Genomic DNA, 119,958 nt, shown 5'->3' on the forward strand with positions numbered 1-119,958 from the left:
AGGTGCATGGCTCATGCCTATAATCCCAGCACTTTGGGAGGCTGAGGCAGGGAGATCATGAGGTCAGGAGTTCGAGACCAGCCTGACCAAGATGGTGAAACCCAGTCTCTACTAAAAATACAAAAATTAGCCAGATGAGGTGGTGCCTGCCTGTAATCCCAGCTACTCAGGAGGATGAGGCAGGAGAATCACTTGAACCCGGGAGGCGGAGGTTGCAATGAGCCGAGATCGCGCCACTGCACTCCAGCCTGGGTGACAGAGCGAGACCCTCATCTCAAAAAAAAAAAAAAAAAAGAAAAAGAAAAAGAAAAGAAGTGGCTCACGCCTGTAATCTCAGCACTTTGGGAGCCCAAGGTGGGCAGATCACTGAGCCCAGGAGTTTGAGACTAGCCTACATGGCGAAATCCTGTCTCTACAAAAAAAAAAAAAAAAAAAAAAAAATTTGCCAGATGTGATGGTGCATCCCTATAGTCCCAGCTACTGAGGAGGCTGAGGTGGGAGATCACCTGAGCCCAGGGAGGTTGAGGCTGAGTGAGCCATGATCGCAGTACTGCACTCCAGCCTGGGTGATAGAGTGAGCCCCTGTCTCAAAAATAAATAAATAAATAAAAGAAGAAGAAGAAAAAAAGAAAAAAGAAAAAAGAACAGAAAAGAAAGTCTCACTATGTTGCCCAGGCTGGTCTCAGACTTCTGTGATCAAGTAATCCTTCCACCTCAGCCTCCCAAAGTGCTGGGAGGTGTGAGCCACTGCATCCAACCATTTTTCTCTTTTTTTAACAATGGAAAGAAAGTGTTTGCCACGTTGTTTCCCTAGGGTGGGAGGCTGTGGGAGAAGAAAACCCATGATTTTAAAAAGCAGAAAAAAAGCCACGGGACTTCCACCTCCTCCCTTTGACACCTGGAAGCAGTTTTGGTGCCACTCAGAGCCTATTTCATCATCAGGGAAAGCAGGGCTTGTGCTGGTGCCCATCTGGGTGGCTGTTGGGGACTGACTGAGAGAACATGCCTGGGAAGCCTGGGCCGTTGGTTAACTGTCACCTCAGCAGGCAAGGAAGGCTTAGTGGGGACCTGACTGTGGACTCTGGGGACTTCCCCTTTGTGGGAGATGCAGACCCAGGAGTCTGCACCCCTTTGTCACCCCCTACCATCCTCACCCCATTTCCCAGTGGCTCCAGAGTAGATGCTCCCCGCAAGATTTTCCATCCCAAGGGGACAGCCTGGAAACATGGCTTAGATCACCTTTGTTGGTTTCCAGCAAATTAAAATTTATCTCTCAGAGAGGAAATGAGGGGCTGGGTTGTTTTTTTTTTTTTCTTTTTTCCTTTCTCCTTCTTAATGGGCCCTGATGAAGGAAATGAACGCGGGGAAGGGATCAGAAATACGATCCACCACTCGCTGGCACAGAAAGGTCAGGGGGCTCCCTGCGCCCTTAGAGGGGCAGCTGGGCACAGTATGTTTTATTATATAATTAACCTTGACCCTTCTGGGTTCAAAGAGAGAGATTAGTTGGAAATAAATCAATAGTCTGGTCTGGTCACTTCAAAGGCCACAGAACACGCTGGAAAATTCCACATTGGCTCAGTGTGTAAATTGAAATAGGCTATGCAATGCTTTTTTAAAGGTGGGAGGGGGCTTTTGGTCTAAAATTGAAATTAATTGTGTATCCGCTTCCTTTAATCAGGCAATCAGGAGTCTTTATTGTGTATCTTGTGGAGGTTGGGGGGAGGCCTGGAGACAGCATTGTGACCTCCGAGTGACCGCTGGGCCAGGCTCCAGGACAACAGGCATCTCTTCAAGCCTAGGGAGCACCTCCCTCTGGTAGCAGTGTGCGGTCATTTACTGGACGTCTGGAATTCTCAGAATCACCCAACCATCACCATTGCAATACACAGCATTTATTGAGGGCTTACTTTACACCAGGTGCCAAGGATTTTCCAGTTATTTTCTCATTTGATCCTCATAAAAACCCAATTAGATAAGTACCATTATTATCTCTATTATCGATGAGGAAATTGAGCTTCAGTGTGGCTGAAGATACAGAGCCACTCTGAGGTTTTCTCTTTTTTTTATATATATTTGAGACAGAGTCTCACTCTGTTGTCCAGGCTGGAGTGAAGTGGTGCCATCTTAGCTCACTGCAACCTCCGCTTCCTGGGTTCAAGCGACTCTCCTGCCTCAGTCTCCTGAGTAGCTGAGATCATAGGTGCCTGCCACCACGTCCAGCTAATTTTTGTATTTTTAGTAGAGACGGGGTTTCACCATGTTATGCAGGCTGGTCTCAAACTCGTGACCTCAAATGATCCACCCGCCTCGGTCTCCCAAAGTACTGGGATTACAGGTATGAGCCACTGCGCCTGGCCAACTCTGAGGTTTTCAAAGTCCATTTCAATACCGTGGCTCAAGGAAGAGCTGTGCATTTCCAGAGGTCCCATCTTCATGTTCTTTTCCCTGAAGTTGTGAGAAGGTTAATGGAGCCAGGCTGGTGTCTCTTCAAGTCTCCCTTGGCTTTATTCACCTTTCATCTATTTCTGTCCTTTCCCTTCATCTTCTGTTTCTCCTTCCTTCTTTCACTCTTCCTCCTTTTTTTTTTTTTTTTTTTTTTTAAGACGGATTCTTGCTCTGTGGCCAGGCTGGAGTGCAATGGCACGATCTCAGCTTGCCACAATCTCCGCCTCCTGGTTTCAAGCAATTCTCCTGCCTCAGCCTCCCGAGTAGCTGGGACTATAGGCGTGCGTCACCATGCCCAGCTAATTTTTGTATTTTTAGTAGAGAAGGGTTTCGCCATATTGGCCAGGATGGTTTCGATCTCTTGACCTTGTGATCCTCCCGCCTTGGCCTCCCAAAGTGCTGGGATTACAGGTGTGAGCCACCGTGCCCGGCCTCAGTCTTCCTCTTTCCTGCCCTGATTTCGTGCTTTCTTTCCACAAATATTTGAGAATTTAGTGCTACTCCATGGAAGCACTTGTGGTTCATAAAGACATAAGAACACCACACCTGTCCTTAGAAAATGTAATCCAAGGCAGGGCTCGGAGGCTCACACCTGTAATCCCAGCACCTTGGGAGGCTGAGGCAGGAGGATCACTTGAGCTCAGGAGTTCCAGACCAGCCTGGGCAACATGGTGAAACCCTGTCTCTACAAAAACATATAAAAATTACGGCGTGGTGGTGCACGTTAGTAATCTAGGCAACTTGGGAGACTGAGGCGGGAGGATTGTTTGAGCCCAGGAGGTTGAGGCTGTAGTGAACTGTGAACACACCACGGCACTCCAGCCTGGACAACAGAGTGAGACCCTGTCTCAAAAATAATAAGAAGAAAACATAATCTTAGATTCTCAGAGCAGAGTGACAGACATACATACTGTGCATAATGAGCTGCAGAAGGAAGTAGCTCTGTATGAGAGAAGTCCCACTGGAGTTGCCCAGGCTGGTTTCAAGCCATGAACCCGCCTCAGCCTCCCAAACCAAAGTGCTGGGATTACAGGTGTGAGCCAGTGCACCGGGCCAAGGATTACTTTTTTCTTTTTTTTTTTTTTTTTTTTTTTGAGACGGAGTCTCACTCTGTTGCTGGGCTGGAGTGCAGTGATGCGATCTCAGCTCACTGCAACCTCTGCCTCCTGGGTTCAAGCGATTCTCCTGCCTCAGCCTCCCGAGTAGCTGGGACTACAGGTGCGCGCCACCACTCCCAGCTAATTTTTGTATTTTTAGTAGAGACGGGGTTTCACCATGTTGGCCAGGATGGTCTCGATCTCTTGACCTTGTGATTTGCCCACCTTGGCCTCCCAAAGTGCTGGGATTACAGGCGTGAGCCACTGTGCCCAGCCGAGAATTACGTTTTCTTTTTCTTTTTTTTTTTTTTGAGACCGAGTCTCGGTCTGTCGCCCAGGCTGGAGTGCAGTGGTGCGATTTCTGCTCACTGCAAGCTCTGCCTCCCGCGTTCACGCCATTCTGCTGCCTCAGCCTCCCGAGTAGCTGGGATTACAGGGCCCTGCCACCACGCCCGGCTAATTTTTTGTAATTTTTTTAGTAGAGATGGGGTTTCACTGTGTTAGCCAGGATGGTCTCGATCTCCTGACCTCGTGATCCACCCGCCTCGGCCTCCCAAAGTGCTGGGATTATAGGCGTGAGCCACTGCGCCCGGCCTCTTTTTTTTTTTTTTTTCGAGATGGAATTTCGCTCTTGTGCCCCAGGCTGGAGTGCAATGGCGCGATCTCGGATCACCGCAACCTCTGCCTCCCAGATTCAAGTGATTCTCCTGCCTCAGTCTCCCGAGTAGCTGGGACTACAGGCATGCACCACCACGCCCAACTAATTTTGTATTTTTAGTAGAGATGGGGGTTTCTCCATCTTGGTTAGGTTGGTCTTGAACTCCCGACCTCAGGTGATCCACGTGCCTGGGCCTCCCAAAGTGCTGAGATTATAGGCGTGAGCCACCGTGCCTGGCAAGGATTACGTTTTCTAAGGACAGGTGTGGTGTCTTTACCTCTTTATGACCCATCAGTGCCGCCGTGGAGTAGCACTCAGAGCTTGAAGTAGCTCTAGCTGGAGAGGAACAAGGAAGACATCAGGAGGAGCTGTGGTTGTTGGGATCTGGAGAGAAGGGGTGGCGGGAAGGAGTGGTTCCAGGCTGAAGTAACAGCCTGCAGAAAGGCCAGGAGGCAGCGCCGTGCATGTTGTATCTGGGAGAAGCCAGGAGCCGAGCTTGGAGGGTTGGACCTGATGATAGGAGCAAAAAATTAGGGTCTGCTGTAATTAATAATAACAACAACAGCAAGCACAGAACTAAGTGCTTCATGCATCCTGACTCTCCTACTACTCACAACCTATGAGGTAGGTGCTCTCCTTATCCATAGTTTACAGAGGAGGAGACAGTGGCACCAGAGGCTAAGGACGCCCACTTGGTCACACAACTGAACCATGGGGAGCAGGGATTGCAGTCCTGAGCCCACACTCTTTTTTGAGACCGAGTCTGGCTCTGTCGCCCAGGCTGGAGTGCAGTGGCGCGATCTCGGCTCACTGTAACCTCTCCCTCCTGGGTTCACGCCATTCTCCTGCCTCAGCCTCCAGAGTAGCTGGGACTACAGGCACCCGCCACCACTCCCGGCTAATTTTTTGTATTTTTAGTAGAGACGGGGTTTCACCGTGTTAGCCAGGATGGTTTCAATCTCCTGACCTTGTGATCCGCCTGCCTCGGCCTCCCAAAGTGCTGAGATTACAGGCGTGAGCCACCACGCCCGGCCGAGCCCATGCTTTTAACCACTGGGCTATGCTGCTTTTTGTGAGGGGACCTTGATTGCCAGGCCAAAGGCACTGGACTCCTCTGGGAGCAGTGTGGAGCTGTGGTAGGTTACAGACCCAGCCTACATTTTAGGATGTGCCCAACCTCCTCAACCGTCCCACTCAGGGAGGGAGGGGGCCCGACATTCCTGGGTCTCTTCTCACTCTTCAAAAAGAAAATCTCCCTTTTAGTTAATTTAGACCGCCGCCCCTCCCGCCCCACCGCCCCCCCACCCCACCGCCCCCCCACCCCACCGCTCCGGACTGGGCTCCCCTGTCATCTTTTCCTCCATGCATAGATGTAAGTTAACAGCATGGGCTTCGAACAAGGAGTCCGAGGTTCAAGCCCCAGCTCCACCGCCTCCCTTCTCGGAGCCTTGGTTTCCTCATCTCAGATGGGAGGATGACAGCAAGCCCAGCTCTACCCACTGCATAGCTGTGAGAGACGCATATGAGGTGATACGGAGGTGTCTACAAAATGCCCCAAGAAGCCAGTCGCGGTGGCTCACGCCTGTAATCCCAGAACTTTGGGAGGCCAAGGGGGGGTGGATCACCTGAGGTCAGGAGTTCGAGACCAGCCTGATCAATAAGGTGAAACTCTGTCTCTACTAAAAATACAAAAATTAGCCAGGCATGGTGGCACATGCCTGTAGTCCCAGCTACTCGGGAGGCTGAGACAGGAGAATTGCTTGAACCCGGGAGGCAGAGGGTGCAGTGAGCCAAGATTGCACCGTTGCACTCCAGCCTGGGCGACGGAGCAAGACTCCATCTAAAAACAAACAAACAAACAAATGCCATAAGATGTAATAACTAGTTGGGTGCCATAGCTTGTGCCTGTAATCCCAGCACTTTGGGAGGCTGAGGCAGCCTCCCTCACTTGAGCTCAGGGGTTGGAGACCAGGTGCCTGGGCAACATGGTGAAACCCTGTCTCTACTAAAAGCACAAAAAAATATGGCCGGGCATGGTGGTTCACGCCTGTAATCCCAGAACTTTGGGAGGCAGAGGCAGGCAGATCACTTGAGGCCAGTAGTTTGAGACCAGCCTGGCCAACACGGAGAAATCCCGTCTCTTCCAAAAAATACCAAAATTAGCCAGGTGTGGTGGTGGTGCACCTGTAGTCTCAGCTACTCAGCAGGCTGAGGCAGAAGAATTATGTGAACCTAGGAGGCGGAGGTTGCAGTGAGCCGAGATTGTACCACTGCACTCTAGCCTGGGTGACAGAGTAAGACCCCGTCTCAAAAAAAAAAAAAAAAAAAAAAAAAAAAATAGGCCAGGCATGTAATCGCAGCACTTTGGGAGGCTGAGGTGGGTGGATCACCTAAGGTCAGGAGTTCGAGACCAGCCTGGCCAACATGGTGAACCCTCATCTCTACTAAAAATACAAAATTAGCCAGGTGTTGTGGCACATGCCTGTTGTTCCAGCTACTTGGGAGGCTGATACAGGAGAATCACTTGAACCCGGAAGGCAGATGATGCAGTGAACCGAGATCACACCTCTGCACTCCAGCCTGGGTGAGACAGAGCGAGACTCCATCTCATAAATAAATAAATAAATAAATAAATAAATAAATAAATAAAAATACAATACAGGCCGCGCACAGTGGCTCAGGCCTGTAATCCTGGCACTTTGGGAGGTTGAGGTGGGCAGATCAGCTAAGGTCAGGTGTTCGAGACCAGTCTGGCCAACATAGTGAAACCCGTCTCTACTAAAAAAATACAAAAATTAGCTGAGTGTGGTGGTGGGCACCTGTAATCCCAGCTACTCGGGAGGATGAGACGGGAGAATCGCTTCAACCCAGAAGGCAGAGGTTGCAGTGAGCTGAGATTGCACCACTGTACTCCAGCCTGGGTGACACGGTGAGACTCCATCTCAAAACAAACAAAACAAAAAAACAGTACAATACAATAAAAAAAAAATAGGCCAGTTGCAGTGGCTCACGTCTGTAATCCCAGTACTCTGAGAGGTGGGCGAATCGCTTGAGGTCAGGAGTTTGAAACCAGCCTGGCCAACATGGTGAAACCCTCTTTCTACTAAAAATACAAAAATTAGCCAGGCGTGGTGGTGGGCGCCTGTAATTCCAGCTACTTGGGAGGCTGAGGTAAGAGAATTGCTTGAGCCAGGGAGGCAGAGATTTCAGTGAGCCAAGATCGCGCCACTGCACTCCAGCCTGCATGACAGGATGCTACTTCTGTAATAACAGAAGTAGCATCATTGTCATTGGGAGGACTCCATAGGGGCTTCTTCCCTTCCCTGAGGAAACTCTAGGCTATCTGACCCTCCACCTGGAAACCGTGTAAGGCTTTCCTCAGACACATCAACCCCACAAAAAGCATATGCTCTAGAAATCTAGTGGTCATTCATATATTTATTGACCATCTGTTAGGTGGCAGGCCCCATGCAGCAAATGGAAGCCTTGGGCCTGCTCAGTGAGTTCCCCGTGCACTTGCACACCTCCCAAGCTTTGCTCATGCTGTGCCTGCAGCCTTGGATGCCCTTTCCCCTGTTTCCACTGCTTCTTTTCAAAGCCTTCCTTAATCCAGCACTTCAGGATCATTTCCTTCCGTTTCTACAATGTGCTGCTGGTACTCACCCACATAAGTATTTGAATAGATTGCAGTTATTTGTATTCAAGCCTATAGATTGTCAGCTCACTGAGGGTCTGTCTCTCTCCTATGGGGCTCAGCGCATCTTAATTGCTGGGCTTAATTAGTCACCGGTAGGGATCAGGCCTCTGTTCCCGTGGCTGTAATCCTTGTTAATTGCACTGGGTGGCAGCAAAGTCCGCCAGTCACAGCCTTCCCAGGAGCGCAGCTTCCAGGCTGCAATGCTTGGAACCACAGGCTCCCCGGGCTCCAGGGAGGCCAGGCCAGCTGCAGGAGGCCCTTCAAGCTCACTCTTCTTTCTTCTTCTTTCTTGTTTCTTCCTTCCTTCTTTCTCTTTCTTTCTTTTCTCTCTTCTTTTTCTTCCTCCTCCTCCTCCTTCTCTTCCTCCTCCTCCTCCTTTTTTTTTGAGACAGAGTTTTGCACTTGTCGCCCAGACTGGAGTGCAGTGGCGCAATCTTGACTCACTGCAATATCTGCCTCCTGGGTTCAAGCAATTCTCCTGCCTCAGCCTCCCAAGTAGCTGAGATTATAGGTGCCCGCCAGGCCACTGTGCCTGGCTAATTTTTGTATTTTTAGTAGAGACAGGATTTCACCATGTTTGCCAGGCTGGTCTCAAACTCTTGACCTTGTGATCCACCCGCCTCAGCCTCCCAAAGTGCTGGGATTACAGATATGAGCCACCGTGCCTGGCTGCTTGCTTTCTTCTTTATCCCACTCCCCTTTGCCCGGCATTCCTCTCCCCACCTCCCCCCAACTTAGGGTTGCTTTGCCCTGCCTGCTCCAGTTTCTCTGCCTATTACAGTGGAATCATTTGAACCCTTAAACTGTGCACTTCACTTACATGAACTCAGTGAATCCTCTCAACCTCTTTTTTTTAAAATAACAGCTCTATCAAGGTATAATTCATGTTCCATGCAATTCGCCATGTAGGTGAACAATTCAATGGTTTTTAGTATATTCAGGATTGTGCAACTATCATTACAATTTTAGGATATTTTCATCACCCCCAAAAGAGACCCTGTACCCATTAGCTGTCATTCCCTATTTTCTCCCAACCCCTAGCCCCCATCAATCTGCTTTTGGTCTCTATAGACTTGCCAGTTCTGAACATATCCTATAAATGGAATTGTACAATATGTGGGACTTTGAGACTGGCTTCTTTCACTTAGTACCTGTGTAATGTTTTCCAGGTTCATCGATGTTGCGGCACATACTCGTTTCATTTCAGTATTTTTTTTTTGTCTGCTAAATAATATCTCATTGTGTGGATTGACCACACTTTGTTTCTGCATTCATCAGCTGATGGACAGTTGTTTCTGCCTTTTATCTACTGTGGCTAATGCTGCTGGGAACATCAATGTACAAATTTTTGTGAAAGCATATGTTTTCTTTTTTTTTCTTTTTTTTTTTTTTTTTTTTTTTGAGATGGAGTCACTCTATCACCCAGGCTGGACTACAGTGGTGTGATCTTGGCTCACTGCAACCTCTGCCTCCCGGGTTCAAGTGATTCTCCTGCCTCAGCCTCCTGAGTAGCTGGGACTACAGGCACCCACCACCACACCCGACTAATTTTTGTATTTTTAATACAGACGGGGTTTCACCATGTTGGCCAGGCTGGTCTTGAACTCCTGACCTCAAGTGATCTGCCCGCCTTGGCCTCCCAAAGTGCTGGGATTACAGGTGTGAGCCACCACGCCCGGGCAAGCATATGTTTTCATTTCTCCTGAGTATACAGCTAGGAATGAAACTGCTGGGTCATACAGTAGCTACATATTTAGACTTTGTTGTTGTTTTGTTGTTGTTTTGGATTTTTTGTTTTGTTTTGTTTTGTTCTGAGACAGGATCTCCCTCTGTCACCCAGGCTGGAGAGCAGTGGTGCCATCATAGCTCACTATAACCTCAAACTCCTGGGCTCAAGTAATCCTGTAGCTTCAGCCTCCTGAGTAGCTGGGACTACAAGCGTGAGCCACCACACCCAGTCTGAGTTAGTTTTTGGTTTTTTTTTTTTTTGTATGGTGTAAAGGGTCCAGATTCATTTCTTTGCATGTGAATATCCAGTTGTCCTAGCCCCATTTTTTGAAAAAACTGTTCTTTCTCTACTGAATTGTCTTGGCACCCTTGTCAAAAACTAATTGACTATAAATGTGAGAGCTTATTTCTGGATTGTTGGTGCTATTTTATTGAGATATATGTTTGCCCAGATGCCAGGAATACACTTTTTAATTATTGTAGCTTTGTAACCAAGAAAGTATGAGTCCTCCAACTTTGTTCTTTGTTTTCAAGATTGTTTTAGCTATTTGGGATCCCTTGCATTTCCATATAAATTTTCGAATCAGCCTATCAATTTCTGCAAAGAACCCAGCTGGGTCAACAACCTTTGAGGTAGGGGCATATTATCTCTATTTTACAGACAAGGAAACAGAGGTGTAAAGAAGTTAAATCATTTGCTCACGGTTACACAACTAGGAAATAGCAGAGCCAGGGGTTCAAACCACATCAGTTGGACTCTAGTGTCCACAGCCTGGGCCACGGCCACCACCTTCTTAGCTCCAGAGGGTGCCATGCTTCTCACTAGAAGACAGGGAACATTGATAGCTCGTTGCTCTCAATAGCAGGGCACTGGCTCTGAGCTCTGCACTAGCTCCCAGGTGGCAAAGGGCTGAAGGCATGTGGCCAACTGAGCTACCAGCTGAGTTGGAGAAGTTCCCCCATATAAGGTGACACCTCAGCTAGGCGTGGAAGGGGACACCTCACTTTGATCCTGCTGGGGCTCTGGTTCTCCTCACCCCAGCCTCAGCCCAATAACTGGGGACTTGGTGGCCACGGGAGAGATGACCTCAAGCTTCCAGGCACAAAACTCTCCAATTCTTGACCCAAGACACTACTATAGCAGCCGGGATTGAACCAAAGTATTCTTTCTTGGTAGCTTTGTGATGGTGTCCCCAGTACTCCCAGTTAGACACTCTGATTCCTTCAATGGTTACCAAGAAAGTGCTAGCAACACAAGTCCACGTAGTGGGGAGCCAGATTTTGAGGCAATGAGACAAAATGTAGCATAGGGCATCCTGGGCCTTGAGGGAAGGAAGCCCCTCCAGAGAGCGGGAGAGACATCTGCAAGAAGAAGCACCATGACGAGGAGAAGCTGTGGGGAGCAGAGCCTGGTCAGAGGGTGGCTATTTTGGAGTAATAGCCAGGGCCAACCCTGCCTTGTAGTGGTGGCACGTGGTGCACAGTGACCAAGGGGCCATCCACGTTTGTGGGAACTCAGTGTCCATCCTTCTTGAGTCCAAGGAGCCCTTCCCTTCTCTGCCAGCCAGGCTCCTCCTCGGCTTCCTCTCAGCCACTTCTTCTTCCCGCTCCCTCTCTGTTCCAAGGTAGCTGCAGGGGGGGCCCAGGGGAGAAACAAAGCCCTCAGATCAGTCCCCTAAGTCCCCTCCTACCTTTTTTTTTTTTTTTTTTTTTTAAAGACAGGTTCTCCTTCTGTCACCCAAACTGGAGTACAATGGCATGATCTTGGCTCATTATAGCCTCAACCTCCCAGGCTCAAGCGATCCTCACACCTCAGCCTCCTGAGTAGCTGGGATTACAGGCATGTGTCACCATGCCTGGCTAATTTTTAAATTTTGTGTAGAGACGATTTTGCCATGTTGTCCAGTTGGTCTCGAATTCCTGGCCTCAAGCTGTCTTCCTGCCTTGGCCTCCCAAAGTGCTGGGATTACACAGTGAGCCACTGTGCCCGGCCCTCTAATACCTCTTTGAGAGAGGGCCATGGGTTTAGCTGTTCCTCTCCCTGACTCAAGGCTGAACCCAGAATTCAAGGCAGGCCCCCAGCCTTAGCTGCTCCCACTCACTCATTCCCTGTGTCCAGCCCCAGTGTCCCCATAGTAGTTGGGGGCACCCTCTGTCTCCTGCCGTCCCCAGCTGTGTCCCCGCCAGCCTCATGCACAGCGCCAGGGCCATGGGCTAAAGCTTTCCTCCCTTCCCTGCCTCCTGGCTCATATTTGTTCCCCACCTGTCCCTCTGGAGTGGCCCTGTGGTCATTTTATTTATTTATTTATTTATCTATTTATTTGAGATGGAGTCTCACTCTATAGTCCAAGCTGGAGTGCAGTGGCATGATCTTGGCCCACTGCTACCTCCACCTCCTGGACTCAAGCAATTCTGCCTGGCGGGTGAGCCACTGCGCCCGGCCCCTGTGGTCATTTTAAAACAGTCCATACATTCTTTGGCCCTCCATTGAAAAGAAGACTCTAATTCCCCTCGAATTCCCTGAATATGGCTTGCCTTAGCGACTTGTTCTAAAGAGCTGACTATAGCAGAAGTGATGCTGTGTCACTCGGGCCAGCGTAGAAATGATGTTGCAGTTTCCACCTGGCTCTCTCTCTCAGGACACTTATCCTTGGAACCCACCCACCATGCTGTGAGGAAGCCCAGGCCACACGGAGAGGCCACGTGGAGGTGCTGGGCTCACAGCCAGCATCAGCCACCAGATGCGGGAGTGAGGGAGCCTTCAGGGGATCCCAGCCCCCAGGCTTCAAGCTGCCCGCGCTGATGCAGAGTGGAGCAGAGACAGCTGCCCCTGAGCCCTGCCCAGACTGCAGATTTGTAAGCCAAATAAATGTGATGTGAAACCACCAAGGTTTGACTGCACTCCAGTCTGGGCAACACAGTGAGACCCTGTCTCTTAAAAAAAAAAAAAAAAAAAGAGGCCGGGCATGGTGGCTCATACCTGTAATCCCAGCACCTTGGGAGGCTGAGGCGGGTGGATCACGAGGTCGGGAGATTGAGACCATCCTGGCTAACACAGTGAGACCCCGTCTCTACTAAAAATACAAAAAATTAGCCAGGCATGGTGGCGGGTGCCTATAATCCCAGCTACTCAGAAGGCTGAGGCAGGAGAATCGCTTGAACCTTGGAGGGGGAGCGGGAGGTTGCAGTGAGTGGAAATCATGCCACTGCACTCCAACCTGGATGACAGGGTGAGACTTGGTCTCAAAAAAAAAAAAAAAAAGGCCGGGCGTGGTGTCTTACGCCTGTAATCCCAGCATTTTGGAAGGCCGAGGCGGGCAGATTGTCTGAGCTCAGAAGAGTTCGAGACCAGCCTGGGCAACATGGCAAAAGCCCATCTCTACTAAAAATACAGAAAATTAGCCCGGTGTGGTGGTGTGGGGCGTGTAATCCCGGTTACTCGGGAGGCTGAGGCACAAGAATTGCTTGAACCTGGGAGGCAGAGGTTGCAATGAGCAGAAATCATGCCATTGCACTACAGCCTGGGTGACAAAGTAAGACTCTGTCTCAAAGAAAAAACAAAAAAAAGGTTTAGTGTTGTTTGTTACAGAGCATTAGATGATTGGAACAGGTTGCAGCCTTAGTTGCGGCAGATTTCTGCCCAAAGATAGTTTGTTGGGGGCAGTGAGGTTTGAGGGGGGTTCTTCAGCCTGAGGCCTCTGGGCTATTTGAGATCTCAGGACCTGGATTCCAGTCAGGCCACTCAGCTTTGACACTTATTTCTGCTAACCTTCCTCACTGGAACTCTGCTCTGTCATCTACCCTAGCCTGGCTGAGATTCGTGGTGGTTAGGGCAGGCCCTGCCTACATTTGCGTGTGTTTTGTATACAATTTGCATTATTTGCATGATCATATTTTGGTGGATTCTTTTTTTTTCTTTTTTTTGACAGAGTCTTGCTCTGTTGCCCAGGCTGAAGTGCAGTGTCGTGATCTCGGCTCACTGCAACCTCCACCTCCCAGGTTTAAGCAATTCTCCCACCTCAGCCTCCTGAGTAGCTGGGATTCCAGGCACACACCACCATGCCTGGGTAATTTTTGTATTTTTCAATAGAGACGGGGTTTCCCCATGTTGGCCAGGCTGGTCTTGAACTCCTGACCTCAGGTGATCACCCGCCTCGGCCTCCCAAAATGCTGGGATTATTAGGTGTGAGCCACTGCACCCAGCCTTATTTTCGTGGGTTTTTTTTTTTTTTTTTTTTTGAGACAGAGTCTCGCTCTGTCACCCAGGCTGGAGTGCAGTGGCATGATCTCAGCTCACTGCAGCCTCTGCCTCCCCGATTCAAGCAGTTCTACTGCCTCAGCCTCCTGAGTAGCTGGAATTACAGGCATGCACCACCATGCCTGGCTAATTTTTGTAGTTTTAGTAGAGACGGGGGTTTCTCCATGTTGGCCAGGCTGGTCTCGAATTCCTGACCTCAGGTGATCTGCCTGCCTTGACCTCCCAAGGTGCTGGAATTATAGGCATGAGCCACTGTGCCTGGCCCATTTTGTGGTTTCTAAACGTTTCCAGACCCCTCCCATCTGGGACTCTTAGAGGGGACAGGGGCACTAGATGTTACTTGTCTACTCCCCCACCCCCACAGGGTTGACTTGAACAATCACGTCCCCAGGCTGCCCTTGGATGGCTGAAGTTGTTAAAACATCTATGTGTGCGAAGTGCCATGTAAAGAAAGAATTTTATATCTATGTTTGAGATAGTTCTTTCCTGGGATAATCAGGGAAAGTCAGCAACCTCCCTGGAGACTCAGGATAGGTGCCCTATAGGCCTCAGGGCTCTCTTGCCTGGTTCAGCATCCATAGCACCGTCACTGGTCCTGACCTGACCTCGGGCCTAGCTATCCACAGGCCTCTTCTGGAAGTGCCTCTTCTGGAAGTGCCAGGTGCCTTCAGATGTTCTTTTAGGATCAGAACCCTGCTTTCAAGTGAAATTTCATCAAGAGTCCAACATGGGCTTGGCATGGTGGCTCACGCCTGTAATCCCAGCACTTTGGGAGGCCGAGGCCAGGTGGATCACCTGAGGTCAGGAGTTCGAGACCAGCCTGGCCAACATGGCGAAACCCTGTCTCTACCAAAAATACAAGACATTAGCCAGGTATGGTGGCTGGTGCCTATAATCCTAGCTACTCGGGAGGCTGAGGTGGGAGAACTGCTTGAACTTGGGAGGCGGAGGTTGCAGTGAGCCGAGATCGCACCACTGCACTCCAGGCTGGGCGACAAAGTGAGACTCTGTCTCAAAAAAAAAAAAGAGCTAACATGTAATAAGACAGAAAAAATATGGGAAAAAATATTGAGCTGGTCTGGGTGAAGGTGAGCAGGGAGAGTGAGGAGGCCCTCCAGAGAGCTCCTCCTCACCCCAGCCATAGCCAGGGAGCCCAATTTACCCACTGCTCTCCTGGTACGTTCCTCTCAAAAGGTGCCCCTGGGTTTAGAACCTGGCTTTCCAGGTCTGCCGAGCCTCCTGGGTGTGAACCCAGGCTTTCAAATTCAGCAGTAGCTGCATTATACTACTGCCTCTTACTAAGCTTGAGGCCAGCTGAGACCTCCGGATCTTTGTCAGCATAACTGCCACTAAGCCCAGCCTCTCTTGAACCTGTCTAAGCCACAGCAGCCCCAGGCACCTGGCTTCAGGAGCCTGGACTGAGAGACAATGGCAGAACAGAGAGGCCTGGCCGGAGTCCTGGCTGAGTGCCCTGGAGAGAATCACTCAGTCACAGCCTGTTTCCTCAGCTTCAGAACCGGGAGGAAACCAGTCCTTCCTCATAGACAATACATGAAAAGCACACAGCCCTGCCTGGCCAGCACCTGGAGAGTGCTCAACCTTGGTGGGTTGAGCAGGCAGTCTCCTCGCTGCTGGCCAAGGACGGGTGGAGCGGTGGTCAGAATGCAGAGCCTGGAACCTGGCGGCCTGGCCTGGATACAAACTCGGATCCTGTGTGAGGATCAGACTGACCAACTGCCTGTGTGGGATTTTGGACATTTCCTTCACCTCTCTTTTCTTGGTTTCATCAACTATAAAATGGAGATGACCAGCCAGGCACGGTGGCTCATGCCTGTAATCTCAGCGCTTTGGGAGGCTGAGATGGGCAGATCACTTGAGTTCGGGAGTTAGAGACCAGCCTGGCCAACATAGCGAAACCTTGTCTTTACCAAAAATACAAAAATTAGCTGGGTGTGGTGGCGCACTCCTGTAATCCCAGCTACTCAGGAGGCTGAGGCAGGAGCATTACTTGAACCCAGGAGGCAGAGGTTGTGGTGAGCTGAGATTGTGCCACTGCACTCCAGCCTCGGCAACAGAGTAAAAAACTCTGTCTCAAAAAAATAAATGAAATGGAGATGACGGTCACTAGCATATCTTAGTCACAGGGAGGGGTGAGGACTCAGGAACTGCGCCTCATGTGGCAGAGAGCTGTGGTGTATGGGGTCTGCTGTTATTATCCAGCTTCTGGGCCTGTGAGGGCCCTGGCCCACCAAGCACCCCAGCCCCTCCCCCAGGACCTGACACAGCCACCAAAAAATTCCAGGTTCACTTTGGCAACAGGACTTTTATTCAGTCAAAATGAGCAGAGTGTGACAAAACCAAGTCAGGCCAGGTGGCCCCCCAGCCCCCTCCTGCCCCAGCCCCTCTTCCCAAGGGAAAGAGGGAGGCTCCCGAGAGAAGCTGCTTTGGGAACAGAGGGGGCACTGCCTCAGAGCTTTGTGGAGCCCTGGGCATCCACACATCACTACCCTTCCCCAAGTCCATGCGGACACAGCTCTAGTTTTCTAGGAAAACATTACAAATTCTATCTTCTTCAGCTAATTAACTAAAGTTCAGGGTGGAGGTGTCCCTAGAGGGTTGGGGGTAAGGGATTTTTATGGTCTCATCTCATTCTTAAGGAATACACTTATCTTTTTTTCTTTAAAAAAAAGTTTTTCTTCTGCTATTTAAAAAAATGTTTCTGAGTATAACCAAAAATAGGTATTTGTTTCCTTGGTTTTCTTTTCTTCTTCTTTAACTAAGTAGTTCAAAGAACAACACAACAGAAAAGAGTAACAAAAAGTCACAAGAAAATAACCCTTAACACACCTTGTATAAAAATAGCTTCTGGCCATGGCTGCTGACAGTGGATGCTCCCCTGTCAAGGGGTGGATCAGGCTGGCTGGGTGCCTGAGGCTGGGGCGCCTCTGCGGGGGACACCCACACCCCCTCACCCTCCCACACACCCATCCCACACATGGTACATTCCAGGGGCCAGGCCTGCAGGACAGGAGGCAGGCGGCCAGCTGATGCCACCCTCCCAAGCCCAGGTTCCTCATGGGCATCCCCATCAAGGATGGGCTGGCTCAAAATGGGAGTGGACAGACAAAATGGGGACAGGCGGTGTGCTGGGAGGTGGCTCGTTTGGACAATTTATACTTCAAGGAACAAATTTCCTCTCATTTTTGGCTTCTTTCACATTTTCTTTCTGCCCAATCCATTTCTATTTCTGTAGGCCACAAGAGTTCCCCTTGGTGGCCCAACCTCTGGCCTCCCCTCTGCGGGAGAGGCAGGTGGGCTGTGGGCAGGAGGGGCGGGGAGGCAGGTCCAGTGACAACACAGCCCACAGAGCCAGCGAGCCTTGAGGTAGCTTGAGGTAGACGTTTTCTTTCACACCTGGAAACAGGGAAGTGCTTTTTTTTTTTTTTTTTTTTTACTCTGGACAACAGTGTGGGAAGGGACAGGGGGTCCCCATCAAGGGGACTTGAGGTAGGAGTGCATTCGGGCTCTGTGGGGTAAGGGGGCTGAGGCCACTGCCCCACTGCCCCCAGGACATTCATTCCGGCTGAGGTAGGTGCTGAGAGCCAAAACAGCAAAAATCCATCCTGAGAAAACAAGGTAGGTGGAGGGTGACAGTGTCAGGGCCCAGCTACAGCAGGGTCATCTTTTGGAGTCTAATTCACCTTCCTCTATCTCTCTCCTTTTTTTTTTTTTTTTTTTTTGATTATAAGTTTTGCTTTTTAAAGAAAAATGTTAGTTCAGTTCCAAGTCATGTGGGTACCAGGCAGGCGAGGGGGCGTCAGCCCAGGGAAGGAACGGGCTCCTGCAGGAACTGCTCCAACTCCTGATGGGTATTGGGGCGGGGAGGGGGGTCCCTGTCAAGGCTGCCTTGGGTTTTGACAACCCAAGAGGCAGTCAGGACAGAAATGCTGGGGAGCCCCCAGGACCATCCAAATCCCACATGACAGTAGAAATCTTGCTTTTGACCTGAGAATGGGCCCCGCTCCGGCCACCCTCTGGAGCCTGCCAGACACTGGCTACTGTTCCGAGTGAGCTGGCTGGGTAACCTGGGCCACTGCAGGCCTGGAAGCCTGGCCTTCACTGAGGAGGCCAGGGCCTCCATCTGGGGGTGGTGGGGCAGCCGCCAGGCCTGAGCAGGGGGCCGTGGCCTCCGTCGTCTTCCCCTCCATCAGGCCGCACCCCTGAAGTGGCAGCACGGAGAGCTGGGTCTCCTCACACGGGGCGGGGGCTGCAGGATCCTGCTGGGGAAAGAGCCCGTCACACAGGCGTTAGCTTGAGGGCCAGGGCGCCAGGCTCCAACTCAACCCCACTTGGGGCTTAGGGTCTCCAGGTCTCCCTGCCTGACTCAGGGACACAGAGAGAAGACCTGCAACTTCACTAAGGCCAATGATCGAGGCCTGTGGCCAAGGTGAAGGGGGGCAGGATTGGAAGTGTCAGAGCCTGAGGTGGGGGTTTGTTTAAGACATGGGCACTCACTGTGGGTCTGGAGTCCGGCTGCCCTGCTGCGCCGGCCAGGGGGAACAGCTGCTCCAGCTCCTTCATATCCACACGTTTCTTGTCTCGGCCCAGCTGGCCCCGTTCTCCCCGTCTCGCCCCATTTAGGGCCAGAATGCCAGGGTCCCTCTGGCTCCGGGGACCCTGTGGAGGGGACAGCTGGTTTTCCACATCCTTACATAAGAGGACCCTAAGGGTGAGCCAAGAGTTGGGGGGAGGGAGAGAGAAAAGAGACAGAGGCAGTGAGCCCACACTCACCTTCTCTAGGCCTGGTCCCCCACACAGCAGCCCAGCCCCTCTCCCTGGCCCAGGACCCACCTGCCCCTTTGGCCGAACAGGAGGAAGAGGACGCAGAAGATGATGCAAGTGACTCCAATGTGGATGCCGATGACGATTCCTGTGGTGGACGTCTGGTTGGCGGCCTCCTCCTTCCGGCAGTCACATGGTGGGCTCAAGGCTGGGGACAGGGACGGGATGGAGGCTTTGGCTTTCCAGGTCTGAAGCACTCCCAAACACCCAGCCTCTGGGGACTCCTCTTCCTTCAGCTGCTCCCACTCCCAAGTGGGAGTGGGAACATCCTTTGACTTTGCCTGCAGGACTCCAGACCAATCTTTTTGGTTCTTTTTACCAGATACTAGGAATAGCATGGACCATTTCATCCTCGCCACAGCTTTGTAAAGTAGGTACTATTATCCCTGTATTATAGAGAAAACTGGGATCCGAGAGGTTAAGTAACTTGACCAAGGTCACACAGCCAGCATGTGCACGGCCAAGCTTCAAACTGTGGTCTAAGCCTGTGTTTTCAAGCATGGCACATGCTATCTCACCCCATTACTTTCCCTGCTTCCTACCCACTCAGCCCCGCACTGCATCCCCAGCCCTCACCTGTCCTCTCAGATGCTCCCCTCAAAGACACAAAGCGGACTGTGGCATTGCCATCTCCATGCTGGTTGTAGGCGAGCAGCTTCACCTCGTACACTGCAGCGGGGTCTGGAGGAAGGCAGGGTGGATGAGCAACTGCCCCTGCCCCACCACGTGTTCTGTCCTAGCCGGAAAAGGGAGGTGACCCCTGTACGCCACCTCCTGGCCCTCAGCGCTGCACCCTGCCCAGCACCCTAGGCCCTGGGCTGTGTCTGCCTCACCGAGCTGGCTGAGGTTGTAGGAGGAGACGGTTCCAGGCAGCAGGATGGGGCCAGTGAAGGAGGTCTTGCTTGCCGGGCGGTAAAACAGCTTGAAGCCGCCCTCATGCTGGGCCAGCCGAGGCCAAGGCTCCCACAGCAGCTGCAAGGAAGAGCTGCCCAGGACTCGCACTGACAGTGGGGGTGGGGCAGGGGCTGCAGGTAGAGAAGGAGGCCATGATGTGAGGATTCAGTGGAAGCTCTGTCTTTCTACCTTCCACCTGTGACCCCCACCCCCAGAAGCCTGACAGCCCTCTGGCCTCTGGCCAAGGGCATGTGCTCACAAAAGCAGCACCTTCCTATGAATTCGAAAAAGAAGCCCTTTCCTCCAAGTAGACTCAGCCCTGACAGCCTCAGGGCGGGGTACCCTGCACAGCGCACAACCTGAACAAGTGTGCATGGTGGTTCTGCTCTGATACCCTGAGTGCCTGTGATTTTGTGCTGCACACCCAGGCCTCACCTTCCCCCAGGGTGCTGGCTAGGGTGGGCACAGAGGCTGAGCTGGCGCCTCTTGGTGTGTAGGCCTTGATGTAGAAACTGTAGGCTGTGGAGGGCTCCAGGTCGCTGACCAGGTGCTGAAAGGTGCTCTTGCTGACTGCTTCCTGATACTCCAGCTCCGGTGGGTCTGGAGAGGCACAGGGTGGACAGGGGAATGTGAAGGACTGGGGGAGTCCTGCCAGCACTGGTGAAATGAGGGCAGCCAGGGTGCCCAGGGGGGAGAGCGGGGAGAAGGAAAGGGAGGCATCGGCTCAGGACATGCAGGATTGGAAGGAATGAGAAATAGTGAATTAGAGGAAGGGGCAACAGAGCTGGCCACACGCACCAGCAGCCTTCCTGATGTGCAGGACGTAGCCGATGATCTCCTTGGTGTTGGCCAGCGGCTCACTCCAGGACACACGCACCTCAGTGGAAGACACAGAGACTGCCCGCACATTGCGGGGAGGCCCGGGGAGCCCCTCAGCCCACAGTACAGTCAGCCTGGCACTGGCCTGTGATGAGCCCGCACTGTTCTCGGCCACACACTGGTAAATGGCTTCATCTTCAGGACCAATTCCAGAAATGGTCAGTGTGCTGCAGGGGAGAGAGACAGCCTCAGGTTCCCTCCTCCCTGGAGGTTGACCAAATCTCCCCATTTGAGAGATGGAGAAACTGAGTCTTTCCAGGAGACAAATGACTTGTGTGAGGTCTCCCAGCAAGTTGGTGGCGGAACTGGGACTCCAATCCAATCTCCAGACTCCCAATTCTGTGCTCTTCCCTGGAGGGAGGTGCACAGTCTACTCAGGCCACTCACTCCAAGGCCCCCTTTCCCTGCTCTCCCCCGGTCCTCACCCCAGCACACACCACACACATACCTGTTGTTATTCTTGAGCCTGACATGGCCTCCTGGCCCCAGCACCTGTCCATTTTTCAGCCACGTGACATGAGGCGGTGGCTCACCCTGGGCTTGGCAGGTGAACATGGCTGTGGTCCCAGCTGGCCTGGAGATGGACTGGGGATGCTGCACAAACTCAGCTGGGGCTGCCAGAAGAGTCAGGAGGGTGGGGGTGCAGACAGACACAGCTGTGAGTGACGGCATGAGGAAGGGAATGGGATGGGACTGGAGATGCACAGGGCAAGAGGTGGGCTCCAAACACACATCTGCCCCCTGGAGACTCCTCCAGGTGGGGCCTAGCCTCTACTCCTGCCCAGCTCAGGAGATGGCCCACCTCCCTCTTCCCTCCGCCCCAGGTAGACCCGAGAGGACTCCTTTTTAATGACTATTTAAAAGACTGACATTTGTATCCGAAAGCAATCAAGCTGAGCTCCCTGTTCAGGAAATTGTTAAATAAATAAATGTGCTAATAGGTTTGGCTGCACCTCCAGAAAGCGGTAATGACGGGGAGATGGATGAGCCTCAGTACCGGGGGCCCCCTCGCCCCCACATTCAATTCCGCTCTCCTCCAATCCCAGGCCTCAAGCCTCTATTAAAAGGCTGGGACTTTTAATAGAAATGCTCCATCACTTTCATTTGGACAGATTAACGGCACATGGAATGCTAAACAAACGGGCATTTAAGTTTCTAATTCTCCCACTTCCCACCCTTTCCCCCGGTCTCCGGTAGGGAACAACCACAGGAAAACCCTAAAAATGTTCATCCAAGCCCAGTGCATGGGGACAGTAAAGCCCCACGGCCAGAGGCCGATGGAAGGACCAGGTTAGCGGCAGGGCCCCACCCCGCGGGAGAGGAGGCAGCTCTACGTGCGCAGTGAGGCTGCCAGCGACAGCGTGAAAATGACAAGCAGGCCCGGAGCGCACAGGCAGGCAGGTGTGAGCGTGGACGTGCCACACGTGTGAATGAAAACAGCACGTGGGAAGACACGTGTGAGCGACACAGGTGGGGAAACCAGCTGAGATGAGAAAGTGGAAATGACTCCCAGGGTGGAGGGGTGCTGACGGCCCCCGGAGGGCACGCAGGGGCCGGTGCATGACCAAGACCATCCACCCAGTCCCAACGCAAGCATTCCTCGGGGAGAACGAACCGCCTTTGGCCTGGCCTGGGGGCCGGTGAGGGGTGAGAGGCGAGGGGCAGGGCGAGTCCAGGAGACTGGGGTGGGACAGGGCCCTGGGGTTGGGCCTGGCTGGGAGGAAGGGACTGTGCGGAGATCCCTGCCCTCCTCCCCAGGGTTGGCTGATCCATACCTTGCACCACCAGCCGGCCCTGTGCCGTTCTTCTCACCCGGGTGCCAGGTCTGTTGGCTGCACAGACGTAGACTCCAGAGTGCTGGACCGTCACATCTGAGATGATGAGGTTTCCCGTGCCCAGCACCTGGATGCCCTCCACCCCGATAGGGCGACCATCTGCGGAGGAAGGGGAGGGGAGATGGGTGAGGGTCAGATATAGATATGGAAAAAGGAAAGTAAAGGAAACTTCCAGATGGCTTGCCCTTCCTCCCATCTTCCAGGGAGCCCCAGTCTTTGACTCTGCCCCTTCCCTCCTAGGCCCCTTAACATGGAAGAGGCAGCAGAGAGCAGCACAGAACCCTCGCGCCTAGCAGCAGAGACCCTGTCCTGACCCTAGCATCACCACTGACTCACGGGCCACCTGCAAGGCCCTTCCCTTCTGTTTCACAATCTGTAAAGGAGTCTGTCTTAGATTGACGTTTCCCAGCCTGGTTTGTCTCTCTGGATCCATGGTCAAATATCCATTCTATGCCTGGATGGTAAGTCACATCACAGTGCCCCTGTGACCTGGTACGGGGGGCACCCGGTTAACTTTGTTTCCCAAACTTGTTAGACCAGCAGGCCATTCCTTCCCGCTTGACAGATCATGCTTTGGGAAATGTTGGACCAGATGGTCCCTGGAGTGCCTAGAGGTTCCTCCTGATGGTGAGGCCACTCTTTCCAGCCTCTCCCAGGGACGGAGCCCTTCCCCCACCCCCACCAGGATCAGATTAGCACAGTCAGAATACAAGGAGACAGCTCCCCATTCAGGCCCTGAAGTGGTGAAATCTACTCCATTATCCTGCCTGCTGCCCCCTCCCTCCCCATCACTCAGCTGCTACAATGTGGCACAGTCTCCCTGTGAATGCGGCCCCACCCCACCCCCTCCAGAGTTTCCTTCCTGAGTGACCTTTCTGCTCAGACAATGTGGGCCCATCTGCACCCTTTCATTTCTCTCTTTCAGCTGCCTGGGGATTTAGGCTGGGGGACTTAGGGGGCCAGGCTAGAGATTGGGGGGCCCAGAGTGAGGGTCTGACAACTGGCTGGGACTTTTACGGGCTTGGGACTGCACAGCTGAGGAACACGGCCAGGTTATAGAGGGCAGGAGTTAGCAGGAGGGGACAGATTCTGGGGTGCTGAGGGCTGCTGAAGGGTGCTGGGGTCCCCGAGGCCAGGGTGAGGGGAGGACTGCCGGGACTGGACAAGGTAACCCAGGGAGCTAAGCCATCCCTGCAGAGGGGAGAATGGGGTGGGCAGGCGGGCCTCCCTGGCCCTGGTCCTTTCAGGAGAGGGAAACTTACCCTCTTCCCCGGTCACAGGGATAGAATAGACCCCCACAGAGAACAAACAGGATTCCAAATTCCCCTGGAGCTGGGTGAGGAGTCTGAGACCGGCCCTCCCAGGGGGTGGGACAGGCTGGGAGGCGCAGGGGCTGTGGGGATGAGGCTCACCCAGGCGGCTCCAGGACACAATGGGGCGCGGGTTGCCCGTGGCGACACACTCAAGCACCGCCGTCTGGTGCACTGTCAGGGTGAGGTTCTCAGGCCCCACGAGGATGGCCGGCTCCTTGTAGGCCCCAGAGCCCGAGCCTGGGAGGAAGACGCCACATGTCCTAACTTCAGCTGGGGACTTTCCCGCTTCCTCACCCCACCCACAGCCCAGGACACAGCGGGTGGGAAACAAACACCAGCCCAGAAACCAGGTCCTGTGGGCAGAGAGATACCAGGGGACCAAGACGTTCCAGACATCCGTCCCTCTGCTGCTGGCCCTGCAGGGCTGCCAGCAATGGGGAAGTCCTGGAGATCAGCATAGGATGGGATTCCCAGAGGGAAATAAGCCAGAGATCCAGCCTTAGATTCCTGTGCACCCTCACGCCAGGCAGCAGAGAGCCTGGCACTCTGCACGCACGTGGCTGAGAAGGCTGCAGAGGCCAGTTGAAGGGGGTTGATCTAAGGGTAGGGAGGAGGAGGAGGCTGGGTGGGGAGGTTGGGGGAAAGGGCTGAAGGGCCCTCACCTGACACAGTGAGCCTGGCCCCGTGGCTGATCCGGATACTGGCGATGTTTGAGGCCACACAGTGGAAGATGCCACTGTCCTCAGCTCGAAGTCCTGTGATCTGCAGGACCCCCTTGGGCAGCAATGTGTACCTGTTGAGGGGAGGGACATAGTTGGCCACCAGCACAGCCAGTGACATAATCAGCCACAAAGACTCTGGGCATCCAAGACACAGCCCAGGACCCAAGCACTGCACCGTCCCAACATCATCAGACACACACTGGGACTTTCGAAGGTGGACATACCCTCAATTCCAGCCTTGACAACGATCGCACACATCCTCAGACACATCCATGAGCCTGCAATCTGGGCCCAGCAAGTCATGTGGATACACAGTCTAAACTGCGGTTGCAGAAACACCACTATCTCAGGCACCTGTGGGCACCAACTGCAGCTCCCAGAGCCGCGGGCTGTCCTTCTCTAAGGCCAGAGTCACTGGCCACCTCTTTGTCCTCCCTCTCTTTCCCACACGTGGCTCACCTCTCATTGTCCGTGTCAATTGGGACTCTGTTCTTCTCCCAAGTGATCAGGGGTTTGGGAAGCCCATGGATTTGGCACTGGAAGCGGGCCACACCACCCTCCTCACCCACGGTGGCCTGGGGATGCACGTGGAAGTCCGACATGGCTGGGGGAAGAGAAGTGTATGAGTGCAGTGTGCTGCTGAGAGCAGAGGTGAGGGGAGAATGGGTTGCAGTGGCGTCACAGGCACGGAGACCTGGAGCCCACTCCATCAAGGGGCAGGAGTTTTCCTGCGAGGCCAATAGCTTGGGGGACCCATCAGCACTTACCCCAGCCTCCAATAGCTAGGAAGCATCTCCCCTAAGAGGTGGTATAGGCTGGGCTGGGATACTTTGTGAAAAGTCTGGACAAACTTCTGGATAACAAACCTCTAATAAGGAAATCCTGGGCTGTTGGGACTTCCCTTGGAGGCCTTGGTCCCCAAAACTGACCCATGAAGGCCAATCAGACAAAGCCCTGCTCCTGAGCCCCACACCCCACTTTTTCAGCAGCTTTCAGATTCGTTTTTGTAAATTCTCCCTAAGGCAGGCAAGGGCTCAGATCCTCAGTGCTCCACATTTTATAGAATTGGAAGCTGAGGCTCAGAGAAGGGAAGTAATTAGTCCTGTGTTGCCCAGCAGGGACACTGGTCATCAGGCCCTGGTTACCAGGGCCTGGGAGCTTTTTTTTTGGTCCCTCCTCCTCCTCCTCCTCCCCCCACCCCCAGTTCATCTGCAGTCTCTCGATGCACCCCAAGAGGGTGTTGCATCCATCCAAGGTGACAAGCCTCTCAGAACACTGTCAGACCTACCAATCTACATTTCAATGTGTCATAAATATTCAGGGACCCCTCCCCACCTTTTGGGGATCTGAACTAACTGCTTGAACTCTGGTCTGCAGAGATCATCAGTGCAGAGGGGCTGTGGTGCACCATCCCCTCCCAGTTACAGGCTGGTTAAGTGTTCCTGCCCACCCCGCTTTCCACCCATGCCCAAACCCCACCCTGTAATGCCTGGGGAAGGAGCCCCTCCCACTCGGGTTCCCAGCTTCAGCACCAGGGCTGCGATTTCATTAAAATCCACTTTGCTTCAAGTGCGGGAAGGCGGTACACCATCTGTCCAGGCAGGCAGCCCCTCGTCTCAGGCACTCCATCAACTGGGACAGTCGCTCCCCTCCCAGAGGAAGCCCTCCCCCACAGCAGCAGGGACACTTGGAGCTGGTCCTGGCTCCTGCTCCTGGCTCCCTGGTGTGGGCAGGCCACCCTTCCCGTGGCCCCCATGCCCCATCTCAGGCCCCCTCAATCCACCAGCCTGATCTGGCCTCCACGGCAGCCCAAAAGGCGAGCCTTTGTGCCCTTCCACCCAGAGTCTCTGGGGGCTGGCTCCTTTGTGGCGTGTTCTCCATCTCATTTGCATGTGGTTCATTAAATATAAACATGCATAAAAATCCCCGCCCTGCCGCCTCGTCTTTGAGGGCCTCCTGGGAGTGTGGCTGATGGGTGTGTGCGCCTCTTTGTACATGTGTGCGGGGCTGTGTCTCCGTGTACGTGGTCTGAGTGTCTGTGTCTGGACGGGAATCCGTCCACTGCTACGGCGGGTGTGTACCTCTGGTTCTGTGCAGGTAATCAATCATACGCATCCCCACGTAGGTACAGCCCTTATAAACAGTACCTTGGGGCCCTGGGGGTGGGAGGTAGGGGCAAGTATCCCAGCTGGTGCTCCCATCAGGCTTGGTGAGGGGATCCCCAGGGAGCACTGGGAGGTGGGCCTTCCCGGCCTCAGGCCAAAGGCTGTGTTTGGCCAAGGGAGGTAAGCCCAGGGGCTTGGGGGAGGGGGCCGAGGTGCTGCTGGAGCCCCTCTACTGCCTCTAGCCCTCCACCTCCAGGAAGGCAACTGGATGCCATGAGCCCAGGGAGTGGAGAGGGCACCCAGGCTCCCAGGTCAGCTGTCTACATCCCCCAGGCCCTGCTCCTTTGAAGATGGGGAGCTGCCAGCCTCCTCTTCACTCCAGCTGGAGAGGAGCTCGCAGTCCCCCAGGGACCTGGGGTGGGGACTAATGGCTCGGCTGACTACAGATGCCTCCTCATTAAGGAATGAATCCTTTTGTGCTTCTAGCCCCATTCTGGGCTCCCTGGAGGCGCCCAGTGCTAGGAGCTGGCCTGAGGAAATATACAAGGGAAAGGACTGCTTCTTATCAGGGCGCTGGGGATGGAGAAAGTCTGGCTTCCACTGCCTGGCTCCCTCCTCCTCCCCACAGCACTAAGCAGCCACAGCACAGTTGGACATGGCGCTAGAGCTGGAAGGGTCACAGGTATGGAGCCAGTCTCATATCCGTCACTGTGTATAGTGCGATTGACTCCTAAGGGTCCCCTGGGGACCCCAGGATGCAGTTAAGTCCATCTCCTGCTCACATTTCCCTTCCATCAGAGCAGCACCTTGCTGTACCTCTTGATCAGCTTTACTTGGTTACAGTTCTGCTAAACATTTAGTTTGAAGGGTAGCTTTGCCTTTAAGAGTAATTGAAAACCATGAATCTGAAGCTAATCTCTTTACTTTAGGAAAGGGAAACTGAGGCCTAGGCTCTCTGCTGGGATGTCCCTTAGTTCTCCAACAAGTTTCTCACTCTCCAAGGCCAGGTAACCGCAGAGTGGACTGCATGTTGGACTAGCTTCTTCTTACGGTGTGGAGGAAAGGTAATGACCTCTAGGGATGGCTCTTCACTCCCACCCCTGGGAGCCCAGCTGGCTGCGCAGATGTGGTCCAGGAAGGACAGGTGCAAGAGGAGGGTGTGGTCCTCTTCATCTGAGGCTCCTCCTTCCCTCCCTTCCTTATACCCTCTCTCAAATCTTTGGTCAGTCCTGCATATTCCTTAGGCGTCCCAAGATTTCTGTGAGACCCTGGGCAGGCAGCATCCTCTCAGCCACAAATGAAGGGAGTGGATGAGCCGCTCTTCAGGGCCCCTCCAGCCCTGCCTCCCCATCTGTCTTCATGAACAGGATCCACAATCTCTGGGCCAGCAAACTCAGCTTAGCTGGAGTCTCCTAAAATCTTCCACGCACATCTGGTTCATAAGCAATAGTATTTTTTCTTTTTTTTCTTTTGAGACAGGATCTCACACTGTCACCCAAGCTGATGTGCAGTGGTATGATCCTAGCTCACTGCAGCCTTCCCAGGCTCAGGTGATCCTCCCACCTCAGCCTCCTGAGGAGCTGGGACCACAAGCACGCACCACCACGCCCAGCTAATTTTTTAATTTCTTTTTTCTTTTTCTTTTTGAGACGGAATCTTGCTCTGTCACCCAGGCTGGAGTGCAATGGCATGATCTCGGCTCACCGCAACCTCCGCCTCCCAGGCTCAAGTAACTCTCCTGCCTCAGCCTCTGGAGTAGCTGGTACTACAGATGTACGCCACCATGCCCAGCTAATTTTTGTATTTTTAGTAGAGACGGGCTTTCACCATGTTAGTCAGGCTGGTCTCAAACTCCTGACCTCGTGATCCGCCCGCCTTGGCCTCCCAAAGTGCTGGGATTCCAGGCGTGAGCTACTGCGCCTGGCCAATTTTTGTATTTCTTATAGAGACAGGGTCTCCCTATGTTGCCTGGACTGGCACAGAATTTTTTTCTTTAGGAAGTTTGAGGAAAAGGGATGTTGGGGCCACTTCAGCCCCCTCTAGTTTCTCAGGGTAGAACATGTTTGATTCACAAGTGTGTTTATGCCCTGGCTTGTGCCAGCAGGCCACAGAGCCAGGTGGACTGTCCCTCATTATGTCTCTCTAGGGAGAGGGTCCCTGGGCAAACATGAGGAAGTGGGGCTGAGGGCCGGACTTCAGGGCACCCTGAGATCTGAACAAGTCACCCTGCAGGCCACTGTGTTGCTGATGACAGTACAGACCAGCTAGTGTGTTAGCATTGAGTATTTATGTCTGGTGTTGGTGGTATTGTGTCTGTGGCTGGTGCACGTGACAGTGGTGCTGTGACTTGGGCTCTTGATGCTTTACCCTCCTGCAGATATCTGTTGGCCTGGTAGGGACAGTTTTGGGTCCTTCACTTCAAGCTGGGTGATGGGCAATGGTCTTCCAGGTGTGAGGGCCAGAGAAAGCGACAGGGAGGACAAAGTCCTGCTTGGCAGTAGGTGGGGAGAAAGGAAGAAGGCACCTTTGTCCACAGCGATCTGGGAAGGAATCTCCCAGCACCGCCCTGCCCCCACCAGAGGTGCGACCAGGCTGAGGGGAGAGACAGAGGGCAGAGAGTGAGCTTAGCAATTCACAGGGCTGGAAGGGAACAGAAACAGGCAGGAAACAGTTCCTGGACACCTCTATAAATCACCCAAGGGGAAGGGCCTCCTGAGAGCCAGATCTAGGGCCGCTCAGGGAGGGGAGGGGGACTCTCTTCCTGGTCCAGGACCTCTGGCGAGGTCAGGCCTGGATCTGATTAGACAGGCTCCAGGGGGAAGTGGGGGGCAGCAAAGGGTCGAAGTAGAGTGCTGGGAAGGAAGCTCAGACCCCCCACCCTTTGGCCATAGCCACACTCCTATCCGGTGTATGATGGTAAAAAGATCTGGGGGCATGTTTGGATGGAGAGTTCAAAACATAACCTTTGCAAAAGCGAGGGGCCCTGGGGCTCTGAGGTGCCGGCTGTCCCCACGTCATACAGCCATTCAAGAGGGGTAGTTGTGAACCACAGACTCTTCTGAAGGCCACCAAGACCCATTCCCTCCTTGTATCTATCCCTGCCAAAGACCAGGGACACGCAGCCTTCTGGATATCCAGCCCCTCCTCAGGCAGCTGGGATGATTATCATGTTTTTGCTTACTCCAGACACATGCCTGAATCCCACACACTTCTACCCACTGCCCCCAACTTTTCCCTTTAGAACCATATTTTCTTTTTCTTTTTCTTTTTTTTTTTTTGTTTTTTGAGATAGAGACTCACTCTATCACCCAGGCTGCAGTGCAGTGGTGCGATCTCAGCTCACTGCAACCTCTGCCTCCTGGGTTCAAGCAATTCTCCTGCCTCAGCCTCCCAAGTAGCTGGGACTACAAGCACGCACCACCATGCCCAGCTAATTTTTGTAATTTTAGTAGAGACAGCGTTTTGCCATGTTGGCCAGGCTGGTCTGAAACTCCTGACCTCAAGTGATCCACCTGCCTCAGCCTCCCAAAGTGCCGGGATGACAGGCGTGAGCCACCACACCCGGCCCACATTTTCCAATATAGTGGCCAGCTATTAAGCACTTGAAATGTGGCCAGTCCAAATTGAGATGGGCTGTAAGTATCAAATACACATTGGATTGTGAAGACCTAGCATTAAAAAGAGAGAGAGAGAAAAGACCCTAATCTTAGGGAAATGCAAATCAAAACTACAATGGGATGTGTACTATCAAAAATACAGAAAATGGTAACTGTCGATGGGGATGTAAAACGGTGCCGCTGCTGTGGAACACAGTATGATAACTCATCAAAAAATTAAAAATAGAATTAGCATGTGATCCAGCAATCCCACTTCTGGGTATATACCCAAAAGAACTGAAACCAGGGTCTCAAAGAGATATTTGATAATGTCTATAGCAGCATTATTCACAATAGCTAAAAGGTGAAAGAAACTTGTGTCTATTGACAGATGGATAAACAAGATATGCTACATCCATAGAGTGGAATATTATTCAGCCTTAAAAAGGAGGAAATCCTGACACATGCTGCAACAGGGATGAACCTTGAGGACACTATGCTAGGTGAGATAAGCCAGTCACAAAAAGACACTGTAGAATTCTACATATATGAGGTACCTAGAGCAGTCAAATTCATAGCCCACAGGGCCTTACATCATCAGAAGACTTTGAGTAAGTTTCAATCATCAACCATCCCACGTCTGTGATGTCTAATGTGGTAGCTACAAGCCACATGTGGCCATTTATTTCTTTTTTGAGACAGGGTCTTGCTCTGTCACCCAGGCTGGAGTGTAGTGGCATGATCTCAGCTCACCGCAACCTCTGCCTCCCAGGTTCAAGAGATTCTCATGCCTCAGCCTCCCAAGTAGCTGGGGTTACAGGCACCTGCCACCACACTTGGATAATTTTTTGTATTTTTAGTAGAGACGGAGTTTTGCCCTGTTGGCCAGGCTGGTCTTGAACTCCTGGCCTCAAGTGATCCTCCCAGCTGGGCCTCCCAAAATGTTGGGATTAACAGGCATGAGCCACCATGCCCAGCCTCACATGTGGCCCTTAAAATTAGAATTACAGCCAGGCGCGGTGGCTCATGCCTGTAATCCCAGCTACTCGGGAGGCTAAGGCAGGAGAATCGCTTGAACCCAGGAGGTGGAGGTTGGGGTGAGCCGAGATGGCGCCATTGCACTCCAGCCTGGGCAACAAGAGCGAAACTCCGTCTCAAAAAAAAAAAAAAAAATTAGAATTACATACAATTAAAGAATTTAGTTCCTTCCTCTAACTAGCTTCATTTGAAGTGCTCAGCAGCCACAAGTGGTTACTGACTACACTATGGGTCAGTACCAATAGAAGAACTTCAGTCATCACAGAGAAGTCTATCGGATAGTGCTGCTCTAGACCCGAAGCAAGGCCGTGGACTCCCCTACCTCCTCTGCTGCCTTCTCTCCTGCTCATGGTCTCTCTGGCCGTCCCGCCAGAGAGCATCCCTCCTCTCCATCCTCATCACTGGCCAGCCTTGCCCTTGCCTGCACTCTCCCCTCTTGGCCACGTGGACTCAGAGACTGATGACGAGGCCCACATCGGATCCCACGCTAGGGCTGTCACGCTGCAGGGCAGAGAAGGCCTCACATGGGAAGATTTCTGTTCCCAGTGGGGAAATACTTGCTAAAACTTTGTTTGCTTTTGTGTTTTTTGTTTTTTTCTGTTTGTTTTTGAGACAGGGTCTCGCTGTGTTGCCCGAGTTCACCTCGACCTCTTGGGCTCAGAACTGTTTGAGGTAGTGGTATAGGGAGGAGATTAATGGTAAAGGTTCTGGAATCATACAGAACTGAGTTCAAATCTCAGCACCACCATTATGGGCTGTGGGATCTTGGGCAAGTGATAGAATCTCTGGAAATCTCTATTGTCTCACTTATGAACAGGGATGATCACAGCTCACGTCACTAGAGCCACTGCAATAGGGGGATTCAATGAGCTATGTTTGTAAACTGCTTAGCGCAGGCCTTGGCAGAGAGCAAACACTTGCTATCTGTTCTTGAGGGAAGATGGTATAATCTTGAGTTAAAAGGGAACTGAGAGGTTGTGGAAGAGCAGGGCGAGGGGTCAGGAAGAAATGGTGGTGTCTCTCTTCTCCAAGGGGCAACCTCTTTCCTCAGAGGGGATAAGGCTCAGGGAGTGCATGGTGGAGCTCAAGCTGTCTGGAGAAGGGAGTAAAAACTGAATTTGCAAGGCCTGAATGGTGTGGGGGGAGGACGTGGGGTGGGGGGAAGCAGCAGGGTATAAACCAGAGCCTCTTCTACCTTACTTCTGCCTGGGGGCTTCACAGGGGTCCCAATAGACAAGCTGTCAGTTGGAAGAGGCCACTGGGTAATTGAGGCCTTGATTTCTCTAGTAAAATGTTTATGAAGCCTATAAACCCAACCCTTTATTAGCCAGGCTCATTCCGGGGGTTGGATGTGGCTCTCCGAGGTATAGTTAAAACACCTGCTGAACTCAGGCGTCCGATGGCTACTCTGGCTTCCACGCGGAGCCACCGGAGCCACCGGAGCCACCAGGAAGAGTGCTAGTAGGGCACAGCTGGGGTAAGATGGCCCCTGGAGGGCAAGGAGGCCAGCCATGTCAAATGCTCTTTAAACTCCTCAAGGCACCTGCAAATGTCCCATCTCTAAAAGTCTATGAGGAGAAAGGTGGTGGAGAGAACCCTGAATCCGGGAGAGGCTGGCCACTTGCTCAGGGTCCCTGGTGGGGTAGTGGTCTTGTCATCAGGGTTCTCTGGCCCAGGCTCACCCTTCCCAACCCTCTGTCCCATGTACCCATCATCTGGGTCCCCACTTAGCCCCTGACTTTGGCTCTGCTAGGGAAGAACCCCCACACTGATTGGCTGTGATCATCTGGGGTGGGGGAAGCATGACTTACTTCCCTGGGCTTCCAAAGGAGCGTCTGAGAGTTGAATGAAGGCTCTGAACCCAAAGAGTATGTTTTGAGAAGCGGGGAGGCTGTGTGGCATCTGGGTGTTGGAGTGGGTGGGAGTGGGTATGGGAAATGGGTGTCTGGCATTTACAAAGCCTCAGGGGACTGTGATGGCTTCGCTGGGGGTGACTGACCCATCTGGGACTTTGCCTAGTGACCCTGCTCTGAGAAGCCTCTGGATGCCTCCGTCTGCCTTCTTGGCCTCCTCAAGTCCTTCACCGCCTGCCTTGGGCCCCTGAACCCCAGCCCCTCCCTACTCTCTCCCTCACTACCACCAGCTCACCACTCCCCGCACCCAATTCTGACACAAAAGGCAACTTTGTCTTTCAAGTCAGCAGCCATAAATCCACATCTCTCCCCTCTCACAGCCATCTCTGACAAACAGGGGCCTGGATGGGGGAGAGGTGGGGGGCAGTGGGAGGTTGGATTCCGCTTGGGAACGTCTCAGCATCTAGCTGTTGGTCCCCTGGCTGGCGGACTGGGTGAAATGGACTGCAAGGCCAAAGGTGTGGCTGCAGGGGAGGCAAACAGGGCTCTCAGCAGCCTCTAGGCTAGACTTTTACAACGCAAGGGGAATAAAACTGCTTAAAGCCCTGCATTTAATTACTCAGCCCCATGATTTGGAGGCTCCAGTTCTTCCTCCAGATTAAGCCATGAGCAACTCCTCCCTCAGTGGAGGGTGTGAAGTGTGCCTGGAGCTGTGTGCTGTGGGATGCAGGAAGGGCACCTGCCTTAGACAGCACAGGGACTGGGGGGTGCCCTGCCCTGCATTTCGTGGTAGCCTCTTACATTCAGGGAGGAGGGAAAGGGAGAAAAGAATCTCCTGCTCCACGTGACCACCCCACCAACCCCACGGCCAGGTTTTCAAAAGCAGAGTCCCAGTTTCAAATATTTGGCCCTGTTTTCATCCTATATATCAGGCAATGAGTCAGGACATGTCCTGGTTTTTGGTTTGGGAAATATAATCATCTGTCCTATTTACACAGCAGACCCACTGAGTCAACTGTAAGCATTCATTCAACAGATACTTACTGAATGCTAGTGTCTCAGACAGGACATTCTGACACCCCAGGAGCAAACTCTCTCCATCCCACAAATCCATCCTTCGACGTGCACACTCAAGCTCCTAAGAAATAGAAGGATGATGGCCAGGTGCAGTGGCTCATGCCTGTAATCCCCAGAACTTTGGGAGGCTGAGGTGGGCAGATTGCTTGAGCCCAGGAGTTTGAGACCAGCTTGGGCAACATGGTGAAACCCTGTCTCTAGAAAAAATACACAAATTAGCCAGGCATGGTGGCGTGTGCCTGTAGTCCCAGCTACTCAGGAGGCCAAGGCAGAAGAATCGCTTGAGTCCAATAGGTTGAGGCTGCAGTGAGCCGTGACTGCACCACTGCACTCTAGCCCAGGTAACAGAGTGAGACCCTGTCTCTCTCACACACACACACGCACGCACACACAGACACACACAAAAATAAAAAATAAATAAGAAAAGAAAGAAAGAAAAGAAAAAAGAAACATCAGAAGGATGAAAGCATTAGAGCCAGGATCCTAGGTCACTGTTACAGTAATATGGTTCTGAAAAACAAAGACCTGCAAAGGCCATCAATGGGCAAAGGTTAGATATTACTTCCATCTGTATAACTCTGAGAGGTAGGGATTACTAGCCCTTCTAAGGCTCAGACAGGTTAGGTAACTTGCCCATGGTCACACAGCCAGTCAGTGGTGTTAAGGCAAACATTTGGACTTACAATACTCTGACTCAAAATCCAAGTCTCTTTACCTTCATCACAAAGCTGTCCTCAGTGGGGAAATACATATTCAAATGACCCTTAAACATGACTGATGAGGCCTAGACTCACCCAGAAAAACACAGAGGCACACAACATGCTAGACCCTTACTGCCACCCTTCCTACTCACACTCAGAGTCACCCATGACACAGCAGGCTTCACTTCAACTCCCCCAGGGTTTGGTGGTAGGTTTTATAGAGAGTAATTAATGCAAATAAGCACCATGATAAGGTGGTATTATCACCCCCACTAATGGGCACTGTGCCCCCACATGGCTCCTAATTTCTATTAATACAGGCAAATAAACAACTAAGATGGCTCTTCCTTGAGCACTTCCAACTCTGCCCTCCAGCAGATCTGAGCTGTGAAGCCTTGAGAGGGTGGGCCTGCACGTCTAGGCCTGTAGTCTAGCCCATTGGGTTGTATAAAATAGAGGATTGATTTTCCTGTTTTGGGGGGTTTGGGGGGAAGCACTGTGAAATGCCAGTGGCGTTCAAGGAGTAAAAGGGTGGCCACGAGACTCAGCTCTTTTTTTTTTTGAGATGGAGTCTCGCTCTGTCGCTCAGGCTGGAGTGCAATGGCGTGATCTCTGCTCACTGCAGCTTCCACCTCCCAGGATCAAGCGATTCTCCTACCTCAGCCTCCCGAGTAGCTGGGATTACAGGTGCCTGCCATCATGCGCGGCTAATTTTTTTGTATTTTTAGTAGAGACAGAGTCTCATCATGTTGGCCAGGCTGGTCTTGAACTCCTGACCTCAGGTGATCCGCCTGCTTCGGCCTCCCAAAGTGCTGGGATTACAGGCGTGAGTCATCATGCCCGGCCGAGACTCAGCTCTTTTAACAACTGGATATGTGATCTTGGTAAAGGCAAAGCCCCTCTTTGAGCCTCTTTTCCCTCCTCTGTAAAATAGGGAAATGCGAGTTGGACAACTCAGTGACTGGGTCTCATCCAGCTGCAATCTTTGAGGCACATCTGCTTCCAAATACCAGCCAATGGTGCAGGGTCAGGGGCTGGGAGATGACTTGGAATTCCTTTCTGCATTGGACTTGAAAATGTCCAGGCCCAGCAGAGCCCCTCTCCACAGACTGTGCGTCTCTCCCGGTGTCAGGGTCACCAATCTTCCTTATGTAAACCTGCCCAGTCCCACAATATCCCTAACTTCCGTCGTTCTGGTCAGGACACCGGATCTCCCTCACCTCCCGGAAGGGTGTCTGGTTAGGGGGGCCCAGGCTGCAGCTATTAAGTAAATTGCTTTCACATGACCACAAGGACAACTCAACAAAAACAGATACTTCCCCCGAATTTCCAGAGCCATATATTAGGATTTGTAGGAACTAATATAGTTGGGGTTTAGGTAACAGAGAGGCAGGCTGAGGTCAGCTCCTGGCTCTGTCACAGACTCCCTCTGGGACCTTTCGGTTCCAACCTTGGTTTTCTCATCTGTAAAATGGGAGTGGGGCAGGACAGACAAATAATCTCTAAGGTCCATACTAACATTAAGATTCTAGGATAACTCTGGGTAAAGTGACCCCTCTCCATTTGTCAGTGGCCTGTGAACCAGAGAAACTCCATCTTAAACAGGAGTTGGGTGAAATGAGGCTGAAATCTACTGGGCTGCATTCCCAGATGGGTAAGGCATTCTAAGTCAAAGGATGAGATTTTGTCAGCACAAAATACAGGTCATAAACACCTTGCTGATAAAAACAGGTGGCAGGCCAGGAGTGTTGGCTCACACCTGTAATCCCAGCACTTTGGGAGGCCAAGGCGGGTGGATCACCTGAGGTCAGGAGTTCGAGACCAGCCTGACCAACATGGCAAAACCCTGTCCTTACTAAAAATATAAAAATTAGCCGGGCATGGTGGTGCGTGCCTGTAATCCCAGCCACTTGGGAGGCTGAGGCAAGGCAGGAGAATTGCTTGAACCTGGGAGGCGAAGGTTGCAGTGAGCCGAGGTCACGCCATTGCACTCCAGCCTGGGTAACAAGAGCGAAATTTTGTCTCAAACAACAAAAACAAACAAACAAAAAACAAAAACAGGTTGCAGTAAAGGAGCCGGCCCAAGCCCACTAAAACCAAAATGGACATGAGAGTGACCTCTGGTCATCCTCACTGCTACACACTCCTACCAGCACCATGACAGTTTACAAATGCCATAGCAACGTCAGGAAGTTATTCTATATGGTCTAAAAAGGGGAGGCGTGCATAATCCACCCCTTGTTTAGCATATCATCAAGAAATAACCATAAAAATGAGCAACCACCAGCCCTTGGGGCTGCTCTGTTTATGCAGTAGCCATTCTTTTATTCCTTTACTTTTTTAATAAACTTGCTTTCACTTTGCACTGTGGACTCGCCCTGAATTCTTTCTTGCGCGAGATCCAAGAACCCTCTCTTGGGGTCTGGATTGGGACCTCTGTCCTGTAACATATTTCCGGCAATCACAGAAGGACTATAGTGCAGAATCACTGACCCAACGGCTACCTTTGGGTAAGTGTTGGGGTCCTGTAACATATTTCTGGCAAACAATGGAGGGAACGATACCGAGGAGACACCCCAACCCAAAGAAAATAGACTGCAGTGCTGACTGGAAGACTTTGGGTAAGTGATGCAGTACCCAGGTAAAGAATGGGATTGGGTTAGTGGCCCAACTTCGGGGAGTTAGAGTCTCTCCAAGACAGAGTGGGTTAAAGGCCCCTCTTAATAAAAGGCAAGGATGCTTGACCAACCCCGGGTTAGAGGCCCGACTTAGGAGGGTTAGAGTCCCTTCTAAGATTTTAGGGGGTTAGAGACCCCTCTCGGTAAAGTCCATCTTGACTAAGAATAGGTTTGGCACTATGAGATGTTAACTGCTATCTCTTTGGATTAACCTGCTTTGCACTCTTGGCTGATGGCTGTGGGTGATAGGATTAGGCATGTACAGGATCTTGGGACATGGGGACCTTTTTCCTCCCTAAAATGGGAAACTCGAGAGCTGATATGGTTGCTGGAAAAGATCCCTGCTCTACTGACAGCAGCCACCTGAACTTTTCAGTGTCGCTGCAATGGGTGGGTCTTTCTCTGGCCTCCCTGATCATTTCGCTTTCCCCATCCTGCCACAGGCGATGCTTTTCTTTCTCTCCTTTCTCTTTCTTATCTTTTTTATTACTCAGGGCGACCATCTTGCCCAGAGACCATGTGTTGAAACTCCTAGTTGGAGGTTGGATTAAAGATGACAGGCCCATCTGGGGGCAAATTTAAGCCTTGACAGTTTGATATTGGGTGCTAAGCAGAGTAGCTAATGTCTATGTTTTGTTATCACACGTATTTTGCTCTGGCCAGAATGAAAAAAAAAAAAATTTTCCTTTATGATGCAGCTTGGCCCCTGGGGCGATGGTGACATAAGCCGGATCAGTAGGGCCACTCAGGGAAAGGGAACCCAGAAGCCTGACACGCTGGCAAAAGGGAAATAATTCCTTACCAGTCAGATTTTGGGTTTCTCTCTCTCTGTGCAAACTGTTGAATGAATGGAAAAAAAAATCTTTATCTCCTTTGTAAAGTTTTGATTAATGCGAAAGGGAATTCTAAGGCTAGTCTTAAGCTGGTGTATTTTGTGCTATGAATTCGTTTTTCTGTGTCAAGGGGGTACTTCAGGATAAAACATGGGCTTAGAACACCTGCATGTCCGCTTTTCAAGATGACTCAGCAAGCTGGTCGGTCACAAACTTGGTTGCAGGTCCCTGAAACAAACAAAAAACTGGATGAAGTCTCCACCTTGCTTTATGTTCTTGGGAGCTTCACCTTTTAACCACGTGGCGGTACTTTCTTTTGGTCTCTGTCTTCAGGGAACAGGAATTTTAGGGTTCATGTCATAGTAACTCAAAAAATCATATTAAATAGTTAAAAGCCTTTGCAAGCTCAAAATTAACTACTCTAGATTTCTTCTGAGAAAGAAAATAGAGATGGGCCCATCCTGTAGCTCAGTAGCTAAGGTTTTTGCACTTTCACAGTGGTGGTCCGGGTTCAGTTCCCCATCTAGGAAGTAAGTCGTTTATGGTTTAAATATCTGCGTGACCTTGTCTATTCTCTTCTCTGTGGACTGTTTTAAATTTTCCTTTCTCTAAGCACAAAGGAGGTTACTTTTGGTAAAAGATCAGAAGCTAGAAATATTGGCAGCTTGGCATGGCTAAAGTTGGGTAATGAGAGATCTGAAAGGATTATTTATTTATTTAAATATTTTTTTTGAGATGGAGTCTTGCTCTGTTGTCCAGTCTGGAGCGCAGTGGCTCGATCTTGGCTTACTGCAACCTCCACCTCCCAGGTTCAACTATTCTCCTGCTTCAGCCTCCTGAGTAGCTGGGACTACAGGCACCTGCCACCATGCCTGGCTAATTTTTGTATTTTTAGTAGAGATGGGGTTTCACCATATTGGCCAGGCTGGTCTCGGAACTCCTGACCTCAGCCCGTCTCAGCCTCCCAAGTGATCCACCTGCCTCAACCTCCCAAAGTGCTGGGATTACAGGCATAAGCCACCACGTCCAGCCTGAGACTTAGCTTTTTTTTTGAGACAGAGTCTTGCTCTGTTGCCCAGGCTGGAGTGCAATGGCATGATCTCGGCTTACTGCAACCTCCGCCTCCCAGGTTCAAGCAATTCTCCTGCCTCAGCCTCCCGAGTAGCTGGGATTACAGGCATGTGCCACCAGGCCCGGCTAAGTTTTGTATTTTTAGTAGAGATAGGGTTTAACCGTGTTGCCAAGGCTGGTCTCGAACTCCTGACCTCAGGTGATCCGCCCACCTCAGCCTCCCACAATGCTGGGATTATAGGCACGAGCCACGGTACCCAGCCAAGAGTCAGCTCTTATCTGCATTTCTGCCTGGTGCGTCCTAGGCGAGGCTCTATACCTAGTGCATAATTAAAATCTTGAATTTACCAAGATTTTCACCAAAAATAAAAGTTGCTAAGAGTTAACATTATAACATGTAATTGAAACTACTAAAGAAACAATTTCACATGCAAGGTGTGCAAAGAAAGTAAAATGTGTTTTGGTAAAGATTATAAGAAGTCATGAGAATGTAGATTTTTTTTCTGCCTAAAGTGTTAAAGGATTGTTTTAAGTAAGAAAAAAATCTAAAGTTTAAACAAGGTGTAGAAGGTTCATAAAAATTAATTGTAAGATATTCTGCGTGTGAACATATTGGCTAAAGTTAAAGCTGTATTATTCAGTTTTTCCGTAAATTAAACATTGGAATAGAAGCACAACAGGTTTTTCTTAGAGCACTAATCTGCTCTTTCACAAAAAAATGTAAAGGGTTATAAAAGGTTTATAAGACTCTTACTGGCTGGGCGCAGTGGCTCACGCCTGTAATCCCAACACTTTGGGAGGCCGAGGTGGGCAGATCACAAGGTCAGGAGATCGAGACCATCCTGGCTAACATGGTGAAACCCCGTCTCTACTAAAAATACAAAAAATTAGCTGGGTGTGGTGGCGGGCGCCGGTAGTCCCAGCTACTCGGGAGGCTGAGGCAGGAAAATGGTGTGAACCCGGAAGGTGGAGCTTGCAATGAGCCAAGATTGCACCACTGCACTCCAGCCTGGGCGACAGAGTGAGACTCTGTCTCAAAAAAAAAAAAAAAAATCTTACCTTATGGTTAAACATTAACACTGGGTAAATATGTCTATAAAGTTTTATTAAAAATTGGGTTTAACATTAATCGTACATTAATGTAAAGGTGAAATTTGGCTTATTTGGTAGAAAAATCATACAGGAAGCATTGTCAAATGTGAAATGGTGTTTTGCTTTCTTTGGACTATATTTGCATAAATGTGTTATTGGTATATGGTCCAAAGTTATGGGAAACTCCTATAATTTTAATATAACTTAGTGTATGTTATTAATAATTATAATTGTTACATAACATTTTGTGTGCCACAGAAGTAACCAAATTTCCTTATCAATTGTGGCTTTAATAGTGGCTGTCCTAAAACTTTTTATCATCCAGACAATTGTTGTCTTGTTTTAATCCTCTTTAAAAGGTAGTTTATAATCAACTATAAAACTCTAGCAGGTGTTCTTAAATGCAGATTTCTAATAACTTTGGAAATTGTAACATTAGAATAGAGGAAACAACCTGCAGAACTCTCATGAAGAGCTGGAAACTTCATGAATATCAGATAGAATAGGAGTCAACTGAATTAACTGAACCAATAGAAAACTGAAGTAATCTTTTTAACTCTGCTTAAAACGTTGCTGATCCTTTGTTTTGTTTTTCAGAGTCAAGGAAATTTTTTTTTTGAGCTATTTGCAGCTTGTAGCAATTGAGTAAAGTATACTGCTGTGAACAAAATTTGGAACATATTTGTTTCTTCCTACCTGATTTCTCCAGAATTTGGAAACTAGTTGTGAGTATTCTTAACTTATGGCAATATAATTATTTGCATATAAGAATCTGTTTTCTTTTGTAACAGGACTCAGTTGGAGAAATTGATTATTTTACCAAGGCTTTGACTGGAATGATGTGCTTTCCTTTAAGGAATCAAACTTGACTTGTAGAGCTAATAAAAGCCCTTTGGGGAACTCATCTTGTACCTTGCCTACACAGTCCCTGTATAGGGTTTCTGACCTATGACAAGTAAAGAATGTCACTTGCTCACAGGTCCAGGAACCCCAAGTTATCTTGGGACCTCAAAAAGAGAGGAATTTACCCAATTCATAGGTATTTGAGGATACAAGCCCATGGCAGGGCTCGGCTTTAAAAAAGTCTCATCTAAGGTTCCTTCTATGGAATAGAGTTCCATCAAAGCCAATTTTAAAAGATCCTATGTGAAAAATAATTATTATTGCTGCACTTTATACAATAATCAGGCCAAGTATAATAAAGCAAATCAGCCTTACCATGATTTGTCTTTGGTAAAAATGGGAAACTGGACATAGAAATATTATGTTTCAAGAACTATGGTACACTTACTATTAAAGTCTAGTCTCATTAGTTGTTTTTAAGTTTGTTTCTGCAATTTAGGCTAACTCTGCTTATTCCTGTGAACCAACCAGTAATCTCTTTCTGCTGTTCATAAGAAACAAGAGGGATGGGTAATGTAAAAATCTGGATCAGTATTCCAATTTTGGGCACATTACAATCAGCTAACAACCTCCTATCAGCTTGGTTCCAACAGTTTGCCCAGTTAATGGAAACCCTTCTAATTTAGTTTATTTGGAATAACTTTACTTATTTTGCTTTACTCTTGTGGAATATATTGTGGAATATCTTTGTAGGAATACAGGACAAGCTTACTTTTTTTTTTCCTTCCTTCCTTCCTTCTTTCCTTCCTTCCTTCCTTTTTTGTATACAGTCTTGCTCTATCCCCAAGCTGGAGTGCAGTGGCACAATCTTAGCTCACTGCAACCTCTGCCTCCCGGGTTCAAGCAATTCTCCTGCCTCAGACTCCAGTGTAGCTGGGACTACAGGCGCCCGCCATCATGCCCAGCTAATTTTTTGTATTTTTAGTAGAGACGGGGTTTCACCGTGTTAGCTAGGATGGTCTCGATCTCTTGACCTTGTGATCCGCCCACCTCAGCCTCCCAAAGTGCTGGGATTACAGGCGTGAGCCACCGTGCCCAGCCTCAGATGGGTAAGGCATTCTAAATCACAGGATAAGATAAAAAGGTCAGCACAAAATACAGGTCATAAAGACCTTGCTAATAAAACAGGTTGCAGTAAAGGAGCCGGCCCAAACCCACCAAAACCAAAATGGCCACGAGAGTGACCTCTGGTCATCCTCACTGCTACACTCCCACCAGCGCCATGACAGTTTACAAAGGCCATGGCAACATCAGGAAGTTACCCTACATAGCCTAAAGAGGGGAGACATGCATAATCCATCCCTTGTTTAGCATATCATCAAGAAATAACCATAAAGATGGGCAACCAGTAGCCCTCAGGGCTTCTCTACGAAGTAGCCATTCTTTTATTCCTTTACTTCTTTTTTATTTGAGACAGTTTCACTCTTGTCACCCAGGCTGGAGTGCAGTGTCATGATCTCAGTTCACTGCAACCTCCACCTCCCTAGTTCAAGTGATTCTCCTGTCTCAGCCTCCCAAGTAGCTGGGATTACAGGCACACGCCACCACACCTGGCAAATTTTTGTATTTTGAGTAGAGATGGGGTTTCACCAGGTTGGCCAGGCTGGTCTCAAACTCCTGACCTCAGGTGATCTGCCCACCTCGCCCTCCCAAAGTGCTGGGATTATAGCTGTGAGCCACTGTACCTGGTCTTATTCCTTTATTTTCTTAATAAACTTTGCACTGCGGACTTGCCCTGAATTTTTTCTTGAGTGAGATCGAAGAACCCTCTCTTGGGGTCTGGATCAGGATCCCAGTCCTGTAACACATCCGTAAAAGGACACTCTCCTCTCATGCTATGTCACCTTGCAGACATTCACCCTTGTATTCTTTGCTTCCACTGCCCCCTCTGCCTGCAACTCTGTTGCCCCTTTCTCTACCACTGCCTCCATCTTCCACATCTGCCAAAGGAAGTAGAATTCATTCCCAACTCTAACATGTTGCCTGCACGTCTCCTACCCCTTTTCAGACTGTATTAGAGTTGGCTGTTCATGCGTCTATCTGCCTACCCATCGAAGACCTATGAGTCCCTTAAGGGCAGGGAACAGACACATTTATCTTTCTACCTCCAGCACCTAGAACAAATACTAGGTAAACACTAAGTCCTCATAAACTGTTCCCTGAATGCTGACTTAAAGGGTCATAGTTCTTGGGGATCACTCCTCATCATGTCTTCCACGCAAGTCCCCGGCCTGCCACAATTCAATGGCTCTCCTCCAACAAGTTATTATAATTCCTCTACTTGAGTCTCAGCTTCTTCAATGAAAAGGAAGAAGGTGAATTAGGCTAGGCCCCTGGCTCTCAAACTTGGCTGCAGATCGTAATAACCTAGGGTGCTGCCTAACCATGCAGATTTCCGGACTCTGCTGCCAGAGCTTCAGATTCATTGGTCTGGTGTAGTGCTCAGGAATCGGTGTGTCTACTAAAGCTCTGGAAGTAACCCTAGGACTGGGACACCCTGGCCTGGCAGGTTCTTGGGAATCCGGACCAGGGCAGAATCTCAGCCCAGCCCCCCAACCCTTGCTCCCAGCCGGCTGCTCCGGGCAGCCTGACTCCAACGCCAGGAGGTGAGGGCGGAGTGGGCAGCGGAGTAGGGCGGGTGGGGGACCCTGGGGAAGCCCGTCCCCCGCGGGGCCCCAGTGCAGGCATTCAGCTGGCGGGCGGGGTCAGGCCCGAGACTGGGGCCCCGAGAGCCGCGGTGGCTGGGCGGCAGGAGTAAGTGGGACCATCTGCTCCACTCCTCGGAGGTCAGCGCTTTGTGTCAGGCTCCCATCCCCCCCGCTCTTCTCCCTCCTTCCCCGCTCTGCCCTTTGACTCCGGGCCTCAAAGGAGAAAAGCACTGAAGGTCCTGATGAAAGTGGGAGCGTGATGGGGAGCGACAACAGCCGCCGGAGCCCCGGCCCGAGCGGCCCCAGGCTCCCCGGCCCAGGGCGCGGCAGGGGCGGCGGGCGAGGGCTCGAGCCGGCAGGACGCGGCAGGCCCCTTCCCGGCGGCCAGGCCCGAGGCGGGGGCCGGTTCCCACAGCCGACCGGGCCGCGCGCCGCCTTTGAAGTGGCCGCAGCTGCGCCCCGGCCCGCGGCTAATCCCCGCCGACGCGGGCGTCCCGCCCCCCCAGCATAGCAATAGTGTCCGCGCTGAATGGCGCTGGCTAATTACCTCGCTCGCACCACCGCGGGTGAATGAGAGAATCCGGCATTGTGCGCGGCGAATGGAGAAAATAAGACAGCCATTGTCCTCGCACGCCAAACGAGGGTTTGATGTCTCTGGGGCGAGCGAGGCACCATTTCCCGCCACCCCCTCCCCCAGAGCCTCGGATTCCCCAGCTGGGCCCGGCCCCGGCGCACTCGCGACGGCGGAGAGAAACTGAGGAAGCGGTGCCTGTCTCCACGAGGAAATAGGCCCTTTACCTTCCATGGAAGCTGGGCGGACACGCGCGGCCCCTGGACTCGCCCTCGTCCCTCCCTCCGGGCCCCTCCCCGAGCCTTCTCCACCTGCAGATTCTCAGGGGCGCTCTAACTGAGCGCGCAGTTGTCCTTAATTCAGGAAAAACGGGCACGGCTCTGCATTCAAAGACCTAATCCCATTTCGCCGATACACACCAAACACTTTGAGAAAGAGTGGGGAATTTACATACCTTAGCGCCCAGCTGTGTGCCACCAACCTGAAAGGACTGCCGAGGTTTAGGCAATGGCTGGGAGAGATGCGGGTAGAGAAGACAGGAGAGAAAGACTGGGAAAAGAAGAGGGAAGATGAGGCACTGTGGGGAGCCTGGACTGATGAAGGGACTAGAGGAGTCAGGAAGAGGGAAATGGTCAGAAAGGGGAGGTCTGCAAAGCAATGCCTCAGAATTTGGATTTAATGTCCCAAGCACGGAGGCCACTGTTTTGACCGAGATGCTCCTGGAAGCCAAGGCACCATAAGAAGCCCGGTGAGGCTGAAGGACTTCTTTTTTCACAGGTGAGGATACGAGGTGGCTCAACTTAGAAATCAATCAGAACTAAAGGAAACCACGGTGCAGATGGACAAGCCGATGGTCACACTATGTATGCATTCAAGAGATTCTTTGTGCTACGTCAGGCTGCTTTTTCACCATCACCACAAAACAAAGTGGGTTTTTTTTAAAAGGCGGGGGTTGGGAGGTGGGTGGGGAGATTACACCCTTCAAGATCAGGAAGTGTCTTATCTTTCTGTGCTATCCGTCACAGAGTACTTGGCACAGAGGCAGATAGGTGCAGGATAGATACTCTTGGAGATTTGCTGATGTGAGATTTCAGAATGGACCTGCTTTTTTTTTTTTTTTTTGAGATGGAGTCTTGCTCTGTCATCCAGGCTGGAGTGCAGTGGCCTAATCTCGGCTCACTGCAACTTCTGCCTCCTGGATTCAAGCGATTCCCTTGCCTCTGCCTCCTAAGTAGCTGGGATTACAGGCACGCACCACTATGCCCAGCTAATTTTTTTGTGTTTTTAGTAGAGATGGGGTTTCACCATGTTGGCCAGGCTGGTCTCGAACTCCTGACCTTAGGCAATCCGCCCACCTCAGCCTCCCAAAGTGCTGGGATTACGGGCGTGAGCCACCACGCCCGGCCTGGAGCTGCTTTAATACCCCTCAATTCTGCATATTCTTTTTCTGGAAACATGGACTTCCTAATCTCTTCTGATGGGCTCTTTGACTAATTCCACTTAAAGGAAGAATGATATGCTTATGTTCCAGTGTTCTATCAGATTTATTAAATGATTAATCAATTCTTTATCTGTTAAATAATTAGTGTTGCCCAGATCAACAGAAGGCTGTTGGCTAAACCAATAGCCCTTGGTTAGCACCATTTATTTGACACATATCACAGAGCCCTTTCTGAGGCTGCAACATTTTCTAATGTCCATGTCACCATAATTCGATTATAAGCATTTTGTAGACTGCCCATAGCCAAACCCTTGCATAGAAGCATCCATCTATCCATCCATTTATTTGAGAATAAAATAAAAGAATGGGCAACACTTACTGAGGGACCGAACGAGCAGGAGCCAGATTGTTCCTTGCTCTGACCAACTAACTGTATTTAACACTACCAAGCACTAGTAGTGACAGTGATACATGAAAAGCTTTCCAAAATTTAAGTATAACTCATTGTTTTCCTGAATCAAGGTTTAATAACCACAGATGTGAAAAAAGTTTTTCTTTATAACTCTCCTAAATGTTCATCTTAGAGTTATACTTCTTCTACCTAAGACTCTAGGCCCTTAAGCCTTCTTGGTATCACAGCACCTGCAGCTGCCGAACTACTCCCTGTTAGACCTATCTGCCTAGTTAGTTTAGAGAACTCCACAACAAAACAAAACAAAAAGATAAAAGCTGAGCTGCCATGGATGGGGTAAATGTGGGAGGCCTGGAACCCCAATTTGACCTCCCTTTTCCCCTCCACCTTCAGGATTCTAGGGAGAGGCTTAAAGCCCCCATTTCTAGAGAGAAAAAAGATCCAAGAAAACAACTGCTAGTTAGTAGCAGATCCAAGACTTTTTTTTTTTTTTTTTCCTGAGACAGGGTCTCACTTTGTCACCCAGGCTGGAGTACAGTGGCGTGATTTCAGCTCACTGCAGCCTCAACCTCTCAGGCTCAAGCGATCCTCCCACCTCAGCCCCCTAAGTATTTGGGACTACAGGCACCCACCACCATGCCTGGCTAATTTTTTGTATTTTCGGTAGAGATGGAGTTTTGCCATGTTGCCCAGGCTGGTCTCTAACTCCTGGGCTCAAGTGATCTGCCTGCCTTACTTAGTTAGCCTTCCAAAGTGCTGGGATTAGAGACATGAGACACTGCACGGAGCCCCCAAACCATTTTAATGCTATACAGGCCACTAGCTTCATTTTGCAAGACTAAAATGGCTGTTCAAACTGTAACTACAAATACATTTGTCACTATTTATCTCTATACATATGCCTTTGTGGGTTGCCTAGATTTCAACAAGGGTGCCTGAATGGCCAATCCTCAGATAAATTATATTTTGAGAAATGGTACATTCAAAAAGCAAGAGGAGCCTCCAGGCCTAAATTAGAGACTCAATAGTTTTAACTGAAAAAGTGTCTTTATGTTTTATTTTATTTTAATTTTTGAGACATGGTCTCTCTCTGCCACCCAGGCTGGAGTGCACTGGTTCACTGCAGCCTCAAACTCCTGGGCTCAACCGATCCTCCCACCTCAGCCTTTTAAGTAACTGAAAAAGTGCTTTGATTTATTTTATCTAATTAATTAGTTTTTTTTTTTTTTTTTTTTTTTAGATGAAGTCTCGCTCTGTCGCCCAGGCTGGAGTGCAGTGGCGTGATCTTGGCTCAGTGCAACCTCCACCTCCCTGGTTCAAACAATTCTTGTGCCTTAGCCTCCCGAGTAGCTTGTATTACAGGTGTGTACCACCATTTCTGGCTAATTTTTGTATTTTTAGTAGAGACAGGGTTTCACCATGTTGGCCAGGCTGGTCTCGAAGTCCTAACTTCAAGTGATGCACCTGCCCCAAGTGCTGGGACTACAGGTGTGAGCCACTGCACCTGGCCTGAGAAAATGCTTTTAAATGATCTCTTCCTTTCCCAAACCCAAGACCATGAGTAACTTTAAAAATAATGCTCCATGGGTGAGTATTCTGATAGGAACATAATGAGTATAATAATTAGAGTATGTGTCTTTTTTTTCCCCCATTTCCACAGCAACTTGGATTCACAGAATGCTTTGTTGTCATTATGGTTATAACAAGAAGACAGGCATGTCTATGCAGGGATAGGCCTTCCATGGGGGATTCACAGGACACTGCAGGGAAGAGGCATGCTTCTTAGCATGGAGCCTGGCCTGTGAGCTCTTCTGAGGGTAAGGCCGGTGGTCTGGAATCCTACAAGTCTCTCCAGCTTTCCTGGGAGGGTGTCCCATCCTGAGACAACTGAGTACCACTAGCCCCCTCTCCTGGGATGGAAGACTGAGGTTTGAACTCACCAGGCCAAGCCCTTCCCACTCAGTACTTAGTAGTGGCACCTGTGACTTAGCCTTTTCTCCATCCTCTCCCAAGTGGCCAATGGTCAGACCTTGGAAGAAGGGTGTTTCAGGGAAGAGAATAGAATAGGGATATGTGGGTGCCCTTTCATACCAGGAGAGACTGAAATAGGGGATTTAGGGTATAGTTAGATGTAGAGAAATGGATGAGACCCTTTCATCTTTGAGCCAAGAGCAGTCAGACATGGTCACTCTCAGCTCCTGACAGCAGGGACTCAGAAGGCTGCTGAGAAGGGTTTAGGTAAAATGCTCCTGTAGGCCTTTCAGAAGTAATATCTGATTCAGCTTCATCTGCCCTCCCCCAATCCCAGCTGCTGAGTTCTTGGGGGTGAGTGACCCACAGCAGGTAGGATGTGTTCCTATCCTCCCACGTCATACCCACAGCTCCCCATTCTCTCACCCTCATCAGATACCAACTCTAGGCCAAGCCCTGAGGGTGCAGAGGAGCTAGCCCTTCCCCACAATGTTTGCAGACAAGTGGGAGGGTTAAGAGATAAATTTGCTATTCCAGCATGAACCCTGTCTTCTGATTCCCTCCACCCCCGCAAAAGCAAAGCTGGACATACAGCCCAATGGATCCTTCTCGAACTGATGTGATAAAAGCAATATCACTTCATTTCAGGAAAGCCTTGATCTTATCAACATCATACCAGCCTGCCTGTAATGATCCTGATTTTGTTATGGTTTGATGGGAAAATGACTGACTTGAGAAGCAAAAATCAGAAACAGAGGAGGGCACGAATATCAAACAGCCTCAAAGCTGAGGATCTTTCTATGTAATATCATTATGGATGATCTGAGATAATGGAGTCAAGAATATTCTAGTCCAATCTGCAACTGGGACTAAATTAGACAGGGCTTCTCTAAGGTTCAGGATAATTGGAATACAATTTTAAGAGACCTCAGAAAATTAGGATGAAGGGAATTGTTGCAGAAAGAGGAGGACACTCCATATAAGCTGGGATATAAGAGGCAAAACAAAAATAACCCAAGTTGGGGGAGGAAAAAAGAAACCAAATCTGAAGATAGCAGAAAAAGATCTGAGAAGAGTTGTTTGTTGCAAGCCAAATACTGGGTTTCAATTCTCTAAGGTCCTATTCAGCTCTGGCTCTGAAGCTAGAGCCCAAATCCCATTTGACCAATCAGCATGCTGGAAAGAGCATCTGGGCCCTTTCTTTCTTTTCTTTTTTTCTGAGACAGAGTCTTGCTCTGACACCCAGGCTGGAGTACAGTGGTGCAATCTCAGCTCACTGCAACCTCTGCCTCCAACGCTCAAGTGATTCTCCAGTCTCAGCCTCCCGAGTAGCTGGGATTACAGGCACATACCACCATGCCTGGCTAATTTTGTGTATTTTTAGTAGAAATGGGGTTTCACTATGTTGGCCAGGCTGGTCTTGAACTCCTGACTCAAATGATACACCTGCCTCAGTCTCCCAAAGTGCTGAGATTACAGGCCATGAGCCACAGTGCCTAGCTGACCTGGCCCATTTCAAGATTTGCCCATAAACTTTTGTCTAGCTCTAGCTCCTTGTCAGAAATCTCTGGCCTACGGGCACAGCGGCTCAAACCTGTAATCCCAGTACTTTGTTTGGCCGAGTCAGGGGGATTGCCTGAGCCCGGGAGTTCAAGACCAGCCTGGGCAACATAGTAGGGTCTAGTTTCTACTAAAAATAATAATTAAAAAAATACGTTAGCTGGGTGTGGTGGTGCAGGCCTGTAGTCCCAGGTACTTGGGAGGCTGAGGTGGCAGGATTGTTTGGGCCCCAGAGGTTGAGGCTGCAGCAAGCCATGATCATGCTGCTGCACTCCAACCAGGATCAACCAGGATGACAGAGCAAGACCCTGTCTAAAAAAAAAAAGAAAAGAAAAAAGAAAAAAAGAAAGAAAATAAAAGAAATGGAAAAGAAAAGAAATCCCTGGCCTACACCCCAAGCCCCCCAACTCCAGCTCTCCATTGTTCCACCTCTCAGACCCATTCCAGGCTCCCAGTTGATAGGGGCGAGTTTCCAGATGAAAATATCCCCTCCCACGCTGACCACAGCAGCCTAGAAGAGTAGTGACTGAAAGGCCCCGCGTCCTGGATGCTGGGATCCCGGGAAGCGAGGACACACGCACACTCGCACACTCATTCACATCCACAGACACACTCGGGCACGCAGTTCGATGACTTGACAGCCGATCAACCGTGCAGCGCGGCGCTAATTGCACAGGATCCCACCGCCGTGCTGGGGTAGGGGCGCCGCTCCTCCTGCCGCGAGGACGAGGCATCATTTTCGGAGCCTGCTGCGGGGCTGCTTCCGCGGCCGCCGCACTCTGCCCATCGCGCCCCGCCCAGGGCAGAGCCAGGCGCCCTGCGACCAGGGATCTGCGACCGCATCCTGAAACTCCGCAGCCTGGGCTGCTTTACACGTGCGCGGGCAGGAGCCAGGAGGGCGGTGACAGAGTGGGGTTAGCAAAAGGGGGAGAATGACAAGAGCGCTATTCTCAAAACTTTCATCCTGACATTAAAAAAAAAAAAAAAAAAAAAGGAGGCACAGAGGGAGCTGGGGGGCCTGGAGGGAGGCAGAGGAGGAAGTGGAGAGCAGTGTCCAGGATGAAAATGGGGTAGTGTCCGAGAACTTTAGAATTGGGAAGGGATTTTAGGAATCTTTTAATCTGGTCTCCCCGCACCACGTTCCACCTAGGAGGAAACTAGAGGAAACCACCCAGTAAGGTGAGCAGATGGGCCCCAAATCACAGAAAGTTGAGTTGAAATTTTACATATTAAAAGCAGCTCCTCCTGGAAGTGGGAGCCAGGGAGCGTGCAGAGGTAGGTATCATGGTGCTGGGGTCAAGTCCAAGCTCCCATGACTTTCAGTCTATAATGGTGGGGCCAGAGGAGGTGTCCCCTCCAAGCCAGGCACCTCCTCTCTTCAGGACTCCTCTGGCTTCTCTGACCTGCTCACACGAAGCCTGAACAAAGGGTGCCCCCACTGGCAGGGGGGTGAGGGGGGTTTGGGGGGGTGCACAGAACTCACACTCCAGAAATGCCTGGGCCTTACTCATCCTCTCCCCTTCGGAATGACTGATGACAGGGCGGTGCCCCCTCCCATCTTCCACAAAGACAAACTGAGGCTCAGCAGTGTTCAGGGAGGGAGCTTGAACCTAGAGCCGGTCGACAGTGCAAGACTGTCTGCATCTTGCACTGGCTACAGCAACATGAGGTGTCAGACCCACCAACGGTCCTGTCGGGGTGAGAACACGTGGGGTTTTATTACCAGTGAGGTTTGGGGATTTTTTTATTTTTTAGACAGAGTCTCGCTCTGTCACCCAGGCTGGAGTGCAGTGGCCCGATCTCAGCTCACTGCAGCCTCCGCCTCCCGGGTTCCAGCGATTCTCCTGTCTCAGCCTCCCGAGTAGCTGGGATTACAGGTGCTCGCCAAGCCACCACACCTGGCTAATTTTTGTATTTTTAGTAGAGACGGGGTTTCACCATGTTGGCTGGGCTGGTCTGGAACTCCTGACCTCAGGTTATCTGCCCGCCTCGGCCTCCCAAAGTGCTGGGATTACAGGCATGACCCACCACCCCCAGCTGGTTTGGGGGTAAATTCTAGGTTGTCTTTGATTTCTCCCCACAAAAGCCTACGGGTGGAAAGGGGTTAGGTTGGGAGGGAAACATAAAAGGATGCTCATGGCAGAGAGGGTTCACAAACCTGGGCTCATACTCTGGGAATGATGAGCCCCCAAAACCAAGGGCCTTCAGGCTGGGGATGGGAACAAAAACCCTCACCAGAAGTCAGGCTGGGGAGGGAGTGTGCAGCACTGAGCATCCAGGGCCGCCTGCTGGACCCCCAAGAGGGTGTGGCTCGGTGCTCCCTGGAAGCAGTGGTCCCCCATTCTTGGCTGTCACTCCAGAGACCCAATACTTGCCCGGCCCCAGAGTCTGCCCCGTGGGCATGTGATTCCACGAGGCTGAAGGCCACCTTCCCTGGGGGCTATGGCTATTGTCCAGGCAAGGGGACAGGACAAGGACAATCAGCTGTCTCAGCTCCTCCAGGATGATTATGGCTTTTCCCTGCCGCCCACCCCCCTTCCACCACCACCCCCCCCCCCCCCGCCGCCAGGACCCCTGGGGAGAAGGAGCCTTCTCAAGCCATTCAAGTTCCTCTCCTGTGATTTGTTCTGAATTTTCAAACAAAGAGTAATTATGACAGATGTGGAGCAATCAGCATCATTATGCGGAAACAAGAAAGGGAAAGGGAGCGAAGAGGAGGGGGGATTTGTCTTTCCTCCTCAGGAAGAAGCAACTCCCACCTCTACCTCCAGGAGCCCCAACCACCTCCCAGCTTCCTCTTCACTCAGGAACCCATTCCCAGCTGGCTCTTGCCCGCCTCACAGGTAGAGCAAGACCTGTCTACACAGAGCCTCCTGTAACTGGGATGTCCCAGCAGCAGCTGGGCCATGGAGTATGTAATCCTGCCTGGCCCACCCAGAAGTGGCTCCCACCTTGGCCAGGGTTCCAAGCTGTCCTCTGTTCTCTACACTCCCCTACTCTCACATTACATGCCCCCAGGTATCTGCTTTTATTTCTGAGGCATAAATACTGATAGGTTCTCCAGGGGTGTGAGCCCCTGCTAGAGACATTCAGGCCAGTGAATGTTTTGGGTCAGGCAGAACTGGGTTGAAATCCCAGCTTCCCCACTTACTGTGTACCCTTGGCCAATTGAACTAATCATTCTGGGATTTTGTTTACTCATCTGTAAAACAGGGCTAGTAATTCCTATTGATGGAATTGTGGGAATTAAATCAATTAGCACAGTGCAACCCCATATTACTCTGAGCACATTCACTGTTACTAACTAGTTCTCTACAAGAACCAGCATATAGGTAGCCCTCACACCTGCTCAGCTCAGCCTCCAGGGTGCTTTGGAAACTCAGAGACCCTCTGCAATCTGCCATGGAGGTCAGGAGCCCACTTCCAAGGCTTAACAAGCCCACACCCACGGACAAACCAGGGCAGGACGAAAGAAAAACAGAGGGGCCAGGGGCAGTGGCTCACACCTGTAATCCCAGCACTTTGGGAGGCTGAGGTGGGAGGATTGCTTGAGGAGTTTGAGGCCAGCCTGAAAAACGTGGTGGAACCTAATCTCTACCAAAAATACAAAAATTAGCCGGGTGTGGTATTGTGTGCTTGTAGTCCCAGCTTTTTGGGAGGCTGAGATGGGAAGACTGCTTGAGCCCAGGAAGTTGAGGCTTCCCTGAGCCAAGATCGCACCATTGAACTCCAGCCTGGGTGACAGAGTGAGACCCTGTCTCAAAAAAGAAAAGAAAAAGAAAAATAGAAACATGCACGCCAGTGTATCCTAGGGGAGGACCATATAAGACGACTCCTTTCTGAACCAGAGGGCAGTGAAGAGTGAGGCACTGGGGAAGGCCAGGGTTCACAAGCCTGATAAACCAGAGACTCCCTTACCTGCCCAGACTGGAGGACCAGCCATGTCCTTGGGCAGGTCACTCACCTGGGGCTTCGGTTTTCAAGTCTGTAAAATGAGAAAGTTGGGCTAGATGAGCACCAAGGTTTTTCCTAAAGCTCTAATCCTACCAGGACACCGGGAAGACCCCTAAGGACCTAAGGAGGTTGGGAATTTTAGGATTCTATTGCTGCAGCCTGCGACTCAATGAAAGGGCTAGAACTTGGGTCTCTCTCATGGTGGTCTGTCCCCTCCTCTCCATTTAGGTGGTCTGGTCTCCATCTTCCCACCCCAAGACCCTGTGGCCTCTTGATAGTACCCCCACCCTCACATTCCAATGGCCTTGGGGGCAGCAGCCAGACCAGAAAGTCCAGTTCCTGCCCATTATCACTGCCTGCATCTGCACTGCAACCTAACACCAGCATTCCAGAGAGCAGCCCAGGGCTGCCCCCACCACCCACTGTGGTCAGTGTCAGTGTCAGTGTCCAGGCTCAGAGACAGGCCCCAATCAGGGCCAGGGTTCTCAGATTCCTCTCAGGAAAGGTCTGCCCCCAGAGAGCCCCTGACTTGCTGGGGGGCTATGGACCCATCCTTTGTTGTCCTCTTTGAACCTTATCTTCCCAGCCTCTCTCCTTAGTCTCTGCAGAGGCCTAAGCTCACCTACTTCTGCTTCTGAAACAGAAATCCCACTCTAGACACAGCAGAAGATGGTAAACACAGGAACTCTCACAACTGAAGAAAGAGGCAGGCTGGGCACAGTGGCTCACACCTGTAATCCCAGCACTTTGGGAGGCCAAGGTGGGAGGATGGCTTGAGGCCAGGAATTTGGACCAGCCTTGGCAACATAGTGAGACCCCCATCTCTACAAAAAATTTAAAAAATTGGGCCGGGTGCAGTGGCTCATGCCTGTAATCCCAGCACTTTGGGAGGCCGAGGCGAGTGGACCACTTGAGGTCAGGAGTTTGAGACCAGCCTGACCAACATGGTGAAACCCAGTATCCACTAAAAATACAAAAATTGGCTGGGCGTGGTGGCAGGCACCTGTAGTCCCAGCTACTCACTCGGGAGGCTGAGGCAGGAGACTCATTTGAACCCGGGAGGTGGAGGTTGCAGTGAGCCGAGTGAGATCCTATCTCTAAAGAAAAAGAAAGAGGCAGGAAGAAGGATAGAACAATAAAGAAAGAGAAGTAGGGAGGAGGAGCTGGAGAAAGGAAGAAGCTTGGGAGGACAAGTCAGGAGAAACTACGACTGAGGGATATGAAAGACCAATATATGTGGCCTCACAGGAAGGCAGAGGTGGCGGCACGGGGTGGGGAGTGTCAAAGACCAAGGAGCATGGACATCAAGACCCAGAGAAGAGAGAGAGAAGGGTGGGTGGAGCCCCTAGGACACCAGCCCTCTGCATCACATTTCCTTCCTGCCTGAGTCAGGTGAGCCAGTCCTGGCCCCCCACCGGCTTGCCTGCATTAAGCCCACCCGGGCCCCTGCATCTCCCTGCAGTCTGGGGGTCTGCCAGCAGCTCCCCCCACGTGCCACTCTTTAGGCCTCTCTGCTCAGCCCCCAGCTTCCCACCTTCACTGGGTCTCAACATCTATCGTGAGTCCAGGTGCCCCTCCTCAGGGAGCCCATAGAAAGCCCTCTCTTCCACTCTCCTTACATCTGAGGGCAGCACAGAGGCATTTCTTAAAACAGGGTGAACAAAGTTGGGGGCAGGGAGAGCAAGCTCAGAAATCAGGGAGAGGTTCTTTTGGGGGGATGGTGCAGCACAGGCCAGCAGGCTTGCCAGAGTGCAGCTAGATTTTGGGCAGCCACCCAGAGAATAAGAAAACTATGGCCCAGGCCGGGTGCGGTGGCTCACGCCTGTAATCCCAGCACTTTGGGAGGCCGAGGTAGGTGGATCGCTTGAGGACAGAAGTTTGAGATCAGCCTGGCCAACATGGTGAAACCCCATCTCTACTAAAAATAGAAAAAAATAAGCCAGGTGTGGTGGTGCATGCCTGTAATCCCAGCTATTAGAGAGGCTGAGGCAGGAGAATCACTTGAACCCCAGGAGGCGGAGGTTGCAGTGTGCCAAGATCACCCCACTGCACTCCAGTATGGGAGACAGAGTGAGACTGTCTCAAAAAAAAAAAAAAAGAAAAGAAAAGAAAATGGAAAACTATGGCCCAGACTCCTGGAGGGGCTACGGCCACACCCAAACACCCCAAATGTAAGCCCCGCTACCCCGCCGCTCTCCACCCAATGCCCCAGGACTTGCCCCACTCCTCTCTCACTTCAGCTTGGTTGGGTAAGGGTCAGTCCCTTACAGGACCTAATAAAATTATCTATCACCTCCTCTTGCCCTAGGCTGGGTCTGTCCGCTCCAGCTTTCTAGCCTGGCTACTGCTCAAGGGAAGAGGGATTCCACAGGAGAGCCCTTTGAGGAGAGATGGACCCCAACCCTAGGCCCCTTGACATCCTTCAGGCACACACCTGTATGCTCAGACCCACCTGGCAACACACATACACTCACTACTGGTCTCTACATTCCTTGTTTGCAACCAGGCTATGGCCAGAGAAAATAAAGGTGTCATAGGTTAGTTACACAGGCAGACATTTTTGGTGGAATCACTCAGTCCAGTTTAAACAAAGACAGCAGTGAGCTGTTTGGTTTTTCATCCTGGGTACTCTTCTGTTGCATTCTACGTTTATTGAAAGCTATGGAGAACTGCCTTCAAGCTACTGTGGAAAACTCTCTCTCTTACACACACACACACACACACACACACACACACACACAAGCCTGCAGGCACTCTGGAGAGAAGAGGGGAGAGGGAAAGGCAATACAAGAAGGCCAGGAGTGAAAAAGTCCTTTCTCCCTGGGGGTGGGGAGGGGACAGAGGGTTAAGGGGGGCTGGGGGCCTGTTTCATTTGCAGGCTGCAAATGCCTCTCCTATTCACCGGCCCACATTCCCAGCCAAGGCGCCTGGCCGCTGACAATGCCAGGAACAGGAACAGAGAAGATTTGCACATTGTGTTTAAGGGGCCAGCTGGCTGCCTGTGACAGTGGAGCCAAGGTGTGGGAACCAGAAGCGTTCGACTTCCACACTCAAGTCCTGCGGGTGGGGGTGAGGGGAGGCCCTGCACACAGAGTAAGGGGGCCCTCCCCCTACAGTTGGGGGCCAATGAGCCTGGGGACATAGGCCTTGTCTAGCTAAAGAGTAAAGCCCAAGGCAGGAGACCCAAGACCCCGGCATGGAGGGGGTACCAGGCAATTTAGTCTCTGATTCACACCCCATCTGGTGAGGAAGAGAGAATCTCAGTTCCTCTAGAGATAAACACGCGGCAACAGCACCCCAGGATCCTGCCCATCCTGCCTGTTCACAAGCTTCTGTTCCTTTGAGCTGTGCTATCAATTACAAGGGGGGTGGGGTGGGGAGCAAAAGAGAAGCAGAGAGAGAAACAGAGGAGAGACAGAGAGACAGCTTTGTCCCAGAAGGCCACATGTTCATTTAGTTTTTACCAGGCTCCACAGGCAGGGGACATGAGAAATACAAAAGAAAGAAGCCCTTTAGGAGCTTAAAATCTAGTTGAGGAGACAGATGGAATATCCAGCCACAAAACAGTTACTTAACAATGCAAGCAGCCATCACTGAGAGGGTTTAGCCTGAATGCCACAGACCACAAATGCTCCCTGCCTTAGGAAGGGGAGGAAGATATGACTGTAAGCAGGATGGTCTTTGGGGAGGGACCAGGTCTGGGAAGAACCAGGCAGAAACAGACTTGGAGGAGGCCCAGGGGAGGCAGGCACGTCTTGATGGAAGGAAGCCTTCGTACCCGAGAGCAGAGGTGAGCCTCAGTCCAACCCCCCAACCTTATAATGAGAAAAGCAAGGCCCAGAGAGGGTGGGCAACTTGTCCACAGCCACACAGGACCCCTGGTGTCCAGACAAGGGCTTTTCTACCACACAACTTCTCAGCGGTGTCAGAAAGGGTCAGTTTGTGCAGTGCTGACTGGCAGGTTAAAGTGTCTGAACCCCATCCATTTGCACCTACCTCTGAGCTGTGGCTGGGTACAGGTGAGGCCCTGGCATGAGGGCAGGCCTAGGTATGGGCACTTACTCATCGCTGGGGACAGCAGCTTCCTGTCCTAATAGATAGGCAGATGTGTGTGTTTGAGGAGCTGCGGGGGAGACTTCCTCAGGCCTCCCTCAGTTGAGTGGCCCTTCAAGAAGGAGAGAAGAACTTGCATTCCACACACCAGGCCTGAGCAACTAACCCCCAGGTGATAGAGGCCTCCCGGGTTACCAGCCACTGTGCCAGGAACTACCTCCCTCCATGACCCAGCTCCCTACACAGGGCACCCTAAATACCAGGCTGTACTCCCCAGCAGCTCCTGCCCACAGTTCTCCTAACCCCCACTCCAACCTGGTTCCACAGACCTCCACTCAGACCCTGCCCCCAGAGCCACACACCATGAGCCTTTTTGTTGAAAAGGGACTCTAGAATAGCTGGTGAAACTACCTTCCCTCTGACAAGTTAGAATGATTCAGACTTCAGAAGTAGGAACTGAGGGCCTGAGAGGCTAGGTGACTTATTGAGGCAGAGAGAGCAGGGGACTAGAATTGGACTTTCTCTCCTCTCCCCATGTCCCACTGCCTCTTTCTAGGAGTCTGGAGTCACCAGGGACCTTTCCGGGAATCATACCACAACTAAAGGAGCTCACAACTTAACATATTTTCACCTCTGTTAGCTCCTCAAAATGATAATAGTTAATATTATTAGTACCTGGCTGGACACGGTGGCTCACACCTGTAATCTCAGCACTTTGGGAGGAGGTGTGTGGATCACTTGAGGTCAGGAGTTAGAGACCAGCCTGGCCAACATGATGAAACCCTGTCTCTACTAAAAATACAAAAATTAGCCAGGCGTGGTGGCATGAACCTGTAATCCCAGCTACTCAGGAGGTTGAAGAAGGAGAATTGCTTGAACCCAGGAGGCAGATGTTGCAGTGAGCTGAGATTGCACCACTGCACTGGGTGATAGAGCGAGACTTGGTGTGTATATATGTATATATATGCGTATATGTGTATATGTGTATGTGTATATATACACATATATGTGTATGTGTATATATACACATATATGTGTATGTGTATATATACACATATGTGTATGTGTATATATACACATATGTGTATGTGTATATATACACATATATGTGTATGTGTATATATACACATATATGTGTATGTGTATATATACACATATATGTGTATGTGTATATATACACATATATGTGTATGTGTATATATACACATATATGTGTATGTGTATATATACACATATATGTGTATGTGTATATATACACATATATGTGTATGTGTATATATACACATATATGTGTATGTGTATATATACACATATGTGTATGTGTATATATACACATATGTGTATGTGTATATATACACATATGTGTATGTGTATATATACACATATGTGTATGTGTATATATACACATATGTGTATGTGTATATATACACATATGTGTATGTGTATATATACACATATATGTGTATGTGTATATATACACATATATGTGTATGTGTATATATACACATATATGTGTGTATGTGTATATATACACATATATGTGTGTATGTGTATGTATATATATACACATATATATGTATATGTATATAAAATTAGTACCTTAATAATAGTTAAGGAATGCTGCCTTTGTGCCCTGTGCTAAGCTCTTCCTGCACATTATCATAGGTAATCTTCACAATATTTCTCCTTGGTATTTTTTATGATTTTATATTAGTTCCCCCCCATGTTATTTATTTATTTATTTAGTAGAGACAGGGTCTTGCTCTGTTGCCCAGGTTGGTCTCAAACTCCTGACTTCAAGCGATCCTCCTGCCTCAGCTTCTCAAAGTGCTGGGATTTACAGGCAAGAGCCATCACATTCCCCCCATTTTAAAGATGAGGAAGCCAAGGCTCAGAGAGGTGAAGTGACTTGGCCAAGATCTCGCAGCTAGCAGGTGGTGGGGCCAAGGCCCAAGCCCACCAAGCCCAGGTCTGTTTGCCACCACAACCCACACTTAAACCACTGTTGGGCCTGTCCAGGCAAGATGGCCCCAGGCTGGGAGTGAGGGCAATCCTGGCTCTTGGAGAACCCAGCCAGGATTGAGACACCTGGGACCTCATCCAAAATTAGTGGGCAATACTGAGCACCAACAATAATACTTAGCATTTCCTACAGGCCAAACCCTGTGCCAGGTACTTTAGACCCATCACCTCATTTACTCCTCCAATAGCCCTGACAGGCAGATGGAATGGTGCACATTTTTTCAGATGAGGGTACAGAGTCTCAAGAGGGCTAAGCAACTCCTGCCAAGGGCACTGATCATTGAGTGGCAGAGCTGGGGTTCAGACCCATGGAAGTCTGGCCCTGAAGCCCTTGTTCCAAAGGCTTCACTATCCTGCCTGAAGATCCCCACAGCGGAGGTTATGACATGGGAGTGGTCTCTGCTAGCCCCTTGCTACTCAGAGTACGGCCTGTGGACCAGCTGTATTGGCATTACCTGGGCTCTTGTCAGTCCTTGGCCTAGACTTATGAATTCAAAATCTCAATGTTATCAAGATTCCCAGGTGATTCACAGGCTCAGTAAGGTTTGGGAAGTCCTGCACTAGATCATAGAGCTGATCACCCCAGTTCCCCAAGAGGCCTGAGATCAAGAATTAAGGCTAGGAAAGAGGGGCAGGGATTGAGGGTGGCAGGGACTTGGGGTGGGTCCCCCATCCTCCTCCTTGTAGCTAGTCCATCCCTTTTTGGAGTCATTCAGGCACACAGGCCTCAGGTATGAGTCAATGCACACATTCCCCCGGGTCAGCCCCTTTAGAGGGATAGCGGAGGGTCTCACAGGCCAGGCCAGCTTCAGCCCACACTGTGAGGCTTGGGAGAACCCTCAGTCCTCCCGGGAAGGGGTTAAAACAAAACAAGATGCACTCTGGCTCCAATAATTCCACTCTCTGATAGATTTCCCTGGAGAACTCCCTAAATGAATCCCAGAGAGGGAGAAAGCAGGGGCCGGGAGCAGAGTCAGGCTGTTTGCTTTTGCTGGAGATTAACCTCCATGGGCAGCCAAGATTACATTTAAAGGCCATGTCAGTGAAACCGCCTTTCAATGAGGAGTGCGGTGCCGGCTCCCGTTACTGAGTGCCTCCTGCGTGCCAGGCAAAGTGTGGGGTGTGCTGGTCCTCACAGCCGCCCTACCAGGCAGGATCTCATGCACGTTTCACAGGCAAGGAAACTGGGATGAGGGAGCATTAACTTGTCCAGGGTCTCATCCTTAACAAGCCTCAATTTTCAGTCCCCAAACTACAAGCACGTGGAGCCGCAATGCAGAGTCTAGAGCTCCCGAGCATGAATACTCTTAGGAGCCTGAGCTGTTCCATTCTAAAGGGGAAACACTTGAAACTGAAGCCCCAAGGAATCAGCCTGTGGTGTAGCCACCTTGGTCAGGCTGTCTTTTGAGGACAGCATCTGAACCCCCTGGGATGGAAGGGCGTGCATTTCCAACCATCCACCTCTGGCCCAGAGCTCAGATGCCCAGCAGACCCACCGACATAGACCTGAACACCCATCTGCCTCCCTGGGTTAGTCTGCTGGGTGAACTGTGAGTCTGCGAGGGGTGCTTAGCATGCCCCCTCCCCACAGGCCCCTGAGGAGCAGGCAAGAGAAGCAGGGGCCTCCAGAGGCCTCCTCACACCTTTTCAGAAAGGCACCCTCCTGTGTCACACAACATCTGCAGTGCCGGCAGGCACACGGGCAGGGAGTTATTACGAAGGAGGAAACCCAGGCAGCTAATCAGCTTTGGAGGTTTCTAGGGACATCAGCCTGTGAAGTGAGAAAAGGGGATCCAGCCGCACCACTGCTTGTCATCTGAGCATTCTCCCATGGGACCACAGCCTTGCAGGGGAGAGACGGCCATGTCAGACTGCCAGAGCTTAGAGGCAAACCCCCCAGCTGTCTCCAGGACCCCAAAGGATTAACCAAGCTGACCCCACCCACAGCTTAATTTCTTGTACTATATTGTTAGGCGTTTAAGGAAACCAAACATCTTGAAGGTATTACCATTTATAAAAAAGCACATTTACAATTAGCTATATATATATAAGCCCCTGGGGATTTATCTCCCAGGATTCTAGGCTGGTGATGCAAAGGCCTCAGCAGGGGCCATCTATATCTCAGCATTGACACAGGCCAGGAAGGGTATGGGGAGCATCTCCCTGAGGAGTCTCATCTCTCTGATCTGCAAATCTTACCGGGGTCCCCACCCTCTGTCCACGCTTCTCTTCCTCACACCCAGCCATCTGCTCAGAGGCTGTACCAGCCTTCCCCTGCACTGCCGGGAGGGCCGCGAGATGAGGGTGGCTGAGCCAGAAGTGATTTGGTCTCAAAGTCCAGGGCTGCCTCCCAGCGAACTCCATATGGGGGCCTGGATCAGCCTTCCTCAGAACAAAGGGGCATCTTAAACCCAGCGAGAGGGCTCCTGCCTCAAACTGATTCATCACTCACCAGCCGTTCAGAGCAACTGTGCAAATGCCCTCAGCGCCAGGAAGAAACTTGTCAGCGATCAGACAGGAAAGAGGCGGCGTGCCACAGGAGCTAAGTGGGAGGGTGTGGGTTCAGGCTGCCCAGATAACAGTCCTAGCTCTTCTGCTACCAGAATGCCATTGAGTCCCCCTAAGGCTCAGTTTTCTCTTCTGTAAAAGGGGGATGATAATGACCTATCTTCCATTCTCCCAGGGCTGTTGTGATGACAAAATGAAGTAATTCATGTAAAGCACTTGGGCAGGGTGCCCAGCATGCAGCAAGTACTTAAAAAGTGTTAGCTAGACCTGGGTGCAGGAGCTCATGCCTGTAATCCCAGCACTATGGGAGGCTGAGGCGGGAGGATCACTTGAGGCCAAGAGTTCGAGACCAGCCCAGCAAACATGGTGAAACCCCATCTTTACCAAAAAATTCAAAAATTAGCCAGGCGTAATTGTGCGCGCCTGTAATCCCAGCTACTGGGGAAGCTGAGGCACAAGAATCACTTGAACCCAGGAGACAGAGGTTGCAGTCAGTCGAGATCGTGCCACTGCACTCCAGCCTGGGTGATAGAACAAGACTCTGTCTCAAAAAAAAAAAAAAAAGAAAAGAAAAAGAAAAAAGGAAAAAAAAGTTAGCTAGAATTGTTACCAACAATAGTCAAAGCAGCCTCTTTAAAGGGACACCCCCTTCCAGAGGTCCAGAGATATGAGATGGAGAACATTTTCCACTTGCCAAAACTTCTGCCTTTTTTCAACCATGACCCCACTGCCCACAGCTCACCACCTCCCTGGGATACATGGAGAATTTTGGTTTATGCAACATACTCCCAGTGTGCACAGATTCAACAATAACATAATTTTTGCAGGACATGGCAGTTAAACCACAGTCATCATTTCATCACCACAACTGACGATCAAGCAGCACAAGCAAAGCACAATTCTAGAGCTGAAACATCTTGCCTCACCTTTTCTCTCCCATTCAAAAACACACATTAGCATTAAGGTGAGTAGCAGTGATGTCATCATTGAGATAATTCTGAAATTATCCTACCATATTTTTTTAATGCAAACTGTTAACAAGCTCCAGAATTTCATTACTGGTATACAGAGGTCTTATCCTACCCAAAGGTTTACATTAGTTTAAGCACATAATTAAAAATTGCATGTAGCCAAAATTACCCTTCAAGAATTTCTTTAATCACCCTTAAAGTATGGGAATGATTTATCTTTATACACAAGAATCAAACTCAGTGAACCAGGATGCTCAAAGTATGACAGGCATATGGAAAGTAAGACATGCTGACCCAAGAACTGGGTAAAGCTTTCTCCCCGACTCCCCTATGGGTGTTTGGCTACATTCTTGTCAATTCACATTCCAGTCAGTTAAACAAGCATATGATATAATTCCACCACCACGAATCACTGCCAGGCACCTCAAAACTGACCCATGTTGAGAAATTAGTCCTCCAGAAGGCTGCATAAGATGGGACTGCTCCCGCTGCCCTCGTGCCCTAGGCTGACCCTGGATCACCAGCTGGCTTACACAAAGGGAAAACGAGGGATATCCACTTACTTGCAGCTTGGATGCGAGCCTTCCGGCTGACCACCAGCCCAAAGCGGTTCTGGGCCACACACTCATAGTCACCTTCATCCGAAGGGCTGCCTCCCCGCTCCAGCCTGAAGTGACGGATCATCAAGGACCCGTTGGCCAGCAAGGTGGAGTGGGTACTCTCTGGCAGCTCTACCCCATTCTTCCTCCAGGTGATTCGCACTGGAGGGGTCCCCTCCACCCTGCAGTCCAGCACTATAGGCTGCCCAGGGATGGCAACATCATCACTTGGCTCCACAGCAAATGCCAGTTCGGCAGAGTGGCCAAGACCTGCATTGGGGAAGGGGAGATGGAAGGAAATAGGGGTGTTAGTGTGAAATGAACACCCAGGAAGAACTCCACCCACATGGTTCCAAGTTCCTTGGGTCTATGCACCCCATCCCCATGTTTCTGTAATGTTAATAGGAATTCTTATTATATATAGAATTTTATGCATTACAAAGTGCCATCCAAGGTGGTACTTTTACTTAATCATCAGACCATCTCAGAGATGGATATTATTTGTACTATTTCTTCTTTCACAGGTAAGAAAACTGAAGCCCAGAGATGTCAAGTGACTTGCCCAGGGTCTCACAGTCAGTAGTTGCAAAACTGAGACCCAAAAGCAAGACTGGCTCCAATACAGCTGCTGCTACTTCGATGATCACCCTGGATAAGCACTGAAGCCTCACAGACCTTCAGGGTGTGACCTTACGTAAAGTATTCAACATGTCCTGGCTTCCCATTTCTCATCTGTTTAGATAGAAGAAGAACAATGGAGCTTGGGTCATAGGGTTGTATGACATGATTAACAGACTCAAAGGCACTATGAAAAATTTAAAGTTCTAAAGAAATACAGAGGGAGATAGTAATAAATCATGCTTCTTTTTGCTGGCCAAAACCCATCAGAGGCCTGGTCCAGTGCCTGGCAGGGAGCAGGGTGTGTGGTCCCAGTACCTGGGGTACAGACTAGGTTGTGGCCCCATTGCCCCTCCCCTCTGGCACTCTGGGTGTTGGTCCTTTTGCCTTTGTCATAGGGAGAGATGAAGAGTAGCGAACACCAACTATGGTTTCCCAAAACCAAGGAAGAGGGTGCTCCTAGAACCTTTTCTTCCAGCCAGCCAACCTCTCTACTCCTGCAGAAAAGAAATGAGCAGGAAAAGAAGGAAGCCAAAGAATAGATGGGGTTAAGGCCGATCAGGGAATCAGAAGCCCGGCTGGAGGGACAAGCACTCCAATCCCAGGCATGATGCCAAGTCACCAACTTCTCCAGCAAGCAACTTACCAGACCAGTTACAACTCCACTCGAGGAGGAATGAACCCACCTGGTCTGAAATGGCAGTCACAGACCCCTCCTCACATTTCCAGATAACTAGCGATCCTGGAGCTGGCCCCTCCCCAGCAGACTAAGGCCCTCCCTGGCTGGGGAAGATGGGGAAGTGGGTGGGGAGAAAGGAGGGGCGTTGGGGTTATAGGCATTCCCCGCCCAGCGCCCCCCGCGCCCCCCTGCCCCCGTCCCCGGCCCAGGAAGATGTAATGTTTTAAGACTTTTTAGGATCGCACTTATTCAAACCCCTGCACATCCTCCCCATGTCGTGAGTTCACCCGTCTTAGCCCCGAATCCAACCCCGGTATAGCTGTCGGGAATAAAGTTTTTCCTTGATGCGGACGCGAGCTTCTACTTCTTGGGAGAGGAGTGCAGAGAGAATAGCCCAGATGAGTGTCTGTGGGGAACTTGAGGTGGGAGGGTTAAGGGACTAGATTTGTACGCCCCTCCCGGGAGATGGGACCATTGCAGCCACTAAAGGGAACAGGGTGGTGGTGACCGAGCTCCAGGCAGCAGAACCGGCGGACCGCGAGAGCCAGGGGCAAGGTCTCCGCGTGTGCACACTTCGGGGAAGGGCGGGGGCACGTGAGCATCCCCGCGGCTCGCTCGCTCTCGCTCTCGGTGGCTTCTCCTCTCCTTCTTGGCTCACGGGCTGTGTCCCGGGTCGCTCCCTAGCCACGCGCCGCCCTCCAGGAATCTCCCTCGTCTTCTCGGGTCTCTCCCGCGCACTCAGCCCAGTACCAGCTCCAAATGCAGGACGTGCCATCTCCGCCCAGTGCAGCCGTCAGAGTCCCGGTCTCCGCTCCCCAGGCTGCTGTCCCCTGTCTTGGCTGCCTCGGGCTATGTCCACGGCCGGGCACCGAGCACCCCAGCTCATCCGCCTGGGTCAGCGCTTAGCCGTGCGGTCTCCCCTGGCTCGTTTCCCTCTGTCTCCACGCCAGCCCGCCCCGCTTGCTCCCGCTTCGCTGCACTCCTCGCCCCTCAGTCTGGGCTCCGAGTCCTGCCCTAGTCTTCCTCCGGGGGGTTCCGTCCTCAACACGCCCCTAGGGCCCCGACAGTCCGGCCTTGGTGCCCTCTCCCCGTCCGGATCCGCTGGGTCCCTCCCGCACGGGGTCCGCCCTCAGGTCCGCGCCGCTCTCCCCGGGTCCGCCCCTCGCGCCCGCTCCCTCCCTGCTCGCCCTTCCCCTGGCTCCGTCCGCAACCGCCCGGGCCGGGGCGCTTTCGCTCACCCTCGCTCGGCGCGGGCAGCAGCAGCAACAGCAGCGGCAGCAGGAGCCGGGGCCAGCGCAGGGCGGGCGGGCGGCGCGGAGACGCGGCGCGCTGCACAGCCATGGGGCTCTCGGTCCGCTCGGCTCGGCGACGCGCGGCTCCCGGGCCTCTCGCGGCTCACAGCGTCCCGCGGGGCCGGCGCCGGGGCCGGGGCTGGGGCTCCGGCCGGGGCCGAGCCCAGGCGGTGGGGGACTGGGGCCGCATGCCTGCTCAGGAGCGCGGGGGGCGCAGGGGGAGCGCCGCTTGCGCCATCTTGCACCCACCCGGGCGATCTGTCAGCCTCGCCCGGGGTGCGCGCTCCACACTCGCACCGCTCGCGGCCGCCCCGCCCTTCTCCCCAGCCCGCCGCCCCCCTCCTCTCTGCTCTCGGTCCCCTCCCCCAGCCCCCTCTCCCCGGAGGCCCGGTCTGGGGAACAAAAGAGCCGGCGAGCGCTTTAAGCGGCCGGACATTCCCGGCTGCGCGGCGGACGCGCCCCCTGCGCTTTGAACTGTGGCTGGAGCGGCCGGCGCCGTCCCGGGCTGCAGCCGGGTATCCCCTCCCCGCTGGCCAGCCCGGGACCTGGGGGGCTGAGGAAGTGGACACCCAGCGGACTGGGGAGTGGGTCCGGGCTGCGGAAAGACACTCACAGCTGCGGGATTTGCTCTGACCCACTCTTTCTGCTGCGCCCTCCTCCAAGTCCATATTTTAGAGATAATTCTCTAAAAAGCTGCGTAAAGTTGTCAAAGATTCAGTTTTCCATGGATTTCTGGTCCTTCCACTCAAAGGATAAATCCTGTAGCTGCAAGACTGGCTTCTCTGGACTGAGGAGCCCTGGCGCTCCGCTGGGGAGGATTGCCTGGAGAGAGCGGACCTAGCAGGACAATGAGAGCTCTAAAGGGGCCTGGCTTCCGACCTGGGTTCTGCCTGCTGCCTAGCCCAGTCACTCTCACTGAGCTCATCTGAAAGATGAAAATAATCTTCTCTCTCCTGTTCATCCCTAGAGACCTTTAAACCGCAGAGGTCCTGACAAATGACCTGGTAACTGGAAAAGCACATAGAAAGTTAAAATTCCCAGTAACATTTCTGTGCCACAAAGAAGGCCCTCAATCGTTCATGTCAGAGAACATATAAGGAGACAACAGAGGTCCCACGTGAGAATGTTACAGAAGATAAGCATGTCTTTTAGCAGAGACATACCCATACTAGCCGTCAGAGATCTTGAATCTCAGCCACTCTCTATTAAATGGTCTTCTGTTGAGTCCAGCATGATGGACTAGTCCATCAAAATTATTGAGCAGCTACTAAGTTCTAGGAGCTAGAGAATTAAAGGTGGCAGGCTAGGCTTGGTGGCTCACACCTGTAATCCCAGCACTTTGGGAGGCCGAGGTGGGCAGATCACTTGAGCCCAGGAGTTCAAGACCAGCCTGGGCAACATGGTGAAAACCTGTCTCTACAAAAAATACAAACATTAGCCAAGCATGGTGGTACATGCCCGTAGTCCCACTGTATTCCAGCCTGGGCAACACAGACCCTGTCTCAATAAATAAATAAATAATAAAAGTTGGCCTAATGTAGCTATTTGCTCCTTTGGCACTGGACTGGGATGGCAGAGGAAAAATTAAGTCTTTCTTTTGATACCAACTCTGGAACTTTGGGACCATGTACAAAACTAACTTTGGGCCAGGCACGGTGGCTCACGCCTGTAATCCCAGCACTTTGGGAAGCCGAGGCAGGTGGATTACCTGATGTCAGGAGTTCGAGACCAGCCTGACCAATATGGTGAAACACCGTCTCTACTAAAAATACAAAAAAATTAGCCGGGTGTGGTGGCAGGCGCCTGTAATCCCAGCTACTCGGGAGGCTGAGGCAGGAAAATAGCTTGAACCCAGGAGGCGGAGGTTGCAGTGAGCTGAGATTGCACCATTGCACTCCAGCCTGGGGGACAGAGCAAGACTCCGTCTCGAAACAAACAAACAAACAAAAAACTAACTTTGATACAGATAAGTAAGGAAGTACAGGCCTCCAGAAATCAGAGTGCCTGTAGATGGACAGGTTTACTAATGATGGGGTTGGCATAGCTCAGGACTGTTCACTCTGGGGTAGCTACTGGAAGATGAGCCTGAGAGGCAGGACATGAGGCACGTGAGCAGCGGGAAGCAATGGAAAAATTCTAGGTCGAGGACCCCAATGTGCAAAAGCCCTATTGGATTTCATTGTGAGAAAGGGTGGGAGTGGTGGTCTACTGGCCTTAGGAAAGGGAGGGGAAGGGCCCTCCCTGGGCCTAAAATCCTGGAACTCCCTCCTGCAGGGCTCGAATTCTCAACAACCCCTTCTTGGCTTGTCCTGGACTCTGAAGAGGTCAAATTGGTGTCTTGAATTGCTGTCATTTTAAATTCATTTTGACAAGTGTTTAATTCTTCTTTATCACAACTCTTGGTCTGAGAGTGATATGCAAATAATGGCTATTCTGCTGAGTGCAAAATGTGCAGTATCTCTCTGTCTGATCTGTCAATTAACTCTGGGTCTGGCCCACCACTTTGGGGGTGGTCCTGAGCAAAGCAGCCTCTAGCTCTTGATTCCCTCCAATAGAAAGCATGTTCCAGGCTCTGTAAAGATCTTAGCAGACAGCAGCTGCCAACTGTGATGCCAAGATGTGTGTGGGGTGTGAGTGTGGAGTTTTGTGTGTGAGACTGTGTGCACATTTGCATTAACGGACAGACACAAGGGTGTTTGTGAAGGCAAAGTATGCATGTGCGGGTCTCTGAGCTTGTACACACAGTGCACGTGTGTGTGATTGTGTGGCCATGAGTAATTTTGGTGACCAGAGTTATACAGGAGAATAGTTGTGGAGCCCAAATCTCTGGAGTTGTTCCCTCTTTCCTGCACCCAAAAAAGTTCAGAGAAATGTATGCCCAGATGGAAAGAGATCCCCAGAGAGTCTAAGGAAGTGCCATGAAAGAACGCATCTTTCTTAAGTTTACGTCTTTTTCCTAAGTGCCTGTTGAGGGAGGAAGATGGTTTAGTTCTTTCCCATGATCACCTGCTCTTTACCCTCAAAAACCACCATTTTGAGCTGGGTGCAGGGGCTTATGCCTGTAATCCCAGCACTTTGGGAGACCGAGGCAGGCAGATTACGTGAGGTCAGGAGTTCGAGACCAGCCTGGCTAACATGATGAAACCCTGTCTCTACTAAAAATACAAAAATTAGCCGGGTGTGGTGGGGCATGCCTGTAATCCCAGCTACTCAGGGGGCTGAGGCAGGAGAATCACTTGAACCTGGGAGGCAGAGGTTGCAGTGAGCTGAGATCATGCCACTGCACTCCAGCCTAGGTGACAAAGTGAGATTAGTCTGAACAAACAAACAAACAAAACACTATTTTGGGCCAAGGGGCAGTGGCTCATGCTTGTAATCCGAGCACTTTTTGAAGCTGGGGCAGGAGGATGGCTTTAGCCCAGGACTTCGAGACCAGTCTGGGTAAGATAACGAGACCACATCTCTATAAAAAAATTTTTTTTTAAATATTAGCCAGGCATGGTGGCATGTGCCTGTAGTCCCAGCTACTAGGGAGGCTACAGTGACAAGACTGCTTGAACCCAGGAGGCTGAGTCTGCAGTGAGCTGTGATTGTGCCACCGCACTCCCCAGCCTGGGTGACAGAGAGAGATCCTGTCTCAAAAACAACAACAACATCATTTCCCATCCCAGTAAGAAATAAACTCCCTAGGGCACAAAGGCTGAGGAAATTCTAGTCATAGTCAATGGTTCCAAAAGAGAATTCCACATTTCTGGAAAATAGTTTATTAATTCATTATCAGGACAGATACATGAATCAATGCCTTAGCTTAACACTAAAGAATATCATATTTGTAAGGAGAAAAAAAAAACGCTGGGAGGATAATTAAATAGTACAGCATAAACTAAATACAGACAAATGAGCAAGTACTGATTACACTTGTCATGCATCAAGAAAAGGAAGATTTTTAATTGAGACTCAAAAAACTTAAGGCATCAATGGTAGGTGACAAAGGGATTAATACCCTATAAAAGGCCAATAGATTCTTTTCTAATAAAAATACTGCTACAAAGACACAAACCTAACACTTCCAAATTACCCAGAGCTCAAATCATATATAATGCTAGTGAGAAATGGCCACTTTCTTATCAACTGTGAGTTATAGGCAGATACCAGATTTATTACTTATTTGCTTTTGAGAAACAATTTTCCACCCAACCTAATGGGTTATAAATTGTCTCATTTGCAGCTATTTAATTTAAACCAGAACCTCAGTGCCTGTTAAACAAGAACATGAAAAATGACTATGTGGTATAATGCTAAGAGCCTACTGTTAAAACAGCCATTTAATTCAGGGCAGTTTTTTTTTCTTCTTTAAAAAAAAAAAAAAATCAAACCAGCAAAATAAAATGAGGCTTTTGACCTTCAGAGCAATGATGAAACATACACAGTGGTGTTAGCCACAGCAGCGCTGAATGCTGCAGAAATAGTACAAGTGACAATTCTGTCTTTAACGAGATACAAAACCACATTAATAATCTTTAGTGTTATCATAGGCTGGCTGAAGGAGGGGGAGGAGGTGGAAACGTAGGTGCAGACATCAACAGTGAGTGACACCCGAGTATAATAAACACAGATGCTTTCAGGGTTTGAGGAAGCCGCAACTGTGCTGAGAGACATTTCACCATTAAAAAAAAAAAAAAAAAAAAGGAAAAATGGACTGGTTATTTCGAATTTGGCCCAGAAGCCAGAGTTAACTCTTCATGTGCCAATCAGACATCATTAGGGAGTAAAGACCCTAACATTCTACGCTCCTATGAGAGGGCTGAGGTGAAAAACCAAATAAATGACATTGTTTTCACTACACAGAAAATAGAAGTCAAGCTTGTCCCTGTGCGGCAGGTGAACAGAAAATGACTTGAGGATTCAATTTAAAGAAAAAACAAACTGAAATGAGCTACCCCTTTTCCTGTGCAAAGACCTCCTTGCCAGTACCCCGGAGGGTGAGATTCCTGTCATCCCCAACCCAGATCAAGTCAAGCCTCACAGGGTGGGAAGGGCCTCCCTGAACTCTCACTCCCCTTCTCTTCCTTTACCTTCTCTGGAAGAAAGACCCAAATCATCTCCATCCAGTAAACTTGCCCCCCTGCATAGAAGAGAGGGCATCTTTTTATTCTGAGCCTCTGGATCACAGTCTCCTTCCCTGTCTCAAACATTCCCCTGTATGACTTGGATCCATCCATGGAGAACCCTTGGATCCCAATCCCAAAGGCAAGATGCAGGGAAGCCAGAAGGTCTTCTCCACACCTGCACTGGGCGTGGGCGGGCTGCCTGGGGCAGGGCAAGCAGAAGCACTGAGTGAAGAGGAGGCAGGAGGATGGCAGGCGAGTGCACGGCGGCCGTGGATACAGGAGGGCATGGGGGCCTTGAAGCAGACATGAGGTAGTCACGTTGTTAGAGAAGGATGCAGAGTTTGAACCCAGGCAGGAGAACCAGATGACACAGTCTGGGAGAGGTGCGAGAGATAGCAGAGGAAGGAAAACAGGAGAGAGGAAAGGAAAGAATATCTGGGAGCAGGAGAAGGGCACTGGTGCTGGGAGAGCGAGGTGACTGGGAGACAGAACACTAGAGCAGCCAGGGGCAAAGAAGGAGGGGAAAAGTGAGAGAAAGCGGATTTTCAAAACCAGGCACTTCCCAAATTACAAAATTAAATGCAGAGTTGCTCTGAGGGGAGCCAGGGCCACCCTCTCTATTTGGGCAATAAGGAGCTGGGAGGTGACGCAGCTAAAATGCTAGGCATTCAGAGCCTGCTTGCACTCAACCCAGCCAGACAGGAAAATGGGCTGGGACTGTCTTTGTCAGACAGGCATTGGAGACACTCTCAGAGTGTGTAATAAAAGGCTGGGTGATGGAGGTGGCGGCCCACAGGGCTGGGGACTGACCACTGTGGAGCACCATCCTGACCTGGAGGACCAATCGGGCTGAAGTGACCACTACCTGGGCCACGGTTTCCCAGCTCACAAACCAGTACACATACGTGCACTTCACACATGTGCACATCACATGTAGCTGTGTCTCGTATGTCTTTCACATGTCACATGCGTATTACAAAGAGTATGGGGGGAGTGAATAATCCATGTTTTCCTCTCCTCCCAGCCAAAGCACCTTAGGAAACTCCAAAGGGCTTGATGATGTTATCTACAGGCACACATGTAGACATACACGGCCACAGGTGTCGCATCCTATGTGATCCATACCTGCCTGCCCCAAACCACACCCTCTGGGAAGAGCTAGGCAGAGGAGGAGACCGGGGATCTGGGCAGGCCTGGGCTGGCTCCTAGAAGGCAGGGGGCTTTGAGCTGGCAGCTTCTCCAGGGGTCTCCTCTAGCACCTCGCCTGGCTGGAGGTCCGGGTAGGAGCAGGAAGCACTGGCTGCCTCTGGCAAGCAGGTAAGTCTGTCTGGCCTGGGGGTTGCCAGCTCACACCCTCCCAGCTCCCTGTCCAGCCAAGCTGCCCCCTGCCCTGGATCCCCGACACCCGAGATGAGATCAGGAGCCTCCGGAGGCAGGGGGTCCTCAGGCTCCAGGTCTTGGAGATGGAGGTCAGGGTTCCCATTAGATGCACTAAAGTCAGAGTGGACAATGACTTCGGCCTCCACCTGGTTCCTGCAGGCTGGGGGTGACTTCTTCCTCCCATTGCCCTGATCAGAGCAGAGAACACAAAGACAAACTGACTACTACTGAGAGTAATCATCAGAATGACCAGCGTACATGGGGCAGAAAGTCTGACCCTCCATCAGAGTAGGTATCACATAGGAGCCGGTAAAGGATACACAGGAACTGTTCGAACCTATACAAAGGCAGGGAATGATGGAATACTTCCCATTTGCCCTCGTCCAGGAGTTTCAGGAGTACCAGACTCAGTCAGGGCCTCTGGGGACAGGAGGAAGGGCTGAGCGTACTCAGGCCAGCCACACCCTCAGATCCACGGAACTGCTGTGGCCCACTTAGGTCTGGGTAGAGGAGGGACTGTTTTCAACCCAGGTTGAAACAAGTTCCTGCAAACTGGCCTGCCCTCCACCTACTCAACCTTTGGAGGCTCCAGGGGTCTCCTGGCTAGACTTCTATCCCGAGGGAAGTTACCACCCAGGGGTCTCCAGAGAACTCATTACTTCCTCTTCACAAGCACAGAGACCCTTTCCTTCTTTCCTGCCCCTTCTTTCCAGGACGCTGACCTTTATGGCGTCGTACACCAGAGCCTGCAGCAACAGCGTCTGCCCAGTTCCAGCAGGGGGCAGCAGGGCACGGGTCAGAGCCGGCCGGGGGCCTGCCTGGGGCAGCTCACAGCCTGCCCAGGAACCAGCCCAGCTCAGCCCGCTTGGTTGAGCCCAGGAGATCTGCACGGGGGAAAGAAGGGGACACTAAGGGGCACGACCAGGATTGGCTGGGAGAGGGAAGCCCAGGTGAGGGAATTGGGATGGGCCGCGGGGGAGCAGGGTCCAGACTGTCACCCGCTGCTCTCTCCCTCTCCAAGGCTCAGGGCAGGAGCATCAGAGGCTCAGAGTCAGCGGGGTAATCTGAGGATGAGTCCTCCTGCAGAGGAGCGGAACACCAGATGCTCTGCAAAGCCCGCGGTGTCCGAGCCAGGCGGGGAGAGGGTGAGGGAGGACGGGTCGGAGTCGGGTGGGATGTGCCACCCCTGCCAGCATGAAAGGGACCAGCCCAGCGAAGGCCTCACCTTATCCTGGTCCCAGTCCCACTTGGCCACAGCCAAGCCGACTGGCCTTTTCTCCCCACACGGGGATGTCTGGGTCTCAGAGGACTCCCCAGCTCCAGGGATGAGGAGGGAGCTGGGTGTTCTGGGTCACCTGCTGGGAGGCCCTTTCCTTCGTGAGAACCAAGCTGATCTATTCTGCCGGGGTATGGAGGCCCATGTGCTTCCCTGACCAGCCAACCATTCCGTGGAGGAGGGAGAGAGGCCCTGGCGTCCGCAGCCGGCTCCGAAGAGGAGGTAGAGCCATGCTCGCATAGCCACGCGTTGTGCTCTGTCGCCCCCTGGTGTCCTATTTAGAAATGAGCCGCAATGTGGGGCTCTGACTTACCTTTCTTTTGGAGTGACTCCGGCCTTCAGAAATACCGCCACCCATAAGGCTGTGCACTTCAGCCCTGTCCTCCACGTCTGAGGGTGGCGGGGACCAGTCCTGGGGATGGGGGTGCACAAGGGACTCCAGTTCATGGGCAGCTGGGGGGCTGGGGGGACCAAGCCGAGCTCTGGAGTACAGCGCGGGATTCCCAGGGGTGGCGGTGGAGGACAGGCCTGGGAGGGATTCCCTGGAAGGGAAGACGGAAAACAAGGCATAGCGGTCAGAGTAAGGGGTCGGGCGGGGCTGGGATCTGGTCCAGCCTATGTCTCTGGGGAGGTTCCTGCCCATCTCTGGGACTTGCTTTCCTGGTCTGTGCAATGAGTAAGAAAAACTGCTATTGTTGAAAACAGTCTCTGATGCTGTAAACAGGGCTCTTCTTCCCTTGGCTCTAGGCATCTGGAAATTTGGGGCCCCTCTTTCCAAGATGCTGGCAGCTACAGAGGAAGTGGGGGCGAGGCAGTTCTGTTGGCCTTGCTGAGGGGGGTAGCCTGGGGCTCCCCTAAGTCCACTCCCCATTCTCATGAGGACATCATCCCTGATTCCTTCATCCCAGAGTCCTAACTTTAACGGGGCTCCTGGGAGTGCCAAGGGCAAGTCATGGCCACTTTCCCCGATGGCCCATTCTGCAGCCCTTCCTGGAAGTCTCCCTTCCCTGAAGTCAGACTGGCTCCCCTGCTCACCTGTGGGGGCTGCGGCGCAGGCCAGCACACATGCAGGCCAGGAGGGAGAGGAGGCCCAGGCAGACACCCACGATGATGCCCGTGACTGAGTGCATGTCCAGCGAGTCTGGTGGGGGAGAGAGAGGCACGGAGCAGTCAGGACAGAAGAAGGGTACAGGGCATAGATCAGGACTATCCATGGCTTTCTCAGGAGACACCAGCCGGACCCTCACCCTTCAGATGCTCACAGTCTTCTGATACAAGGAAAGGAGGGCCCTGAGCCTCACAGAAACTGCTACTACCTCTCCCTCTGACTGTCCTCTCTAAAACACACCCAGAAGTTATGGTCTCTCTGCCTCAAACTGGCCTTTGGTGAAGCACGTGTTGCCTGCTCCCAGGGCTGTTGCATGGGTGTGCAACATGCGCAGGTGCGCAGACCCCATGCTTGGATGGACCCCACGCTTGAGTTAATGCTCTGCCGTCACCACCTTAAAATTGTATTTTTTTTTCTTTTGAGACAGGGTCTTGCTCTGTCACTCAGGCCGGAGTGCAGTGGCATGAACATGGCTCGCTGTAGCGTCAACCTCCTGGGCTCAAGTGATCCTCCCACCTCAGCCTCCCAAGCAGCTGTGACCACAGGCATGAGCTACCACACCCAGATAATTTTTAAATTTTTTTGTGGAGACAGGGTCTCACCATGTTGTCCAGGCTGGTCTTCAATTCCTGGCCTCAAGTGATCCTCTCATCTCAGTCTTCCAAAGTGCATGAGTACTTTGGATTACAAGCACAAGCCACCATGCCCGACCTCTAGTTCTTTTCTTTCTTTTTTTTTTTTGAGATGGAGTCTCGCTCTGTTGCCCAGGCTGGAGTGCAGTGGCATGATCTCGGCTCACTGCAAGCTCCTCCTCCCGGATTCACGCCATTCTCCTGCCTCAGCCTCCCAAGTAGCTGGGACTACAGGCATCCGCCACCACGCCCGGCTAATTTTTTTTTTTTTGTATTTTTAGTAGAGAAGGAGTTTCACTGTGTTAGCCAGGATGGTCTCGATCTCCTGACCTCATGATCCGCCCGCCTCGGCCTCCCAAAGTGCTGGGATTACAGGCGTAAGCCACCGCGCCCGGCCGTCCGACCTCTAATTTTTAAAATAAGGGATAGCACCTTTTCATGTTGCACTGGGCCCGGGAAATTATGTAGCCAGTCCTGCTGTCCACCTCCACCCCATAAAGCTCATCACCTCACCAAGTTAATCCTCCAATCAAAGCAATTTCCCAAAGAAACTCATCTCTAAAGCCAGTCCCAGCTGGATGCAGTGGCTCACACCTGTAATCCCAGCACTTTGGGAGGACGAGGCGGGTGGATCACCTGAGGTAAGGAGTTTGAGACCAGCCTGGCCAATGTGGTGAAACCCCGTCTTTACTAAAAAATACAAAAATTGGCTGGGCATGGTGGCTCACGCCTGTAATCCCAGCATTTTAGGGGGCCAAGGTGGGCGGATCATGAGGTCAGGAGTTTGAGACCAGCCTGGCCAACATGGTGAAATCCTGTCTCTACTAAAAATACAAAAATTAGCTGGGCATGGTGGTGTGTGCCTGTAATCCCAGCTATTTGGGAGCCTGAGGCAGGAGAATCGCTTGAACCTGGGAGGCGGAGGTTGCAGTTAGCCGAGATCGCGCCATTGCACTCTAGCCTGGGCAACAAGAGTGAAACTCCATCTCAAAAAAAAAAAAAAAAAAAAAAAAGCCAGTCCCCCACGAACCTGACCTCTGAACCAAGTTATCACTGAACCACACCTATTTCCCCTTCACATTTGCTCTGCCCCCACCAAACCTGGAGGACGGCTGTGCAAAACAATGAAATTGTAGTTGTGTCCACAGGCAGGGGCTTGGAAGTCAACTCCAGGGGCTTCTGGGAAACCTGGGCTGCCCTGCGCTCATACCTGACAGCTTCTCCTGGAGCGTGATCACATCCTGCAGGCGGGAGAAAGGCCCAGGCCCCACCTCTGTGCGCGCCCCCATCTTGAAGAAGTACCGAGTGTCGCTCTCCAGGCCATGGACCTCAGCACTGAAGATGTTTCCTGGGGGTGAGGGAGGCAGGGAGAGCAGGGATGGTGGATGGGGTGGGTAGATGCAGAGGTGGGCAGGGAATTGGGACTGGGAAAGTCTGCTCTCCACTTAGGCAGCAGCTTCTGCCTGCTTCTCCCAGTAGCCCCTGGAACAAACCCCAGCACTGTTCTCACTGCTGGAAGCGGGAGAGGCTGGGAAGCTCTTGCGCAGATGCCCTGGGGCAGGAGCCTCACCCTCCGTGGTGAGCAAGGTCCACTGGTGCTCAGGCTGCGTGTGGTTGTTGCTGTACAGGATCAGATACTCCACGATCTCCCCGTTGGGCTCTGTGGGGGGGCACCAGTGCAGCCGAACCGTGGACGGTGTCAGGGGGCTCAGTCGCAGGTCGGATGGGGGTGTGGAGGGCCCTGGGGTGCAGGAGAGGAGATGGGAAGAGACGTCAGAGCTGGGGGACAGGGCATGAGGACATGACCTCCCTTCTTCCCCTCCTTCATGGAACAAGCCACAAAGCAAAGATGAGGTCTGGTTTCTAGTTGGGGAATTCTAGAAAACAATGTGTGTGGTTGGAGGGACTTAACATTCCTCCCCTCCCAGAAACTCTTCTGCCCTCAGCTCTGCCCAAACCTTGGGGTTCTGAGGTATGTTTCTTGCTGCTGGGGCAAGAAGGAGTTAGGTAAAAGATGGGTTGGTGGCAAGGGGCTGGGAGCCACTCACGGTCAGGCAGGGTGGAGCGCTCCACCACAGAGCCGAAAGGCCCATCCATGTCCACGCCGTGAGACTGCACTGCAAACTCGTATTTGGTGAATGGCTTCAAGCCGCCAATGAGGATGTCTTCTCCAGAACTGCTAAGGCAAGAAACGTGACTAGTGCTCTCAGGCACACTCTCCCAGCAGGGCAGCCCCCTCCAAATCTATTCCCCTGCAGTCAGCCCCAGCCCCCAGGCTCCACCCTGGGAAGGGAAGCTGCTCCCTGGCCTGGAGGCCACTACCACCACCCAGGGACCTACAGAGAAGTCTGGATATATGCTGCTCCAAGTCCAATCTCAAAACCAGGCCCCTTCCTCCAGGAAACCTTCCTGGATTAATCCAAGTTATTCTCCACCTATGGAATCATCTCCGATGCATCTTTTCTTTGGCTTAATTTTGCCTTCATGGCAATTGTATATATCAGTTGCTTTTTATGCGACTTCCCTCCACCAAACCTCAGGCTCCTCAGGCTCTGTCTCCCCATCTGACAGGGTGGAGGGAGCAGCTCTGAGGACAGGGGCAGGGTTCTCTTCACCATCAGACTGGGAGCCCTCTGAGGCTGGAGAAACAGGTCCGTCCTGTGTCACATTCTCCAGAGTTTGAGAACAAGGCTCTGTTGTGAGGGGACGGGATTGGATGGCCTCCTCGCTACCATCTGGTCAGCAGGCAAGGACGTGGACCCTGTGCAGCCCCTGTGTGGCCTCAGTGTAACAGGTGAGCCATGACATGTTCCTGAATCCCAGGGGCCTTTCCCTGATCACCACCTGCTGCCTTCCCACCACCACCCCCCTACCTGCTCTTCCTCCCTTCTTTACATTAGTAAAGGCATTAGTCCCCACCTGGTGTAATAGGTGACCAGGGAGGCATTCCTGAGCCCCCAGGGGCTGAAGCGCACAGTGTAGTTGACAATCTTGACTGTGGTGAAGTCTGGCTTTTTCCACCGAAGCCAGATGGATGTGGAGCTGTTTGATTCTGCATGGACGTGGGCTGGAGGCAGGGGTGGTCCCCTCTGGATAGGCATGTCTGAAAGGTGAAAACTAGAGTGTGAGGAAGGGAGGGAGGATACTCGTCCTTAAATATGTATAGTGGTTTACAGTTCCCAAGGCTGTTTCTTTGACCCTCTCCTTTGATCCTGTGAGTTGAGTGGCATCATTCCTACTTCACAGATAAGGCAATTGAGGCTTCCAAGAATTTGATTTTTGACTGTGGAACACTAGTCTGTAAGAACATAATAAAGAGAGAGGCAGCAAATCACAGCAATGAATAACCGTGGAACCAGACTCTGGAACCAGGTTGCCTCGGTTCAAATTCCAGCTCTGACACTTACTAGCTGTGTGACCTTGGAGAAATTACTTACCTTCTCTGTGTCTCCATTCACTGTTCTAATGATAGTACCTACCTCATGGGGTTGTTATGAGGATTAAATTATTTAATATTTTAAAAATAGATAGGAAATTGAAATATAATAAACACTATATTTATAAGTGTTTATTTTAGAAACATAAAATAAACCCCAAGAGAGCAAGAACCTTATTTGTGTTGTCCACCACTAAATTCCCAAAGCAGCTGGCACTTAGTAGACACTCAGCGAAATATTTGCTGAATGAAGAAATGAACAAACTGGAATTAGAACTCAGCTGGGTGTGGTGGCTCACACCTGTAATCCCAGCACGTTGGGAGGCCAAGGTGGGTGGATCACCTGAGGTCGGGAGTTCGAGACCAGCCTGGCCAACATGGTGAAATTCCGTCTCTACTAAATATACAAAAATTAGCCGGGTGTTGTGGTGCACACCTGTAATCCCAGCTGCTCAGGAGGCTGAGGCACAAGAATTGCTTGAATCCAGGAGGCAGAGGTTGCAGTGAGCTGAGATCACACCATTGCACTCCAGCCTGGGCAACAGAGTGAGACTCTGTCTCAAAAAAAAAAAGAACCCAAGCTTCATGGCTTCTGGTTGATTACTCCCTCTGCTAAACCACGTGGCTGGGAAGTTAGGGGTGAGGGAGTATCATGATGGGCAACTGAGGTGTCCAATGCAGGGCCACAAGGCAGTGTAGTGCAGTGGAAAGAGTTGTTTTGCCTGGAAACCAGGAGTCCCGGTTCTAGCCTAGGCTCTGTGCGACCTTGGACAAGTTCCTTTTCCTCTCTGAGCCTCAGTTTCCCATTAGGTCACACAGGGATACTCACTCTTCTTAGACTTGAGAGATAGTCTGATAGTGTGATGTAGACAAATGTGTTTTAAAAAAACTTGTTTTATGGTCAAACTTGGGGTCAGGAGTTACTGATCAACCATAGGGTTTCCCTCTGTTCAAACTTTGGAAATCAGCACTATTCATGGCTAATGAAAATAAGGTGGCAGGCCTAAGACAGTGAACAAACAAGCTTCTCTCCATGACAGAGGCTCTCTGGAGCTAAAAGAGGACCCCTAATCCTAGGAGAATGGGTTTGGGCATGAGCTGAGGCTACTGAAGTGCCTGCTCACGAGGCTGGCCCAAAGGAAAAGAAGAGGAAGCAGCTAGCAGAGCCCTCACCTGAGCCCTCCCCGCCTTCTTCCCCCACCGCCCTCACCTGGTGCGGGCGCCTTCTCTGTCTTGCCCTTCCACACTGCTGCATAGCCGTCCTCATGTTTGTTGAATGCCACGAGCTTCACCTCGTACAGCTGGCCAGGGACTGGGGAAGGTTACAGGGCTTAATGGCTAGGGGGACATCTGGGGTCACTCTCCCGTCCACAGAGAGCATCCCATCTCTAACTCCTTCACACAGCTTGCCCAGTCCCCACTGAAGCTACATCCCTCCCTCCCCCTCCCCCCAGCCGTCCTCACCTAGCTGGGTCAGCTCATACTGCTTCACTTTCCTCTTGAGCCGGACAGGCCCCACATCCCAAGCCTGGTCTCCACGGCCCCCTGGTGGGCGATCACCATTGGCTTCCTCCTCAGCCCCCACCTCCCGCCAATATAGTTTGTAGCCAGAGATCTGAGTGGGGTGAGGGGGTGGCTGCCATGACACGACCAGGGACTCCGTCTTTGCCTGCACCTTCAACTCTGCAGGGGCAAAAGGGACTGGGGGGCAGAGGAGCAGGATGGGAAAATTAAGGAACAGAATGCGGAATGAGGAGAAGGAGGCCAGGGATAGGAGACAGGGAAGAGGCATGAGGAAGAGGCAGGAAGATGGCATTCAGTGAGAGCCTTGCCAGCATTCTCCCAACACATCACCACTCAGCCACCACTCTAAGTGCCAGTCCTCGGCTCGGTCTAGAGGTGAACTCACTGTTCTACAAGCACAGAGTGCAGGGAATGCAGGGGTGTCTGCTGGGCATTTGCAAAGGGGTCAGCAAGGAGCACCTCTGGAGCAGGCTGATAGCACCTGGCACAGAATCGGCCTCTGTGAAGTCTCCTGAAGAATCAAACATCGGGGGCAGTGGGGGTGGTGCTTGCTGAGGCCAGGAAACAGGGATGCCACCATTACAGCAGGGAGGCCCACTTGAGAGTGAGGAGCTTACAATGTGTCAAACACTGTCCTATGCACTTTGTATGGGTATTATAACTTTATTCTTGCAACCCTCTAAAATAGTGAAAATACTACAACCTTCCCTTTACAGATAAGAAAACTGAAGCTCAGAGAGTTAAGTAAGTTACCCAGTGTCACATAGAGAGCACGTAGCACGGTTTGGTCAGCATTTCATCACTCTTATTGGGCCTCTCAACAAAAACAATCATCATCACCATCATCCTCAAAGCAGCTACAATTCAATGAGTTTTTATGTACTAAGCACTTTAGTTACGATACATTATTCAACCTCATGGCACTCCTGGGCAGTAAATGAAGCCTCAGAATGGTTTGTCCAAGGTCACACAGCAAATCGAAGGGACACCAGATCCCAGCCCTTCACCGCTGCACCTAAGCCTCACTCACGCATCAAGAGGAGGGAGCCACGGAAGGTCTCTGATGGAGGGCGGGGCCGGGGGGTGGGGCGCTGGGTCCCAAGGACACACGCACACCCACACAGTCACACACACACTGTCCTGTCTCTCCTCTAACCGCGTACCGTGGCTCTGGTTGTGCATACTGGGCGTCCTGTGCTGCATCCACTGGGAGGGGGCCCCGAAGCCGGCTGCTGTACCAGCCGAAATCCGTACTCGATACACCTTGTTTGGCTGAAGTGAGTTCAGCATCAGCTGTGTCTCATTTCCTCGCACCTCAGTGGAGAAAATCTGATCTGCAGGGACAGAAAAGGTGGGCTGCTGGGTAGCCACCTGAGGAACAGGATCCTAAACCCCCCTACACGGCTCTTCCACCTCATATCCTGTTTCCTCCATGCCCATGGGAGCCTGAGGCGTTCTCAGCACTGACCCTTCAGTGCCTGGGCAGATTCTATGGCTCCAGGGTTGACGCTTGAGCCTCCAACTCTGGCTGATGCAGGCCATCAGCCTGGGCTCAGCTGCAGGGAGAATGATGGCAGGCTTTCCCCGCTTCCCCAGGAGCTGTCAATGACCATCCCCTGCCAACACACACACACACGGGATGCAGACACAAGGGGCTGACCATGAAGGCCAGCAAGAATGCCTGGCTTCCAGAGCCCTGAGGGCCACCATGGCCACTTCCTCACCCTTCCCTCCTTCCTCACTCTTCCCCTGGTCCCTCAGCTACCTTCCTTCTCCTAACTTTTTATCCTTTTATTTTTTTCTGAGACAGAGTTTTGCTCTGTTACCCAGATGGGAGTACAATGGCACGATCACAGTTCCCTGCAGCCTTGAATTCCTGGGGTCAAGTGATCCTCCCACCTCAGCTCCCCATTTCCCAGATAAGGAAACTGAGGCAGGGACTCAGTAGAAGTACACACTGCAGCTGTAGAGGGGTTGGGATGAGAGCCCAGGCCTCCCTCTGCCTTAAGCTAGGCCCCTCTGTCTTCCCTTTTCATTCCTGCCCAGACCCCTGTTTTTTCAGGTTCACCCTTCTGCAACCCCTACTCTGCTTCCTTTCCTCCGACTCCCCTACCCTGCTCAGGTCTCCAGCAGCCCTGACAACTCTTCACGTTGATCATTCCCATACATGCCTGCAGCCCACCCGCCCCCACTCACCTTCCTTTCCCAAACCGTATTCTATCTTGTACTTCACCACCTGCCCATTGCTGAGGCTGGGGGGCAGGGGCAGCCACGCCACCCTGATGTCCGAAGGGTTGGGGCTGGACAGGGAGAGCTGGGGTGCTGCACTGGGGACTGAGACAGAAGAACATCAGCGTGAGCTCTGCTCCACCGACGTGGAAGGTGAGGCTTGGGAGCGGTCAGAGACTTGCCTGGGTCACACAGCAAGTCAGAAGTAGGCCAGGACCAGGATCTGAGGGAGGAAAGGGAGCTTCTCAGGGGAGCCCCAAGCTGAAGGATGAGGGGACATCTTTCCCACCCTGAAGCTGGAAAAAGTCTTGGAGCACAATCTTCCACGTCTAATGGGTTAATGTCACTGGCCCCTACCCCAGCTGGATGGTACATAGGTGTCAGAGAGAACTGCATGACACAGGGAATCATCACAAGACCTGGGCTTCAGTCCCAGCTGAACTACTGACCTGGGCAAATCATTCTCATTTTCTGGGCCTCAGTTTCCCCAACTGTAAACTGAGGAGAAGAACCCCCGCCCACTCTCTTACAGGGCACAAAAGATGATATGAGCAGGTAAAAATGCCTTTACATTAGTAAAGAGAGGGCGAGCTCCCCTCCCCAGGGAATTCTCTTTACCCCAAGCTGCCCATTGCGGGTTCAGAGGCCCTACCATCATCCAGTGTGTGCACCAGTGCTGGGGTGGAGGTGCGGCTGGCTCCCAGCTGGGAGTAGGCCACCACGTAGAACTCATAATCTGTGTTGGGTTCCAGGTCCCGAACCTGTAGTTCTGTGGTGTCGTTGTTCACTGCAAACTGGTATTCTACATTGTCCATGCCTGGTGACACGGGGGACAAGGGGACTGTCATAGTGCCACCCCTCAGTGCTGACTAGCTGGAGTCTGTCTAGGAATCCTTCATATTGTCCTGGTGTCTATTTATAGCTAAATCATCCCAGATAATCTGAGCTGGAGTGTATAAACTCCCTCAGCTTCCTGTCTCAGTGTATTAATTCCTCCACTGGTTAGGGAATGCTTTCTGGAAATGACCTCCCTCTCCAGTTAGTTAACTGGGATGGGAGGTGGCTCCAGGAACGTCCTCTCCCTCCTCTCTCAACAAATATGACTGAGGGAAGCAGTGGCCCTTCCAGCGCCAGTTGCCTAATCCATACCTACCATACCTATGCGGGTCTCTCCTATGGGCTCCCACCCCAGTCCATCCTCACCGCAGAGGTACCCATCAGGCAACCCTTCAGTCATCCGACCTGAACCCCTCCCGGCTGCGCCCCGCCGGGGCCTGCGCTGGTGCATCCCGCCCCAGGCCAACGTACCTCGTGCCTTCTGGTAGTGGAGAGAGAAGCCGATGATCTGCTCGCTGTGCAGCTCGGGCCGCTCCCAGGCCACCAACACAGCGGAGCTGCTCAGTGGCGTAGCAGTGACCCGCGTGGGGGCGCTGGGCAGCCCCTCGCGCACCACCACGGCCAGCGACGCGGCAGCGCACGCCATTCCCGCGCTGTTCTCAGCCACGCACTGGTAGTAGCCGGCGTCCTGCAGGCCGATCTGTGTGATGACCAGGCTGCCACCGCCGCCCTGGACCTTGACGCGCCCGTTGGGCCGCAGCGGCGCCCCGTTGTGCAGCCAGCGCAGAGCTGGCCGCGGCTCCCCCGACGCGCGGCACACGAAGCGCGCTGTGCTCGCCCGAGTCCGCGACAGCGCCTCGGGCGCCTGAGTGATGGCGGGAGCCGCTGGGGGCGCGAGGGGCGACGCTGAGCGCGGGCTCCCGCCACTAAGGTCTCTGCTTCTCCCCCCAGTACCCCAACCCTGCCCCCCACCGCCCTCCCTCGTTCGCCTTCCAATCACTCTAACCTCTCCCTGATTCACCCTTTCCAAACTACTCCGGCTCAGCGCAGACCTACCCTTTCTTCTCCCCATTTACCCCAGACCCAAAACGACCATTCCCTTTCTCTCCCAAAACTGTCCCCAGGCCTCCTCAGCCTCCCCTAAATATCGCTCCTCCCGGATCTAACCCCACCCCTAATTTACCCATCTCCTTCCTCCCTGCCCTCCGATGTGTCCCACACCTACCAGATCTACCCTGCCCCCCAGTTTTCTCAGTACCACTCAGATCACTCCACTATGCCGCCAATAATCCCAGTCCCACCTCCCCGCTAATCACCCGCGCCAGGCCCTAATCAATCACCCCTCTCCCTCCATCCCAGACTCAACGCCCCGCACTCCGTCCTCCAGTTACCTAGTCCCCATCCCTCGCCCCACCTCCGCCTTACTAGGGACTCCTCCCTGAGTTCGTCCTCCAGGAGAGCGCCTGAGTCCTCCCAGCACACCCACCCGTCCATCTCCTCCTGCTCTACTCACCCCAGCCCCAGCTAACCCCCTCCCTCCGCCCTTCGGCCCGCCTCACCCAGCACGCGGAGCTCGGCGGCGGCAGTGGCGAAGTCGCGCGTGTGGGGCTTGTTGGCGCGGCAGACGTAGACGCCGGAGTGCCGGGGCTGCGCGCCGGCAATTAGTAGGTTGGTGCGGCCCAGGACGATGACATCTGTGGAGATGGGCTTCCCGTCTGGGGAAGGAGAGGGAGACGCGCTGGAGGGGACGCTAGGGACTGCCCTTCCATTCACTCTCCGGACCTCAGGAACACTCTGCACCCGGATAAAGCAAACACAACCGTCCCTGGTCTGAATCTCATTTCCTCCTCTTGCCGGGACTCTCTGAGCCCGGCTGTCTACATCTGTAAGGGGGAATTAGCCCTTAACTGGCAGGGTTTCCATGAGGATTGAAAGAATGTGAGAACCCCTGGCACAGTGCAGGCATATATTAATAATAGGTGCTCAGCACACTCGTCAGTTTTCATTACTGAATTCATTTCTCTCAAGAAGGACATGCTCCTTCCCTGGGGTCCCAGCCCAGTACTATGATGAAGCTAGGGCTGGTAAGGTCGGACCAAGCCAACGATTCGAATGTGCACAAATTTTTATCTCAATGTGAAATGAAAACCATTTAAAAAGCCCTTGCCTTGTAGACATGAACAGAAAATCTAGAGAAGCAATGCAAATAGCCAAGAAACACAAAAATGTTCAACTTCATGTCATCAAAGAAAGGCACTTCAAAACAGATGTTAGGCTGGGCACGGTGGCTTATGCCTGTACTCTTGGCACTTTGGGAGGCTGAGGTGGGAGGATCACTTGAGACCAGGAGTTCAAGACCAGCCTGGGCAACATAGTGAGACTCCGTCTCTATGAAAAAAAAAAAAAAAGATATTAAAACACAGATGTTAATTTTCACCCATCAACTTGAGAACATTTTTAAAAATAGTAAATTGCAATGCTGGAGAAAGGGCCATAAAGGAGCTTTACCTAGGCCTTGAAGCCAAGGATTCCATTTATGTGTACCTGTCCTAGGAAGATGATCAGAAGTACAGGCAAGTATTTGTGAACAGAGCAGATCACTGCAGTGTTAACTGTAACAGCGGATAACTGGAAAGGACTTAAAAATCCAACAGCAGAAACTGGTGAATTACATTATAGCTATATTTAAAGAATGGAATATTAGTCATTACAATTTTTTTGAAAAAGTTTTAAAGATAGAGAAATGCTTATGGTACACTGTTGAATGAAAATATGACTTGGAACTGTAAATGCGGCACATGTTTTCAATTTCAGGGAGAAAACTGTACATATGCATAGAAAAAACTGAAAGAAGATATACTGGTACATAAACAATTTTTATCTCTGAGTGGTGGAGTGTTTTCTGCATCTTTTTTTTCCTAGTTTTCTACGGTGAACATGTACAATATTTGCAGTCAGAAAACAAAACAGCCGGACACAGTGGCTCACATCTGTAATCCCAGCACTTTGGGAGGCTGAGGCGGGTGGATCACTTGAGTTCAGGAGTTCGAAACCAGACTGGCTAACATGGCAAAACCCCATCTCTACTAAAAACACAAAAATTAGCCGAGTGTGGTGGTGCATGCCTGTAATCCCAGCTACTCGGGAAGCTGAGACAGGAGAATCACTTGAACCCAGGAGGCGGAGGTTGCAGTAAGCCAAGATCACACCACTGCACTCCAGCCTGGGAAACAGAGCAAAACTCCGTCTAAAAAAAAAAGAGAGAGAGAGAGAGAAAGAAAACAAAACAGGCCGGGAGCGGTGGCTCCTGCCTGTAATCCCAGCACTTTGAGAGGCCAAGGCGGGCGGATCACGAGGTTGGATCACAAGGTCAGGAGATGGAGACCATCCTGGCTAACATGGTGAAACCCAGTCTCTACTAAAAATACAAACCATTAGCCAGGCGTGGTGGCGGGCGCCCGTAGTCCCAGCTACTCGGGAAGCTGAGGCAGGAGTATCGCTTGAACTGGGAGGCGGAAGTTGCAGTGAGCGGAGATCGCGCCACTGCACTCCAGCCTGGGCGACAGAGCGAGACTCTGTCTCAAAAAAATAAAACAAAACAAAATCAAAAACAAAAAACCCATTCCCCTTCCCTGACTTAGTGGAGTAAGTTCCTGGAAAGAAAGCAGTGCTTGGGGTCAGGAGGAATGAAGCTCCTTTCCAGCCCTTCTCTTCCTAGGTGTTAGGATCCTCCAGGACAGCAATTCTCAAATCCGTACTGTGCACACGAATCACAGATTAGCAGGAGACCTTGTTAAGATGTACAGGCCTGAGGCAGGGCCCCAGATTCTGCATTTCTAACTAGTCATAGGTAGCAGAGCTGAAGAGCACACTTTCAGCTAGAGCACCGGGCGCAGTGACTCATGGCTGTAATCCCTGCACCTTGGGAGGCCAAAATGGGTGGGTTGTTTGAGCCCAGGAGTTTGAGACCTGCCTGCGCAACATCTAGAAACCCTGTCTCTACAAAAAAATACGGGCATAGCGGCAAATGCCTGTAGTCCCACTATGGTATGAGGCCACCACTTCCTCATCTGCCCACTGGGAATAATAGTTCTGGCCCCTCCTCTCCCCAAAGGGCTCTTGGAGGCTGACAGGAGAACAGGTGTGAAAGTGCTTAGGAGACCGCACAGTGAAATTTGGCCCAGCACTGGCGTTACCCTGATGGCATCTCCAGTCACTCAGTGGCACTTCTCACTTGTAGCCTGATACTGTCAGACCTCTCTTCATAGATGTGTGTTTTCTCTCCCTCACTAGACGATGAGTTCAGAGGGCAGGGTCCCTGCCTCTCTGTGTTTTGTTCACTGTGCCCAGCATGATGCCAGTCACACAAAGGCAGCAGTATGCTGGGGTGGACCCAGAGCTGGCCTTATAGTTACACAGACCAACAGAGGGGTCTGGTTCCACCTAACTCACTGGCTATGTGGCACCTTCCCAGCTCTCAAGTACTCACTTGTAACACCGTTGTGAGGAAAAGAAATATGTAATTATGGTGGAGAACCTAGCTCAGCACCTGGCCTCAGGAGGGCTGCAATAACTGTTCTGTAAGTGGCAGCCTGGAAGTGCTTTTGTAAAGCACATGCTACACAGAGTGACAAGGAAGTCTGTCCAGTTCCCCACGCAGCTCCAAACTTGACCACCACGCCCAGCCCTGGGAAAGGAGTTCCTGCCACACCAGAAGGTTGGTGACCACTGGGTCGTCACCCATACATCCCCCTGACTTAGGGGCATGTGAGATGCCACATCCCTCCCTTCCCATGCCCTCCTTCTCCCACCCCCTCCACTCACCTTGTCGGACCCAGGACACAAAAGGGGTGGGGTCAGCTGAGGCCACACATTCCATCACCACACTCTGGCCAGACACCACTGTGGTGTTCTCTGGGGCTGCCACAATGACCACGTCCTGCCCCCTGGTGGATGCCAGGGACCCTGGCGAGAAGACAGACCAGCAGGCAGCCTTACCATTAGGCATTTGCCATGTGATACCTCACCTGAGTCTCACAGTAACCTGGTGAGGTGGTACTGGGGACAGCAGCAATGATTCCATCTGTCAGATGGGGGACGTAGCCATAAAATTCAGCAGGGCTGGGACTGGACCTCTGAGCTGTTTCTTTTAGAGCCAGAAGAATTGCCTGGGCTTCAACTCAGCACCAGAGAAATGATTAGACAGACCTACACCTACTTCCATTCTTCCCTCCCAAATGCAACCCACCGTCTAGGCAGAGGACTGTCAGGGTCATGGGCAAAGCACCAGACTTGGAGTCAACAGTTATAGTTTCTAGTTCCAGCACTGCCATTAACGCACTGGGTGACCTTAGGCAAATCCCTTCTCCAAAGGGCCTTGGATTTCCCAGTGGAAAAGGCAGACAGTGGGCTTGAGTTTCTGCCTGTGTGGCAGCTCCCTAAACCCTGATTTCCTGCCAAGTTCTTTGTGTGACCCTGGCCCCCGGGTGGAGTGGTGAATATCTGGATTGTCCAGCAGGTGGAGGCAGAGACCCCTAGAACAGAAGAGAGACGACACCAGACTGGGAGCAGCCCACCTGCTAAGCCCAGAAGGAACAGGGTGGGGACGGGGTGGGAGTGCGGAGAGTGGGTGGGAGGTGAGAGGGATGCATGGCAAAGGGAAGCAAGGGAGGGGCCCCTGGGGGAGGCTTGAAGTGAGATCTGTTGAGCACCTGCCAGGTGCCAGGCACTTTCCATTCTTATCTCAAGGACTCTTTGAGCCTCTCTGAGCTGGGCATTTGATAAGGAGCCCAGGGTCACGCAGATGGTGAGCAGAGAAGCCAGGATTCAAACCAGGTCTTTCCAACCCCAAAGACTGTGCCCTTCCTAATCCATCACACTGGGGCAAGAGCTTTTCAAAGAAACGAGTAAAGGATAAGAGCACTAGGCCACAGGGAGCCAGATTTGCAAGGCACAGAAAGCAGAGAGGGACAAATCCCCCAGTGCCTGAACCCCTCAGTGACTATAGAAGGGCAGAAGAGAAAGGGGCAGGGACCAGGGCTTCCAGGCACTGACACTGCCTCAGATGCCACGCATCCCCACCTCTGTCCCCAGCCTTCGACACTGCATCCAACCGGAGGGCACACAGGCTCTGCATGAAGAGAGGAGCCCTGCCCTGGGAGTCTGGGGTCTTGTGTTCCAGCCCAGTTCTTTCTTCCCTGGTTTGCTGGGTGGCAGTACCCTCTCTGGGCTTCATCGCCTCACCTGTCAATGGGACTAACATTTATCACCTACTTGAAGGCAAGGCCTGGACCCCTTGAGGTCCCTCCCAGCTCTGAGGTGGCTGGTTCCAGAAATCCCCAGGTTTTCCCACCCAGCCAGCCCCCTTACCTCTGCGGGCCACACTGAGTAGGGCCTCCTGGCTGAAGCGCTGGCGAGCTGAGTTGGTGGCCACACAGCGGTAGGGGCCTGCATCACTCTCCTGAACATCCAGGATCTGAAGGACGCCGTTGGGAAGCGTGATGAGCCTTGGGAAGAGGGGAGCGGGCAACTGTGAGGTGGGCAGGGGGGCCACAGGGAGGGTGGCTCATGGGAAGATAAATGCAAATTAAAACTCTAAGATACTAGGCCAGGCGCAGTGGCTCACGCCTGTAATCCCAGCACTTTGGGAGGCAAGGCAGGCGAATCACATGAGGTCGGGAGTTCAAGACCAGCCTGACCAACATGGAGAAACCCCGTCTCTACTAAAAATACAATATTAGCCAGGCGTAGTGGTGCATGCCTGTAATCCCAGCTACTCGGGAGGCTGAGGCAGGAGAATCGCTTGAACCCGGGAGGCAGAGGTTGCGGTGAGCCAAGATCGCACCATTGCACTCCAGCCTGGGCAACAAGAGCGAAACTCCATCTCAAACAAACAAACAAAAACTGTAAGACACCGTTTTCACCTATTAGATTGGTGAAAATCAGAAGGCTTAATAACACTCCATGTGGATGAGGGAATGGGGGAAGGCACTCCTGCCTCGATGGTGGCCCTGCCCATACACCATCTGTCCAGGGCAAGCTGGTGATATCTCAACATCAAAACTTCTAGGGCTCTATCCCACAGATACTCTCACATGTGCGCACAAGAGCACATGTTAAACGATATTCACTCCAGCACTGTCTGTGATAGCAAAAGGCTGGAAACAACCCAAGTGTCCATCTGTAGGGTGGGAACTGGCTAAATTGGTTTGGGTACATTCGCACAATGGAATGTTAGGCAGCTGCTAAAAAGGAGGCAGCTCCATGTTTGCTGATAGAGGGCCATCTCCAAATGTGTTCTGGTACAAAACAATATGTGTGGGGACATGTAGGCTTCTATGCTTGCGTATACATTCAATGTTCCTGGTAATAGTGGTTGTCTCTGGCAAGGGGACCTGGGATCCAGGGGACTGAGGGTGGGAGGGACTGACTTTTTATTATATATCCTTGTATACAGTTTGAATTTTTTTTACCCCTTGCCCATATTACCTTCTCCCTCCCTTGATAAAATATTCTTTATTCACACTATCTCATGTGACCCTTAAAACAAGCCCAAGACATAGAGGAGGTCACAACCTCCATTTTACTGGTGAAAAATAGGCTCGGAGGGAGGAGGGTATTTTCCCAGGATCTCATAGGTGGAGCAGAGTGAAAACTCGAACCCAAGTCTTCTGGTGCCAAATGTCATATTCATCCTACCTGCCTGTCTTGGCAGCCATTGAATGGCTGAGAATGCCCTTGGAGAGGACGTGGTCTCCAAGCAGACCCAGCCAACACGTAGGTTACTTAGAAGGGGCATGATGGATGAGCGTGTTCCCTGCCCTCTGGGCTAAAGAAATAGAAAGGTCCAGAGACCTTACTTGAGAAACCATGTAATCTGGGATAGGGAGGTCTCCATGGGGTTTGGGATGGTGGAGACCAGAGTGGACTCTGACCTAAGGAGGGGGTGAATGGGTCCCTCGGAATCCTCCAACTGGGATCCCTACAGGGTCAGCTCCAGGTTGAGAATCCTAGTTTCTCAACAGAGCAAATTGTGCTGGCCTCTGGGATGTAGGCTGGGCCAAGGTCAGAGAGGGAAGGGGGCAGTTGTGCGCTTGGTGGAGATCCCTTAGCTCCTGGGGAAGTGGGGTCTAAAAAAATCTAAACATGGAACAGAAGAAGTAGCTCAAAGGCTGGGGAGGAAGAATGTTCTAAACAGGGGCCCTACAAACCTGCCGTGACCCAAAGACTTAGAGGACTTAGAGAAAAAAAGCATAAATATGCCCTGCTCTTTCCTGCATTGCACAGGCAAACCCACCTCTGCCCCCAGCCTCTCACCCTCAGCTCCAACAGCTGTCTACATAAGTGCTGGGGCAGAGCGAGAGAAAGGGACAGGGAGGCAAGTGTGGCTGGAGCGAAATCCTGGGCCAGGACCCAGTCTACTGCCAGAGAAGAACTGACAGGAAAGGACGAACTGGGGAAGGACAAGTAGGACCCACCTAGAAAACAGGCCCCACCCCCATCCATCTAATGTGCTCTTCCCCCAAGACCTTTCTTTCTCCTCTTTTCCTCCCTCAGACTAGCGAGCTGACTATGCTGCTGGGAACTGCCTACACTTCCTAACCTCAATGTTTCTAGGTCTTTCAAGGGAATATTGTGCTCCAAGTACTCCAGAGGTAGTCTCTCCTTTGAAAAAATAACATTCCCTTAATGATGTGATTGAGTGAATGAATGAATGAACAAATTAATGAATGAATGAATTCCTTTCCCCAGATATGGTGCTATTGCTGCAGCCAATAGAGGCAAGATGGAACCACTTTGAGGGTTCATCTAAAATCTTTTCTGGCCGGGCTTTTTGGGAGGCAGAGGCAGGAGGATTGCTTGAGGCCAGGAGTTGGAGACCAGTCTGGGCAACATGGCGAAACCCAGTCTCTACAAAAAATACAAAAATTAGCCAAGGCATGGTGGTGCACACCTGCAGTTCCAGCTATTCAGGAGGCTGAAGTGGGAAGATCGCTTGAGACCGGGAGGTAGAGGCTTCAGTGAGCAGTGATTGTGCCACCGCACTCCAACCTTTGTGGCAGAGTTGAGTCCCTGCTCAAAAAAATCTTTTGCTTTGCTAAAATGTGTTTTTAGAAGCTCTGTCCTTGGAAAGGTGTTCAAAATATGTTAGTTAGTGGGGGAAAAAAGTAAAAAAAACAGTGTTTATGAAGAAATTCTACTTTTAGAAAATAGAGAAAAGTTATGTTAGGATATACATAGAAGAAGTCAAAGGTGGCAAAGCTCATGTGGTTTATGGGGGTTTTCTGTAGGAGTGGGATTACGGGGGATTCTTATTTATTGTGCCTGTTAAGTGGGGTTTTTTTTTTGCAATTAATACGTATCAGTTAGGAAATATAAAAATTTTTAAATGTAAATTGCTAATAGTCTGTGCCCTTGTACACTTTGGTTTGTAACTTGGGCTCTAACACAGAAGCACTGTGACATGGTGGAGAGAACTGGTTTCAATGTATGTGATTTTAGCAAGTGACATTCCGTATCTGGGCCACAGTTTTCTCATTTGAAAAATGGGTTAAATAATTCCTGTCCTGCCTTCTTCACAACCCTGACCCTCTTAATGTGTTTTGAGCTCACATTAGATAATGGACATAAACACATTTATGAATTGCAAGCTCTAAACACATGTTTACAATGGCGTAACCCACATACATATTTCAAAAGACTGCAAGGAAACGCTCAAATTGGTAAAAGCTGTGTTCAGTCAGTAGGCGACTTTTTTCCCCTTTCTGTAAAGTTGGTATACTTTACCATTTTAAAAGAAATTCAAATTTCAAATAAAATAAAAGCTACTTATAGAATGAAAAACAACCTCAACTTGAAAGGAAGGGATTATTCTTTTTCCAACCTCAAACCTGAGTCTGCTGCTCCTACCCACAAAAGGCCACTTGGGCCCCGAGGATTAAAGAACACAGAAGAAATGACGCAGCTGCTCTGAATTTCCCAAGGGCCAAGGAGCCCCCACCCTAAGCCCTTGAGATCCACCCAGGGCAAGGGGATACTGGCTGGAAGTCACATGAGATTGACAGAAATGGTAACCACTGGGAGAGGGTAGGGCAGGAGCCCATGTTATTTAAGTCCCTTAGTTCCATGTTTCTTAAAATGTGAGTGAATGGCGATAACAAAATGATTTCAAGTGGATCCAGATACATGGCTTTTTATCCTAGAAGTTATATTATTTATTTTTATGGCTATCTTCTATTTATGGCAAGTGTTGCTGGTTTTCCATTTTATTGCAGTGAGATAATGTTCCCTTTTAAAATGTGTTCAAGTTACAAAAGAGCAAGTTGATGTAAAGAAAATTATTAAGTGATTGTGTAAATGGTATAAGTATGGTCACAATTATGAAGGTGGTTTGTGAATACCTGGGATTTGGGAAACATTGCTCTCACTGATTACTGGTTCCCATGGAAGAAAAATTACCCCCTAGATTATCCCCTATTATTAGAAAATAGTATAAATACCAGGGATTTGCCTTGGGGTCTAGTCTTTACCATCAGTTTCAAACGAAGCACATACACCCTGACGCAGTGTGTTTATTAACTGCACATGTGCACACGCTACACCAAGGCATATGGTCTCCTTCAAACCACTGGTCTGAGTTTATGAATAGCATATTTGTGCATGCACTATATCTGGGCATGTGTAAAAATACATACCTTGGGCATAATCAAGTTGCTGTTTTAGACATTTCTTTATTCCCCCCACACAATGTGCCGGGACATGCGAGCCCAGCTTATTTATAGATGAGGATCACTTTTCAGAGGACTTGGGGGCAAACACTCCCAGAGTCCAGAAACTGGCAGCTCTGGCCTCCTGGGTTAGGTTTGTGGCTTCATGGGATGACGCCTGAGCTAGACGTTGGGGGTGGTGGGGAGGTCTGAAACCCACTGGTTTGCTGAGAAGCTTTGGAGAAGTAACTTCTCTGCTCCCAGCCACAGTTGGACTACAGATTTCTAAACCCACCGTTAATTTTTTAAAAAATTGAAGTTGTAATGTGATACAAACTTCTTCAGACCTCACAGGTTCCGCACCCAACCACCAAATGACACCTACCAGAGGCCTGTGTATCCTCCACACAGGTTGCTGGAGTCTGACACTCTGAGTACTAAGCTGTGTGACCTGGGGCAAGTTATTTCTGCCTCTGATCCTCCAATCCCTCATTTAACAATCCAGATAAAAATACCTACCATCTTCATATGTACAGACCTGGAAGGATGTTCATCTAGGGGTACGTGAAAAAAAAATTAAAGTTGCAATATAATCCCATTTTTGTTTTTGAAAAAATAAAAGATGATTCAACAAAAATATAATTTTTTATAATTTTTAAATATTTTTTATATTTTTATATATTTTTATAATTATATTTATAATTATAATTATATTAATCAATATAATTAATTATTATTATTTTGAGACAGAGTCTTCCTCTGTCACCCAGGCTGGAGTGCAATGGCGTGATCTTGGCTTACTGCAACCTCTACCTTCTGGGTTCAAGTGATTCTCCTGCCTCAGCCTCCTGAGTAGCTGGGTTTATAGGCGCCTGCCACCATGTCCAGCTAATTTTTGTAATTTTGGTAGAGACGGGGTTTCACCATGTTGGCGAGGCTGGTCTTGAACTCCTGACCTCAGATGATCCACCTGCCTCAGCCTCCCAAAGTGCTGGGATTACAGGCATGAGCCACTGTACCTGGCCTAAGTTTTGTATTTTCACTCCAGCCTGGGTAACAGGCTGTGAAGTGGCTCAATTTTGGCTCACTTTAACCTCCACCTCCCAGGTTCAAGTGATTCTCCTGCCTCAGCCTCCTGAGTAGCTGGGATTACAGGCATGCGTCACCACGCCTGGCTAATTTTTGTTTTTGTTTTTGTTTTTTTTTTAGTAGAGATAGGGTTTCACCATGTTGGTCAGACTGGTCTCGAACTCCTGACCTCATGATCCACCCGCCTCAGCCTCCCAAAGTGCTGGGATTACAGGCGTGAGCCACCGCGCCTGGCCTAAGTTTTGTATTTTTTGAGAGATTACGTTTCACCATATTGCCCAGGTTGGTCTCTGACTCCTGAGCTCAAGCGATCCGCCCACCTTGGCTCCCAAAGTGTTGGGAGTACAGGCGTGAGCCACCACGCCCAGCCATACTGATATGAATTTTAAAAGTGCATCTGCTAGGAATATAAATTAAAAGTAAATAGAGGAAAATGTGAAAATAAGAAATACCTACATTAAAGGATGATTGGAAGGGTTAAGTGAGAAAACATGTAAAAGGCTCAGCATGTGCCTGGCCCAAGGTACACTCCCATTAAGTGGTTCATGTTGTGACTTCCAACATGGGGAGATTTTGCTGCCCTTCTGCTACCCTCTCTGGGGGGCATCAGGAGTAGGCTCTCGCTTGGTTCTCTCTTGCCCAGCTCATCTGTTCTGGGTTCATGGAACTCCAAGGAGGCACCCATCATCATACAGTGGTGACAGGCTCCACATTTAGAAAGGCACAGAACTTCAAATGTCAGTGTTAGAAAGGCTGGGTCAGCATTTCCCAGGGTTCACCCTCTAGAATGCTCATTCATGGGATGTTAAGGGGCTCCTGGGCAAACGAGCCTAGGAAGTGCTTGGTTAAACAAGGTCAACAGGATTCTCAATACAGCACTTCTCAGGGCCTTGCCAACTCCAGGAGGGAGATTTACAGGCAGTTTCCTGTTCTTGTTTGATCATAGAATACTTCATTCAAGAAGCATTTAAAGGGACTAACATTCTATAAAGGCCACGCTTTGGGAAACCACAATCTAAATCAACTTTCATTTGTTTCCCCCTTTCATTTTATAGGTGGGAAGAAGAATAGGCTGGGTGAGAAGTGACTCTCTGAGGACCAGAGGGGCTAACCCATCACCAAAGTCAACAGGATCTCTCTTTTTTTTTTTTTTTTTGAGACAGGGTCTCGCTGTGTCACCCAGGCTGGCTGGAATGCAGTGGCATTATCACAGCTCACTGTAGCCTCAACCTCCAAGTGATCTCACTCAGCCTCCCAAGTAGCAGGGACCACAGGCACCGCACTGCCACACTGGGCTAATTTTTGTATTGTTTTATAGAAACAGGGTTTTGATATTTTGCATAGGCTGGTCTTGAACTCCTCGGCTCAAGTGGTCCTCCTGCTTCGTCCTCCCAAAATGTTGGGATTACAGGCATGAGTCACCACACCCAGCCAGGATCTCTTATGTATGGACCTCTCACCCTCTTTCTCCCTCACAACTGTCCTGTGGCTTTTCTACCCCGAAGTTTCTCCTACAACCCCCATCCTTACCTACACATGGGCAAAAGTCAGAGGAGCTGGGACAATGCAACACAGGCAACAGAAGGTTGGATCCAGGGGAGAAAGGGCAGTGTTTCAGAGCCCGAGGAGCCCCACCTCCACCAGGACGGGAGAAGGATCTAGCTGGTAACTACAGCTAGAGATATAGGGAGAGGACTGCAGGGTGGCTGGGAAAGGCCTTGGAGCCACATTTCCAAAGATACGTAAGAATCCAGGGGGTGATGACTGAGTCATGAGACCAACTCAGAGACCACAGATGCAAATGAGCCTTGTGGTTTCTGGTATGCTGCATACACATCTGGACCTACCCAGGAAGCCACAAGAGGGACCAAGTCCAGGGTCTAGACTCTGCTTCCCTTCCGCCTTGGAAACTCTTCCCTGGGATTGCTCTACCCATCCATTGCCTTTACAGGGAAAGAGGAGAGTAAAAGAGGAAAGACCTCTACAATTCACTTCTCAGAGGGCTGCGCCCCACTGGATGGAATTGAGAGAGGAAGAGAAGTTATGCATCTACAGTGGAAACTCCGGAGGAACCCTGAAAAGAGAAAACCTTCCCAGCAGCCTCGGGGAGCCCTCAACAGACAACCAACATTCTGCCAATGGCTCACGGTACGGCTTGGGATAAGCCACAGCTCCTCTCTGGCCCTCAATCTCCACAATAAAGCAAGTGGTTGGACTAGATGTGCTGGGAAGGACTCCACTACTACATCTCCCCAGGCTCCACAGCTCAATGGGTAGCTTTCCTCCCAGGGAGCAAAAATTTCTTGTCCAACTTCTCTTTGGGACTAGACATGAGCCAGAAGTCAGGCGGTAGTTGACACTCAAGTCAGCTTAGGTAAATGCAGCTACCTCGACTCTAAGAATCTCAGTTCTGAGCACACCCCAGAGCCCTCTCTGCCCTGCCTACCAGGACCCGCTCCCCTACAGGGCACTCACCGAGGCTCCTCAGGCAATGTCACCTGGTCCTTCTCCCAAGTAATGATGGGAGCTGGCAGCCCTTCAATGTGGCACTCAAAGCGAGCTGTCCCGTTCTCCTCCACCGTCTGAGACTCCGGGTGCAGAGAGAAGTCTGCGAGTGCTGGGGACAGTGAGACACAGGCAGGGACAGGAAAGGAATAGGAGAGAGAAGCCACAGCAAGCACAAACAGTGAAACACATCCGCATGGAGGCACAGAAACACAGAGTCATAGAAACACACAGCAGAGCCAATTCAGATCGAGGGAGACACAACAAGAAGTGGTGATTAGCGGTCAGATACTGCCAGCAGAATGAATTCCAAAGCCCCCCTGCCCAACGTCATCATGATGGTCAAACTGTACAGTAATATGCACATTTCTTCTGGCCTGAAAGTTATTTCATGGTGATCTGTGCCTCCTGAGAGCCGCCTAACGGGTAAGGCTGGAGCAAGGGTTTGAATCCACATGTTCCACCTGCCGTGCAGGCAGGAGCTCCCTTAGGAGGCAGCTTTGTGCCTCTGACACAAAGGGGGCACTCTGGCAGGCTCCCTGGAGGAGAGCACAAGCCCAGACTCTAGGACTCAAAGGGAAAGAAAAGCAGAAGGAACAGGGGAGTGGAGAAGAAGCGGGAAGATTCTGGAATACTCAAGAATGAGGATAGACAATAACAGGAAGAGACCTATTGAGCAGGATGGGAAGCAGGGAAAGGGTGGGGTGGGATCAAGAGACAGGCATTTGTGCAAGTAACTAACTGCAGATCCCACTTCGCACACCCCGAGTCTAGGTTTCAGCCTCAGCCCTATGCAAGCACTTACTGGCAAGCTTGATGACAGCAGTCTGGCTGGCCAGCACTCCGAGGGGCCCGTGGGCTAGGCACGAATAGCTGCCTTCAATGACCCCCACGGCCTCAGGGACTGACTTGTCACTGCCATTGGGTGCCAGTGGCTGGGACAGCCACAGGGAACCATTGGGCAGCAGGTGTAGGTGGTCGTGCTCCAGCAGGGTGTCCCCATCCTTGCTCCAGGTCACCCTGTTGGGGGGTCCAGCAGCAGCAGCCCCCAGGCTACAGTTCAGCACTGCAGCCTGCTCTGGGCCCAGGATCACTTGCAGCGGCCCCACTCCACAGCTCAGCTCCACAGTCGTCTCCTGGGGCAACAGCAGCTCCCCTGCATAGAGAAGGAGCACGGGCCCATCAGTGTATGTCCCCCCACCTCCCACAGCCTCTGCTCCTGGGTCACCCATGCAGGGGCTGGGGCAAATCAAGGAGAAAGACCTGCGTCTGGATCCCAGCTCTCCCCTTACTAACTGTGACCTTGGACAAACTGCTGCACTCCTCTGTGCCTGTCTTCCCCTGCTGCTCAATTTCCTCATAGCAGCATTATTCATAATAGCCAATGAGTGGAAATAACCCAAAAGCCCATCACCTGATGAATGGATAGATTATTCAGCCATCAAAAAGAATGAAGGACTGATGCATGCTACAAGGTAGCATGCAAACTTGATGCTAAGTGAAGGAAGCCAATCATAAGATGCCACATTTTGCATGATCTCATTTCTATGAAATGCCCAGAGGAGGCAAATCCATAAAGACAGAAAGTGGATTAATGATTGTCAGTGACTGGGGGGAGGAAGGACAGGGAGTGACTGCTAATGAGTACAGGGTTTCTTTTGGGGGTGATGAAAATGTTCTAGAATTAGATAGTGGCTGTGGTTGCACAATGTTGTGAATATGAATATACTAAAAACCACTGAGTTGAACACTGTATAGGGTGAATTTTGTAGTACGTCAATTGTCTCTCAATTAAAAAAGCATACCAGCCTGGGTAACACAGAGAGACCCCATCTCTACAGATAATTTAAAAAGTTAGGTGGCATGCGCCTGTGGTCCCAGCTACTCAGGAGGCTGAAGCAAGGAGGATCTCCTGAGCCTAGAAGTTTGAGGCTACAGTGAGCCACGATCACGCCACTACACTCCAGCCTGGCTGGCAGAATGAGACTCTGCGAGAAAAGAATATAGTGGCTGGGTGCAGTGGCTCACACCTGTAATCCCAGCACTTTGGGAGGCCAAGGCGGGTGGATCATGATGTCAGGAGTTTGAGACCAGCCTGACCAACATGGTGAAACCCCGTCTCTACTAAAAATACAAAAATTAGCCAGGCGTGGTGGCGCGCACCTGTAATCTCAGCTACTCAGGAGGCTGAGGCAGGAGAATTGCTTGAACCCAGGAGGTGGAGGCTGCAGTGAGCCAAGATTGCCCCATTGCACTCCAGCCTGGGTGACAGAAAGAGATTCTGTCTCAAAAAAAAAAAAAAAAAAAAAAAAAAAAGCACAGTGCCTGACACAGAATGGGGGCTCAGTAATGTCATTCCCTACCCTGGAACCTAACAGATCATATTGATCATTATCACCCAATCAAAAATATGCCACTGGAGGCCAGGCATGGCGGCTCACTCCTGTAATCCCAACACTTGGTGAGGTTGAGGGCTAAGGCAGGATGATTGCTTAAGCCCAGGAGTTTGAAACCAGCCTGGGTAACATAGGGAGACCTCATCATTACAAAAAAAAAATTTTTTAATTAGCCAGGCATGGTGGGAGGATCCTTTGAGCCCAGAAGGTAGAGGCTAAAGTGAGCTGTGATTGCACCACTGCACTCTAGCCTGAGTAACAGAGTGAGATCCTGTCTAAAATATACACATATACATATATAGATCTCTCTCTCTCTGTCTCTCTCTCTACACACACACACACACACACACACACAGAGGCTAGAAAAATACTGTATCCAAGAAACATTTAAAATGTATTATAAGTGTGAGAAAGAGTGTATGTGTGTGTGTGTGTGTGTGAATACTATATATTTTGAATAAACAAAACAAAAATAAGTCCCAGCTGGTTGGGGGAGCCACCTGGATGAAGGAAAGTCAGACATTCCCCCTTCCCCAACAATGAACTAAGTGAGCAGATCCTGCTGGGAATTGTTAAGTGCCTCAGGTAGGGACTAGACTCAAGCTGGATTCACAGCCAGCATGAGAGGAGGCGCCCATGGCTCATTCCAGGCCCTGGCAGCCGGCAGCCTGGTCTGTCCTGGTGACTGGAGAAGCTCAACACTCCCTGCAGCTAATTTCCCCAAGGCCATGCAGGAGGCCAGAGCCAGGACTCAGGTCTCCTGACTCAATCCAGGCTTCTTTCTTCTCCCAAGGCCCCAGAAGAGCCTACAGACCCAACACTGCCCTTGCCACAAAGGGAAGAGTAGGGAAACAGTAGAGGAAGGGAATGCCATCCCAGGGTCAAGGCAAAAACACACAAAGGCCAGTGTTTATTATTGGAACCAATATTCCGCAGGGCCCAGCCACCGGTATTCATAGGCAAATGGTTGGTTCTCCCTGTTGTGTCTTCCAGAAGGTTAACCTGCTGCCTCCTTGTCTTATATAAGCTCAATGGCCCAAGGTCCCTTCTTAGGCTCTGGTCTGACTCCTTACTTTAAGGCAGAATGGCATGTCTGAGAGGAACCAGGGCCAGAGGTTGGGACAATGGCCCATACTCATTACAAGGCAGGTCTGGGCTGACAGAGCCACATGGGGACGTGCACAAAACAATGGCAAGGGAATCAGGAGACCCTTGGTTCTAGGTCCAGCTCCATCACAGTCTAGCCATGTGGTTTTGGCCCAGTCATTTCCCCTTCTGGGCCCCAGCTCACTGGAATGTAGCAGGTGACCTCTGAGATTCTATGATTCTATGATTATTCACTGACATGGACACACCTATTCCTGAACAAACATAAAACACCATCGAGACCACACACAAATTGGTAAACATAGCTCTGCACTCCTGAACACATGCGCCTCAGTCTCTGCCACAGTCATCAACACTTGGACACACAGGCCAACACTAGAAGCCCTGTGAGTCTCCAGACTCCCTTCCCACCAGCTCCAAAGAGGAACAAGGGCGAGGGGAGAAGAGCAGTGATGGCTGCATGAAATAAGGAGGCCAGGGCAGAAGCCAGGGCCTGGGATTGCAGTGCGAAGGGTGGACGGAGAGACAGGACCTGACCTGGGCTGCTGCCTTTCTTAATTCATCAGACGGCTTCTGCTGGACACCTCTGGCTGCACAACTAGCCTCAGCAGTACTCGTGGGCTCAGCAGGGAGAAGCGGCCCCTGCCCTCACCAAGTTTTCATTCTAATTGGGGAAACCAATCTGGCATTCACACTACTGCGGGCCACGTGCTGTGGTGGAAACAGCTTTTGACCTTGGGGAAGAAGATCAAGGTTTCAGTCTTGCTGCTCCACCTACCAGCTCTGTGACAAGCCACTTAACCTTTCTGGGACTCAGTTTCCACATGAAGATGATACCACTAAGCGTGAAGGAATTAAACGAGACAATGTATGTCACGGCTACAGCCCAGAGCCTAATAGACATCACTCAAGGAATGGGAGCTTATTCTTTGTTTGTTTGTTCTTGCGACAGTTGTGCTCTGTTGCCCAGGCTGGAGTACAGTGACACGATCTCAGCTCACTGCAACCTCCACCTCCTGGGTTCAAGTGATTCTCCTGCCTCAGCCTCCTATGTAACTGGGATTACAGGCATGCGCCATCACACCTGACTAATTTTTGTATTCTTAGTAGAGACAGGGTTTCACCATTTTGGCCAGGCTGGTCTCGAACTGCTGACCTCAAGTGATCTGCCCGCCTTGGCTTCCCAAAGTGCTGGAATTACAGGCATGAGCTACCATGCCCGGCGGGGAGCTTATTCTTTAAAGGCACTTTGTAACTATAAAGGGCTGTACAGTGCTATTTGCTGTCCTTATCATCCAGTCCCTTCTATCTCTAAGGCCCTAGATGCCATGATTCAAGTACAGGGTAGGGGGAAGGCAAGCCCGGCTCTCAGCCCAGCGGCTTCCAAATGCCCATTCCAGCCACTAAGGAGTAGGTTTGGGTTTCAGGGGAGAAAACCCCCAAAGGACACGAATCCCTGAGCCCTCCGGCAGCCTCCCTGCCCCCTAAAGCATGTCCCGGGCTTGGAAAATCCCCTGCTGCGTTGAACAAACAATGTGAACAGTTGGGGCCCGAGCAGCTGCTGGGTATGTCAGCAGCCTGGGCTCTGGCAGGCAGGACGGCCGCCAGAGGGGCTGGCGGCTGGCTGGGGAGCCCAGAGGAGGCTCTGATTCCCTTCCTGAATATTCATGGATCAGCAGATGTCTGGCTTCCCCACCTCTGAGGAGCTCAGCAAGGCAGGATCAGGGAAAGCAACAGGAACGTAGACACAGAGAGAAGATGGGGTCCCCCTCAGAGAGCAGCAGTGCTGTGCCAGGAGCCCAAGACAGCCCATTTTAGTGGAAACATCTGTGAAGCCTGAGAATCCTCATTCCATAGATGGGGAAACTGAGGCCTGGGGAGGGATCTCATCTCTCTGGGAGACAGTCTGGGAAAACTGCCCTTCTTTGACTTTTTGGGGATGAACCAGCATTGAGGAGACAACTGCTCCTGAATAAGAGGGTTCTCTCTGTCTGTGCCCAACCTGATTTCTGTGCCCAGGAAGCGCATCCTTAGGGACTCACGTGCCAGCCCCTCTGTGAGGCTGCTCCTACCTTCCCCAGGTAAAGTTTTTCCTAGGTCTCACACTGAAAACCACTTGGAGGTCCCTTACTCTTGCCTAGACAGACAAGGGGGTGTGGTGGGACAAGCCTGGCCTCAGAGTCCTGGGTTCTAGGTCCAGTCATTCATTGCATGACCTTGTGTGAGCTACTTTCGTCCTTTCGGCCTCAGTTTCCCCAATTTTAAAATGAGGAGTCTCCGAACTTCTCAAACATTTTCACCCAAATTCTCCCAACAGCAGAGGAACACATATTTACGAGGCTTGCTGACTGCCTAAAATGTGTTGACTTTTTTTTTTTTTTTTTTGAGACTCGCTCTGTCACCCAGGCTGGAGTGCAGTGGCGCGATGTCGGCTTACTGCAAGCTCTGCCTCCCAGGGTTCGAGACATTCTCCTGCCTCAGCCTCCCGAGTAGCTGAGACTACAGGCGCCCGCCACCACACCCAGCTAATTTTTTGTATTTTTAGTAGAGACAGGGTTTCACCGTGTTAGCCAGGATGGTCTCGATCTCCTGACCTCGTGATCCGCCCTCCTTGGCCTCCCAAAGTGCTGGGATTACAGGCATGAGCCACTGCGCCCGGCCACACCTCCAGCACATTTTGCATTCTGCTCCATAACACAGCAATATTTGTTTTAATATAAGTGTGGTTCCCATACCACCAAATCTTTTCATAAAAGCGATGCTCTGGGGAGGGGACCTTATTTGTCCAGGAGCTTCATGGCCAGCGCTTTCTTGCCACCCCCAGCCCACTGTCATGGCTGACCCCCAACATTTTTAGCCCTCTTTCTCAGGGCTGGGGTGGACACATTGCAGGTGCCCAGTGGACACTTGCTGCCTGCTGGCTTTCTGTCTTGAGGGGGCCGCCCCTCCCATAACCCTTCTCCTCAATCTCCTCAGTGAGACCCTGTCAGAGACACAGAGCTGCTGCATTTGGGAACCCTAGGGCCACCTCTCAATCTCCTTTTTCTGACAGATTATTTTACCCACTTACAGGATAAATTGGATTTTATGAGGCCAATTAGAACCCAGACAGAAAGGAGATTCGCTGCTGAGCTCCAGGGCCAGCTCAATGCTGTTTCGTGGGATTAGTGGAGGCCTGGCGTGAGTTCCATTTTTCAGTGAATTCTTAGGGAAGGGGCGTGTAGCTGGGGGAGGGGAACAACGAGGCCAAGATGGCTCCTTCATTAAGCCAGGAACTTGCCACAAACATCACATCAGTGCCTCCTCACTTCTGAATTTCAGGGCCCAACAGATTTACTACTTGTTTGCAGCCCAGGAGAAATTCTCCACGACACCATCACCATTCTCCTTTCCCAGGGAACACAAGTCGGTTCCTTCCAGAAACCTCCCTTCCTGCCCCCAACCTTGGCCACCTCCCTTACCACATGCTGAGCCCCTCCCCCCAACAGCTGGAAGGAGAGTTGGGACAGTTGCCTGGGACACAAGGAAGGCCTCAGCTCTCCCTTCATCTGCAATCCTGAGGGGAGAGTCTCAGCCTCAGCCTATCCAACAGCAAAGCCAGGCTCAGCTTGACCTGCCTATCTTCTGCTCCCCTGAGACCCTCTACCCCTCCACACACAGCGAACCATGGCCAATTCTCTGAAAACACATCTTGTTCCATGCATTGCTGGTGCTGCTCTCACTCCCTAGAACAGTTGTGATGTCCCTGGTTGATTTAGACACCTCTCCTTTTTCTGCCCCGTAGAACGCTGGCACCCGCATCATCGCAGTTATCACTCCAGATTTTTTTTGGGGGGGCAGATGGAGTCTCACTCTGTCACCCAGGTTGGAGTGCTGTGGCATGATCTCGGTTCACTGCAACCTCCGCCACCCAGGTTGAAGTGATTCTCCTGCTTCAGCCTCTTAAGTAGCTGAGACTACAGGCGTGCGCCACCATGCCCGGCTAGTTTTTGTATTTTTTGGTAGGACAGGATTTCACCATGTTGGTCAGGGTGGTCTCGAACTCCTGACCTCAAGTGATCCGCCCACGTCGGCCTCCCAAAGTGCTGGGATTACAGGAGTGAGCCACCACGCCCAGCCTTCACTCTAGGTTTTTGACTTGCCTTTCTCCTCAACTAGGCACCAAAGTCTTGGGATTATGTCTTAGTCAGTTTTCTAAATCCTCAGTACCTGGAACAGTGCCTAACACACAGTAGGTGCTCAATAAACATTTCTTGAATGGATGAGTGAACCCATGAAGACATCCTCAAAAAGATAGGCATAGAGCCCCCTATGCTTTTCCAAGCATCAGTTTCCTTATCTGTAAAAACGATAGTAACTCCCTTCAGGGCGAGAGAAGATATCAGGAAGACATGTGGAAACTGCCTAGCACACTGTGTGGCACCCGGTAGACATGACATGCTTGAAAAGCAGAGATAGAACAGCAAGTCCACACTGAAAGAAACCCTGTACTTAAACATGACCAGGCTGGGGAGATCACTGCCTTGCCTGTTCTCTTGCTGTATGGCTCACACGGTTAAAAAATATATTTCTCTTGTGCCCACCTGTCTCTCCCAGTATGTTCTGCTCACTGGCCCGAGCTTTGTCCTGCAAACTATCTAACAAGGTAATGAGTCCCTTATAGAACCATCCAGGAGTCTTGGGTCTGCACCTGAAGGACAGCTTACCGGTCCTTGCTTCTCTGATCCCAAGGACCCCATGGGCCCCCAAATCCAAAGGATACCTCACTCAGCCTCAGCAGTGAGGCAGTAGTAGCTGGCAGCCCAGTTGGCACAGGTAACAGGGTTTGATTTCTCTGCATGTCAGGCTCCAAAACATACTCTCTGGTTTTCCTTCCCTGGCCCCCTAGCTCCTGTCACCCACCTCTGACCAGGCTGGGGTCCTCTCCCTCAGAGCCATGCTTACTCCTCCCCCTGCCCCCAAGCCTGCCTGGTAATGACATCTGTTCTGCATCTGGAATTCCCTATCAAGTCTGGTTGCTGTACCATGGGAGAGAACAGAAAGAGGTGGGTGGTGGGTAAGTGGAGGAGGGTGGATTCCAGAGCCCAGACAGACCTACTTGAGGGGGAGAGCCTAAAGCTGATAACGGCTCATATGGTATAGAGGAGTACAAAGAGAGTGAACTTGGGTATCCCTAGAAAGGGTGCCCCATTTCAGTCCCTAATCATGTAACTTTGGGAAGTCACTCAGTTTTCTCATCTGTGAAAACACGTTCATGCTAAAATTATTTCTTCTTTTCTTTCTCTTTCTTCCTTTGAGACAGAGTCTCACTCTGTTGCCCAGGGTGGAGAACAGTGGTGCGAGCCATCATAGCTTACCACAGTCTTGAACTCCTGGGCTCAAGCAATCCTCCCACTTCGGCCTCCTGAGCAGCAAGGACAACAGTGCACACCACCATGCCTGCCATGCTTTTTTTTTTTTTTTTTTTTTTTTAATTTTTTGTAGAAATGAGGTCTCAATATGTTGCCCAGTCTGGTCTCAAACTCAGCTCAAGCGATCCTCCTGCCTCAGCCACACAAAGTGCTGGGATTACAGGTATGAGCCTGGCCTGAAATTATTTCTAAGTTCCTTTCAGTGCTGACATTCAATGATGCGCTAATTGTGAAATTGCTTAACTTGAAAGAGATACATTTAGGAGAAAAGAAATGCTAATTTACATGTAAATGTGTGTTTAATTGAGTCATGAAAGCACATAGAGGATCAATGAAGGTTTAGATACCTTCTGGATAAGATTCATTATTAAAAGAAACTCCAACTGTTTGACCTGATTCCTAACTTCCGAGATGGGGAAAGAGGCCCACCCCAAATGACTGAGATTGGCCTCTGAGCCTCTGGGCTGAGAAAGGGATGGGGGAGGTGGGGAGTTCCCAGGTGAGGAGAAAGCTCTCAAGTTCTTAGAGGCCTCCTATTACTGACCTCTAGGTTCCCTACTCTCCGAATTCTGACTTTGGAAGAAGGGACAGCCGAGAGCCCCACCTTTGTGCATGTGATAAGAACAGAGCTCGGCTTCTCACCACCTGCTCACACAGGGGTCCCAGTCCCTGACTCAAGAACAGTGTTGAGAGGAGATGGGCAGGCACAGGCATCATGCTAACCCCAATACCAGCCCTTCATTCTGCCTCATGGTTTTTTTGTTGTTGTTGTTTTTGTTTTTTTGAGACAGAGTCTCACTTTGTCACCCAGGCTGGAGTGCAGTGGCGCGATCTCGGCTCACTGCAACCTTCACCTCCCAGGTTCAAACGATTCTAGGGTCTCAGACTCCTGAGTAGCTGGGATTACAGGCATGCACCACCACACCTGGCTAATTTTTGTATTTTTAGTAGAGATGGGGTTTCACCATATTGGCCAGGCTGGTGTTGAACTCCTGACTTCACGTGATCCACCCGCCTTGGCCTCCCAAAGTGCTGGGATTGCAGGCGTGAGCCACCGTGCCCGGCCTATTTCTTACTTTCCTTTCTCTTGCCCCCTACAAATTCAATCTATCCTCAAGTTCTACTGATTCTATTTCCTGAAAATCTCTGGAATGCAGCCACTCCAGCCCAACCCCAACTGCCACTATGCTAGCTGCCACCATCCTCTCTTCTGGATTGCTACAACAGCCTTGAAGGAGCTGGAGCTTCCTGCCTCCAGCCCCACCCAATCCATCCTCCACACTGGCTGGAATGAGATGACGCAAAGCTCATCTTAAATCCTGTCAAGGGTTCATGGGGACTCTCAGGCCAGAAACTTTGGTGGGCCCTGTAAAGCCCTTTGTGAGCTGGATCTAGCTCCCCTCTTCAGCCTCCTGTCTTGATACTCCCTGACCCCTTTCCGTGCTTCCCTCACCTGCCCCACACCCACCCCTTGTCCCTAAATTCCAGCTAGATTTAGTTTAATCCAATGATCTCAACTAAATCACCTCTGAACGTTTGCACATGCTGTTCTCTGGAAAACTGTCCCCATCATCATTCTCCTTCTATAGGGCTAACTCCATGTCGAGCTCTACTACTCATCACTTTCTTCAGGAAGCTTTTGCTGACCTTCCCAGATCGGTGTAGGAGCCCCTCCTTCCTGCGTCTTCCCCAGCACTTCAGGGGACTTGTCAGTTTCCCCCTCCACCGGACTGAAAGCTTTGCACCAGGGATCAGGTCTGCCTCCTTATTTACTATATTCTAGGCACTAGGCACAAGCTAGCCTATAAAAGGTGCTCCATAAATATTTGTTGAACGAATGAATGACCTCAGTACAGATCAGGGTGGCTAGTCATAACTCGACTGGAGTGTCCCCAGGCCTGCTGAGATTTGGAGGACCAGGGCAAGCTGTTGTAGCCACTCACACTGCAACCAAGAGACGCCGCAACTCGGTCCCTCGCCTACTTTGTGCACTCGGGAGCAGGGAGAGGCCAGGGAAGCTGGGTCCCTCGCGGCAGGTCCTAGAGGTATTGAATAATGCGCCGGTGCGGTTCCCAGCCCTGATGCCGCTTTGCTGGGTGACCCCGAGCTCGTTCCAGGAGCCCTAGGAATAGCGGAAGGTGGGGCAGTGGAACTATTCCTTAATCCCCTGAGCTCCGGGAAGACAGACGTCTCTCTGACACTTCCCCGCCCCTTTCACCTGACAAGCCAGGGCCTCCAGCTCCCCTGGCCCAGCAGCCGAGACCCAGCCCCGCGGCGGCCTCCAGCTTAATCCGCGGTTGGGGCTGGAAAGGGGCGTGTCTTTGTAGGGACAGAAGGGGTCCGAGGAGTTCCCAGCACTTTCCCACCCGCTGTTTGGTTTTCCTGGAGATGGGCCTGGGGCTGGCCAGGCGGAGGCTCCTTCCCCCCGCCTCCCTCCCACGTGGCCTGGCTGAGTCTCTGGAAAGCCGCAGCAGCTGGAGAGAAATCCCCCTCCCCACCCCCACCTCCAAGTCCCTCCCCGACTCTCCCCGGACACATCCTCAGCTCCCCCCTCCGCGGGGAAGGCAAGAACTAGGCGAACAAAGCGGCCAGCCCATCCCCCTCCCAGCCCTGCCACCTACACTCCCCATGAGCCGCCCCCAAACGCACACCGGACAGGAAGCGACAGAGCTGTGGGTGGAAGCCGCAGCCCTAGACACACACCCTTGGGGACTCCGCTATCCCCTCCCCAGCCCTTTCTCCAGCTTGGACAACTCTGACTTACCCCGTACCCACTCCGCACTGGGCTGCGGACTGGATGAGGCCCTGCTGACCTCGTCCACGCTTCCCTGGTCGGTCCCTGGGGGGTGGGGCCGGGGTGACACGCGTCCCATCCTGAGAACGAGCGCTGGACATGTCCACGAAAGCAAATGGTTTCCTGCCCCCTCCCCCAGTCCACTGCTGGCCACAGGTTTTGGGGAGCAACACCTCCCTCTACCCCTCTCTAACCGGCCCCAGGGACCACACCCACTGGGCAAAGTTAAGTGTTGTTTTATCACCACCACCCCCAGTCAATCGGAATCCATCGCTCTGTCCCCCACTACGGGCAAGGACACTTCCCAAATGCCAAGGCCAAATATTAGCTCAACCCCATAAACACAATTGCACACGCACCCGACCCAAATGGAGATGCAGACACAACCCCAGTTCCCTCCTCTTTCACACACACTCTCAACCCAAGACACGCGCAGGCAAGGCAGAGCCCGCCCCGCAAAAGCCACCGACCCGCAAAAGACACCGCAGCTACCCGCCCCGCCGATGCCACGCCGCGACCGTGGCACGCACTGCGGACACGACGGGAGCACTCCCAAAACACACACACACACACACACACACACACACGACTCCAAACTCTGCGAACCAAAGGCACACACCCACTGCGGACAAGCACGCGCCACAAACGCCCCCCGGCCGCAGCTCGCAGACCCCCGCGCAGGTATCGCGGGCACCCGGACGCGCAGCCCCCGCACTTGCTCGGGACTCGGGCTTGAGCCAGCCCCGCAGCCCGATGCAGCCCAGGGCGCGGGCGCACCAGCACTCCGCAGCCGCTCCCGCCTCTCCGGGCGCCCGCCCTTACCGCGCGCCGCCAGCAGGCAGAAGGTCAGCGCGAGGAGCCCGCGGCCGCGGCCGGCGTTCCCCCGCGCCATGGGGCTGGGCTCGGGCCGCCGCCGCCGCCGCCTCCCCGCGCTTCGGCTGCCGCCGCCGCGGGGGGAGGGCGCGCCGGGCGTCAGTGGCCCGGGGAGGCGCGGCGCCGCGGGCGGGGGCGCGGCCTCGGGGGCCCGGGCCAGAGCTGGGGCCGGCGCGGGGGCCAGGGCCGCTGCCGCCTCACCCGCCCCTCCATCGCCATCTTGGGCGAGCGGCCCAGGAGGGGGCGCCCGGCGAGTGTGGCCGCCCTGGCCCCGCCGGGGACCCTGCGCCCGCGCCCCACGGCCCTGCGCCGCGCGGGGGCTCTGCTTGGTCCGGGTCTGTGTCCCGGTGCCTCGCCCTCTCCGGGTCGCCGCGGGCCCCCGTGAGGCCGCCTGTTGCTGGGTCTGTCTCTTAGTCTCCCTGTCTCTGAGTCTCCTGGCCTCTCTGCCTCAGCGTCTCTATTTCTTCTCCCTGTTGCTGCCTCGGGGTCTCCATCTCCGTTCCAGGCTCAGGGGAGGCAGATTCAGGGCCACGGTCTCTGTCCGGATGGCTCCCTTGCCACCCGAGCCTAGTCCATTCCAGCCCAGGTCCTGGCCTGAATGCTGGTTCGCTTCTCCACACGTTGCTCCAGCCCACCTGCGGAGATCTTGATAGTCCTATCTGCCATCCCAAACCAAGGGCTTCTCTTGGCCTCCTTCCCTTGCTCTGGCAGTAACTAACACAAGCAGGACACTTTTACACTACCTTCAAGCACTACCATATTCAGATGTCGCCGCATGGGGAAACTGAGGCTAGGGGAGGTGAAGTGACTTGCCCAAGGACAGGAGGCTAGGGAGCAGCAGATGCAGGACCTGAACCTTGGTTTTCTGACTTCGGAAGGTCATCTCCACCCCCTCACCCTGCCTCTGCTGTCCAGCATTTACTGAACTACCCTTTCTCTCATTCTTCAACGGCACATTCTCTAACCTACCTAGCCAGACTGTTTGCCTCAGTATCCCGCAAATATTTCTTGTTCTACAGCCAAGGGTTCAATTGTCAGGCTAGGGCGGGGAAAAGAGTACAGATTCAATGACCTAGTTAAGGTCCTTTCCAACTCCAAGATGCCATAGTTCTTCCCTTCCCTGTGTCTCTAAGTGTTCCTGTGACTTAGAGCCATCTTGTCTCTACACCTATCTGTTGTCAGTTAACCCTCAATAATCACTGGCGCTTTGCATATCTAACAGGCCTGGCGTTTATTCATTCATTGCCACGCCCCATCTTCACTTGCCCTATCAGCAGCATTTGACTTAGTGAATCACTCCCTCTTCCTTGAAACACTTGCTTCCCTTAGTGATCTCATCTGGTCCTCAAGGCTTTAAAGAGCATCTTTATGCTAATGATGCCCAAATGGATACTTTCAGCCTAGACCATCTTTTCTGAACCCCGGACTTCTGTATCCAGCCATCTAGGCCCCAGTTCCTTTAGCTGTCTAGTAGACAAACTTATCCTGATCTTTTCTATCAATCTTTCTCCTCCCACAGTTTTCTTCATCTCAGTTCCTTTCTTGTTGCCCAGGTCAAAAATGTAGAGGCCAGGCGTGGCGGCTTACGTTTGTAATCCCAGCACTTTGGGAGGGCGAGGTGGGAGGATCGCTTGAGGCCAGGAGTTCAAGACCAACCTGGCCAGCATAGCGAGACCCCCATCTCTATTAAAAAAAAAAAAAAAAGTAGAGTCATGTCCTACTCTTCATGTTCAGATCCTTCACCCTCCACTTTCTCATTGTGGCCTTGGTCCAAGACCCTTCACCTCTCACCTGGATTGTCGCAGTAAACTCCTCATTGATCTTTTTCTGTCCTTGTCCTCCTTGAGTGTTTTCTCAATACAGCAGCCAGAGTGATCCTGTTAAAATGAGATCATACCACTTCTCTGCTAGAAACCCACCAGCGGCTCCTATGTCAGACCAAAAGCCAAAGTTCTTATTGTGACCCACAAGGCCTATCTGATCTGTAGGCTTGCTTTACCTCTCTGACCTCCCCTTCGACACCACCCCCTGTGCTCACCACCTCTCCAGCCACACCATCCTCCTTGATGTAACTTGATCGAGGGCAGCCTCCTCCCCTCCAGCCTCAAGACCTTTGTCCGGCCAGTGGAAGTCTAGAGGTCTGTTCCCTCATACTGGATACCGTAAAGGCTTTCTCACAGCCCCACCCCCTACTCTTCCTATCCCCCCTTCCTTGCTGTCTATTCTTGTCTTTAACTGTCACTTTCTTTTTTATTTTATTTTCTTTCTTTTTCTTTTTTTTTGAGACAGAGTGTTACTGTGTCCCCCAGGCTGGAGGGCAGTGGCTCACTGCAACCTCCGCCTCCTGGGTTCAAGTGATTCTTGGGTCTCAGCCTCTCAAGTAGCTAGGACTACATGCCCCGCTAATTTTTTGTACTTTTAATAGAGACGGGGTTTCATCATTTGGTCAGGCTGGTCTCGAACTCCTGACCTCAAGTGATCCACCTACCTTGGATCCCAAAGTGCTGGGATTACAGGCGTGAGCCACCATGCCTGGCCAACACTTGTCACTTTCTTGTTTTCTTTCTTTCTTTCTTTCTTTTTTTTTTTTTTTTTTGAGATAAGAGTCTTGCTCTGTCGCCCAGGCTGGAGTGCAGTGACGCGATCTCAGCTCACTGCAACCTCCGCCTCCTGGGTTCAAGAGATTCTCCTGCCTCAGCCTCCCGAGTAGCTGTGATTACAGGTGCCTGCCACCATGCCCGACTAATTTTTTGTATTTTTAGTAAAGACGGGGTTTCACCATGTTGGCCAAGCTAGTCTCGAACTCCTGACCTCAGGTGATCCGCCCGCCTTGGCCTCCCAAAGTGCTGGGATTACAGGCATGAGCCACTGTGCCCGGCCAACACTTGTAACTTACTAATATGCTCTACATTTTACTTATTTTCAATCTGTTTCCCCACCCCTCACAATCACAATGTGTGCTTCATGAGGACAGGGATTTTTGTTTGCTAGGTTCACTGCTGAATGCTAAGCAGCTAAATCAGTATCTCACACTGTGTAAGTGCCAGGGGACCTGGATAAAAAATACAAGTCCCTGCCCACAAGGATAGTAGTGTCCTAAGTGGCATGGGGTGGCAGAGAGGATGGAACAAAAGGAGGAGGGATTTACCGTGGGTGGGGTGGGAGGACATGGAGGTTGAGAAGGAAGGCTTCACAGAACTATTGATTGGACAAGTGTGATACAGTCTGTGATGGGGTACAGGGAGGAGGAACACTCAGGCCAGACCTGTGGATGTTTGACATGAGTCTGGACAATTTAAAAGGCTAGAACTGACAGGGTGGTCAAGAAACTCCCTCTGCAGAGGCCCTGGGCTGTGAGAGCACAGGGAAGTGTGCTCTTCCTGCCTGGAAATGGCATATCCAATCATTGATTCAAGGGGTACCTGTTATGGGTCAGGCCCTGCTCTGGGCACTGGGAGCAGACTGGTGAACAAGAGGAATCTTGCCTGAATGGTGCTTAGGCTACTGAGGGAGATGGACAAGTGTGATACAGTCTGTGATGGGGTACAGGGAGGAGGGGCACTCGGGCCAGACCTGGGGGAAGCAGAGAAGTCTTACAGGAAAGACAGTGTAAGCAGAGTGCAGGAGGTGTGGACTCGGCAGGGGAGCAGGGGCAGGACATGAAGCCAGACAGGGAGGCCAGGGCCAGATGGACCAGCCTCATATGTTATCTAGAAAGCAGTTGATTTGTCAATTGAATGAATGAATGAACAAGGTGTTGCCATATAGAGAGACTAATTCTACCAGCCACATACAAAAATCCAATTAATTTATCTATATTCATATCTCACTACACGGGCTCTGGGTGGGGAGTAAATGTGAGAGGAGGAGGGATAGGAGTTACAGGTTCAGGCCAGCCAAGCCCAGCAGAAGGAGTAAGAACCATGGTTCTTGTCCTGCCTTGGTTACAGACTTGCTGCATGACCTTGGGCAACTTCCATCCTCTCTCTGGGCCTCAGTTTCATCACTGAGACAAAAGGGTTGGGGTATGATGCACATTTCTAACCAGTTCCAAAGAGTTCACAACATTAAAAGTGGATATAGCACCTGTTTTAATGTCTTTTTAAAAATCAATCAGGCTGGGCGCGGTGGCGCATGCCTGTAATCCCAGCACTTTGGGAGGCCAAGGCGGGCGGATCACCTGAGGTCAGGAGTTCGAGACCAGCCTGACCAATATGATGAAACCCCGTCTCTACTAAAAATACAAAAATTAGCCAGGCGTGGTGGCACATGCCTGTAATCCCAGCTACTCGGGAGGCTGAGACAGGAGAATCACCTGAACCCGGGAGGCGGAGGTTGCAGTGAGCCAAGATGGCACCATTGCACTCCAGCCTGGGTAACAAGAGCGAAACTCTGTCTCAAAAAAAAAAAAAAACAATAATAAAATATTCTATTATTTTCCTCTTTCAACTGGTAACATGGAAAGCTTCCAAGGGTGTATGGGGTGTTCCAGGGTAGTGGTTAGTGGAGGGTCGAGGAACATGCTCAGATAAACATGGTTCACTGTCACGGTTTTTATCATTAAACAGCTTTAACTTATTTTCATACTTGGTCATTTATACACTGTTTAGTTTATAGCCACGTGGGACCATAAAAAATATATGACAGGCCAGGTATGGTGGCTCACGCCTGTAATCCCAGCCCTTTGGGAGGCCAAGGCAGGCAGATCGCTTGAAATCAGGAGTTCAAGACCAGCTTAGGCAAAATGGTGAAACCCCATCTCTGCAAAAATACAAAAAAATTAGCTGGGTGTGGTGGTGTGTGCCTGTAGTCCCAGCTACTTGGGAGGCTGAGGTGGGAGGATTGCTTGAGCCTGGGAGGCAGAGGTTGCAATGAGTCAAGATTTCACTACTGCACTCCAGCCTGGGTGACAGAATGAGACCCTGTCTCAGAAAAAACAAACAAACAAACAAATAAAACAAAACAAAACTCAGTCACTGACAGGTCAAAAACCAAATTATTTTTTTCGTTAGTTTGTTTGAGACAGGGTCTTGCTCTCTTTCCCAGACTGGAGTGTAGTGGCATGATCACAGCTCACCGCAGCCTCAACCTCCCGGGCTCCAGCAATCCTCCCACCTCAGCAGCCCCCAAGCAGTGGTATGTGCCACCACACCTGGCTAATTTTGATATTTTTTTGTAGAGGTGGGGTTTCGTCAGATTGCCCAGGCTGGTCCCAAACTCCTGAGCTCAGCAGCAGTCTGCCTGCCTCAGCCTCCCAACGTGCTAGGATTATAGGAGTGTGCCACTGTACCCGGCCTAAAAAACAGTGTTTAAAAAAGACAAAATCAAAATCTAAGGACAACTGAATCTAATTTGGCTTGTTGTTTACTGGAAAGACAAATCATCCATATCCACAATATATTTTTTTGTGGGGAATACTTCCCAATAAATCCTAAAATCTTTTATTTCACATCTCAGAAATAAAACTCAGAAAATTTAAAATATTTAGCACAAAAGGCAACCATATTATAAAAGCAATTTTTGTCTGTTTTTGATCCTATAACACACTATTATTAATTTCTTTTTCTTTTTCTTTTCTTTTTTTTTTTTTTTTTTTTTTTTTTTTTTTGAGATGGAGTCTTGCTCTGTTGCCCAGGCTGGAGTGCAGTGGAGTGATCTTGGCTCACCACAACCTCCGCCTCCCAGGTTCAAGTGATTCTCCTGCCTCAGCCTCCCAAGTAGCTTGGACTACAGGCACGTGCCATCACGCCCGGCTAATTTTTGTATTTTTAGTAGAGACAGGGTTTCACTACGTTGGCCAGGCTGGTCTGCAACTCCTGACCTCGTGATCTGCCCACCTCAGCCTCCCAAAGTGCTGGGATTACAGGCGAGAGCCATGACACCCGGCCCACACTATTATATTTCATTGTATATTTGGTCCTCAAACCACATTTATATATAGTTTCGTTTGTTGACAAATGATGCTTTTCTTTTTCTTTTTCTTCTCCTCCTTCTTTCTTTTTTGAGACAGGGTCTTGCTCTTTTGCCCAGGCTGGAGTGCAATGGTGCGATCTTGGTTCACTGCAGCCTCAACCTCCCAGGCTTATGTGATCCTTCCACACTCAGCCTCCCTAGTAGCTGGAACCACAGGCATGCACCCAGCTAACTTTTGAGTTTTTTGTAGAGACGGGGGTCTCACTATGTTACCTAAGCTCGTCTTGAACTCCTGGGCTCAAGCAATCTGCCCGCTTTGGCCTCCCAAAGTGCTGGGATTACAGGCATGAACCACTGTGCGTGGCCCCTAATTACTTTAAAATAGGCATGCATCATTTATTAAATGAGGAACAGGGTTTTTAAAATAATCAATTTAATTTAAATATATTAAAATTACCTTGAATTAACATGTTGTTATAAAATTATTTTTTTTCTTAACTTCCCTGAGACAGTTCTAGGACAGAAGTGACATGTTGGGAACAGGTCAATGTCGTGGTTAAGAGAATGGGACAGGGCTAGAATTCTTGTAGGTTTGACTAGGTGGATGGGATACTACTAAATGAAGGGAACATGGGGGAGGAGCAGAACTGAGGAGAGAGAAGTGAATTGGCCTTTTTAAACAAGTTGAGTGTGAGGGCCCTGTATGGCATCAAGTGACAGCATTAAAGTACTAGAAATGCTGTTTCTTTTTTGTTTTTTTCATTTCATTTCGTTTATTTTCTTTTTTTTTTTTTCTTTTTTTGAGACAGAGTCTTGCTCTGTCACACAGGCTGGAGTGCAGTGGCTCACTGCAACCTCTGCCTCCCGGGTTCAAGCGATTCTCACTCGTGTTTCAGCCTCCCAACTAGCTGGGACTACAGGCGCCTGCCACCGTGCCTGATTAATTTTTGTATTCATCCAGGCTGGAGTGCAGTGGCGTGATCTCGGCTCACTGCAACCTCTGCTTCCTGGGTTCAAGTGATTCTCCTGCCTCACCCTCACAAGTAGCTGGGAGGCTACCATACCCGGCTAATTTTTGTATTTTTAGTAGAGACAAGATTTCACCATGTTGGCCAAGCTGGTCTCAAACTCCTGACCTCAAGTGATCCACCCACCTCGGCCTCCCAAAGTGCTGGGATTACAGGCATGAGCCACCGTGCCTGGCCAATTTTTGTATTCTTTAGTAGAGATGGGGTTCTGCCATGTTGGCCAAGCTGGTCTTGAACTCCTGACCTCAAGGTGATCTGCCTGCCTAGGCTTTCCAAAGTGGCTGGGATTACAGGTGTGAGCCAAAGGCATGAGCCACGGTGCCTGGCCTGGAAATGCCGTTTCAATCTAAGCAGAGAGATCAGAACCAGACAAAGTATTTTGTGAGCTGGTACTTCTCTGATCAGAGCACTGAAGACACTTTATTATCATCCTTTGTTAAATTGTCTGGCTCCACTGCTAGACAGTAAGCTCATTGTGGCGGGAACCATGTGTCCTCCCATCTCCCTGGCATCTAGCACAGTGCACAGAAGATAGTAAAATCCCAGTGAATGTTTTCTGAATGAATGGTTTTTAAAAGTTAATTCTTTATTATAAACCATGCAAAAATGATGAAAATTTCATTTATTTTATTATTTGACTTTTTTGGAGAGACAGTCTCCCTTTGCTGCCCAAGCTGGGTTTAAACTCCTGGCTCAAAGTGATCCTCCCACCTCAAACCTCCCAGAATGCTAGGATTACAGGCTTGAGATGCCTGGACCAAAAATGATGAAAGTTCTAAATCTCTAAGCAGGGGACAAGATAGCACATTATTGTGAATGGAGTTTGAGCATCAAAAAAATGTTGGGAAGCACTTACCTGAGTAATCTCTAAAATGTCTGTTGGCTCTCTGATTCTAAATCAAGAATTTATGGATGACCTGCTCTGTAGACCAGCAGTGGGGGTCCATGGTACTCGCATCATTCTAGACTAGATAACCGAAGCCACCACTGTGGTGGTTTCAGAGTATGTCTACAAGTTATTTGACATTCCTCCCTTTAAGAAGTAGAGGCCAGGCGTGGTGGCTCTCGCCTGTAATCCCAACACTTTGGGAGGCCAAGGTGGGTGGATCACCTGAGGTCAGGAGTTTGAGACCAGCCTGGCCAACATGGTGAAACTCCGTCTCTACTAAAAATACAAAAATTGGCCGGGTGTGGTGGTGTGTGCCTGTGATGCCAACTACTCAGGAGGCTGGGGCCAGAGAATTGCTTCAACCCAGGCTTCAGTGAGCCAAGATCACACTACTGCACTCCAGCCCAGACAACACAGTGAGACTCCATCTCAAAAAAACAAAAAAACCGAATGTGGCAGAGGTGATACTGCCTGGTTTCTGAGGTCTGTCATAGAAGGGGATACTACTCCTGCACTGCTTTCTCTTGGGGAACATGTGCCTTTGGAGCCCTGGGCCACCATGTAAGAAGTCTAGCCACTTTGAAGCCCTCCATCATGGAGACCCCATGGAGGCAGAGGGGCTGGAGGAGCCCCAGCCGTTCCGGCCCCCAGCTGTTTGACTCCTTCCAGCCCAGTAACCACATGTGTAAGTGAGGAAGCCTTCCCGACTGCTCTAGCCCAGCCATTGTCTGACTGCAACCACATAGGAGACCCTGAGCCCAGCCAACCCACAGGACTGTGAGAGATGGTAATACAAATGACTGTTGTTGTTTTACAGCACTAAGCTTGGGGTGGTTTGATATATGGTAACAAACCTGATAACCAGTACAGCTGCTGGAATCTTTACTGGGTTGGGTTCACTGTTAGAACCACTCACTGCCTCCCCCATTTATCCCCTTTTAAGGAAGATACAAAAGATACGTATGTTTCTAGTATTTTCACACTTCATATTCAAAATTATCACCCTCATTGCTTCCCTGCTTAAACCCTCTGAGTCAGCAGGATGGGTCTTATTTCACCCTGAGATGCCTTGCCACACCTTTCTCATCAAGTCTCTA

At 51.2% G+C, this 119,958-nt stretch overlaps 2 protein-coding genes across 4 annotated transcripts; both read right to left on the reverse strand.

Moving 5' to 3' along the window:
- Positions 1-17,318: 17,318 nt before the first annotated feature.
- Positions 17,319-67,300, reverse strand: IGDCC3 (immunoglobulin superfamily DCC subclass member 3). 3 transcript variants are annotated; one of them, XM_024232957.2, is made up of 14 exons: positions 67,231-67,300; positions 63,993-64,298; positions 24,831-24,975; positions 24,312-24,442; positions 23,749-23,886; positions 22,277-22,435; positions 20,950-21,115; positions 20,421-20,668; positions 20,058-20,222; positions 19,562-19,753; positions 19,305-19,409; positions 18,738-18,876; positions 18,402-18,609; positions 17,319-18,166 (listed from the first exon to the last, which is right to left on the reverse strand). In XM_024232957.2, the coding sequence occupies exons 1-14, from the start codon at positions 67,283-67,285 to the stop codon at positions 17,942-17,944; spliced, it is 2,382 nt and encodes a 793-aa protein (XP_024088725.1). In that variant the 5' UTR covers positions 67,286-67,300; the 3' UTR covers positions 17,319-17,941. The 3 variants fall into 3 exon arrangements, with proteins under 3 accessions (XP_024088725.1, XP_002825609.1, XP_054388774.1); XM_002825563.3 differs by lacking the exon at positions 67,231-67,300 and adding an exon at positions 66,564-66,909; XM_054532799.2 differs by lacking the exon at positions 67,231-67,300 and adding an exon at positions 66,564-66,684 and having other exon boundaries at positions 17,319-18,163.
- A 3,065-nt stretch (positions 67,301-70,365) lies between these two features.
- On the reverse strand, positions 70,366-111,103 carry IGDCC4 (immunoglobulin superfamily DCC subclass member 4). The gene is given in 21 exon segments (XM_063716173.1): positions 70,366-72,966; positions 72,969-73,296; positions 73,831-73,992; positions 74,698-74,926; positions 75,420-75,525; positions 77,335-77,472; positions 77,695-77,865; positions 78,173-78,300; positions 79,044-79,227; positions 80,771-80,872; positions 81,025-81,261; positions 82,248-82,418; positions 83,281-83,418; positions 83,966-84,130; positions 84,622-85,035; positions 85,710-85,865; positions 88,975-89,115; positions 90,520-90,656; positions 98,421-98,562; positions 99,256-99,606; positions 110,981-111,103. Coding segments are annotated over 21 exon segments (3,750 nt in total). The 5' UTR covers positions 111,051-111,103; the 3' UTR covers positions 70,366-72,886.
- Between the last annotated feature and the right edge of the window lie 8,855 nt (positions 111,104-119,958).

This window comes from Pongo abelii, chromosome 16, assembly GCF_028885655.2.
Source record: "Pongo abelii isolate AG06213 chromosome 16, NHGRI_mPonAbe1-v2.0_pri, whole genome shotgun sequence".
NCBI lineage: Eukaryota > Metazoa > Chordata > Mammalia > Primates > Hominidae > Pongo > Pongo abelii.

Bases quoted from the DNA above. Each gene is read 5' to 3' on its own strand.
- IGDCC3 (XM_002825563.3), bottom strand. From the start codon at position 66,666: ATGGCTGTGCAGCGCGCCGCGTCTCCGCGCCGCCCGCCCGCCCTGCGC. The intron at 19,754-20,057 runs GTGAGGCCTGGG...CTCTACCTGCAG, and splicing joins AGCCAGCACCCTGGGGGAAG to CCCCTGCCCCACCCCCACTG. The intron at 18,610-18,737 runs GTGGGTCCTGGG...GCTCACCCTTAG, and splicing joins CTGTTCGGCCAAAGGGGCAG to GGTCCTCTTATGTAAGGATG.